At 33.7% G+C, this 130,371-nt stretch overlaps 7 protein-coding genes and 3 long non-coding RNA genes across 14 annotated transcripts; 7 read left to right on the top strand and 3 right to left on the bottom strand.

Annotated features, from left to right (window-relative positions):
* The first annotated feature begins 9,099 nt into the window (after positions 1–9,099).
* Positions 9,100–31,643, top strand: LOC135121130 (sterol regulatory element-binding protein cleavage-activating protein). Of its 2 annotated transcripts, XM_064045445.1 has the most exons (9): positions 9,100–9,354; positions 23,993–24,238; positions 24,323–24,734; positions 24,783–24,928; positions 24,986–26,734; positions 26,788–27,292; positions 29,139–29,360; positions 29,411–29,687; positions 30,958–31,643. In XM_064045445.1, exons 2-9 carry the CDS (start codon positions 24,075–24,077, stop codon positions 31,341–31,343), a joined length of 3,861 nt encoding a protein of 1,286 aa, XP_063901515.1. In that variant the 5' UTR covers positions 9,100–9,354; positions 23,993–24,074; the 3' UTR covers positions 31,344–31,643. The 2 variants fall into 2 exon arrangements, with proteins under 2 accessions (XP_063901515.1, XP_063901523.1); XM_064045453.1 differs by lacking the exons at positions 9,100–9,354; positions 23,993–24,238 and having other exon boundaries at positions 24,646–24,734; positions 24,796–24,928.
* A 3,854-nt stretch (positions 31,644–35,497) lies between these two features.
* On the top strand, positions 35,498–36,159 carry LOC135146162 (uncharacterized). Its single transcript, XR_010283722.1, has 2 exons — positions 35,498–35,568; positions 35,781–36,159. It is a non-coding gene; the product is annotated as an uncharacterized LOC135146162 (long non-coding RNA).
* A 9,162-nt stretch (positions 36,160–45,321) lies between these two features.
* On the bottom strand, positions 45,322–46,047 carry LOC135146154 (uncharacterized). The gene is made up of 3 exons (XM_064078314.1): positions 45,864–46,047; positions 45,513–45,760; positions 45,322–45,459 (listed from the first exon to the last, which is right to left on the bottom strand). The coding sequence occupies exons 1-3, from the start codon at positions 45,867–45,869 to the stop codon at positions 45,336–45,338; spliced, it is 378 nt and encodes a 125-aa protein (XP_063934384.1). The 5' UTR covers positions 45,870–46,047; the 3' UTR covers positions 45,322–45,335.
* A 3,503-nt stretch (positions 46,048–49,550) lies between these two features.
* Positions 49,551–56,819, top strand: LOC135121262 (D-aspartate oxidase). 2 transcript variants are annotated; one of them, XM_064045586.1, is made up of 5 exons: positions 49,551–49,570; positions 49,689–49,784; positions 49,886–50,146; positions 50,209–50,332; positions 56,085–56,819. In XM_064045586.1, the coding sequence occupies exons 3-5, from the start codon at positions 49,950–49,952 to the stop codon at positions 56,775–56,777; spliced, it is 1,014 nt and encodes a 337-aa protein (XP_063901656.1). In that variant the 5' UTR covers positions 49,551–49,570; positions 49,689–49,784; positions 49,886–49,949; the 3' UTR covers positions 56,778–56,819. The 2 variants fall into 2 exon arrangements, with proteins under 2 accessions (XP_063901656.1, XP_063901647.1); XM_064045577.1 differs by lacking the exon at positions 49,551–49,570 and having other exon boundaries at positions 49,622–49,784.
* Positions 50,339–52,832, top strand: LOC135121356 (uncharacterized). The gene is made up of 3 exons (XR_010278942.1): positions 50,339–52,274; positions 52,487–52,589; positions 52,670–52,832. It is a non-coding gene; the product is annotated as an uncharacterized LOC135121356 (long non-coding RNA).
* A 3,036-nt stretch (positions 56,820–59,855) lies between the features above and the next one.
* LOC135121115 (5'-3' exoribonuclease 1) lies at positions 59,856–74,781 on the top strand. Of its 2 annotated transcripts, none has more exons than XM_064045438.1 (21): positions 59,856–59,974; positions 60,032–60,125; positions 60,180–60,785; positions 60,836–61,009; positions 61,067–61,187; positions 61,244–61,404; positions 63,445–63,543; positions 63,600–63,715; positions 63,767–64,588; positions 64,641–64,757; positions 64,807–65,083; positions 65,136–65,554; positions 68,160–68,349; positions 69,119–69,425; positions 69,478–69,788; positions 69,850–69,933; positions 69,984–70,160; positions 70,222–70,425; positions 70,478–70,606; positions 73,872–74,144; positions 74,190–74,781. In XM_064045438.1, exons 2-21 carry the CDS (start codon positions 60,051–60,053, stop codon positions 74,271–74,273), a joined length of 4,746 nt encoding a protein of 1,581 aa, XP_063901508.1. In that variant the 5' UTR covers positions 59,856–59,974; positions 60,032–60,050; the 3' UTR covers positions 74,274–74,781. The 2 variants fall into 2 exon arrangements, with proteins under 2 accessions (XP_063901508.1, XP_063901504.1); XM_064045434.1 differs by having other exon boundaries at positions 59,857–59,974; positions 69,847–69,933; positions 74,190–74,779.
* Positions 74,782–74,860: 79 nt separating this feature from the next.
* LOC135121361 (uncharacterized) lies at positions 74,861–76,670 on the bottom strand. The gene is made up of 3 exons (XR_010278944.1): positions 76,244–76,670; positions 75,770–76,002; positions 74,861–75,694 (listed from the first exon to the last, which is right to left on the bottom strand). It is a non-coding gene; the product is annotated as an uncharacterized LOC135121361 (long non-coding RNA).
* A 7,131-nt stretch (positions 76,671–83,801) lies between these two features.
* Positions 83,802–84,711, top strand: Csn8 (COP9 signalosome subunit 8). The gene is made up of 4 exons (XM_064078308.1): positions 83,802–83,982; positions 84,041–84,111; positions 84,166–84,347; positions 84,404–84,711. Exons 1-4 carry the CDS (start codon positions 83,926–83,928, stop codon positions 84,652–84,654), a joined length of 561 nt encoding a protein of 186 aa, XP_063934378.1. The 5' UTR covers positions 83,802–83,925; the 3' UTR covers positions 84,655–84,711.
* Positions 84,712–86,345: 1,634 nt separating this feature from the next.
* LOC135121290 (geranylgeranyl transferase type-2 subunit alpha-like) lies at positions 86,346–87,709 on the top strand. Its single transcript, XM_064045612.1, has 5 exons — positions 86,346–86,466; positions 86,517–86,752; positions 86,815–87,020; positions 87,069–87,398; positions 87,449–87,709. The coding sequence occupies exons 1-5, from the start codon at positions 86,464–86,466 to the stop codon at positions 87,592–87,594; spliced, it is 921 nt and encodes a 306-aa protein (XP_063901682.1). The 5' UTR covers positions 86,346–86,463; the 3' UTR covers positions 87,595–87,709.
* Positions 87,710–101,167: 13,458 nt separating this feature from the next.
* Positions 101,168–120,533, bottom strand: LOC135121152 (intraflagellar transport protein 80 homolog). 2 transcript variants are annotated; one of them, XM_064045465.1, is made up of 12 exons: positions 120,364–120,533; positions 119,858–120,308; positions 119,440–119,667; positions 119,012–119,385; positions 118,781–118,944; positions 118,532–118,729; positions 102,231–102,492; positions 101,844–102,027; positions 101,649–101,788; positions 101,470–101,593; positions 101,321–101,418; positions 101,168–101,262 (listed from the first exon to the last, which is right to left on the bottom strand). In XM_064045465.1, the coding sequence occupies exons 1-11, from the start codon at positions 120,456–120,458 to the stop codon at positions 101,362–101,364; spliced, it is 2,277 nt and encodes a 758-aa protein (XP_063901535.1). In that variant the 5' UTR covers positions 120,459–120,533; the 3' UTR covers positions 101,168–101,262; positions 101,321–101,361. The 2 variants fall into 2 exon arrangements, with proteins under 2 accessions (XP_063901535.1, XP_063901527.1); XM_064045457.1 differs by having other exon boundaries at positions 101,168–101,418.
* Positions 120,534–130,371: the final 9,838 nt, after the last annotated feature.

The raw sequence follows: 130,371 nt of genomic DNA, 5'->3' as shown, positions 1-130,371 counted from the left end.
ATGATATCCATACATCATGAGCGGGAAGATTTTTTTTTTTAATTTAATTCATTTAATTTATTTACTTTACCCTATATACAAATAAAGTATTTACCCAATGAGTGCTAAGAAATTATTACATTTAAATTCTATAATAATATAAATAAGAATTAATAAAAAAAATACATGAAAAGAGATTATTAAGAAAATTAAATAAAAATAAAAATAATATAATATTACAACAGCTTAGAAGTCTTCAGTTGGCTTTTAAAACGATTTTTTGATGTCCCAAACAATTCCACTTCATCAATATACAGTGCATATTTTTTAAAAGTGGCCATGGGTGGGATTTCCATGCTAACTTATGTTTGAGTAAAGATTCAAAACTGAAATTTTTACTGGATGTAATTTGGATTATCTTTTGTCGATTTTATTAAAAGTCATGTTTTAAATTAAAGGATATTTCTTTAAAAAAATGAAAATATTTGGATATTTTTATCGCTAATATTGTAGGCAGCCATGTAAAAACAGACATTTACCCATGTAAAAACAGACATTTACCTGACGTTTCTAAGCTTCGATTACTGGTTTTTAGTGACCGAAATTCGTGAACATGCCGCAGTACACAATTAAAGAAAAAGTAGAAATGGTCACTGGTGGATACATTAAAGCCTTATCGACAACAGAGAGCATTCCCACATCGTTCCATACCCGGCAAGACCACATTTTGAAAATTTTATGGCAGATTTATGTACACAAGTTTTTTCAATCGTCGACGCAATTTCAGTGAAATTATGTTTTATTATCTTCATTTATGTCTGAATTCCATCATTCTATTTCTTTTCTAAAAACTGCAATAATAGCTATTTATGGTATAAGTGAATAAAAGTGAATTTTATCTAACGAAAAAACAGTTTAGCACACGAAGCGAAGCTGAGTGTGATAATGTTTTTGAGTGGATAAAATTCGTTTATTCACGTGTATCATACAAGATTTTTTCCAATTTCGCAAAAGTTTTCAAAAAATTTATTGTTTAGGTAATCCATATACATAAATATTAATTGTACTATAATCATACTAATATATGATGAACATTTGAAGAAGGTAAATTGTCTAAGCTGCCTGTACTTTCGTCACGGTCAAATTCAAACGATGCTCCTGGCCTTTCATTACGATTGTTTTACAGGAGGTGGACTATCAAGCGTTACAAATTTTAGTTGAATATCCACACATCCATAGCAACGAAAATTTCAGTGGTAGTACGAATTTTTAGTTTTTTTTTACTTTATTCGTGTTGTCAATGACAGTGTGAATAAAGTGTTGCTATTAGTTATGTATTATACAAGTGACAAAAATAAGCCAGTATAGGTGAGGGAGTATGTATGACACGAACACAATAGTGCGAGTGTTATACTGACTTACGAGCCTATACTGGCATTTTTGTCACGTGTATAATATTAAATTTTCTCTTATATCTGCTTATATTCTTTAATTTCCTTCATAAAATGTAAATATATTCGAAATCAAAATATGTAGTTGGCGGCAGTTACTATGACAGAACTGTAAATAAACAATTGTTGAATTAAAAAAACTGGCATCAAGTTTTATCAAAGAAAAAATAATAGAAATTCCAGAAGAAATCCGTAAAAACCCATTAAGAGTGGTGCAGAATTTGCTTCCTGATACTTCCAAAGAGCTATACGACCGTGAATATCAACTGTTTAAGTAATGGATGAGGGACAGGTCAACAGACGTTGTTTGTGGACCAGGGAGCTGACATGACTACGCTTAAAAGGTTTGGTGGATGGTCCTCTGATAAAGTGGCAACAGGCTACGTGGAAGATTCTTTAGAGCAGCAGATAAAAATTGCCCGAAAAATACTAATAGATTCTTCTGTCAGTGTGTCTTCATGTGATGTTGTGGAAAATGGTGTGGAAACGGTGACTAAAAATTTTTTAAAATTATCATAAGCATGGTAAATTTTTTAACAAAATGTATTTGCTCATCCCCTCTAAAAAATTGATGACGTCACCTCAAAATTTTACTGAATAAATCCTATCTTAAATGTGCAAAGTATGATGAGTCTTTATTTGTAATTTATCATTCCATTCATAGAATTATAATACTTAAATAATATTCAAAATATGTTGTTCAATTGAGTCATCTGCTTTGAGGCGATAGACTCATTCAAATCAAGTCTACGTGACATTCTTCCGATGTATAAATATCAACATTTTAAACACTACGCATATTGCTCAGATATTACTATTCCCGTTGATAATGTGCTGTAAATTACTATTACAATGTCCGAACTTTTGCAGAGATGGCTTATACGGATATGCTTGTGATGCTGGACCATCTGGCCTCCGAAGTTAAGGGATCCCTTCTGGCCTAAATGTCCGGAAAATATAATTTATTTGTTTTTAATTTGGTTATTACAAAAATATGATTTCGTCTTCCACTGACCGTTTGTTGACACATATCATCTCGACATTGTCAAAATGCAAAATTGGCCACTGCCGGGCGTTCCACTAATTTATGACTTGCAGCCAGGGAGCCACCTGCACAAAAAGCTGCCGCCTGAGTAGTGTTTGCGGTATTGTTTCTCATTCTTATTTTGCTTTTTTATCGTTCAGTGAAGTATATCACACACCTTTGAAATGATTGCATTTGCATTCATATTCTTTCGATTTGCTTATACAGGGTGATGCAAAAAAAATTAATGACTCAATTTATTTGAATGCCTTGAAATCTTACAGACGTTTTGAAGTCATTGCAGGCATGGTAAATTTTTAATTAAAATATATCTCTTTATCCCCCTCAAAAAATTGATGACGTCATGTCAAAATTTTGCCAAAAAAAATACTATCCAAATTGTGTAAAATATGATGAGTCTATACTTGTGATTTATCACTGCATTAACAATTTTACATTTGCATGAATAGATTAATTTATTTTATTAATTAATTCAACGGCTTACTCCATTTTCCCCAAAATTTTGGGGGAAGGGAAAGAATATAATATAATGCAAAAATGATGTTTGACGTCGTCACAAAATTTTCTAAAATAAAAACTTATTTGAAACATACGCGTACATTCTTTACATTTACTTTAGTATTACATTTTTACATATGTTTATTTCGACTTATAGGGGTTCTCATAAAAAATATAAAATTCGTAAAATCAAATTTTATAATTTTTCGAAAATTCAGGATATATTCAGGAGCGAGGGAAGTTCTGTCGAAACAACTTTTGACTAATTTTTTATTAGGTATCTGGTGCTTCTGAATCTTCTCCGCCAACAAGTGCCTTTATATCTACGAGTTTCTATACATCAAAGACAGCAAGATTAGAAAAAACTTTATCTGCAAATCCTGTTATAAATGTCCCTGGTTCTGATCAAAATACATATACAGCAAACTCAAATGTTAACTTTGAAGACAGACATTACCTAATGTAAATGTAAACAAGTGATCTTATTTATTATTTTAGATTTTTAAGTTTTCATTATTTATTACGTATTTTAATTAGCTAATTGTTTGTACGAGTAAGTACATATTGCAATAAAATAGCTACTTATTTCAATTCTTGTTTTTACGCTTTCTCGACCTTTCATGATCCCTAGAATGCGAAGAAATAGATCTCCCGTTTCCGTTTGTCTGTCGTCTGTCTACCGTTTGTCCGGATTTTTATTAGAAAAATAATCTCCGAAACTGCTGGATCGATTGTTGGCAAATTTTATATATGTATTAGAAATATCGTGCAGAAGGTAAAACGTTAACCAAAATTTGGATAATTATCTCCAGCAATAATTTGATGACGTCTTCTAATTATATGTATTGTATAATTAACATTACCGATTTTGTATGAAATATTATACTTCTGTACCTGTGGTTTACGAATCTATCTTGATTTTGTTTATTATTATTTTTCTATATTTAATAGAATAATTATAATATTCACAACATTTTGTGCAATTTTAGCTTACTTAATTAATAATTTTAATCCTCTCTTTTGAGGCGACAAACTCATTCAAATCAAACTAATTTGACATTCTTCCAATGTACGAGTATAAATATAAGCACTTCAAGTTGTTTTACTTATTGCTGACAAGTCATTTTTACTTATTGAGCGTAAGCTATAGAAGTATAGTAATGGAGTCCGTCGGGCGACTTGGTACTTTAATATTTTCTCGACATACCATGACCCCAGACAGGGCCGTACCTAGGGGGTGCAAGGGTATACTGAGCCTCCCCTACAGAAATTAGACTTTAGATATAGACAAGTTATAATTAACCAAATGTGCATTACAACTTCGAAAATCAAAATAAAATGCAATGTTTTATTTAATAAGCGGTCAAAGCAATAAAAAAGTCTGGAGCATCGGCGTTGTGATCTGGTTATTGCAAATCATAGAAAATGTCGTTTAGTTTAGTTTTTTGTTTCACTTTCTCACGTGTACCCACAGTTCGACAAGCGTTGTGGCTATTTGTCATAAATTTAGTAATAATAATAATAATAATAAACTTTATTGCCCAACAGAGGTACTCCAATTACAGGACAACATAAATTATTAGGAATGAACAATAGCGTAATTAAAGCTATTAAACTAAAACTAAAACTAACAATATATAATATATTATAATACATAGTATTACATACAGAATGAAAAATGAAAAACAGTAGTGAAATGCTCTAGTTAAATACAATTAGCAAGGTGCGACATTCTGCTAACAGGGGAGTTCCTGAGAACGTTGGTCCTTGGCCTAGGTACAAAAAAACTTACGGAAAAACGGGAACCCATTCTTGGCACTAAAAAGAAGACTTCGCCTAACAGGTCTTGACAATCAATAGAATTGGAAAGAAGTTTGAAAAAAAATTTCACTGCTTGTTGATTACGTCTTTTTGTCAGTGATGTAAAGGAATGTTTTTCTAACAAAAGTGTGTAATCCGTGCCTCTTCCAGGATAAACTCCATTAGTCTTAAATGATATGTATTTAAGAAGAGTTTTCTGAATCCTTTCCAACTGAAGTTCGTAACAGTGATATAGTGGAGACCAGACTACGCAAGCATACTCTATTTTGCTTAGAACCAATGCATAATACAAACTTTTTATCACGTTACTGTCATGAAATGTTTTAGAGGTTCTCATAATAAAACCAAGTAATTTGTTGGCTGATCTGCAAATCATATCAATGTGACTGGTAAATGTAAGCTTTTTGTCAAAGATTACACCAAGGTCTTTTATCATCTCTTTACGTTCTAACTGATAGTGGTTAAGTACATAATGTGTGTTAATTAGGTGGATTTTTCTTGTGTATGACACAAAGCAGCATTTGTCATAATTAAGAGGAAGTTTGTTCTGGATACACCAGTTAAACAGTATGTTAACGTTCTCCTGTAGCAATAACATGTCTTCATCATGGACAATTGAATGAAAGAGCTTAAGATCATCTGCATATGCTAAAGTCTTACACGTAAATGAAATAATCAAGTCATTAATAAATATGTTGAAAAGAAGGGGCCCTAGGTTTGATCCTTGAGGGACTCCAGATTTTGATACAAATTCGTAAGATGTGAAGCCATTAAAGTGAACATAATTTAAACGGTTTGAGAGATGGGATGTCATTAATCTTAAAAGCTGCGGGCATAGTCCAAATGCACTTAGTTTTGATAGAAGTATATCATGATCGATTTTGTCGAACGCTTTTGAGAAGTCCACATAGATGACGTCTATCTGAGTATTTCTATCAATAGATTTACAGATGTCTTGAGTTATACATGACAAATTGGTGACTGTAGATCTAGAAGACATAAACCCATGTTGAAAAGGAGAGATGTAAGATCTAATTTTGTTATAAATAACTTCATATAGAATTTGTTCATAAACTTTACTAAAGATGGATAATATCGCAATTGGCCTGTAGTTCTTTACATCCGACCTATTGCCGCTTTTTAAAACTGGTACGATACGAGCTCTCTTCCATATTTCAGGAAATGTTGACGTTTGTAGAGATAGATTTATAATTTTTGACAACGGACGCGCAAATACATATCTACAGTCTTTTATAAGAAAAGATGGCAACATATCATCACCACAGGTTTCCTTGTTTGCGAGTCTACGTAAAAAGTTGAAAACATCTTCTTCAGAAACACGACTCAATATAACCGGAGGTAAATACGAGTGAACATCTACTGGTTTATAGGAAGACGAGCTTGCAAAGATTTTTGAGAATTCCGAAGCGAATAAATTTACAATTTGTTGAGGATCATCATATGAATCATTATTATGTTTCATAACTCCAGGAATTCTAGTGTCCTTATTTTTAAGACGAATAAACCGCCAAAAGTCCTTTGGTTGACTTAGTAATGAGTTCTCAGATCGTAACGTGAAGGCTTGATATGCTTGTGCAATCTGCGTTTTGATTAGTCCTCGCAGTCTATTGAATTCTAATAAATAGCTTTCATTTTTGGTGCGCTTCCATTTATTTCTGTGTCTTTCCTTTATTTTGATGTTTGCTTTTATGTCAGGAGTATACCAAATGGGATATTTGGAAGTGTAACATTTTACTTTTGGTACAAACTTATCAATACTTTTATAAATATTGTCATAAAATAGACTAAGTGCCTCATTAACGTCTGTTGCAGAATCCAAAAATGACCAATTTAAGTTTATGAAGTCATCATACAAATTTATAAAATTTGCTCGTTTAAAATTGTATTTAATATTGTCAGCGGATGGAAAGGATTGCACAGTTTCAACATCAATTAGTGTTGTATTTATAGATAGCGCTGGATGATGCCGATCTTCTTGGACCCATGGAAATGCTTCTCGATCAACATTAATTATAGATTTTATATTGGTTAAAATAAGATCTAACGTTTTACCATTGCTGTTTAGAACATTATTGTGTTGGTTGAGACCCATAAGAGAACAAAAGTTAATAAAACAACGAGTTTTTGAACATGTAACTCTGGAAGCAGTGTCAGTTGTTAACTCAGGTAAATTAAAGTCACCGACCATAATAAATGATTTGTCTAGTAATATTGGCACTAAAGCGTCAATGAAGGAACACATATCTGCAGATGAAACGTCTGGAGGAATATAAACACTTACAAGGTAGATGGTATTTGTTTTTATAGTGCCTTTACAAATGACAATATCAACTAAGGGTGCGATATCATTAATATGAGAAGTATTTACACATTCAAAGAAATATTTGTTTAAATAAGCGATCAGTACACCCCCACCAGTGGAGCGACCAACTGATTCAGAGCGTCTATCACAACGCATGATACTGTAAGATTGTGGAAACAGTTCATTATTAGTGATAGAATCACATAGCCAGGTTTCAGATATTATTACAAAATCATAAGCCGAGTCAGAACTTATTTTATTATAGAGAATTTAGTACTTATAAATGATTTTCAGGAAATTAAAAGCTGTCCTTCGTCGTGTCTCCCTCGTGCCATAATCTCCCTAATTATGCCCTTAATACATAAATAACTGAGGGAATAATAACTCACCGGCACGAAAAATAGGCCACCCTTATTTTTTTTAAAGATCCGAAAATGTGCAAAATAAAGTACGATTTCGGTTGCAATACTTTGATGTTGTTATGCAACGCTTATTGTAATATTTTTATCTAAAAAGAACAAAAAAATATATTATTGTAATGGAAAAAGATACAAATTCAATAAATCAAACAAAGCAGAAAAAAAATTAAAGTTTCCAAAAAAGCAAAGTCAATGATGATTAACCCACTGCTAAAGGACGTCAGTAACGGGTGTTTCCCCCACGAACCTGTACGGCTGCTGCCATTTTCCAGGGCAACCCATGAAATAAATTGTTTATTTCTTCTTGTTGGATGTTCTCTCATTCCTTTATAAGCATATTCTGAAGCTCATCTAAAGTGTGGGGTTCAAGTACACTCAATTAATATGCTGGTCAAGAAACAACATCAAAAATAAGCGTAGTAAAAATGTCGACACACTGTACTCAGAAAAATATTAGCTGGCCCGTTTTTCATGTCGGTGGGTGTAAATGGGCGTTTTTGAAACTTGAAAAAAATGCTGCTATGTAATTAAATTGACAGTGACACAGCAATGCATACTTAGATTGATAATATTATTGGAATTAAATTTTGAATCAAGAAGTACGCGGATAATGTACAGAGTCATCAAAATTGATTGAGAGAGTTGGTACCCCCTGTTTTTGTCGTGAAGTTTGTCAACCTTATGACAGATTTGTTTAAGGTTATATGGCAATGAATTCAGTGGCGTGACAAAAATTCGAAACTTCAAATCTGACAACTAATATTTTTACAAAAAAAAAAAATCGAAAAAAGACGCCACTGAGTTTTGAAATTTGAAACTTGAAACTTCAAATCTGACAGCTAATATTTTTATACAACTTAATAAACCAAATTATTCAAGTTCAGGTTTACCAACTCTCTCAATCAATTTTGATGACTCTGTATGTTGAGTTACCTACTAGAAAAAGACAAGTTAATCATTTAGGCTGAATCAGCCTGTATTAAAATATTTTATAATATAGTGCTTTAGCCTGTATGTAGTGATTCATTTTGTTATTTTTTTTTATTTATTTATTATTATTTACAATACAGTTAGATAATGTCGGTACTGCCTAAATTTAATTTGCCTAGTAAGTTTACTGTAATACACAATGCTGATCTAAATTTGACGTTATGTAAATTGTAAACTGTCAAAATTTAACACGCTAGAAAAGATATTGTTAAGTTAAGTCAATCTGTTTTAACATTACCATTGGCAGATGGCACCACTATACGCTATACGGCAATTTCCACTTGTTTGGATCATGTAGGAAGAAATATGTATTAATTCGTTCATGGTTTGGTTAACCAATTAATAAATGCCGATTGGAACAGAGTTGCAGACATATCTCTTTAGAATACAGAGATTCTCTATTCTAAGGAGTTGGCTATGAATTACTTTAACGTGGGTGACATCTATCCACGGAAGATGGAACTGAGAAGTGTATAAATAAGAAGGTTACATAGGTTACATTATTGACGATAAAACAATGTACTTGTCAACAGATACAGATGGTACATTATTTTTTCCTGTTGTACTTTGTGTACTGTTCGTGGCGGTATCTATCAATTTATCGCTCATTTAAAGCGCACAGAATTTGATTCTTAGCAACAAACCATTTTCCTGTATTAAAGACATTCTAATATTACATGTGTTCTAATGCGTTGTTCGTGTTGGAATCTATCTTTAAGAGCCTGCAGAATATTTTGCAAATGCGATTGTTATGGACTTTTTGTGTGAAGTGTCGTAAAATGTTTTAAGGTTGGATTTTTATCAAATCCGACTATGCATTTTGGGAAGGTAAGTTTTGATGCAAATCCCAAATAGTTTTGTAGATAATTTTAGTTGCAGTAAGATTTTTTAGGTTAGGTATGATTCAACACAGTATTACGACAAGATATTAAGCTTATCTTTAGTAAATTTTATACTTAAGAAGTGTTGTATCGTGTAAAAAAAGATTTGGACGCATATCCAGTTATTTATAATGTGTATGACCTTTGTCAATGCAATAAAGTCTATCCAATGCTCCAACTCTATAAAGTGACTGACTGCTTTTGCTTTGTAGATTCATTGCGAGTGTTTGAGATTATTTATTCTGTGTTCTGAGAGACATAGGTCGACAATGGACTGCCCAGTTGAAAAGATTCATACTAGAATTATCTAACAATCACTTCGTGATAATAATTATTACCGTGCAAATTGTATTAACCTTGACTCATACATTTCTCTAGTAAACTAGTGGGTGGGAAGGTAATTGTAAAAAAAGTAGATAACTAGAGTACTACATTTACAAGAACATGGTGATAATGTCATTACATAAACATGAGTTGTGCAACAGTAAAACGTTATAACAAACTTTTGAAACTTTTACTTTGCGAAAATAGATTTTCGAAGAGTAACTAATCAAATTTTAGTTTAGAAATCACCAAATTTTTATTAAAAACATATAACCGGTGACTGATGATTTCATAAGATATTTTTCGTTAAACAATCTGTACACGAATTAGTTGAGATAGTTTAGGACGAAGAACATTTAGGTAGTATAAGTAATCGCTTTAGTTGTTATTTAACTTGCATGCGTTTTAAACGCCGATATTTTCAATAATATGAAAACTAGTAGGTATTTGCTAGCAAAAAGCTGCATGTAATGTTTATTTTGGATTCTAAGAAAACGTTTAATTTTCAAGTTATATTGGAGGGTTAGAAGAAACTTCAAAAGATTCATTTGTAGGCAGGGTCGCTGCGCGCTGTTGAATATAATGAAACCACAAGACATATTTTAATTTTAAAAATATACAGGCTGTTCCATCAGTCTGATGATAAAAATTATAGTTCGGCTATAATATCATTTTGCGTCATTTTTACGAGTTCGTTGGGAGTAGTAATCCATATTGTTAAAATAACAAATAAAAATTGGTCGAAAGTTGTTTCGACAGAACTTCTCTCGCTCCTGACGTATAGTGAACCAAGACCTATAAGGTTATATGGCCATCATAAAAGTAATTGACCGCAAATAAATACCCCATTTGTGTGGTTCGCACTAAGCTTACCGGTTGGCAATAAATCATCTTCTAAACATTTCTTGCTCATATTTAACAGGGCCGGCTTTCAAAGCGAGTGATTATTTCGGAACCCTCAGCGGCTGCAGGCAGTAAAGAAATAGTGGAGTGGTGGATTTTCATATTTAGTGAAAGCCGCCCCTGAACGAAACCACAAGAGCCGGTCGAGCTGCAGTGGACACGTTATTTACGACCCTAAAACCTTTTCTATTGTAAACAACTTAACTTCGACACAATGGGATGATTTTATGATGGCCATATAACCTTATAACTCTTGGTTCACTATACAATGAAACATATCCAGCATTGTCGAGTTTTTACTTTACACGATTTTGTAATGACGTCATCCAACATTTTTGCAAGGGCACGTATATCAACTTGGATTTTTTTTGGGGTAGCGTCATCAATTTTTTAGGGGGGATGAGCAAATACATGTTGATTAAAAATTTACCATGCTTATGATAACTTTAAAACATTTCTAAGATTTCAAAGCATTCGGTTTTGTAGTTCCTGATTAAATCAATAAAATAAATTCACGCTTTCATTAATTTTTTTGAGTCACCCTGTATATGCAAATCCAAAAAATTGGTCTAAAGAGTTTAGACAGTACTTCCCTCGCTGTCGGAAACGTGACGACTGCATGTCTATTATGTTTTTTTTTCGCAGGAGATTTCAAAGCTTTTGGTTTTGTAGTTCCTGAGTAAACCAATAAAATAAATTTACGCATTCATTATTTTTTTTGAGTCACCCGGTATGTGCAAATTCAAAAAATATGAATGGAATGATAAATTACAAGTACAGACTCATCATATTTTGTATATTCTAGATAGGATTTATTCGGCAAACTTTTGAGCTGATGTCATCAGTTTTTTGGAGAAGATAACCAAATATATTTTGACTAAAAATGTATTATGCTCTTTATAACCTTAAAACATTTGCAAGATTTCAAAACATTTGGTTCTGTAGTTCCTGATTAAATCAATTTACGCATTCATTAATTTTTTTGAATCACCCTGTACATGCAAATCCAAAAAATATGAATGGAGTGATAAGTCACAAGTACAGACTCATCATATTTTGTACAGTTTAGATAGCATTTATTCGGCAAACTTTCGAGCTGACGTCATCAATTTTTTGGAGGGGATAAGAAAAATTGGTCTAAAGAGTTTAGACAGTACTTCCCTCGCTGTCGGAAACTTGACGACTGCATGCCTATTGTGCTTTTTTTTCTCATTACATTTTTGTAGTGGGAATTTAAAAAAAAATTGTGATGACGTCATCAACATTTTTACAAAGACACGTATATCAGTTGGGATAGATGTAGTGTAATACTAAGAATAAAATTATTGTATTCCCAAATTTTCGGGAAAATGAATTGGGTCGTTTTGAATATTGATTTCTTATAATCAATAAAATAACGAAACAATTTACTCAGGTATACGGCGCCGGTGTGTAATATCTAGAGAGCGGATTTCTGTCGGGCTAGGCAAGGCCAAACTCGGTACGGCTCGTACGGGATGCGAATTTATTGCGATTGCGGACTGCACTTCGTTTATTTGAGATTAGAATAAAGCTGTTTCGTTGCACTCTGCTGTTAATTCCCGTTCTCATTTACTTAGCCGTTTGATTAATAAATCGTTAATTATATTTATGGAATTAGCACCGATTAAACGTGACGTAGCCCGACAAAAATCCGCTGTCTGGTAATATGAAAGGCAACTGAAAATCGTTTATGTATAAACATTCTTAATTTAAGATGACAAGCGTAACAGCATACGTGAGAGTCAAACAGAGAAACTGTAAACAAAACGACCATCGGTTTTATTGCTTCGACTTCCGCTTATTATATAAAACATTGGGTTTTATTTTAATTCTTGACGGTGAAATTCACAATTGGTTGATTATAAACATGTCTATTCCACATTCGCGGAACCAAGTGAGCGCATAAAACAAATGCAGGTCTGTAATGTTAAAGTCGATGTAAATAAGCGTGCTACCCTTATGTTTCAACCGAGTTTTTCCTTTAACAAATTTTGTGTCTACCAAATTGGGTTGGTTGGGGTGTAATACTAATAATAAGTGTTGCCTTTAATTTAATAAATAAAATAAATTGACTTCATTAATTTTTTTGAACCACCTCTTAAGAAAATCTAAAAAATATGAATGGAATGATATATCACAAGTGCAAACTCATCATATTTTTTGCATTTTAGATAGGATTTATTCAGCAAAATTTAAGGGTGACGTCGTCAATTTTTTTAGGAGGGATGAACAAATACATTTTGAACAAAAGTTTACCATGCTTATAATAACTTTAAAATATTCCCAAGATTTCAAAGCATTCGGTTTTGTAATTCCTGATTAAATCGATAAAATAAATTCACGCCTTCATTAATTTTTTTGAGTCACCCTGCATATGCAAATCCAAAAATATGAATGGAATGATAAATCACAAGTACAGACTCATCATATTTTGTACATTTTAGATACGATTTATTCGGCAAACTTTTGAGCTGACGTCATCAGTTTTTTGTAGAAGATAACCAAATATATTTTGACTAAAAATTTATTATACTCTTTATAACCTTAAAACATCTGCAAGATTTCAAAGCATTCGGTTTTGTAGTTCCTGATTAAATCAATTTACGCATTCATTAATTTTTTTGAATCACCCTGTACATGCAAATCCAAAAAATATGAATGGAGTGATAAGTCACAAGTACAGACTCATCATATTTTGTACAGTTTAGATAGCATTTATTCGGCAAACTTTCGAGCTGACGTCATCAATTTTTTGGAGGGGATAAGAAAAATTGGTCTAAAGAGTTTAGACAGTACTTCCCTCGCTGTCGGAAACTTGACGATCGAAAAAATTTGAATGGAATGATAAATCACAAGAAGAGACTCACCATATTTTGTACATTTTAGATAGGATTTATTCAGCAAAATTTTGTGGTGACGTCATAAATTTTTTAGGGGGGACGACGAAATACATTTTGATCAAAAATTTACCATGCTTATGATAATTTTAAAATATCTTCAAGATTTCGAAGCATTCGGTTTTGTAGTTCCTGAGTAAATCAGTAAAATAAATTTACGCTTTCATTTATTTTCTTGAATCACCCTGTATATGCAAATCCAAAAAATATGAATCGAGTGATAGATCACAAGTACAGACTGATCATATTTTGTACATTTTAGATATGATTTATTCGGCAAATTTTCGAGCTGACGTCATCAAGTTTTTGGAGGGGATAAGCAAATATATTTTGACTAAACATTTATTATGCTCTTTATAACCTTAAAACATCTGCAAGATGTCAGAGCATTCCGTTTTGTAGTTCCTGATTAAATCAATAAAAATATTTACGCATTCATTAATTTTTTTGAGTCACTCTGTATATGCAAATCCAAAAAATATGAATGGAATGATAAATGACAAGTACAGACTCATCATATTTTGTACATTTTAGATATGATTTATTCGGCAAACTTTCGAGCTGACGTCATCAAGTTTTTGGAGGGGATAAGCAAATATATTTTGACTAAACATTTATTATGCTCTTTATGACCTTAAAACATCTCCAAGATTTCAGAGCATTCGGTTTTGTAGTTCCTGATTAAATCAATAAAATATATTTACGCATTCATTAATTTTTTTGAGTCACCCTGTATATGCAAATCCAAAAAATATGAATGGAGTGATAAATTACAAGTACAGACTCATCATATTTTTACAGTTTAGATAGGATTTATTCGGCAAACTTTCGAGCTGACGTCATCAATTTTTTGGAGGGGATAAGCAAATATATTTTGACTAAACATTTATTATGCTCTTTATAACCTTAAAACATCTGCAAGATTTCAAAGCATTCGGTTTTGTAGTTTCTGAGTAAATCAGTAAAATAAATTTACGCATTCATTAATTTTTTTTATTCACCCTGTATATGGATATCCAAAAAATATGAATGGAGTGATAGATCACAAGTACAGACTCATCATATTTTGTACATTTTAGATATGATTTATTCGGCAAACTTTTGAGCCGACGTCATCAAGTTTTTGGAGGGGATAACCAAATATATTTTGAGTAAAGATTTATGAGCCTTATAACATCTGCAACATTTCAAAGCATTCGGGTTAGCATATTCAAAGTTAAATTTCAAAATGTTGTTTTTATAATTTTGATTTTTTTTTTTTTTCAAAAATCTGGACGTTTCGGGTGAAAACTCAATTCGGAGTTGTAAACTACATGTGTAGGACTATGTTATTTTATACAATTTAAAACCCATTTACTATGTATAATTTTGTCATCGCATTAGTGGTGGGGACGATTAGACAAATTTTGGTTAGCGTTTTACCATCTACATGATATTCCTAATATAAGTACAAAATTTCACAACAATCGGTCCAGTACTTTCGGAGATTATCTGTCTAATAAAAATCCGGGACGGCAGACAGACGGACAGACAGACGGAAATGGCAGACCTATTTCTTCGTCTTCTATGGGTCATGAAAGATCGAGAAAACGTAAAAGTAGAGAGTCGGCCGATGGACTCGATTACAATACTTCCTTTGCTTACGCTCGGGAAGTAAAAATATGAATGGAATGATAAATCACAAGCACAGACTCATCATATTTTGTACATGCTAGATAGGATTTATTCAGCAAAATTTTGGGGTGGCATCATCAATTTTTTGGAGGGGATAAGTAAATATATTTTGATTAAAAATTTATTATGATTCTCATAACTGTAAACCATCTCCAAGATTTCAAAGCATTCGGTTTTGCACATTCAAAATTAAATTGCAAAATGTTTTATCATTTTGATTTTTTTCCAAAAATTTGGACGTTTCGTACGGAGTCGTAAACTACATGTGTAGGACTATGTTATCTCATACAATTTAAAATCCATTTACTATGTGCAATTTTGAATTGACGTCATCACATTATTGCTGGGGATAAGTAGGCAAATTTTGGTTAGCGTTTTACCATCTACATGATGTTCCTAATATAAATACAAAATTTGAATTTAAACAATCGGCCCAGTACTTTCGGAGATTATCTGTCTAATAAAAATCCGGGACGGCAGACAGACGGAAACGGGAGACCTACTTCTTCGTACTCTTGAGATCATGAAAGATCGCGAAAACGTAAAAGTAGAGAGTCGGCCGACGGACTCGATTACAGTACTTCCTTTGCTTACGGTCAGGAAGAAGTTCGTATGCATTCTGTCTGCCTGTCTGTCCAGATTTTTGTTGGACAGATCATGTCTGAAACTACTGGACCGAGTCAATTTTACTTCCCGAGCGTAATTGAAGGAAGTATTGTAATCGAATCCATCGGACGAATGGCAACTTTTATGTTTTCTCGACGTTTCATAACCACTACAGTACGAAAAAAAATAGTCTCCCGTTTTCGTCTGTTTGCCTGTCTGTCTGTCTGTCTGTCTGTCTGTATCCATTTTTATTAGACACGTAATCTCCGAAACTGCTGGACCGATTATTGTCAAATTTTTTATGTATACTAGAAATATCATGTTGATGGTTAAATGCTAACCACAATTTGGCTAATCATCCCCACCAACAATGTGATGACGTCATTTCAGTGAACGGTATTCTAAAATGATTTGAATGTTACACAAAAATGTACTCATATACTTGTAGTGTACGAATCCACTTTCGGTTTTTTCGCGAAATGTTCAAATTTTCGCAAAAACATTTGGAGGGTATAATAACGTTTTATTCCCGACACGGTTTGAACGTCCTTGTTGCGCAGTGGCTATATCGAAGTTAATGGCGATCTGCGTACTGCGATTGTGGTTCGATGCCGAACTTGGGCCCTTTCAATTTTTACTTCCCGAGCGTAAGCAAAGGAAGTATGTATTGTAATTGAGTCCGTCGGCCGACTCTCTACTTTTACATTTTCTCGATCTTTAATGACCCCTGGAAGACGAAGGAATAGGTCTCCCATTTCCGTCTGTCTGTCCGTCTGTCTGCCGTCCCGGATTTTTATTAGACAGATAATCTCCGAAAGTACTGGGCCGATTGTTGTCAAATTTTGTATTTATATTAGGTATATCATGTAGATGGTAAAACGCTAACCAAAATTTGTCTAATCATCCCCACTACAAATGTGATTACGTCACTTCAAAATTGTACATAGTAATTGCATTTTAAATTGTATCAAATTACATAGTCTTACACATGTAGTTTATGACTCCGAATTGAGATTTTACCCGAAATGTCCAGATTTTTTGAAAAAAAATCAAAATTAGGAAACAACATTTTGACATTTAATTTGGAATCTACAAAACCCAATTATTTGAAATCTTGCAGATGGTTTACAGTTATGATAAGCATGATAAAATTTTAATTACAATATATTAAGTTATCCCCTCCAAAAAATTGATGACGTCAGTTCAAAAGTTTGCCGAATAATCCTATCTATAATGTACAAAATATGATGACTCTCTTCTTGTAATTAATCATTCCATTCATATTTTTGGATTTGGACATACAGGGTGACTCAAAAAATTTAATGAATGCGCAAATTTATTTTATTGATTTAAGCAAAACCGAATGCTTTGAAATCTAATGCGAAAAAAACATAAATAGGCCTGTAGTCGTCACGTTTCCGACAGCGAGGGAAGTACTGTCTAAACTATTGACCAATTTTTACTTCCCGAGCGTAAGCAAAGGAAGTATTGTAATCGAGTCCGTCGGCCGACTCTCTACTTTTACGTTTTCTCGATCTTTCATGACCCCTAGAAGACGAAGAAATAGGTCTCCCATTTCCGTCTGTCTGTCCGTCTGTCCGTCCGTCTGTCCGTCTGCCGTCCCGGATTTTTATTAGACAGATAATCTCCGAAAGTACTCGACCGATTGTTGTGAAATTTTGTACTTATATTAAGAATATCATGTAGATGGTAAAACGCTAACCAAAATTTGTCTAATCATCCCCACCACTAATGCGATGACGTCACTTCAAAATTGTACATAGTAAATGGGTTTTCAATTGTATAAAATAACATGTAGTTTACAACTCTGAATCGACTTTTCACCCGAAACGTCCAGATTTTTGGAAAAAAAATCAAAATTATAAAACAATATTTTGAAATTTAATTTTTAATCTGCTAACCAGAATGCTTTGAAATGTTGCAGATGTTTTAAGGCTATAAAGAGCATCATAAATCTTTAGTCAAAAAATATTTGCTTATCCCCTCCAAAAACTTGATGACGTCAGCTCAAAAGTTTGTGGAATAAATCATATCTAAAATGTACAAAATATGATGAGTCTGTACTTGTGATCTATCACTCCATTCATATTTTTTGGATTTGCATATACAGGGTGACTCAAAAAAATTAATGAATGCGTAAATATATTTTATTGATTTAATCAGGAACTACAAAACCGAATGCTCTGAAATCTTGCAGATGTTTTAAGGCTATAAAGAGCATCATAAATCTTTAGTCAAAAAATATTTGCTTATCCCCTCCAAAAACTTGATGACGTCAGCTCAAAAGTTTGTGGAATAAATCATATCTAAAATGTACAAAATATGATGAGTCTGTACTTGTGATCTATCACTCCATTTATATTTTTTGGATTTGCATATACAGGGTGACTCAAAAAAATTAATGAATGCGTAGATATATTCTATTGATTTAATCAGGAACTACAAAACCGAATGCTCTGAAATCTTGCAGATGTTTTAAGGCTATAAAGAGCACCATAAATCTTTAGTCAAAAAATATTTGCTTATCCCCTCCAAAAACTTGATGACGTCAGCTCAAAAGTTTGTGGAATAAATCATATCTAAAATGTACAAAATATGATGAGTCTGTACTTGTGATCTATCACTCCATTCATATTTTTTGGATTTGCATATACAGGTGACTCAAAAAAATTAATGAATGCGTAAATATATTTTATTGATTTAATCAGGAACTACAAAACCGAATGCTCTGAAATCTTGCAAATGTTTTAAGGTCATAAAGAGCGTAATAAATGTTTAGTCAAAATATATTTGCTTATCCCCTCCAAAAACTTGATGACGTCAGCTCGAAAGTTTGCCGAATAAATCATATCTAAAATGTACAAAATATGATGAGCCTGTACTTGTCATTTATCACTCCATTCATATTTTTTGGATTTGCATATACAGAGTGACTCAAAAAAATTAATGAATGCGTAAATATATTTTATTGATTTAATCAGGAACTACAAAACGGAATGCTCTGACATCTTGCAGATGTTTTAAGGTTATAAAGAGCATAATAAATTTTTAGTCAAAATATATTTGGTTATCTTCTACAAAAAACTGATGACGTCAGCTCAAAAGTTTGCCGAATAAATCGTATCTAAAATGTACAAAATATGATGAGTCTGTACTTGTGATTTATCATTCCATTCATATTTTTGGATTTGCATATGCAGGGTGACTCAAAAAAATTAATGAAGGCGTGAATTTATTTTATCGATTTAATCAGGAATTACAAAACCGAATGCTTTGAAATCTTGGGAATATTTTAAAGTTATTATAAGCATGGTAAACTTTTGTTCAAAATGTATTTGTTCATCCCTCCTAAAAAGAATTGATGACGTCACCCTTAAATTTTGCTGAATAAATCCTATCTAAAATGCAAAAAATATGATGAGTTTGTACTTGTGATTTATCATTCCATTCATATTTTTTAGATTTTCTTAAGAGGTGGTTCAAAAAAATTAATGAAGTCAATTTATTTTATTGATTAAATTAAAGGCAACACTTATTATTAGTATTACACCCCAACCAACCCAATTTGGTAGACACAAAATTTGTTAAAGGAAAAACTCGGTTGAAACATAAGGGTAGCACGCTTATTTACATCGACTTTAACATTACAGACCTGCATTTGTTTTATGCGGTCACTTGGTTCCGCGAATGCGAAATAGACATGTTTATAATCAACCAATTGTGAATTTCACCGTCAAGAATTAAAATAAAACGCAATGTTTTATATAATAAGCGGAAGTCGAAGCAATAAAACCGATGGTCGTTTTGTTTACAGTTTCTCTGTTTGACTCTCACGTATGCTGTTACGCTTGTCATCTTAAATTAAGAATGTTTATACACAAACGATTTTCAGTTGCCCCTCATATTAGTCTAGACAGCGGATTTCTGTCGGGCTACGTCACGATTATAGGGGGGGACGTGCTGGATTCCATAAATATAATTAACGATTTATTAATCAAACGGCTAAGTAAATGAGAACGGGAATTAACAGCAGAGTGCAACGAAACAACGTTATTCTAATCTCAAATAAACGAAGTGCAGTCCGCAACGGCAATGAATTCGCATCCCGTGCGAGCCGTACCGAGTTTGGCCTTGCCTAGCTCGACAGAAATCCGCTCTCTAGATATTACACACCGGCGCCGTATACGTGAGTAAATTGTTTCGTTATTTTATTGATTATAAGAAATCAATATTCAAAACGACCCAATTCATTTTCCCGAAAATTTGGGAACACAATAATTTTATTCTTAGTATTACACTACATCTATCCCAACTGATATACGTGTCCTTGCAAAAATGTTGATGACGTCATCACAATTTTTTTTTAAATTTCCACTACAAAAATGTAATGAGAAAAAAAAACATAATAGGCATGCAGTCGTCAAGTTTCCGACAGCGAGGGAAGTACTGTCTAAACTCTTTAGACCAATTTTTTTTTACATTGGTATAACGCTGTGATTACTTTTCTTTTATGCTGTGACCAGAATTATCCATGTTGATGACGTCATCACAAATTTTTTATTGGTCAAATTAGGAACGAGTCACCCCATTTTTTTTGTCAAGAATACGGACGTCTTTATATAATAATGACAAAATAAGTTTTTTCGATTGTGGTTTAATTAATAATAATTTTAGTTCTGTTTTGAGAAGACAACCTCATTCAAATCAAAGTAACTTCCACGTGACATTCTTTCGATGTAACTATAAACATAAATAAACACTTGCGCTTCAGATTGCTATTACCTACTACTGAAGGACAAGGGGTGTTATTTATGCCTCTGGTTTTTACTTTACAGCGGTTATAACGAAACGAAAATCGTAAAATCAGATTTTATAATTTTTTTAAAGATCTGGATTTGTCGGATTATACTTATAGCCTTTGACCAATTTTTAATTGATCAAACTAAGAATCGAATACTTTGAAATCTTGCAAACGTTTTAAATTTATTATAAGCATGGACATTGTTAATCAAAATCTGTCCCAAAAAATTGATAACGTCATCTCAAAATTTTGCCGAATAAATTCTACCCAAAATGTGCAAAATGTGATGAGTTTTTACTTGTGATTAAATCAGGAACGGCTCACTTCATTTTCCCAGAAAATTTTGGGAATTCAGTACGGTTATTTTTGTGTTACACTTCACCAATTCAAGTTGATATTACGTGTCCTTGCAAAAATGTTGATGACGTCATCACAAAATTGTGTAAAGAAAAAACTCAACTCGAAAATGCTGGATATGTTTCATTGTACTTCAGGAGCGAGGGAAGTTCTGGCGAAACAACTTTCGACTAATTTTTTAACTCATAGGGGTTATCATAAAAAAATCGCTAATTTATATTTTATAATTTTTCGAAGAATCTGTATTTGTTCGCCTGTACTTTAGGGGCGAGGGAAGTTCTGTCTAAATAACTTTGGACCAATTTTTGTTTTTATTTTTATGTCCCAACAATGCTTTTCCTTATTAACACTGCAGGTCATTCATAGGTATTTCTTACATCCATGGACTTGCGAAATTTGAAAAAGTTCCAGATTTGACATTTAGTAATGCTAGACATTTTATTTAATGGTTTTAATTAATATGGTTACTATGTCATTTGTCAGAATAATTATGACATTTGAACTTTCGTTGCCAGACTTTGCACTGCCAGTACCCAGTACAGATAGTTTCACTAAAAGTGCCTTTACACTGCATGATTTGTCATATGACTTTTGCTAATACAAATCGTATGATAAGTTGTATGATTTCAAGGAATCATACCATTTGCAGATTTTGAGTTTAGACTGCTATGCTTTCTCATATGATTTTTTCGTTCGACTTGAAGCGTGGTGGGGTGAGAGCAAAGTGTCACTGTCAAACGACTCTAACCTAACCTAACATTTGGGGGAAGCGAAACACGTTTGCTTGACTTTGGATATTTTTTGTATTAGCCTCACATTAAATTTAAGAATTGTGTGTAGTAGTGAAAATTTTATACAATGAATAGTGAACAAGTGGCAAAATATCAAAGTGGTTTACTGTGCTTGATTGTGGGGTTATTAAAAAGAAAGCAATCGAGACGTAATAAAGTTAAACGAACTTTATGGAGTAGGAAATGGCTCACTTTCAACTGCCAATTTATTTTAATTTCTTCAAAAAAGCGCGAAATTTAAAATTATCGTACGAGAACTCTCTTCAAAATAGACCCCGTCCTATTCTGGAAATCTGCTATGATTTGCTTATGACCGCTCTTATGATTTGTGTTATGGGTCAAGTAATATGAGAAATCATACAGTGTAAACACGAAAAAAGCTGCACTAGGAGAAGTCATATGACAAATCATGCAGTGTAAAGGCACTTTTAGATTGTATTTCCTCACTTACAATTTGTGTATCTAGAATGCCGAAATTTAAAACTTTCATTCATTTGTAGAAGTGCCATACATCCATTTAACAGTTTAACATAGAAAAAAAAAATCACGGAGTGAAATATTACGATGGGACGTACACATTTTTTGCTGGTAAAATATTCCGTACTACATTTGTTTAAATTATACAATATTACACATATTTTTTAAATAATATATATGTACTCATGTATGAAAAAAAAAATCGGAGAGTCAAGATGTATAGAATTTTCTAAAATCTCATGGGCTAAATATCAATTTGCATTCACTTCTAAAATGGTGTGATTGCGCTGCATATTTTATTATCTTATATTCAATTAATTGTGTTTCATGCAAATTAAATGACCTGTGTGAATTTGATATGACGTTTATTTAACGTCACTTAAAATTAATTTGACGTAAATAATTGATTACATCCTATTACGTTGGGAAAACAACGATTTTAAATTTGGTGATGTACAGTCGCGGCTGTTGAAAACTAATACACTTTAACATGTCTAAAATTTTGTTCTTGTGAACTCCCCCGAACTTGAAGTTTTTAAAATGCCACTTCAAATGTACTGAAAACAGTGTCGTAGAGAAGAAATGTTTACTTCAACAAAATTTAATACTTCATTGTAGCAACGGTTTGTATCGTTTACGCTTTAGCATATTAGAATGGGATTGCATGCCAGGATTGCCAGGTATCTGTAATGCTTTGCATCAATTCTTCCCTAAATAGTTAAATGTGGCATTCTCCAAAATAGCGTACGCCACTGTTTCGTCAAAAGTTGACAGTTACATTTTCATAATTGATACGAACCTAATTTAGGCTGTGTGAATTTTGAAATTTTCAAATAGTGCGCCAAAATGCAGTGTGGTACTTTTCAACGGCGGCGACTGTATATGTTTGGAAGTTTTATTTGAACGTTTTATTTGTGTTCAGATATATATCTACAATTCTGAGGGAAAGCGATCTTTCTTACGTTATGTAATTATCAGTACACGGATACGAGCGATTGCCTTCACCTGGCTAACAGGCTAACTGGTTAAGAGCAGTCCTTACGTTTGGAACTTATGGATTGTCAATACATTTTCGGAGTATAATATCACCGTTATTAACAAACCTATTGATATGAAATTTTAAATATAACATGTCCACCTTTCACTAACTACAACGCGTGGACAGTTTTTATTTTTAACAATTTGCTATCATCTTTTTTGTTATTTTCTGAAATTTTTACATCAGGTATTTTTAAAAACCAAAATCTCAATTAATAATGGAAACTTTGGAATGCGGTTTTCACTACTTTTTTCAGTTTATAAAACTATAAATTTCATGGAAAACATTGTCGACTTTTTTTGTCGGAAATGAAATACAGTGGAAAGAATTTGTGTCGAAGAGTCTTCTTTTCTCTCTCATCACATATCTCATTCCCGACAGAAAAAGTCGACAATGTTTTCCATAACATCATCGTAAAATTTTGTGCTTCTTTGCTCGTACTTTAATTTAAATCATATGCAAATTTTTTAATTAGGAGTATAATTTTTTTTTAATAATAAATAAAGAAGCTGTATTTGTTAGATTTAGGAGGCGAAGGAAGTTCTGTCTAAATAAGCTAAACCAATTTTTGGTTTGCCAGAGTCCTATTACTTTTTAGTACAGTACTTACACCACCTTGTTATATAATGAATTGTCAAGATAATTTAATATTACTTTTACTTTCTTTTTTACAGAGGCGTATGTGAGGCATTCAGTTAGTTTGTTTTTCTCATCTTTTTGAAAATAATTAGAACGATGGAAAACATAACGTAGTAGATGAGTGCTCGTGGAGACGAGCCCCGCCCGAGGGCTACAATTTCAGGAAAAACTTCAACGCTTCAAGAAAAGGTGGCTCATTTTTACTACGCCCATGGTTTATTTTGTAGTACGTACCCTAGAAGTTTGGTTATTATTGCCATTTCTGTTACTGTGTTATCTTGGTGAGTAGAACAATCGTAATGTGTAAACATTGCGTAAGGATCCAAGGTTGCAAGAAGAAACATTGTATGATAATACTTTTCTAGTTATCCGTTATTAAATTTGCCGCTCCCTGGAAATTCTCCACTGCAGATATGGACATCTAGTATAAATTCCAGTTCAACAACGCAACCTTTTTGCTATATTCAGCAAGTAGTTTTAAAAAGTACCGTGCTACCGTGGGGTCCTGACTTAAATTTAGGTGATGCGTTTAGGGCGCCTTTGTACGAAGCTTTTAAACTCTTAGAAATGGTACGAAATTACCAAGACGAAGATTCTTCTAAGACGTTGGGTCATGTCTGCTTACATGTTGAATCAATCAGAAGACATAAAGAGGCTTATAAAAATATATTGCCCGAATACAGTTGTTTGGTTTTATCACCAGCAAATTTGTGGCATCAAGATGTATTACGTTTCTCCCAAGATGATTCTTTACTCACTACAATTTTTAATCATCATGTAAGTAGAAGTAAAAGTTATTATTTTCGTGATGCTAGTGAATTTTAGAATTTTCAAAAAGGCAAAACATCTGTAACGGAAATGATGTTCGGAATGAAAGTGTTCGATACCGGTATAAAAAGATATCCACTGAGGAATAGGTATAGAATAATTCAGTATGCTGTTACGTTATTTTTAAAGGAGTACGACCGAAAGTGAGTTGAATTCGATTTGTTAGTACGCTGTTGTCACTTTTTTTTTTTTTGTTATAGGTTTATTGACGGTTTGCGGTTAAAATTACAGTCTACATATCCTCTTCATCAGACTATAGATAATGAGACTGAAAATTATACTGCTATGTTGAATGATACGCTCGTAATTCAGTACCCCGGTGAAATTAATTTTGTTGAATTTATTCCTATAACTTTATCGTTTTTAATACTTTTCCTGTATTTTTATTTCTCTTTCAGAAAAATTGAACTCATTTATTCAAAATTTGGAATGGCTTTCACTTCAGTTGTTACATTAGCGGCTAGTCTTACTATGACCTATGGACTATGTTTTTTCTTTGGACTTACTTTAAATCTTGAAGGAAAAGTGGTGTTTCCATATTTAGTTTTACTGGTCGGACTGGAAAATGTACTATGTTTGACAAAAAGTGTGGTGTCATCTCCATTACATTTAGATGTAAAAATTCGTATCGCACAAGGCCTGAGTAAAGAAGGATGGTCGATTACTAAAAATCTTTTTCTGGAAATTACTATTTTAACTTTCGGCATTTTCACCTTCGTTGCGGTGATACAAGAGTTCTGCATATTTGCGGTAGTGGGTTTAGTGACAGATTACTTTATGCAAATGATTTTCTTTTCAACTGTATTGGGTATTGATATAAGAAGGAAGGAAAATATTGTGGAAAAGAGTAATTTTAATTTTCGAAGTAGTTTATACCAAAGCCAAGCATTCTACGACAGGTCATCAAGAGATAGCGGCATGAGGCGTTCGAAGTCACATCCGAGATTGAATTCGTTTCATGCCAACATCGTAGCCGGTCAGGTGCAGGGTGCCCAAGAAAAGAAAATACCAAAAAGACTGAAACTTGTACATATATGGACTAGAACACGATTTTTTCATCGAGCTTTTATGATACTCATGGTGGTTTGGATAGGCAATATTGCATACAATAGTGGCATTATTGAACATTACGTATTAAATAACAGTTATTTTCATAACAATGTAGAAGAACAAAGCCGCACTGATTTAGAACAAAACTATTCAACTATCAAGTTATTTCCTTTACTGAATACCAACAATTCATTCATCGACAGGATTAGTTATGTAACTCACAGCCCTCTTAATTACAAATACCAACAAAACCAAACGTACGATTTTGAAAATTTGAAACATTCCGATTACGCACCGTGGTTAAAACTGTCACCTCAACATTGGTCAAGTATTGTTCGCAAGTACAATTTGTCATTAAGTGGACATTCTGTTGCCATACTTCCGAATATTAAGATATCACATGTAATACGTCCAGAACAAGCAATCCTTTTAAGGAACCCTAATGAAAAATATGGAGAGAAGTTCCAGTGGCAAGCATTAGCAGCGGCTTTAGACCCCATAGACTTCAATGGTATGGAAACCGGCACGATAAAAACTGTCATACCTCAGTCGGAACAACCTTTCTACCCTACATCAGTTTTTGCCATGATTTTAATTGCTATTCTCTGTTTGATAAGCGTGATAGTTTTGGGATACATTGTAGTAGTTTTTTACCGTTGCATTTGTTCTCGAAATTATGCTGAATGGCGGGCGTCGTGGTTTAGTAGCGAGAAAAGTGATGAAAATGTAGAAGATCAAGTACTTCTTGAAGCCATGCCTGTGGTGTTAGAAGGACATCAACAAGAAATTGAGTGTATTGCAACAGATGGCGTTAATTTAGTAAGTTCTTCGTTGGATGGTCAGTTGAAAGTTTGGGATAGCAGTACTGGAGAACTTCTCGCTAACGTTGATCGAAAATCGTGAGTGATGTCAAACAAAAGGTTTTCTACTTATTCACATATTTCGGTTTTAGCTACTTTCGAGGCACGTTCAACTTACATGACTGTATGTCAGATTGCGATGATGACAACTCCTCAGATTACGAATCCGGTTCACCACCCTCTCGGGGTGAGACGTACCTTTTTCCATGTCTCAAACAACGGATTAACACCAGTTTTTCAAATAAAGTTGATAACTCAAAAAGCAGCTCCTATGATGCCAAAGTTGATTTTAATAAAACCTACCGAGAGTTGTATTTTTATCGTGATATACCCAAAGTGAAAAGCAGAATGAAAGAAATGAAAAGGGCCAAAGAAAGTAAATCGCTTAGTTTTAGTGAAAATAATCAAAACTTTAGTGTTAAGAAAAATAGTTTAGAAACTTTGGGTGATACACCTTTGAAACTAGGTGACAGTAATGTAGATTTGAATACTAAATTATCACCAATTTGGTGTATGGATTATTTGGACAACCTCATTGTTATTGGATGTGCTAATGGTCGATTAGAATTTTGGGAAGGCAGTACAGGTCGACTTAAGGTAATACATAGTATTAGAATTTTTGAAAAGTGGCGTATTTAGAGTTTAAATGTGGAGTGCGAGATTCCAAAAGAATTGGAAGTAATACAACAAAAACTTTACTAGTTGTTTAAATTATATTCTACTGGACTAGAGAGTGATAAATTTTGTCTATGTAGGTACCCGTACCTACCAAAAATCAAAGATCAAAAATGGTGCACTAACTCTATGCCACATTGTTAAGGGCTGCTCATTGAATAAGGAAAATAATTTTTAAAATCCTTGGGTCCAAATGTAGAGGACGCAGACCTTCAAAGTTTAATTTTTTTTTCATTATTTCACCATATTTTAATTCCGTATTTAGTGTTGGGAACATGAAATTGTTCTGACTTTCATTATTAAAAATAATTTTGGAAGTATCATATCTTTATCTATTGTTTTTTTCAATTTATAATAACACAAAAAACAACACAGACAATTGACAGGGAACATGTCCACATTTTCTATGACTTTTAAGTTCCTTTTAACATTGCATACATAGACCAGATCAGATGTGGACGATTTTATCTTTTCAGCCTGTAACCACATACATAAGTCGCGGGAATTATATTAAGTTTAGATCAGATAAAATCAGATTTGTATTTGTTTTTTGTGAAATAAAAAATAAATGTTAATTTGTCACTTCATTTTACTGTAGATAGAACTACAATTAAAAATAATGTTCTAAATTAGTATTTTTAATGTATGATTTTATTTGGGAAACGACGACCGAATTTTATTTTCTTGCAAGAATTTTACTTCTTAGAGAAGGAATGTCGTAACTAGTTATATAACTGCCGAGATTTTGATTGACGACCATTTCATTATAACTGTTTTGTTGTTGTTGTTGTTGTTACAAGTAAAAATAGCGAAAATACATTTGCAACTCTGGATTAAAATATATATTCCCTGGCGTGATTACTGTTCTTGTAGGAAGAAAAAATTTTTAGATACTACTACAAATGTAAATCATACATACATAAGACTAATTAAAACTAGTTAGAGCAATTAACAATTATTGTCAATTTCTGCATGTTTTAAAGTTTCGGATAGGATAGTATTTTCTACGATGACGCTTAACCCGATTCCGTCTTTTCTGTTTTGTGTAGTATGGAGAAAAGAAGGAAAACCTAGCGACAAAGTGGATTCGCAACCGTACCACTTGATGTGGCAAAATTTTCAATCTTGGGAGCCGAGCCAATTTCAACTTGAAATTGGCCCGTTAGTCATTTCATTTAAGTGTCAAAGCAGAATGACACAAATGACAGATATAAAGTGGATTTGAAAATTCATTTGACACACACACTATGGTGTTAACTAAAAATTTTGTCGGTAAATCGATGTCTGTGTATAGTGTATAGCATATTTAAAAATTTTGACGCAAATTTTCTTGAAGCATTATCTTGCTAATTTTGTTAACAAACATGAGTTCTGAATTTATTACTGTCAAGTTTAACATCTTTGCCGGTGCAACTGTTACATTTTTTTTTTATATATATTTTTTATAATGATTTATTTTTTTTTGCGAATAGCTTTCAATGTCTTAATTTTTGTCAGAACAATGATTTTAAAATTGACTTTGTAATAGAAGTAAGTTATATATTATATGTTGTTTAAGCAAGGACTTACATGCCTCAACATGAACACTTGTTAGATTCAACAAGCTTATTTTGCACCTAGCAGTGTAAATAACCCATTTATATTAATGGTTTCACATAAAATGTATTTGTTCTATTGTGTTGCATTTATTTCTGCAATACAATTTTCCTGTTTCAATAATTAGACTTACTACTTCTGACACTTGATTTTTATAAGTGTATTATTGCAGTCTATATTTGAAGATGGTACCGAAGTGGGTATCAATAACTTGAAAATTGTCGGTTCAAAAATAGTAGCATCTAGGTTGTATGGCACGCTAGAACTCTTTCAGATGCAAACTTACAGTCATGGTCGTCCAATCGATTGGAATTTTACGTGCGCTTACAGAAGAACCCATGTGAGGACTGGTTCAGTCGGATCAGTACCTGAACAAAATACTTTAGTTTCTCCGGTGACATTTTTTTTAATTCATTTTTCTTTTGACTATAACAAACTTTATAGGATGCCAATGTCGAAGAAGATTTTCGTTGCTTAAAAGTTATGAGTGTTAAGGCACATCAACAACCAATTATTTGTCTTGACTGTGAAGGAGGAAGAATAGTAACTGGAAGTCAAGATCACACATTAAAAGTTTTTCGTTTAGAAGATGGGAGTCCACAGTACACATTACATGGCCACTGCGGACCCATTACGTGCCTCTTTATTGACAGAGTGAGTCCGGCAACTTCTGGAAGTGGATCTCAAGATGGTATGCTCTGCGTTTGGGATTTATTGACAGGTAAATTAAAGTCAAATGCAAATAAAAGTTGTATAATCTTTTCTTTGACAAATTGATGGACTATTAAAAACATTTTAAACACCAAAATTACAAGTAGACGTGTTTAAGATGAGACAAATCTGACTATTAAATACTCCTATGTTAAAGGAGTACCTTACATAATTATGTAAATGCTGATTGAAATGGCCATCTCTCTTTAGAGATTTATGGAGTTGGCCATGTTCTGACATCAAATCACATTATTTTTACGGTTAGCAACTAGCAACCTAACGTCCCTTTGATATGTTGGGAGTTTTTGGAATGGGTAGTACACTAATACGAAAGTAAAGGAAGGATGTTCAATTGAAAAATCACTCAGAGTAGGTGTTGAATATCATTTGACACAAACGGCGTGCCTTTTCTTATAACATAAAACGCATAACAGGTTATGTTTCTGCCAAATGAATGTTATAAGACATGCCGTTTGTGTCAAACGAAATTTCAACGCCTACTCTGAGTGATTTTTCAGTTGAACACCCATTATAATAAAATGTAATGTAATGTACCGCTGTGGCCACCCAAAACTGCACGATGTCATGCAAATTTTTTGATAGATGAATGGACTAAATCGGTGTTTGTTCAGTGGCTTTCTTGTAACACTATTCGCAGACCCCCGAAAATTTGTTTCTTCATATGTTCTTATAGCAGTAGTAAATGGGTTACTGTGAATAAATTCTACCAATGCGTTATCTTCATGCTGTTGTGTCACTTTTCTCACATTAACTCTTATAGGCCGTTGTAATATATCTTGCTGCCATCGGCGCTTTAATTTAAAGATACAGCTTTTGTTTACATTTAACTCAGCAGCAACAGCGGCAAGTCAGCAATTTTGCTCTAATCTGACGATAGCCCTTGCTGTGTCCTCTGGACTCAAATATCTTGCCATTTTTGAAGTATTTTTTAAAAACTGTCAAAGGTGACATTTTGCAACCCCTATGATTTAACGTAAAAATGAAAACGCAAAAAAATTCGTGCATTTTTCGGTGACCGGCATGGGACCTTGTACCCTTAATCTAAAGAAAAACGGATGAATGTTTTCTATAGGTATAATATGGATGCGTTATAAACGCATGCGCAGTGTATTACATCACTTTCTGTCTTCTTTTCTAAAGAAATATGGACATAAAAAAGAAAACAGAAAATTTGCAGTCGCCAAAATTGTACATCGTCCTGCAATTTAAATTAAAGACAGCGTGAACCATTGCTAATATCCTATTATATAATGTTACAGGTGCATGTATGTACAACATTCAAGCACATGATGGAGTGATCACTTCATTAACCTATTCGGCAAGCTACGTAATATCATTGGGTTCAGATGATCGGCTCTGTGTTTGGGAACGTTTTCAAGGACATCTTCTCAACACCATTTATGTCTCTCAGACATTCTCCAGTCAAGTGTTAATGTTGGCACCGCATCTGGTTGTGACAGCACGTAGTGGAGGTCTTGTTATATGGGATGTGAGATCAGGTGAATGTGTCCGAACTATTGCGTTAGGACGCTCACCGTTCATATTCATCAAACAGTTGATGTTATTGCGGGATGCAGTGTTCTGTGATTACGGAAATCAGTTGCGAATTGTGAGGTTTCCTCTTATCACTCACAAGTTTGATTAGCTCACTGGTTTTTATTTCACGACGTGCCTTCATTTCATAAAGAATTTGTAAAAAGAGGTTTCGTCGAAATTGTTACATAATAGAAATCAGTTTTTGTTTTCGAGAGTTTTCGTACGTAAAGCGTAGTAACGTATTGTAAAAATGTTATAATTAGGTCTTTTAACGAGGTTTCGAATACCTACCTGATTTGTTTCCAATTAACTTATTTATTTATTTAGCGAAGAAGAGATGCATTTAAAATGACTTTTTTAAAACGAGGTTCTGTTAATCTATTTTTATAATAATAAATATTTTAATTAATTTGTTACTGTTTTTTTTTCTATGCAAGCTTTACAAATATTGAAAACATTGGAGGGTTATGTAAACTACACTGCTAAACAAAAAACCTGGACACTTGAATATTTGTAACTTTACGCTAATATTATTTAGTGTTATACCTTTTTTTTTTTGTTTCCACGTGTTTTAGAATAGTTATGTTTATGTTTTCTGTTAATGAGTATTAATGTTTTGCTTTTTGAAATATTGTTTTCAAAAGTTCGACCAATCACAAAAAAATCAAAGGTCCTGTTTTTTTTGTCTGGCAGTCAAGTATAATGCCCTTAATCTGAATAAATGAGAAAATTGTCAATTTTGTAATTCGGGTTTGATAAAATATCGCATTAATAACAATAATAATTCTAATCGCACTATTATAGTTGAAAGACATATGATCTGCAGTTCGAAAACCATTTTTGACGTTTTTAAATGGGCATTGACTTGGAGATTCAATTTAGATGGTCACAAATCGAATTTTAAACCTCTATTCAAAGGATTTAATTGTTCTGTTATAAACTACGTATATATGAAACGCGTCAAGCTGGAATGGGACAAATGAGTAATTTCATAACATTGTATTGTGCAGGTTATGTTTAGTAAGGAAGCTACCTGAAACCCGTGAAAAAATTGGTCTAAAGAGTTTAGACAGTACTTCCCTCGCTGTCGGAAACTTGACGACTGCATACCTATTGTGTTTTTTTTCTCATTACATTTTTGTAGTAGGAATTTAAAAAAAAATTGCGATGACGTCATCAACATTTTTGCAAGGACACGTATATCAGTTGGGATAGATGTAGTGTAATACAGAGAAGCAACATAGAGGCTGATTTTGCAAAACCACCCTTATTGACACTGGAGTCCTCAACTGCCAAACGCAAGCGCCAAATTTAAATAGTCGACGCCCATAAAAACCTTGTTTCACTATAATTGTAATTCGTGTGACCTGAATGAAAGTCAAGGAAACAGTAAGTAGCTTGTAATATTCTGGTAAATTTAGTGCCAATTTGTCGGAAATAAAACACGTCATTAAAAATATTATGACATTTCTTCTAGTTACTTTTATCCCTAGTTAGAAACAAACACTGCTACCAACATAAATTGAGGAGTCCGCAACCGTCATTTAATTTAAACTATGGCGCTTCTCTGTGTTGTCTGGTAATACTAAGAATAAAATTATTGTATTCCCAAATTTTCGGGAAAATGAATCGGGTCGTTTTGAATATTGATTTGTTATAATCAATAAAATAACGAAACAATTTACTCACGTATACGGCGCCGGTGTGTAATATGAGAGGCAACTGAAAATCGTTTATGTATAAACATTCTTAATTTAAGATGACAAGCGTAACAGCATACGTGAGAGTCAAACAGAGAAACTGTAAACAAAACGACCATCGGTTTTATTGCTTCGACTTCCGCTTATTATATAAAACATTGGGTTTTATTTTAATTTTTGACGGTGAAATTCATAATTGGTTGATTATAAACATGTCTATTCCACATTCGCGAAACCTAGTCAGCGCATAAAACAAATGCACGTCTGTAATGTTAAAGTCGATGTAAATAAGCGTGCTACCCTTATGTTTCAACCGAGTTTTTACTTTAAAAAATTTTGTGTCTACCAAATTGGGTTGGTCCAATGTAATACTAATAATAAGTGTTGCCTTTAATTTAATCAATAAAATAAATTGACTTCATTAATTTTTTTGAGCCACCTCTTAAGAAAATCTAAAAAATATGAATGGAATGATAAATCACAAGTACAAACTCATCATATTTTTTGCATTTTAGATAGGATTTAATTGCAAAATTTAAGGGTGACCTCATCAATTTTTTTAGGAGGGATGAACAAATACATTTTGAACAAAAGTTTACCATGCTTATAATAACTTTAAAATATCTCCAAGATTTTAAAGCATTCGGTTTTGTAATTCCTGATTAAATCGATAAAATAAATTCATGCATTCATTAATTTTTTTGAGTCACCCTGTATATGCAAATCCAAAAATGTGAATGGAATGATAAATCACAAGTACAGACTCATCATATTTTGTACATTTTAGATAGGATTTATTCAGCAAAATTTTGGGGTGACGTCATCAATTTTTTAGGGGGGATGAGCAAATACATTTTGATAAAAAATTTACCATGCTTATAATAACTTTAAAATATCTCCAAGATTTCAAAGCATTCGGTTCTGTAAATCCTGATTAAACCAATAAAATAAATTCATGCATTCATTAATTTTTTTGAGTCACCCTGTATATGCAAATCCAAAAAATATGATTGGAATGATAAATCACAAGTACAGACTCATCATATTTTGTACATTTTACATAGGATTTATTCAGCAAAATTTTGGAGTGACGTCATCAATTTTTTAGGGGGGAAGAGCAAATACATTTTGATAAAAAAATTTACAATGTTTATGATAACTTTAAAACATCTCCAAGATTTCAAAGCATTTGGTTCTGTAATTCCTGATTAAATCAATAAAATAAATTGATGCATTCATTAATTTTTTTCAGTCACCCTGTATATGCAAATCGAAAAAATTTGAATGGAATGATAAATCACAAGAAGAGACTCACCATATTTTCTACATTTTAGATAGGATTTATTCAGCAAAATTTTGTGGTGACGTCATAAATTTTTTAGGAGGGACGACCAAATACATTTTGATCAAAAATTTACCATGCTTATGATAATTTTAAAACATCTTCAAGATTTCAAAGCATTCGGTTTTGTAGTTCCTGAGTAAATCAGTAAAATAAATTTTGCGCATTCATTAATTTTTTTGAGTCACCCTGTATATGCAAATCCAAAAAATATGAATGGAGTGATATATCACAAGTACAGACGCATCATATTTTGTACATTTTAGATAGGATTTATTCGGCAAACGTTTGAGCTGACGTCATCAAGTTTTTGGAGGGGATAACCAAATATATTTTGACTAAAGATTTATGATGCTCTTTATAGCCTTAAAACATCTCCAACATTTCAAAACAATCGGGTTAGCAGATTAAAATTAAATTGCAAAATGTTTTATAATTTTGAGTTTTTTTCCAAAAATCTGGACGTTTCGGGTAAAAACTGAATTCGGAGTCGTAAACTACATGTGTAGGACTATGTTATTTTATACAATTTAAGACCCATTTACTATGTACAATTTTGAAGTGACGTCATCGCATTAGTGGTGGGGATGATTAGACAAATTTTGGTTAGCGTTTTACCATCTACATGATATTCCTAATATAAGTACAAAATTTCACAACAATCGGTCTAGTACTTTCGGAGATTATCTGTCTAATAAAAATCCGGGACGGCAGACAGACGGACGGACAGACGGACGGACAGACGGACAGACGGACGGACAGACGGACAGACAGACGGAAATGGGAGACCTATTTCTTCGTATTCTAGGGTTCATGAAAGATCGAGAAAACGTAAAAGTAAAGAGTCGGCCGACGGACTCGATTACAATACTTCCTTTGCTTACGCTCGGGAAGTAAAAATGGATTAACTATACTTGGAAAAAATTAATAACTCAATGCGAAAATTTGAAACTGCCATTGATAATCATTTTCTGTGACGTTATAGCAATAATTAGAATTTTCACCAACTAGTGATCTGATCAGACACTGTCAACCGGTAGATAAATAAGCGACGCTTGTGATCTGTTTTATGGGAAGTTATACCCAACAGCTTGACTTTGTAACTTTAGCGATTTAAAACAGAACGTAAATATTTTAGGATCTATTCATAATTAGCGAAATACACTGACGTCATCCGAGGTCATCAAGATGGCAGCGTTTGACAACTAGCCGGTTTTCTCATAAGACTCAATGCTAATATTTTCGGAATTCATTTAAATTTGAGAGTGTGTCAACTATGTTTTTATAGTTTGGTAAGTTTGTTACAGTTTCTAGACTGTGTAGATATCTGTAAAACGCACCATAACGTTTGAATATCCTTAAAAAATAATGTTTTCCAATGTGATGTACAGGTTAACTTCGCTGCATCTTATATTATTTGTTTTGCAAATTAATTCTGTGTTAATGTACATCAATGTTTTTTAAATACACTAGCATCTTAATATTATAATATTTTGTATTTTAGGAGAAAATGCCTAAATTTTGTGCTGTTGTGGGTTGCGCGAATCGAAGCACCAGAAATGCGGACAAATTTTATTTTCCTTTCCCAGCAATTAGCAACAATAAAGGTAAATATATACAGGATGGGGAAAAAAGGCGGAAGTTTTGCTTAAAAGCCTTGAAACGAGTACAGTAACTACCTATTAGATTTACAGTTTCTAATAAATTACTACATTGGTGCTCTTTTAGGTAAACCTGCAGATTTGTCGGATGTGGATCACCCTGATTATGTTCCATCACAAAATTTAGGATATCAAAATAAATCCACTCATAATACTTGTAATGTTAAAAGACACAGTCGTTTAAAAAAGAGAAAACTGAATAAATGCCTCTAGACTTTTGAATGCATGAATTTCATTGTGGGTTATTTTACTTATTCCAAAAATAAAAAAGTTTAGAATGGTGTTCATTGTTATGGTAGGGACATCGTCTAAACACAAATGAAAATCACTTGCACTCATTTTATAAGGATCTACGCCGTATAAATTGTTTAACTTTTGTACATATCTATTTTTCTCTTTGACGGAAAGACATCGTGCATAATCACTTAAATTATTATCCATACTTTAAAAACAAATTACACACCTTCACTTAAACCCGTCACATCAACCTCAAACGAAAATATTAATTTCCGATTTACTGCTTAAAACACACGGATGTATTTTGGGTGACGAGGAATTCAGACCAAAACAGCGTTCTGTATTTTTATTTTTATTATGTATTTTTAAACTCAAATCGCCAAAAAAAGCACCCTGATACACAGAAAAGATATGAAGGAAGCTATTCACCTGTTTATTTTCTAAATAAATACCCACACTTTTAAATAAAATGCGAAAATGTTAACATTGTCACTTATGGAGTTTCACGGCGCTTGTCAAACGCTGAGTTCCCGCCACAGCGTGACGTCACATGTTATTGGCTAATTTGAATCGTATTAACAAACGAATGATAAGTTTAACTAACTGGCTTAAGCCTATGAAATGAAAAAGTTGACAAAACTTTCTAGAAAATAACAAATATGAAAAAACACTATCACCTATTTTAACAATACATGTTAACAGTACCTACGGCACAGAACCATAGAATAGATACGTCCATACCCCCATTTTTTAATCATCTCCGTCGATACGGATAGTTTCTGGACACTGTTGATTTCCATGAACTGTTTCATCCAACCCCACAGACAAAAATTACACGGATTGAGATCGAGTGAATGCGGAGGCCAAGCTACTGGGCCGCTTCTATCAACCGACGAGTTAGGAAAATGGTTATTTAACCATTCAGTTAAGTACTGGCCTAGCAAACTGTGGTAGTGCTCCATCATGCAAGTACCACATGCTAACTCGTTCACCTAAAGGCACTTCCACCTCTCGCCCTCTTCCAACACACTGTTTACAAATTTGTTTAGTATATTACGTAAAACAAGATTCAACGAAGCGATCATTCAACATACCAGCTTACACATTTATGAAAACCGTCGTTGAAATCGATCTTCTTGATGAGTGTGTGGATTTTCATCGGACCAAATGTGAGTGTTGTGGCTGTTTTGAACGTTCTTTGGGTGTAGGCATTGTTCTTTTAATGTACGATGCACTACAAACTGTAACACTCCAACTTCAGCTGCAAGTCGGTGAGTGCTGATGTTGGACTCTTCTTCGACACGTTCCAAAACTTGTTCTTCTGCTTGCAGTATTCTTTCGGTCCTATCATGGTCATGATCCTGAGTTTGAGGCTTGAAGACCATGATCTTGAAGGTGCTGTACCACTGGTGTAAATATTCGCGCACACAGAATCGCGCGATTTGGAAAACTCTCGCTCTACGATTCTTGGGTCAACCTGGCGTTTCCATCAGTCACACCATAAAGCATTAGCATATTGACACACTATGAACTGAAAAAAATCACCATTATTAAACACGTTAACCAAATACACGACGGCAACCACCTGTTACATGACTGACCCTTATCGTGTTTTTGCACGTTGCTTATCAGTGTGCCGCTTTTTTGGATCATAATCCTAATCGTTTTGTGCATTCATTGAATTATAGTTATGGTAGGTCAAGAAACACTACCAGTGGCCTCTACACATTGCTATCACTTAGGAACGTGAACATTACACAGTGCAATAAATCTTATTGTGAGCTATTCTCCATTTTTTTATTGTACACGTATCATCCTGTATACTTTTCCAGATTCTCCAAGATTATATGATTGTTATAAAATCAGGGTATTGTGAAGTGGGACGGTTAATAAGGCAAACCCATAATTGTAAATCTTTTCAATTGTATCTGCCCCTGCGTAATCCATTTCATTCATATTGGGACAAATCCTTGATTTATGGCGGTAGTCTCGTGCCGTTGACCAGCCGTATAAAAAGGGTTATTATTTCCCATTATTAGTTTAATTTAAGTTTAATGGGGTTATATAACCTTAGAGAATTTGGAAGACTGTACACTTCTGGTCTGGAGTAGATAAATCGAGTAGAGCCCAAGCTGGAGTATATACACATGATACACCAAGGCAAAAAAATAACTACAACAATGAAGATGTTTGAGTTTGACACGATTATCATTGAAGTGTACGGACCAACATAACTGCCAAACTAAAGACGAATTTTTCGACAATCTATCCTCAGTATCAAGACGCATTAAACCCCACCAAGACATATTAAATGCAGGGGACATGTATTCAAGAGTTACTGGAAAAACCAATGGGCGAAGCAGTAGAACGGTTTGTAGATACAAAGGAAAATGACAACGGTGAAAGGCTAATCGGACTGTGTTATTTACATGAACTGAGACCAACCAACATTCAGTTTGAGCATAAGAGGACATGATATACTCGGGAAAAGCGTTCATTAAGACAAAAATGTATTATAGATTATATAATAGCCAAACAAAATACAAAATTTAAAATATTAGATTGCAGAATGATGAGAGGAGCAAGTTGCGGCACTGATCATTATCTACTGCTAACAAAAATAATGCACATTTATAACTCAAATAACAATTCGAAATAAAATATGTCGAAACCAATACAATAAGTTCCCAGTCAAGCGATATAAACTATACTTGATCAACAGCCTAGCATAAGAAATCTTTACGAAACAAGACTAGAATCAAAACTTTTAAAGGTAGAAAAAGCGTCCGAAGGTATCGGGGTGAAAGAAAAAATCTGCAACATACCGAACGTCATGCCACACGCGGGTGTTATGGTGTGAGGTGCTATTTGTTTAGAAAACAGGTCACCTCTGCTATTCATTGAGGGTAACATGACTGCGTCCTTACATTCAAGACATTGAAGATGGGATTTTCCAATAAGATAATGCGGGTCATCATATTGTTCGCATTATTGTACAGTATTTTGATTAAAATAATGTCAACTTACTGCCATGGCCGCCAAATCTCCAGATTTATCACTCATTGAACATGTGTGGGTTGAAATGGGAAGGAGGTTGTCAATACTGGAGCACCTCCCATTAACTTTAGCTGCTCTAAGATAAGAGGTTCAGATGGCTTGGGATGCCGCTTCTCAAGAAACAATTGCCAACCTCATCAATTCATTTTCTAAATGTGTCAATGAGCACATAAGAGGACGAAGCAAGCAGAGACAATAATAAACATTCCTTCGTTGTTTTTATTTAATTTTCGTTGAAATTTTCATCATTTGTTTCTTTTTGTTAAGTAAATAAATGTACCAAATTTTATTAAAATCCGTGTAGAATGGAAACTGTATACATATATATGTATAATGTAGAAGCAGTTTTAAAATTTTAAGAAGACGGAATACCTTGTTATCAACTTGGACGGTCGTTTCCGAATATTACTAGAGGGAAGAGATGTCGTGCCCAAATTGTTTTTGACCGCGGCTAGGCATTTGGACACTAACACTAGCTATTTATGGTATAAGTGAATACAAGTGAATTTTATCCAACGAAAAAACAGTTTAGCACACGAGGCGAAGCTGAGTATGATAATGTTTTTGAGTGGATAAAATTCGTTTATTTACGTGTATCATAAAAGATTTTTTCCAATTTCGCAAAATTTTTCAAAAAATTTATTGTTTAGGTAATCCATATACATAAATATTAATTGTACTGTTACTAATATGATGAATATTTGAAGAAGGTAAATTGCCTAAGCTGCCTGTACTTTCGTCATGGTCAAATTCAAACGACGATGCTCCTGGACTTTCATTAGGATTGTTTTACAGGAGGTGGACTATCAAGGGTATAACTCTCTTTCGGAGGGTTTTACAGCGAACGGCAGCTCTTTAGCCGGGGCAATAGGTTGTGCTTAACAATCTTAATTTTGGTCTTTTCAAGTGCCGGGCGCGAGAGTCTACCGAAAAGCGACTCCATAATAGCAATGTAGATATGTATCGGCTCACCTCGACCTTGTGTACGGCTTTTAATTTCCTCCCATAACTTGTCGTCGTAATTACTAAACTTGGTAAGAAATCTCGTCGAAGTGCAGTGACTACATCCTCCCACGACTTTACTGTATTTTTTATCGACCGATACCATAGGAGAGCATGCCCGCTAAATAAGTCTACCGCGGAAAGAAATACATTTTCTTCGCTGACCCCTCGAGCGGCGGCTAATTCTTTTACTCGCTCTAAAAAGGCATTTAACTGGCTCGGGGTGCCATCTTCCGGAATAGGCATGCGCCGTACTCGATTAGTTATATGAATGAGACGAGAAACAATACGTAAGAAAGCTGAATCCGATTTCGGGCCCTCAGACTCATCTACATTATTTTTAATTGACTCGAGAGTTCTGTCGATCGCAATTCTTTCTGTTTCGAACGCATATAAAGGGTCGATAAATGTAAGGGCTCTATCCGCGTCTTGCGTTATCATGCGGTGCAAAATTTTACGCGTTTGACTAGTCTCTTTCCTCTCCGATACAATGCCACGGATCCTTAAATCATAATTAAGTTCCTTCTTTAATAGGTTGATTCAAAGAAAATAATTCAAAAAGTCGAAACAAAGGAAACAACTCGATGAAACAAGTATAAGAAAACAAAGAAATATCAGAAAATATCGGCCACACCTATTTCCTATTATGTGCAATCGAAATTGTAAATACCCAATGATAAAAATATCTCGATAAAATTCCTTGTGGTTTGGTTCTTCTCTAGGTGACTTAAGCTTGCCCACCGAAACTCAAAAAAACTCAATCTGGCCCCACGTTGGGCGCCAATTTTGTATAACCCTCTTTCGGAGGGTTTTACAGCGAACGGCAGCTCTTTAGCCGGGGCGGGTCGCGGTTCGGAGAGTTCTTATTATTTTTTTGTATTGGGCGCCACGTAGCTTCCTGTTGGGGTAGTTTACTCCGCTACATCGAGTAAACAGTCGAGAAGAATCAAGCCACAAGAAAACACAGGAAAAAAAACTAAAAATATATTCAACGGATAATAAAATTGACAAGTGTTGATTAAATGAAATTCCTCTAATATTTCGCAAAAAAAATACCAGTAACGTCCAGAAGGGACTATCACTGAAATATATTAAAAAAATACAGCAGAAAATGAAATGTATTCATGCGTCCTCGGACAAAACTATCTTGCGATATGATAAATAAAAAAAACAAAAAAACTTCCAAGAATTTCGATAAAGATAGCAGTGACTGGGCGACTAAATGGAAAATTAAAACTATAGGGCGCTAGAGTGGACTTAGCTCGTAACCGTAGTTATCAGCAGCTCCTCTCCGTCTGGATTGGAATTGATAAAAAAACAGCGGCGTCACAGACCTCTGGATCCGAAGAAAAACTTCAAGGTTAGCGGCGGCACCGCAGGAAAAGCAGCGAAAATCAAAGTCGTCGGCTCGATATGGTCTCTTCAAGGGAACAACAGGGACGACGATAAGTTACTCACTGCAACGGCATCACGATAAGCTTGGTTCTTCCAGAAACTCTCCACTTGGGTGCGGTGATAAAAAAACGAACGATAAAATTCCTCTTCGTCCTTGCACCTCCTTCCTTCAGGAACCCCACCAAAATCTTCCCGAAAACTTCTTTTCTCCTGTTTGGCTACGTCCTGGCACTTCCTTTTTCCAGGATCTTCTCCCAAAACCTCCCGAGAACCTCTCTCTTCCCCTATCAGGTCGATACTCTCGAATATTCTTTCACGCGGGGTGGGAGTACCAGCGCATTAGCAGTGCCACGATGTCGTTTGACACTCCCGATAGGCATCCATGATGTCTTAGATGTCGGTACGTAAAATATTTGCATCCCCAATAAAACAAGCCTTTTTTTCTATCTCAAAAGAAGGAATGAAACAAAATTGAAACGTTACAAGGGTTGCAAATTTTAGTTGAATATCCACACATCCATAGCAACGAAAATTTCAGTGATAGTGCAAATTTTTAGTTTTTTACTTTATTCGTGTTGTCAATGACAGTGTGAATAAAGTGTTGCTATAAACATTTTATTCATCCTTTCGATTAAATTATTGTTTTAATAGCGAGATTTAACACACAACATGAGCATTTTATTAGTAGAAATTGGAAACAAATATTTATTTGGGTGTAGGCTTATTTTCTTGGCAATGGAAGAGCTAAACTGCATAGGGGAAGGGGTATAAGTAATCAAACTTTCCTAACATTTTAATACATATATTGAAAGCAAAATTTACAAGCATATTAAAAGAATAAATGAGTAAATATGTAAATGGAGAATGGCAAAATAAAACATGATAGTAAACTTACATAAACTTACATAACTACAGGGCCGGATCAAAGAATCTTCGGGCCTGAGGCGCAAAAAATACTGGGCCCCTGCCCCCTTTCATCTTGACATTATTAGTTTTAATTTTTATTTTCCGAGCGTAAGCGAAAGAAGTATTGTCCGTCGACTTACTCTACTCTTACGTTTTCTCGACCTTTCATAACCTCTAGAATACGAAGAAATAGGTCTCTCTTTTCCGTCTGTCTATCTGTCTATTTGCCGTCACGGATTTTTATTAAACTACTGGGTCGATTGTTGTCAAATTTTTTAACATGACTTACGTGTAAAAAACAAAAAAAAACTAAATATAATATCAGAATAATATATATTTTTCATAAAAACAACCAAAACATATTTCCTGTCTTTCCTGTAATATAAAATAAACACAAACCTCAACAAAAACCAAAAACCTAAAATAATGAATTAGCGAACCTCAATTATTAAGCATTAATTTCAACTTAAGTTATTGTTGTTCGCTTGCTGTCGGGCCCTCGTCTCCCCGGGCCCTGAGGCGCGCGCCTCATGCGCCTCATATATAATCCAACGCTGCATAACTAAAGACATGCAAAACTATATTTAAAAGTGCTACGCAATTGTACTCCATTATTAAAACCTTAAAATCTATGAACATAACCCACGACTCTAATTAAATTTAATCCTAAAAATCATCATGCAATTAAAACTTGAAATTAATTCAGTAAATCCCTAATTATGTGCGATACCTTCTAAACAATCTTATAGTAGCCTGCATAGATATTGTAGCCGTCCATAGAGTCGAAATTTGCGAATAAAAATAAAATAAAACCGGTTCAAACGGAGCCGACGGTGGCTTGCAAAGTCTGACGTCACTCTGGCACACGTTGCACAGAGACGTATTTAATATTAAATGCCATTTTTTCCGTTATGATATAATCTGTTTAATTTCTGAGCTGAATCTCGTCAATAAAATCGAAGCTCTGTTCACTGTACACAAGTTGTGGTATGGTATATTCATCGTTGCGGAACCAGGTGGAGCGAAAAACCTAGTCATCTTAGTAGCAAACACGCCTATAAACTAGTCCACGTGGACTGTTTGTTTCCTGTCATATTTTAGTTTGCTTGAACCAATTGTGTTGCACCAAACGGTTATTACACTTGTTGAAATAAATTTTCAAACTTCCATCTTTCTCTAGATCATCGGTTTCGTAGCTGTGTGACAAATCGTTTGTCGTAGATAGAAAATAGTAAGATTACAGTGATCCTAAGATTTTGTGCAAACAGCCTTAAATACACCCCTGTGTGATGTGACGCGTGCCGTAGTGACAGAACTTGCAAGCCGTCGTCGGCTCCGTTTGAGCCGGTTTTATTTTATTTTTATTCGCAAATTTCGACTCTATGGACGGCTACAATATCTATGCAGGCTACTATAATATTACGTGCGTGATCAGTGCCGAAACTAGAGAATATTTAGGTATAGGCGAACACATGTAGGATGCTGGCGTCGCCCCTGCTACTCTTACGTTCGTCGTTCGAACCCTGGCGATGCTGCGGACCCTCGAGCTCAGCAAACTTTTCTAAGTTCGGATTCCTTCAAAATTCAGCAAAAATAGTAAAAAAAAAAACTCGGTACGAAAATGGACATAGTCTTCGACTGCAACTCGGAACTTGAATGAATTGAATGAATCTCCTACTAGAAATTCGTCCTTATATAGCTTCGTTTTGGACAGGACATTGATGACAGGAATAGACCCGTGCTTCTTGTGTGGTACCGTATGCCCTTATATAGTAATGAGATGCGAAGATGCGTAGACCAATCGGTAGTTCCGCTTCCTTATATGGTAAAAATATGGGAAACTGATGCAATTCCAGTTCCGGGGATGAAATGGGGATCAGTCTAGCGAGGGCTAAGATGAGTGTGCGTGCACAAATGCACTGCTGGGTTGATGACGTAGTAAGTCTGATGTGAAGGTTATTGCGAGATGTAGGTCGTCGCTCTCTGGATACAAATGGGAGTTGAACGCTTGTTATCATGTTTGATAACGGCGGCGCTCTTTGGTGTTTTTATGAGTCTGGGTTTCGTCTGCAGCTGTTTTAGTTTGGGTACAAATTCGAATGACAGTAATTGCGATTGGCGATTTTTATAGTAGTGTACGGTTCTGCGCATGTTGTTTGCAATGTTTGACAAGTGCAATGATATTTGCAATTTGCGAATATGCGAATTTTGTTCTTACGTTCGGGGATTGGTGGTTGAGTTTGTTTATCTGTTTGAATGATACTATATGCAGATTAGGACATGCGTGTTAAGTAATTAAGATCTGCAAATTTTCGAATTTTGTTATGTTCTATCAAATTGTTATTGTTATTAGTCTTTTAGTTACGATTTTCTCGTGAACGAATTTACGGCTCGTCACAGAGATACATAAAACAAATAGACAAATTTAAGTGTTTGGGAAGTGCAATTGATAATAAATAAGACAAAGAATTCAAAAGGTATGTGCTCTCAACTCTCTTTAGTGGGATAATAACATACGATCCAGAATTAAGAAAAATATAAGTAAAGCTTGGAGGTAGAATGAGAGGAGGGAAGATAGTTTAAAAACGTGACTGATACCGCACTTTCTAATAGGACCACAAAAGGCTCTTCCATCTTCTTCGAGAAACCGATTGTTTCAGTAGCGTGCTGGAAAGCGTTTGCCGGATACTGGGCATAAAATGTAAACATAATTTATTAAGAAAGATAGAATATAAAATTTACTTGAGTTTTTATGTTGTTAGGAATATCTTTGTTTTTACACCACAATTCTCCTTATGAACCTATATTAAACCTAATGGTACCGCCTCTGATCCTCTACTGACAACCGATCGCCCTCGATGTGGTACGGAAAGGAGCTGTTTTGTCGGAATTTCTTTATGCTGGTTAAATGAAGTATGCTCTCTCCTGTCATCATATCTTCATGAGGTAAAACAATGGTCGAAACAATATTAACTTACGTAGTGAAGTAGGGCAGTAAAAGAAGAAGATATAGCGGACCTCTCTGTCTCTTTGTGGTACCAAATGCGCATGTACTCGTACTTTCTTGATCTGTAGTCGACGGCGTCAATTGATGCGTTTTGACATTTTGTGCAAAGACGCAAATAATCCAGCGGTCACTAACCATCAAGAGACCAACTGTCTCATTACACAGGGCCGTACTTTCTCCCAGCATGTTGTATACCTCACCGCATTTATTATTCGGGAACTAAAGCAGTTTTTTTAAATATCCTGGTAGCTATACATGTCTTATGTATGTATTAGTATTTGTTATTATTAATCATTACGAGGTTTTTGTCCACCACCCTTACCTTCATTGAATGAAAGCAGAGCCGGTCCTGCACGACACGGGCCCATAAGTCCTTAAGATGATAGAGTTCCTAATGCTTGCGGTAATTGAGACTGTAGTGCCATAAAAACGAAGTCAGACTTGGACAACTATACCCGTACAGGCAGAAAACAATTCTTCCGTTTCTCTTTAGCCGTTAACACCGTCTCTATGTGGTTTCTAAAGAGTTATTAAAATGTAGTCGTAAGCGGTATTAGATATATGGAAATTACAGTGCAGGTATTATAGAGCATAATATTTTTAATTTAGTTATTAACTACAGAACCGTAAGTAAAAAAAATTGGTCTAAAGAGTTTAGACAGTGATGGACAGTGCTTCCCTCGCTGTCGGAAACTTGACGACTGCATGCCTATTGTGTTTTTTTTCTCATTACATTTTTGTAGTGGGAATTTAAAAAAAAAATTGTGATGACGTCATCAACATTTTTGCAAGGACACGTATATCAGTTGGGATAGATGTAGTGTAATACTAAGAATAAAATTATTGTATTCCCAAATTTTCGGGAAAATGAATTGGGTCGTTTTGAATATTGATTTCTTATAATCAATAAAATAACGAAACAATTTACTCACGCATACGGCGCCGGTGTGTAATATCTAGAGAGCGGATTTCTGTCGGGCTAGGCAAGGCCAAACTCGGTACGGGTCGTACGAGATGCGAATTCATTGCGGTTGCGGGCTGCACTTCGTTTATTTGAGATTAGAATAACGCTGTTTCGTTGCACTCTGCTGTTAATTCCCGTTCTCATTTACTTAGCCGTTTGATTAATAAATCGTTAATTATATTTATGGAATTAGTACCGATTAAATTTAGTGATTATCTATCACCCGGCGATCCAGCACGTCCCCCCCTATAATCGTGACGTAGCCCGACACAAATCCGCTGTCTAGTAATATGAGGGGCAACTGAAAATCGTTTATGTATAAACATTCTTAATTTAAGATGACAAGCGTAACAGCATACGTGAGAGTCAAACAGAGAAACTGTAAACAAAACGACCATCGGTTTTATTGCTTCGACTTCCGCTTATTATATAAATCATTGGGTTTTATTTTAATTCTTGACGGTGAAATTCACAATTGGTTGATTATAAACATGTCTATTCTACATTCGCGGAACCAAGTGAGCGCATAAAACAAATGCAGGTATGTAATGTTAAAGTCGATGTAAATAAGCGTGCTATGTTTCAACCGAGTTTTTCCTTTAACAAATTTTGTGTCTACCAAATTGGGTTGGTTGGGGTGTAATACTAATAATAAGTGTTGCCTTTAATTTAATCAATAAAATAAATTGACTTCATTAATTTTTTTGAACCACCTCTTAAGAAAATCTAAAAAATATGAATGGAATGATAAATCACAACTACAAACTTTGTTTGCATTTTAGATAGGATTTATTCAGCAAAATTTAAGGGTGACGTCATCAATTTTTTTAGGAGGGATGAACAAATACATTTTGAACAAAAGTTTACCATGCTTATAATAATTTTAAAATATTCCCAAGATTTCAAAGCATTCGGTTTTGTAATTCCTGATTAAATCGATAAAATAAATTCACGCATTCATTAATTTTTTTGAGTCACCCTGCATATGCAAATCCAAAAATATGAATGGAATGATAAATCACAAGTACAGACTCATCATATTTTGTACATTTTAGATACGATTTATTCGGCAAACTTTTGAGCTGACGTCATCAGTTTTTTGTAGAAGATAACCAAATATATTTTGACTAAACATTTATTATGCTCTTTATGACCTTAAAAGATCTGCAAGATTTCAGAGCATTCGGATTAAATCAATAAAATATATTTACGCATTCATTAATTTTTTTGAGTCACCCTGTATATGCAAATCCAAAAAATATGAATGGAGTGATAAATTACAAGTACAGACTCATCATATTTTTACAGTTTAGATAGGATTTATTCGGAAAACTTTCGAGCTGACGTCATCAATTTTTTGGAGGGCATAAACAAATATATTTTGACTAAACATTTATTATGCTCTTTATAACCTTAAAACATCTGCAAGATTTCAAAGCATTCGGTTTTGTAGTTTCTGAGTAAATCAGTAAAATAAATTTACGCATTCATTAATTTTTTTGAATCACCCTGTATATGCAAATCCAAAAAATATGAATGGAGTGATAGATCACAAGTACAGACTCATCATATTTTGTACATTTTAGATATGATTTATTCCACAAACTTTTGAGCTGACGTCATCAAGTTTTTGGAGGGGATAAGCAAATATTTTTTGACTAAAGATTTATGTTGCTCTTTATAGCCTTAAAACATCTGCAACATTTCAAAGCATTCTGGTTAGCAGATTAAAAATTAAATTTCAAAATGTTGTTTTATAATTTTGATTTTTTTTCCAAAAATCTGGACGTTTCGGGTGAAAAGTCGATTCGGAGTTGTAAACTACATGTGTAGGACTGTGTTATTTTATACAATTGAAAACCCATTTACTATGTACAATTTTGAAGTGACGTCATCGCATTAGTGGTGGGGATGATTAGACAAATTTTGGTTAGCGTTTTACCATCTACATGATATTCTTAATATAAGTACAAAATTTCATAACAATCGGTCGAGTACTTTTGGAGATTATCTGTCTAATAAAAATCCGGGACGGCAGACGGACAGACGGACGGACAGACAGACGGAAATGGGAGACCTATTTCTTCGTCTTCTAGGGGTCATGAAAGATCGAGAAAACGTAAAAGTAGAGAGTCGGCCGACGGACTCGATTACAATACTTCCTTTGCTTACGCTCGGGAAGTAAAAATCATGAAATCTCGTATTAAATTCATGAGATCATGAGGATCTCATGAAAAATAATGAGGTAAATTGATAAAGGTAAAGGTTATGTCTGTTAAGACATTTTCCCGTTTGAGAATAATAATGTCTCGATCAACTTTATTCCAGCAAGGACATCCCTGTCAATTCCGACATGCAATGTAATAACTAATAATTAATAATAAAACACCGAGGTGTACCGTTCTTGAGATTTGATAAATAAAAAATACAATAGGTACCGATAATAGCAGTAAAAGCATAAAAAACAAAAAGTTCTATGCTAGCCAGATTCGAATGCAAGACGAAATTCGCTTAAATGTTCAGTGTTTGAAACCAAACACTCAATGTAATTGCACTAGCATAAAAGGTTGCGGTATAATTTCGATTTTTTTGCGAAAACTTGGATGCCTTGCGAAAAATCTAAAGACCGATTCATAAAGAACAAGTTCAGCAGTTTGTTACATTATAAAATTTAAACCCTACTTCCTATGAAAAATTTTGAGGAGTTGTCATCACGTTGTTGGTGAGGATGATTAGAAAAATTTTGATTAGGGTTTTACTATCTACATGACATTTTTAGCGTACACAATTTGACAACAATCGGTCCAGTAGTTTCGGAGATTAGCTGTATACCTAATAAAAATCCGGACAGACGGCAGACAGACCGACAAACAGGCAGACACGGAAACAGGAGATCTATTTCTTCATTCTCTAGGAGTCATGAAAGGTGAAGAAAACGTAAAAGTAGAAAGTCGGCCGACGGACTCGATTACAACACTTCCTCCGCTTACGCTCGGGAAGTAAAAATATATTCTACAGCTATTTAGAGCACGAGATTGATTTGTTAACACCTGCTTCGTTTACAAGTACATATGTTCCTACATACTTGTTCACAATTAATGTGTAGAAATAATATCATATTAAAAAGATGAAAATACACGTGAGAGATTTGACATAGTTTAGAGGTACGCATTTTATTAATAGGTACCTACATCATGGTTGCCAGCTGCAAAGTCCTGAACAAAGTAAAAAGAGTTGCGAGTGTCAAGAGAGCGTGATAAAATTCGTAACCCTAATTAGGTAAGCACATTTATCTAATGCGTCATAATGCTGTAAATACTAGAGATAAATATACTTCAGAACAAACAAACATGATAAATTATCACACATTTTATTCGTAGGATGTAACTACTTACAACAGTGCAGTTCATTGCCATCTGCCAGTTCAATCGATTGCACGATTCAATGTCGGATTTAAATATTGCCGTTTTAGGGGCTGGTGTTGTAGGACTAACTACAGCTTTTCAGCTGAAAACTGAATTCCGAAATGCGAATATTGACGTAATTTCTGAGAAGTTTAACGAGGAGACTACGAGTCATGTGGCGGCAGGAATTTTTCGTCCAGGCTCTGGTTTCTCGGGACCTACAGAAGAAATTACAGAGTATGTTAAACCAGTCATGAGTCGCGTTTAGTTACAATACAATTAGATTTTTTTTATTGTAGAAAGTGGATTAATGATTCCTATCATTATTGGGATGACATTCGGAATAATTCAGAGGGAGGTGTGGCTGGAATTACTTCAATTTCTGGCTATGTCTTTTCCAGCGAATTTCCTAATATTGTTAGGGTAAGCTTTTGAACCCCATTTATAATGTCAAAACTCAAAACTGAATTTCAATCAAAATATTTTCTTTTGCCAAATCATGTAAAAACTGATCTTGTGCACCCAAATGTTAAAATTTGATGTTAAATTATTTTGTAGTTCTCATTCGCTTCATTCCGATACAACGCTAAAAACATTTCACCTGATTTCAAGTTCTTTTCTTCGTGTTACGAAATATACGGTCTATATTCTTTTTTTCGCCTAATTTACGCCCACCACAAATTACGTTCGAGATTCTATTTTGTTAAAACATTTCGCCAAAATTAAAATTTGAATTAATTCGTACCACAACAAAACGCATACCTTTATTTATCCTTCCACACAAAATAGTAGCACAGAAACTTGAAAAGCCGCGAAAATTTGTAACTTACTCATGATTCATGAGCTGTCAATATTTTGTATGAAATGGCGGAATCCGTTTAAATGCAAAGTGGTCAACCCCAAAGGTGAAAAAGTGAACCTGAATTAAAATGCAAAAATATAGAGGGAATATTTTTATTGATTTCAAAAAGCTGTTAAAAAATTAGTTCTTCTCTGGATGAGGGAAAGGCACGAAGTAAATCCGAAGGACGATATTTTCCCAGCTGCAAAACCTTCTCGTCTTTTCAAAAACAAGATTTCATCTCAACATATAGAGTTTCAAATTTGACATGTCGGGTTTTTTTTAAGGTACTTACTACTGTGTTTTTTTCCAACAAACGTTTTACGTTTCTATACACATGACATAAAAACCAGAGAGCAATTCGTCTATGAGGTATACTTAGCTGAAATTCAAAATTTTACTTAATTTGTTATAACATTCCTTTTACAGGATCAAAGTCAATCGAGGTGAATATCAAATATGTCTGACTGAAATTGATCGATTTAACAGGTCTTTTAGTAAATGTTTTTTGTCCTAGAAATAGTTATTTACATAACAAAGCCATAAAAAAGAAGTTTTTCGGCCGATATGAAGTTTGAGACCGAAATGTAGCCGAGGCCTACAAATCAGATGAGATCGAAAATAGTATATTATTAGCCAAGGTTGCAGAGCCAAGCATTCTAGACCGAGCGCAAATTAGAACCCGAGACGCGCAGCGTCGAGGGCTCTGAAGCGCGAGGTCTAGAAGTGGCTTTGCAACCGTGGTTAATATACTATTTTTTTCACTAGTAGAAACCATAAGACAATAAACTGAAAAAATAAACGTTCAATTTTTTGACGCAATATGAATTTGTTTTGATTTCTAATCAAACTTAATCTAAATCTTCAACACAAAGAAAACCGTTTATACGTGTCGCTGAGTTAATCATTTTACCTTCTACCGTCTACCAACTACCATGCGTATACTCAAGTAATGTTTGTAGCACACATTTGTTCATTTTTTAAGAAATAATCACATCAAATATTGCGTACATAACCTCAATTTTTCTTTTTGAACCGGTGGTCGCAAAAATTGAATTTGCTACCTCTAAATGAGTCGACATTTGCATGCGGCATGGCTGCTAGTGAAAAAAGTTTTTTTTTGGCCAAGTTACACACAACGTTTTTTAGACGACCATACGAATAAATAATATTCGTTAATGACCACGGTTGTAGAATAGATAGGTTGATACACTAGCATACATTTGCATATCTCTGGTCAGCGACGCCAATTGCCGATCGCGTCGCCTGGTTTTTGACGTTTTAGGGACACTGAACTCTATAGGCATCTGTCTATAACCGATGTAATTAATAAAAGAAATCGTACTTATCGACTCCGATCAAATGTCATTTACAAATTTTGTATTAGCCAAATACACTGACGTCATCCGAGGTCACCAAGATGGCAGCGTTTGACAACTAGCCGGTTTTCTCATAAGAGTCAATGCTAATATTTTCGGAATTCATTTAAATTTGAGAGTGTGACAACTGTGTTTTTATGGTTTGGTAAGTTTGTTACAGTTTCTACACTGTGTAGATATCTGTAAAACGCACCATAACGTTTGAATAGGCTTAAAAAATAATGTTTTCCAATGTGATGTACAGGTTAACTTCGCTGCATCTTATATCATTTGTTTTGCAAATTAATTCTTTGTTAATGTACATCAATGTTTTTTAAATACACTAGCATCTTAATATTATAATATTTTGTATTTTAGGAGAAAATGCCTAAATTTTGTGCTGTTGTGGGTTGCGCGAATCGAAGCACCAGAAATGCGGACAAATTTTATTTTCCTTTCCCAGCAATTAGAAACAATAAAGGTAAATATATACAGGATGGGAAAAAAAAGCGGAAGCTTTGGTTAAAAGCCTTGAAACGAGTGGATTTAACGAAGCCAAAGTATTTTAGGTAAACCTGCAGATTTGTCGGATGTGGACCATCCTGATTATGTTCCATCACAAAATTTAGGATATCAAAATAAATCCACTCATAATACTTGTAATTTTGAAAGACACAGTTGTTTAAAAAAAAGAAAACTGAATAAATGCCTCTAGACTTTTGAATGCACGAATTTCATTGTGGGTTATTTTACTTATTCCAAAAATAAAAAAGTTTAGAATGGTATTCATTGTTATGGTAGGGACATGGTCTAAAGACAAATTAAAATCACTTGCACTCATTGTATAAGGATCTCCGCCGTTTAAAATGGTTTAACTTTTGTACATATCTGTTTTTCTCTTTGAAAGAAAGACGTCGTGCATAATCACTTAAATTATCCATACTTTAAAAACAAATCACACACCTTCACTTAAACCCGTCACATTAACCTCAAACGAAAATATTAATTTCCGATTTACCGCTTAAAACACACGGATGTATTTTGGGTGACGAGGAATTCAGACCAAAACAGCGTTCTGTATTTTTATTTTTATTATGTATTTTTAAACTCAAATCGCTAAAAAAAGCACCCTGATACACAGAAAAGATATGAAAGAAGCTATTCACGTGTTTATTTTCTAGATAAATACCTACACTTTTAAATGAAATGCGAAAATGTTAACATTGCCACTTATGGAGTTTCACGGCGCTTGTCAAACGCTGAGTTCCCGCCACAGCGTGACGTCACGTGTTATTGTAAAGCACTTTATTATACAAGCAGACGCATCCGCCATATTGAATCCCAGAATTTTAGTGGGAAATTTGAAATCTAGTAACATTCCAGTTATTATTCCGAGTACGAAACGTCACTGTCAAAAACAATAATTTGCTTAGCCTTTTGTTGTTTAAAGTTCAGATTACAAACATATGTGATTCCTTTTGTTAAATTTTAGCGACGATGAAAAAATTCCGCCATTATAATTTTTCAAAATTAAATATTATTTTATTATATATACACTTTGATTATTGAATTTTTATCATTTTCTATAAATGCGGGTCGCCCGTTTTTCATGGCGGAAAGTGTGTATTGTACGGATTACATTAAAATTTGTAATATGCATAACATATGTATACATTATTTAGCAAAGTGTAGAACTTCAATTTTTTTATCTGTAGTGTAAATATTGCACTAACCTCATAGACTAACCTTTATTTCAAACACGTTGATCTGTCAACTGTGTGTCAAAGATGTGTACCACCCACAAAACAGTAACGACATATCAACATACCAACCTAGGACTCGAAAATCTTACAGCGTAAAAGTTCCTAAGATGCAAACTTTTATTGCTTGCGTCTGCTTGTATTAATATAGTGCTTTATGTTATTGGCTAATTGTTCATAAAGCAATGTAAACGAAAATCCCCAAAATAACTAGAACGATTTCCGCTCGACAAGGTAGAGGCGCTAGCTGTATGTGTCCTTTCCATGGATATAGGGATCGAAAAGAAGCGTCGCCATCCCAAGCCATTAGTGTACAAACCTATCATTATACAACCGTGTTAATGACCACTTAAGTGGTTTTGAGGTTAGAAAATCTTTTTTTAGACCACCATTACAAATCTAATCGTTTTATTTAGAATTAATTTTTTATGTCCCTAATCACGTCTATGAAGATGAAGTGTCATTTTTTTGTACTGAAATATCAAAATTACTTTTATTTTCAAACGTCATATAACTGACACTTATATGACGCTCTTACCGGGGTTTAAGTGTCATTTCTATGACAGCGTGTTTGAGCGGCGTATAACTACTACTTATACTCCGCCGGCGTATAAATACAACATTTATACTCCGCCGGAGTATAAATATGTGAAAATCATAGTGGTTGTCAACCATAGTAACCATGGTAAGTGAAATCAAGGCAATTCCTTAATGAAGCAAGAAGATAGGAAATAATCATTTCAAAAGAAGATTAATCGTTTGAAAATAAAATATTGTATTTCATTCGGAGTTTAAGTGATTTCATGTGACTCGTATGGACTTAATTCGCCTCGCTATCGCTCGGCGTTTAATCGTCCATACTCGCCACATAAAGTATCACTTAAACTCCTAATAAAATAAATATCTATTATGTCCGATTGCTCTATAAACGTTACTTTATTTTATAATTTAGCGGCCGTAATGTGGTACTTTATGGTACTAGTACAATAAAGACAACTTTATTTTACACTTGTTTTTATTACAGTTTTCGTGAATACAATTAAACTTACTAACTAAAATAATCTAGGCATGATCGCAATGTTTAATATGTACAACATAACTACTACCAGAAAACGTATAGTGGATATTTTCCTTGCCGCATTTTACGACTTTTGCTTCTATTACTGCTTCTGCTTTTCCACAACTGAACATATCTTCAGCAACATCTTTTTCCGAAAAATTTTTGCCTAGAATTTTTTCCGCAACGCTAATATTAGCAGTTTCATCCTTCACCTTTCCGCTTCAGAAATGCAATGACACATGGGAATTTACCGATGTCAACTCCTTCACGTAAATTTATGGTTGATCTTGATCTTAGCATGAAATACTTGCTCCATAATGATGAACTTTTATACGAGGAAAGCTCTGTAGTGAAATACACCAAAATACTCTCTTCCGACGTTGATTTGACATTCTTTTTAGAGCACCACTTCCGATAAAGTTTGAAGGTTCTTCGTATAAATGTCTTGATTTTGATGGTAGTAAAGACTCTTTAACACTCCTAGCAATCTCTGTTATCTCACTTTCCGCTTGGTTAGATGTACTAGCTTGCATTTTTCAGCTTTAAACCCAAACGGCACAAATCAAAATAATTTTCACTTGTGTAAACAGACAATGGGTTACTGTAGTAACAATGAAAAAGTAGACTAGATTTTCAGAAATTTATTTTGCAATTGTTTTTCCCTAATTTTTATTTTTTAAAATTATAATAATTGTTGCAATCAGACATAAAGCCTTGTATGTAACGCGTACATAAACTGGCTTTATTGACGCGCCTTTTTTATCGACTCGGTCGCTACGCTCCCTCGTCTACTAAAATCGGCTTGTCAATAAAGACCTGGTTTATGTACTTGTTACATAAATATCTATTTCAATACAGTGTCAACTTAGCCCTGCATTTACCGCCTATGAAAAACAAAAATCCTTACCGATCGGCGGTCGGTAAATGTACTCTACCGCCTTGGAAACAACGCGGGTAACTATTCGAAAACACACGATCGTACAAAAAAGCATTTCAAAGCTCAAGGGAATTTTGTGATTTTTATAAGAAATTAGTTAACTTGTTTTTTTTGCATACATATTATTATTAAGATATTTTTGACAAGTGAATTTATAACATAATAAATTATTATTATTATTATTATTATTAATAATTATTTTTTCTTTTTCTGTGATAGAATTACTATCTTGAAAAACTGGTTCCTCTGTATCGACAAGCAACAGAGGAAGAATTAAAACTTTGCTCTGGAATTTGGAAATATGGCTCCTTTTTTACTACTCTTTTAACTCAGTGTTCTCTGTATCTTCCATGGATTACAGTGAAATTGAAAGCAAAAGGTGTCAGATTCATTTCCAAGAGAATTGAAGGATTTGGCGATATTCAAAATAACTACGACGCGATAATCAACTGCACAGGACTTGGAGCAAAATTTTTGTGTAATGATAAAAAAATCGTTCCTATTAGAGGTCAGGTTATTAAAGTAGAAGCTCCTTGGCTGAAGACTTTCTTTTATGGAAATTATGATACCTATATCATACCAGGAATTGGTTCTGTAACTTTGGGTGGTTGTCGACAGTACGATTCTTATGATATGAACATAAATAAATACGACAGTCTCTCCATAAAGGAAAGATGCGAAACGCTGCTGCCAAGTCTTAAGGGTGCCAAAGTTCTTGGTGAAAGAGTAGGACTTAGACCTCATAGAGATATAGTAAGGGTTGAGAAAGACGTTCAAATTTTTAATGACCGAAAGTTAAAAATCGTGCACAATTATGGACATGGCGGTTATGGAGTTACTACCGCGCCTGGTACATCTATTCATGCAGTAAAACTTGTCAGAGAAATATTTTCAGGTAATAGTAAATTGTAATAATTAGTTTACCTTAGATATTAATAAATACTGCAGTTTTTATTTATCCTATTTTATTTATTACCCTTGCATTCGAAATAGGTTTCAATAAATTTTTATTACATGTTTAATATGGTACTAGCATAAATTAGAGTACAATTTATAAATAAAAAATAACATACGCACTGTTTGCACTGAATAAATTAAATAGTGTGATAACCCAAACTTCCCCCTTTAAATTGACACTTGAAAAGTTTGAAAGGCCCGCAAAAAATTCAAAATTCAAAATTTGACCTTAGCTGTGATCGTCTAACAAAATGGAACCTACGTTGTTTTTTTTTTGAAAAATGGCGGGAAGGCGTTCTTTCATACAACTGAGCATACACTGCGTGCGAGTAGTGAGCGCAAGAAATAATAGACAACATTTTTGGGAGGAGGCTAAAAATGGCACCCCTCTCTAGGAAGAAAAGGAGCTGCGATCAAGGGTGACTCGTGACGTGCCCTCAGGCTGCCCAATGGGGGCCGAATCGCAATCGCTTTTCAGCTCCAAAAAATCCCAGTGGTTTAATTACCCACATATAATATATCGCAAATGAAACACATAAAAATATAAAAGAAAGAGACCACCGCGAGTTGACACACATACACATATGGGAAACCGAACATATGCAAAAACCCTACGTATTTGTTTTTGAATCAATGCAAATATCTGAAAATCACAAATTTAATAGAAACAAAGCAAAATCTGAATTAAAGTAACTGGATGCAACACACAAGTTATTACTGGCGTGTGGCGTCAAATAATAATATAAGCGGAGTTTGGGGCTACCGGTTGCGGCAATAAACAACATTTAAATTCACCATACAATCTTGTGAAATTTTAAACGACAAATAATTCTTAGGTGAGATTAAAATTGAATATCAGATAATTTATACGATGGAAACATTCATCAACAAAATATTTACGAAACAAAACTTAGCAAAGATTTATAAAACAAAAGATCTGATGTGAAATAAACATGTGCAAATAAAAATATTATGTGAGGTTAAAACTGCAGAGAATGAAATTTACGTTCAATTAAAATTATACAACAAGAAAATTACTGAGGTTAAGATTGTGAGATAGAGAAATATTGTATGAAGTGAAAAGTTGCAAAGTTAACAAAATTTACATGAGATTAATACTTGCCACACTTTATCAACGATTCAAACAAGGATTTTACATTATGTCAAATTATGTCATAATCCAAGTGATTGGTTACTTAAAAAAAAACAATTTACTTTGAGTGTTTATAATACCGTGAACTGGTTACCCCAACAAACCACATAAAAAATAAACACAAAAATATCCAATCATCGTTGCGAGGAAAAAGGGTCTCGGTGATGTAAATTTTTACGTTGCGAGGAAATGCCTCGGTGATGTAATCAATCTTTAGCGTTGCGAGGACATGCCTAGGTGATGTAATCAATCTTTACCGTTGTGAGGAAATACTTCGGAGATGTAATGAGGATAACGATGATAACTGCCTAAGGGAAGAAATTATTTTAACCACGCGTCAGTTCACGGTATGAATTAGTTAACTGCCGTAAATGAACTATTAGCAATCTTGTGTGAAGAATTAAGAAGTGTCATAATCTAACACTTCCGTATATACATCCAGAAACCTCATTCGTAATTAAACAAACAAAAGTGTTATCCTGACTAATTAAGTGAATTTCATGAAATCTTCTAGCAAGTGGTTTATTTAAATAATCCTGATTGTTAAATTGTGTTAGCACTAGTTGATGATTAAACTCTTAACATGAACTGTGAATTTACAAACAATGAATCAAATTTACACGTGTTAGCGTCGATCACAAAATCGCATTTTTCCGACTAAAAAGCCGCAAGATTTCATTCACTACACGTGTTGGAGAAAAATAGGCACCGTCGGCGTTACGACTGATTGTCGTTAAACAAAGGCTTCCTCCCTTTTTATTAACTAGCAAACCAACTAATTTAACCTAGCTACTTACAGCGTCTTTTCACCATGCACCCACGACAATTTTTCAACATGCCGCTCTCTTCTCCCAAGCCGCCCTCTCATAACCAACCCTCTAACTAAAACCCCCTAGCGAGCTACCAACTATCAGGAAAAGAACAAAACGTGCACAAGGCCTATGTTTAACGATTTTTTTGTTTGAAATTTTGTTTTCAAATTCAAATTATTCAACTGTGATTTCGCGCCGCTGTTAATTAATTTCAGCGCGACAATTTGATTCAAATTCGGTCACCACAATAGTAATAAATAAATACTCATCACTATACGGACAAGTAGAAGATGAGTTTGGCAGCTTAAAATGGTGTGTTCTGAGAAGGAATCGTCAGCATTGGTTAAAATACAAGTTGTTATTGCCGACGGACTAGAAATGAAGGTAGTCTTGCGCAAGTAGTTTTGTTGGTTCTCTAGGTATACACTATTATTTTCAAAGACATAGTAACTAGTACTACAAATACATTAGTTTTTAACATTTATTCTTTCTTAACGTATAACAATTTCATATAGAATTTCTCTACAAAGAAACAAAACAAAGCCTTAAATTTCTAATGCAAAGTAAGGGTGGGAATTTTCTTTGCCACTGCAATAAAAATTAACGACGGTATATCCGGAAAAGTGAATTCCGGCCTGGTCTATGCGGCAAACCAGTTCTCAGGTGACGATATATCAAAATCATATCAGTTTTTTCGTTGTTTGAATTCATTTTGCATCAATTCGGCCGAATAATGTCAAATTTAACAATGGATAACTGCGATGGAAATATCAAAGATGACCTTGAAATTGTATTTCTGGTTGCGTCTTGAATTTTTTTATGCTTGGAACTTTTCGTCGATAGCCTTGTAATGATTTTTTCCGTAATTTCCGTTCGAAAGAAATTACACTTGTGTTTTACATGTGACCCCTGGACGAACATTTTTCGCTACTTTTTATTAACGTTATTATTTTAACCTTCCAACATGGCTCCACGCAATTTGTTAATTCAAGATTCAAGTGTCAGATGTCAGATATCAGATGTCAAAAGATGTCGTTGTACAAATGTCATATTTTGATCATGTGTTATTAAAGTGGTGAATTGTTTTTACTTTGTTACTTATTAGCCTTCTGCAAACTGTAGAATCCATGGTCTTTTTTTCTTAAAACTACGTTGCACCATATGATTTAGTTCCTGACATTGTTTTTGTAAAAGAAGTAATGATCTGCACTGCATCTGTTTTACTTTGTGTTATCTTATTTTAGGGCTGATAAGGTTGAAATCATGGGAGTACCGAAATTTTTCAGGTATATTAGCGAAAGATATCCTTGTTTAAGCGAATTTGTCAGGGATTATCAGGTACAACATGAGAATATTCACATCATCCACTTTTTATGCAACGTTTCCTTGTAGATACCAGTTTTTGATAACCTTTATTTAGACATGAATGGCATTATACATATGTGTTCACATCCTGATGACAACAATCCTCATTTTCGTATCACAGAGGAGAAGATCTTTGCTGATATTTTTCACTATATTGAAGTTTTGTTTCGAATGATCAAGCCACAAAAGATTTTCTTCATGGCAGTAGATGGTGTAGCTCCCAGGGCAAAAATGAATCAGCAGCGAGGACGCCGTTTTAGATCTGCTAAGGATGCAGAAAAATTAGAAAAAGAGGCTTTAAAAAAAGGAGAAAAGCTGCCAGATGTTGAACGATTTGATTCAAATTGCATAACTCCAGGTACTGCATTCATGGCAAGACTTCATGAACAGCTGAAATATTTTGTTGTGGAGAAAATTTCAACTGACAAAATGTGGAAAAAATGTAAGGTCATTTTATCTGGTCATGAAACGCCAGGAGAAGGTGAACACAAAATTATGGATTATATTAGATACCTTCGAGCTCAACCAGGTTATGATCCGAACACTCGTCATTGTTTGTATGGTTTAGATGCAGATCTTATTATGCTAGGATTGTGTACACATGATCCACACTTCTCACTGTTACGAGAAGAAGTAAAATGCATGCATTCGGTGCAGGCCGTTTTTATTTTGTGAGTTTTTAGGTTAAATTTGCTAAGAAAGCTAAGCGCAGTAATGTTCCTGAAGAAATTAGATTTTACTTGCTGCATTTGTCTTTAATGAGGGAGTACTTAGAATTAGAATTTGCCCCCTTAAAAGAAAAGTTGAAGAATGTACCTACAATGGAGTTTGATATAGAAAAAATTATCGATGACTGGGTATGATCTTTGGATCTTATTAACAATTATGATGTCATTTTTGATATTTCTTTGTAGATACTTATGGGATTCTTAGTTGGCAATGATTTTATTCCAAACTTACCCAATTTGCACATTGCAAATGGTGCATTGCCAGTACTTTATGAAGCATACATTGATGTGTTGCCAACTCTCAATGGTGAGTTATCATGTTGTTTAATGAACGTACAAAGAAATAGAGTCTTTTAATTTTAGGTTACATCAATGAAGCAGGTACTTTAAATTTAGAGCGATTTGAGAAGTTTATGAAGAAACTGGCAAATATTGATCAGAAGAATTTTGAAGAAACTCAAGATGATTTGTTGTACATGGAAAGAAAAACTGGAAGAAAACAAACATTTCACACACCAGTTCAGGTCAGTACCATTTTGTGTTTAATATATAAAATATAAATAGATAATTTTTGTTCAGCCATAGTGGTATTTTAATATGCATACATTAAGAACCATTTTAAAAATATTGGAGACTGTTAATATAGTAGTTGCAGCGAAGAAAGATCCAAAACATACCTGTACTTTAATGTGACAGTTTTGCAGACTAAGCCTATGTTAAAAACTAAGGGTGCTACAGGGAAACTACAAAGTAGTTGTTCAATCAATTCAGTTGTATTATAAGAAACGATTTTAAACAAGAATTAGAAAAATGTGGGAATTCATTAATACCTGAAAATTGCTTTCCCCACTCAGTCATTATGAAAATGTTGTCAGTACTATAGGAAAATTATGAAATTAAATGGTAAAAACAATTTTTACAGCAGTATTTGATATACGTTATGAGACTGGTTAAAAGCGCAAGTGTAGGATAAGCCAAGATTTCGATTTTTACATGTTTTCATTTATTTTTTCAGTAAAAGTAGTAAAACTACATATATTCTTAATAAAAAAATGTACATGATGATTAGAACTATAATAGAAATTTAAAGTTTTTCAACTTTTTAAATGTTAAATATGCATTATTTTTTTATAAAGTTTGTTTTTCTCTGCACTGAGTTATTAAACTATTTGCTTTTAAGTGGTAATTGTGGCCAAGTAATGCATAATATAGTCATTAAACATGGAGGTAATATGACAGACAGGCGGGAGCATCCCTCATTTAACCAACGTTAAAGAAACGCCAGCAAAAGAGTTCCATGCAAGAGCCATTTATGACCCTTTCCGTACTACATCGGAAGCGATCGGTTGTCAACAGAGGATCAGAGGCGGTGTACTTTGGTTACGAATGTGTTCACAGGTAGCAAATAGTAAACGAATTTGACATCTTACCTTTAACATCGATTAAATAAATATATGTATTTAATCAATGCCATTGACTTGCTGCATGTTAATTCTCGTATCGTATGTCCAGCCTCTGGACAAGCGCTTTCGAGCACGCTACTGGAACAATCAGTTTCTTGGAGGAGCTGGAAGAACCATTTATGATCTCAGTCAAAAGCGCGGTTTCAGGCGCTTTTTCAAACTATCTTCCCTCCTCTTATTCTGCCCTCATGTTATTAATTTATGATATTTGCTCCAAAATTTTAATAATGACATTACTCAAAATTTGTCTATTAGTCTCTTCAAAAAAAAAAAAAACATTAAAATTTCGTTAGACTTTTATTTTTTCCTTCCTTTTAGAAGGTTAATGACGTTAATTTACTAAACTTTTGTAAGATACTTTCGCATGAGTTTTATACATACAAGACGCACTTCTTTCATCGTTTATCTTCTAAGGCAATGTGAAGCAATGAACTCATTTCCTGGTTTCTAAAAATTTTCAGTTGAAGTGTATGTTATCCATACGATGTATTTTTTTGGTATGAGTGGTTGTCCGTAAATGACAGTATTGCCACTTGGAAAAGTGAAAATGGACAGCCTTTTCAGTGGTTCCACCACGAAATGTTCTTTGTGTTAGGAAAATGAAAACGTATTGTTGTTTTAATTTTGACAGGATATATACCGTTCCAAAAGATGAAGTACGTACATAAGTGAATGCTACCTGACGGTATTATTTATTAGGGATTATTTGTAGTGCCATCATTGGCCCTCTTTGTGAAACTGTTCAATAGGTTTTTACTCACTATCGTACAAATTGATCCGAATTAAATAGAATAATTGTTAAGGCGGGAAGAAGAACGTTTACAGTCATGAAACATTTCCTTTAGTGAGCAAAACTAAACAAGTGAAAAAGTATCTAACTTAACGAATAAAAAATAAATAAATTGAACTTGAATGTTAAAAATAAGGTGCGCAACCATAAAACGCGAACAATTCGAGTATCTACTGATAAGTGATAAGACACTTTTCATTTAACATTTTGATTATAAGTTATAACATACAGATCGTGAGAGGTGACTAAAAATCATATATTTTTAAAAAAGTACCATAAAAGTGTTTTAATATGCATACGTTTCTTTTTAGTCCAAACCAATAATAAGTGATAGTCCTGAGAATAACTGTCCCAAAGAGACCAATAAGGATCCTAAATTAGCAGCACTTATAGCAGAAACTGACGAATGGGTGAGTTATCTTTGTGACTATGTATCACACACAACTTATTTTTTAACTTTTGTTAGGATTGTACCTCTGAAGACGAGTCAGACAAATTGAGTTCTTCAAATGAAGATGAAGCGTTTAAGAGTTTCAAAGATGAATACTATAGAAATAAACTAGAATTTCAAAAAGTGACACCGTAAATTATTATCGAACGAATATTGTTGGTATTTCATGAAATTTATTTCAGGGAGGTAATGCGAGAACAAGCTGAAGGATACGTCCGTGCCATTCAGTGGAATTTAAATTATTACTATAACGGAGTTTGTTCTTGGTCGTGGTTTTACCCTCACCATTATTCACCGTATATCTCTGACGTTAAAGGTTTTGCCAATTTAAAAATTGATTTTGAACTTGGAAAACCATTTAAGCCTTATGAACAATTATTAGCTGTTCTTCCCACTGCCAGCAAAAACCTTTTACCTAAATGTTACCATCATTTAATGACTGAAGAAAATTCCATCATTAAAGGTTATTATCCTGAAGAATTTCAGACTGATTTAAACGGAAAACGACAAGAGTGGGAAGCGGTTGTGTTAGTGCCTTTTATCGACGAAGAGGTTCTTTTAGAAGCTATGAAACCTTGTAATAAACTTTTAAGTATCGAGGAAGTTAAACGAAATCAGCATGGACCAATGCTGGTGTATGAATATACTGACGACGATTTAGGGGTTTATGAAGCACCAAGTTATTTTCCAAGTGTTCAAAATCAAGCTCGCTGCATACCAGTCGATATGGAAGAAATTAGAGTTCCCAAAGAAAAACTGATCAAAGGGGCATATCCTGGAGCTTGTTTTGATGTTTTCTATCCTGGTTTTCCAACGTTGAAGCATTTACGGTATACAGCTGAATTTAAAAAGGCCAAAATTAAGGTATTTGAAATGCCCAGCCGAAATGATAATATGATATTGAAAATCATGCCAAATGAGCAATATTTTGTTGACGAGTCAGTTCCGATTGATCTTTTAGGAAACACGGTGTGGGTAGGTTGGCCCCATCTGGTCGAAGCCAAGTCAGTTTTATTTTCATCATTTATGTATCCAGCTACATTTTCATTTTTGCAGAGTTGTGGCAGTTTCCAATAAAAAACAAAAATATATTTTTTGTAAAAACGAAAGCAGGGGATATAAGATTGAAAATCAAGTATTATTTGATAGTGAATTAGAAGGGATATCGCATTAGTGAGTTTAATTTGTTTTTTTTTTTTTTTAATTTTAAACATATTTTTAGCTACAGAGATCGCATGGGAATAGAGTTAGGAAAGACCAATATTCTTGTACATGTTCAACTCATGACGGGGCGAAAATACGTATTTACTTCTGGAAGAAGGGTAACTTTGGAAAAACAATTTTCAAAAATTACATCTGCGTATCCACTGCAAAGTACTGTTGTTGATATTAAGGTTCATGATGAATATCAGTCAGCATATACAGATATTGCTGATGTTTTTCCTAACGGAAGTTTCTGCTTTTCTCTTACATGCCCCCACTATGGTTCACAGGGCATTGTAATATTCACTAGTTTTCTTAAAATTCTCTATATTATTGTACAATTTACAGGTTATTGAAACAGGAAGTAATCAAGTGAAGGTATCGTTATCTCTTGTTGGAGAACCCAACTTTTTAACGGCTCAAGAAATAGACGAAAAGTTAAAAAATAGTTACTTATCTTTGACAAGTGCTGCGAGTCAATTGTCTATATCGAATTATGTATTTTCAAGAATCACTGGCTCTTTATTTGTCTCAACAAGAACTCTAGACGGTTCTCTCAAATCTGTTAATGTGGGACTAGATTTAAAATTTAATAAGAAGAATCAAGAAACACCAGGATACACAAGAAAGCTTGAAAACACATGGTATTACACTGAAAAAGCCGTAGACCTTGTCAGAAGATACTATGACAAATTTCCAGAAATTATTGATTTTCTTTATGATAGAGGAAACGAAGACCTTGCCTCTGACATGATATTTGAGGATGGGTATGTGTTTAAAACAGTGAGATTTTTTTTAGTTTCGGAAACTATAATATCTACTTGTTTCTGTCTTGGTACAATTCACCGCCGATTCTTTGCCCTATTTTTTTAGTCAGACCCATTTGATATTTTTTTAGCCATGTAAAGTTGTGAAGGAAAAACATTTTTTGCAAAAATTAAGTTATTTAAGGATTAAGGATAATACATTTTTTAGATAAAATTATTTATCCATATTACTTTGTTCTACGTAATGAACTTAGTATAGTTTTTACGTGGCCACAGTGTAATGAGTAAATGATATAAAAAGTTTCGACTGGATATACTTGTAAAAAACATTGAAGAGAAAAATTATTTCAATTTCAGAAAGCTTTTATTAATCTATTTTAGAATTATAATCTTGTTTATAAGCACCCAAATGCGGGCATAAATTGCCTTTATGACACAAACCAGTCAAAAATTGCTAAACAAGGATTGAGTATTCATTTACATTAATTAATTCAAATAAGCTTTGATATTCAACATTTTTATTAAAGTTGGAAAAATAATATTTCTTAAAATCATTCCCTGGCCGACTTCAAATTCTTCTAAAATTTCTTTTGAATAAACGTTTTGCGCTTCTTCAGTTTGCATTTTGAAAATCGAATTATTTAACAAATAAACAACGTGGTATCCATTAACAACATCAAAATAATAACCAGCCATGCATTAAAGTTCGCATTGGCACAATTCACACATTCTTGCCGGAAATACCTACTCAATATGTCGTTAAAAATTTTTAGAAACTAAAATAGAATAAAACGTTATATGTGGGCAATTCCATCGTTACTTACGCTAAAATCGTAAGGAACTCTGCATAGTTTTTTTATTTTAAACTTTCCTCATAAGTGCTTTTCACTTTTATTTTTTAACATAATCGTAGAGATTTGTTTTCTCTTTTTTCTCAATAATTTGATAGTCTCATTTAATTTAGTCAAAATTTAATTAAAAATTTGCGTTACTTACGTAAAACCTTTGAACCTGTCTTCTGTAGAGTTGATAATAAATTTTGTCCATTTTCTATGGAATTGTGAATTATCATACAAAAACAGTTATATTGATAAAAAAATTAATTTTCGGGTGTTCAGAAACCGAGAAGAAGTTTATTTTTTATTATGTCTGAAAAGAGAAAAAATTGCGTTACTTACACGATGTCATCGTTTCTTGTGAATATTAGCTGTCACGGAAGTAAGAAAAATTGCAAATGTGTGTTTTAAACAAAGAAAACGTTGGTCGAAGGTTGTTTGGACAGAACTTCCCTCGCCCATGAAGTACAATGAAACATATCCAGCATTTTCAAAAAATTATAAAATTTGATTTTGCAAATTTTATTTTTTGATGAGAACCTCTTCTATAGGTTGAAATAAACAAATGTATGTAAAGTTAAAGTAAAAGGATCAAATGCTAAAAGAAAAAATATTCAAACTTACCGAATTTACAATTTATTTACTTGATGACGACATTACCATCATTAGAAATTTTCATTTGTTTGCCTTCATTTTGGCTTTTCTCGCTTTTCCCCTTTTTATTTTCGTAGTATCTTAACTTTTTTTATCGCAATGTTTTTTTTTCTTTGTGCAGCTTATGTTTGCCCTATATTCCTGGTGATACTTTCGGTTGGTTGATTTTAAGTATTCTGATTGTCCAGTCTCTTTAATTTTTGTTAGTGTTTTCTTACTGTTTCAGTGGATATTAAAGGCATTTTGACCACAAAATCAAAATTTTAATTAACACAGCAAAATCGAATTATTGGTAGATTCACAGCCGTCAAGACTAATTTATTTAATTTCAAAGCTAAGCCACCGAAAGAAAATAATCCCGTTTCGCGTAAGTAACGCTGCGATTTTTTTATAATAATCACAAGGCAATTTCAATAAAAGTACAATGAAAGTAGAGAGCGAGAACGAGAAAAAGAGATAATGTAACCTGATTTGCAATTATTTTTAATATCTACGAATACCATGAAAATTAGTCCCTTATCGTTATTTACACCAATTATCATAAGAAGAAAGAAGTGTAATATTTTTTTAAAGATGATGTTGAGATAAGTATTGATTGTACATTGTCAATAAAGGTACACTCTTTACGGCCGTGCTTCATATTGTAAGTGAATCATAATACTTACTTTGCTTCTAGCAATGTTAAAGAAGATATAATATCTATCATTTTTTTAAACAATTTTATTATTCCTCAATAAGAAGAAATTTTTACTGCGGGTGTTATGGTAAAAGTAAATGTATACCAGTCAAATTTAAAGTTTTTAGGATTACTAATTATAACATTTAGATTAATTTAACAATTTTCAAAAAAATGTGCTGAGGTTGACATTTTCGTGGAATTGCCCATGTCCACGGGCATAATTGTCGATTGTGGCCCTCGGAAAATTAAAAGCCCTCCTTCGTCAGGCTTTAAACATTCCCTCGTGCCATAATCTCCTTAATTATGCCCTTAATACATAAATAACTATTTACAATGGCTGTGGTATTTATGTAGTTTGTAACACTACCAGTAGTGTTTTTATTTTATTGTGCCGTGCATTTTTGTCTATAACTGCTTTTGATATTTGGTGTGGTAGGGGTGATGAAAAAGTAAGAAGTATCCAAGTTTGGTTAAAAACTCTGCCAACATACAACATTGAAAGACGGGTATGTGGTACCGTAATACTGGAACCAGAAGTAGTGGCAGAGATTGAAAACATTGTTGATCAGTTTGAAGAAACCCCAAAGGATTTTGTTATGCAAGTGAAACCTCAGCTGCTATATAAAGTAAATTTTTAATTATTGTTTATCAGAAGATGGAAAAAGGGCAAAATGTATTTTTTTAGTTGTAATTAAACGGCCATTACTGTCATAAATTTTAAATTCTGTAAATTACAGTCAAATGATATAATTTTACACTCCTAACACTTACAGGAAATTATTATATTTTAACGACGCTGTATTTAAAAATTTATTTATACCACCTTCCGCCGGTTTGTGTTCTTAAACTCGATGAATTTTTTCAAATTAACGCGTCAGATTAAGTCCGATTTATTTCAAATAATTCTGAATTCCCAAAAATAGTGCTTTGTAAAATGCATTAAATTTGAAGTGGAACAGTGTGATTCAAGTTTTTGTTAAGAGTTTGGGCAGGATCAACATACTAATGAACGATGAAAACACTTTTCAGATTTGTAATTGAGCTTAATTTCTAATATGATTCATTTAGTATACGAAAATCATTACAAGAATCATTTGTGTATTTAGCAGTGCAATCAGAAGTGGGAGTTACAGATATCAGTATAATTAAAAACTATCAACAACGTATATGCGACTATAAAAAGTGTACAGTGTAGATGTTTCAGACATAATACATCTCGTATCTCTGGTTAACATCATTGTTCAATACACAAATACGATAATGACATGGCAGTTGTTTTTTTTTTTTCAGGTGATATCTGTTGATATTTTGCAACAAATACATTGCCCTTTTTCTGAACTGTAGTAATTTTAACAAAAATTTTGAATATCTGGTAAAGGTACTATCATTTTACAGCCGGAAATTCAAATGGGAACTTTAGCTCCGGATCCTCTGTCTACAACCAAATTATTCGATCGAATTGTTAATGTAAGGGAAGGTTTTACTGTGCCTTTAGGACTAAAAGGCACAGTAATTGGAGTTCATAAATCAGCTAGTTCTCTTAAAACCGAGGATGAAATGTATGATGTTGTATTTGACAAAGTTTTTGCTGGTGGTTTAGCATTAAATTGTTCGGAGTATAAAGGTTACCGTTTGCCAAAGAGTTCTTTTATTAATCTAACCCACGGAAAAAGACAGATGGAACAGAAAATGGGTATTCCAGGTATAATATAATCTTTGCATTGTTTTTGTTGTAAATTGGCTCCTAATTACAGGAACTTTACGAGCATTGGCTAAGGAACATCATTCTGTAAGCAGTTTCAACGGTGGTACTTCTAATTCGGAAAGTATTAGTCCCAGAAAACAAAACTCGGCATTTGCATCCTTTAATAAAACACCACTGCTTTTGCCAGCACCTTCACAAAACAAAAGTCAATGTGGTTCAGCGCAAATTCATTCCAAACAATACCAACAGTTAAATCCATCTCATGGTCAACAAAAAAGTAAAAACACATTTTATTACATGGCAGATTTCACTCAAACAGTTGTTGATTCGAAAGTTAACAAAGAAAATTCGATGTTGCAGGTATAGTTATTTTTCCATCTTTTTTCTTTTTTTTTTTATTTATTGGTATGTATTTTAGAAGAATGACGATAGTGTCAATGTACAAAGTAAACAGCAAATTAGTAAAGGACCCCAGAGTTTATCTCAAAAGCCAATTAATTCAAGAGTAAGGTGTTTTTTTTTGTGTTAGAAACATTTATTGACAAGATATTTTAGCCAAAAAGTGAAGTGAACACTGATTTCTTAAAACGAATCTTAAACATCCAAAGTAATTCAAACACAAATAAACCACATGTTCAAAATAGTACAAACCAGTCAAAATCTTACGTTGCCCCACGAACTGATACAGCACGAAGTTATTCCCGAAATTCCAGTAAGAGAGAACACGGCACAGTAAGTGATAAACGAAAACAAATTTTTATGATTTAGCAGAGTAATTTTAACGAAATTTTAGAATTCTACAAGTGCTACTGCGAGTTTGTTGAGTTATTATCAGTCAAATTTATTGGGATGCCCTCGTTATACATATCTTGAAGACGAAGATGGATTCATCGCTCAAGTAGCTTTACCTAATGGAAAAGTTATCAGCGGCAAACCTGCAAGGACGAGAGAGGAAGCAAGTGAAAATGTCGCCATGGACACATTGGCCATATTACAGGTTAAAAGATAATATTTTTTATGCAGGTGACACCTAGTAATATTTATTTTAGACATCTAGATCATCGAAAGACGGGCTTCCTTCAAAATTTCCTGTACCACCAACAAAGTGGGTTCAAGATAAACAATCACAAAATAAACTACCGTCACAAATTTTTATAAACAAATCACACCAAGTTCAGGTATTTTTTTCCATTGGTCACTAATGATTTATTCATAGTTTTTAAAAACAAGCTTAGATACGACGTGTTTTACCACTATTAAAAAGAACCGCGAGTTATACGTTGCAGTATCCTTGCATTACATTGTTGAGTGGCGAACAGTTTGAACGTTTATGAAAGTAAATTCTTTTCAAATTTTGAATAATACCTCTGCCTTTGTTATCCAAATGATAAGTTTGACACTTGGTATATGCCAAGTGAAATCTAAAATTTTCAAGTTGATTCTCGTGAATTCATGAGCTACTTTAAACATTTTTACTTCCCGAGCGTAAGCAAAGGAAGTATTGTAATCGAGTCCGTCGGTCGACTCTCTACTTTTACGTTTTCTCGATCTTTCATGACCCCTAGAAGACGAAGAAATAGGTCTCCCATTTCCGTCTGTCTGTCCGTCTGTCCGTCTGCCGTCCCGGATTTTTATTAGATAGATAATCTCCGAAAGTACTGGACCGATTGTTGTGAAATTTTGTACTTATATTAGGAATATCATGTAGATGGTAAAACGCTAACCAAAATTTGTCTAATCATCCCCACCACTAATGCGATGACGTCACTTCAAAATTGTACATAGTAAATGGGTCTTAAATTGTATAAAATAACATAGTCCTACACATGTAGTTTACGACTCCGAATTCAGTTTTTACCCGAAACGTCCAGATTTTTGGAAAAAAAATCAAAATCATAAAACAACATTTAGCAATTTAATTTTGAATCTGTTAACCCGAATGTTTTAAAATGTTGCAGATGTTTTAAGGCTCTAAAGAGCATCATAAATCTTTAGTCAAAATATATTTGGTTATCCCCTCCAAAAACTTGATGACGTCAGCTCAAAAGTTTGCCGAATAAATCCTATCTGAAATGTACAAAATATGATGCGTCTGTACTTGTGATATATCACTCCATTCATATTTTTTGGATTTGCATATACAGGGTGACTCAAAAAAATTAATGAATGCGCAAAATTTATTTTACTGATTTACTCAGGAACTACAAAACCGAATGCTTTGAAATCTTGAAGATGTTTTAAAATTATCATGAGCATGGTAAATTTTTGATCAAAATGTATTTGGTCGTACCCTCCTAAAAAATTTATGACGTCACCACAAAATTTTGCTGAATAAATCCTATCTAAAATGTACAAAATATGGTGAGTCTCTTCTTGTCATTTATCATTCCATTCAAATTTTTTCGATTTGCATATACAGGGTGACTCAAAAAAATTAATGAATGCGTCAATTTATTTTATTGATTTAATCAGGAATTACAGAACCGAATGCTGTGAAATCTTGGAGATACTTTAAAGTTATCATAAGCATGGTAAATTTTTTATCAAAATTTATTTGCTCGTCCCCCCCTAAAAAAATTGATGACGTCACGCTAAAATTTGGTAAATAAATCCTATCTAAAATGTGAAAAATATGATGAGTCTGTACTTGTGATTTATCATTCCATTCATATTTTTTCGATTTGTATATACAGGGTGACTGAAAAAAATTAATGAATGCGTCAGTTTATTTTATTGATTTAATCAGGAATTACAGAACCGAATGCTTTAAAATCTTGGAGATGTTTTAAAGTTATCATAAGCACGGTAAATTTTTTATCAAAATGTATTTGCTCTTCCCCACTAAAAAATTGATGACGTCACTCCAAAATTTTGCTGAATAAATCCTATGTAAAATGTACAAAATATGATGAGTCTGTACTTGTGATTTATCATTCCAATCGTATTTTTTGGATTTGCATATACAGGGTGTCTCAAAAAAATTAATGAATGCATGAATTTATTTTATTGGTTTAACCAGGATTTACAGAACCGAATGCTTTGAAATCTTGGAGATGTTTTAAAGTTATTATAAGCATGGTAAATTTTTTATCAAAATATATTTGCTCATCCTCCCTAAAAAATAGATGACGTCACCCCAAAATTTTGCTGAATAAATCCTGTCTAAAATGTACAAAATATGATGAGTCTGTACTTGTGATTTATCATTCCATTCATATTTTTGGATTTGCATATACAGGGTGACTCAAAAAAAAAAATGAATGCGTGAATTTATTTTATCGATTTAATCAGGCATTACAAAACCGAATGCTTTGAAATCTTGGAGATATTTTAAAGTTATTATAAGCATGGTAAACTTTTGTTCAAAATGTATTTGTTCATCCCTCCTAAAAAAATTGATGACGTCACCCTTAAATTTTGCTGAATAAATCCTATCTAAAATGCAAAAAATATGATGAGTTTGTACTTGTGATTTATCATTCCATTCATATTTTTTAGATTTTCTTAAGAGGTGGCTCAAAAAAATTAATGAAGTCAATTTATTTTATTGATTATATTAAAGGCAACACTTATTATTAGTATTACATTGGACCAACCCAATTTGGTAGACACAAAATTTTTTAAAGTAAAAACTCGGTTGAAACATAAGGGTAGCACGCTTATTTACATCGACTTTAACATTACAGACGTGCATTTGTTTTGTGCGCTGACTATAGGTTCCGCGAATGTGGAATAGACATGTTTATAATCAACCAATTGTGAATTTCACCGTCAAAAATAAAAATAAAACCCAATGTTTTATATAATAAGCGGAAGTCGAAGCAATAAAACCGATGGTCGTTTTGTTTACAGTTTCTCTGTTTGACTCTCACGTATGCTGTTACGCTTGTCATCTTAAATTAAAAATGTTTATACATAAACGATTTTCAGTTGCCGTATACGTGAGTAAATTGTTTCGTTATTTTATTGATTATAAAAAATCAATATTCAAAACGACCCAATTCATTTTTCCGAAAATTTGGGAATACAATAATTTTATTCTTAGTATTACACTACATCTATCCCAACTGATATACGTGTCGTTGCAAAAATGTTGATGACGTCATCGCAATTTTTTTTAAATTCCCACTACAAAAATGTAATGAGAAAAAACACAATAGCCATGCAGTCGTCAAGTTTCCGACAGCGAGGGAAGTACTGTCTAAACTCTTTAGACCAATTTTTTTCATATCAAAGTTAAGCATCGTGCGCGTAGTTTACGCATATGTTATATTTCGTTTATTCAAAAGCAGATTCAAAATAAATCAAGGTGAGCATACGCATACGCTCGTGCCTGCAAACTTCGAAATCGTGTGTAATAAGCTTTTTACTACTCTTGCTATGTAATATACTATTACAGTCTTAATATACCGTATGTAATATGTGTTTTACATATGTTATTAGATGAAACAGCATCAAAGGGGGCCCCAGAATTGGACGGATTATGACAGGAAAGAAATAGAACCCAAGAGTTACGGTTATGCACAACACAGTTCAAGACTTAGTACAAACACTAATAATACTCCTAATTTTGTACCTCTTCAAGCTTTAAAGAAGAAACAAGTGAATAGGACTGCAACAAATCCAAATAAAATACACAGCACTAATTCACATTATGTAAAAGATGACCAAAGTGGTATGCTGAATTCAACGGTACAAGCTATGGACTTTTCTAAGGTAGTACCCAAAACATAAAAAATATTGATTTAACTTTTCAAATAGGGACCTGGAGCGGAGAACAGACAAAGATACGAAAAACCACGGAGATACAGGAAAACCAGAATTGCAGCGAATTTTAATAAGTAGATTCTTTTTTTTTTCGTGTGTTTATACAACAGTTTGACAAATTTTATTTTTATGTCAATTAATTCTTACAAACAATCTAGATCTAGTTCTATAGTTGTAGGAGTTACAGCTTAAGAATAAATATTACAAAAAAAATAACCTTAATTAAATAAACACTAAATTTGTTGATAGATATTAATAAAGGGTATTATGTGCTTACATGCAAGGAGATTCAAAATCAGTAATATATACATACATTTTTTTGCTTCAGTTTGTATTGTTTTGACTGATACTGTGTAATTCTTCCACTTCGCAGGATATTTGTATGGAAATTAAGTGCTTTGCATTTTTATTTTATTAAAAACTTGTGCTTCGTTTATGTGAAAATTAGAATGAAGTTATAACTATTTTTTGTAGAATGTGAAATAACTTTGGATTTTAGTATAAAGAGTTCATTAACGGAGTGTATAGACTCAAAACAAAAACTCTTATAACTGTAGAAAACTAGTCTAGAATTTTTTCTAAGTGTATTAGTAGCAGTATGTTTTATAAAATAACTGTGATACAATACAGTTAACTAAATTCTCTGTCAAGGATTTTTTATATTAAATGATTAAGAAACAGAAAATGTGTCATTATTAGACAGCGGATTTCTGTCGGGCTGCGTCACGATTATAGGTGGGGACGCGCTGGATCGCCGGGACTCAGTAGCAGGTGATAGAGAACAGTGGCGTAACTACCGGTGTTCCATGTGTTCGCCGGAACACGGGCCCGCTGCTTCAAGGGACCCGGTCCGGTCACACGAACATTTTTTTTTTATTAGATTTTTTTATATTGCCCAAATTACATTCTGAAATAAAAAATTCGAAAATGTGCGGTAATCCCAAGATCGATGGTTCATTGCTATTTACCAATTTTTTGCTGCAAAGAGCTGGACTTTTGGCGGCATCGCAATATTATAGACTCAATAAACTCGGGTTTTAGCGACCGGCACCGGCGGTCGAAAATGCAGCAGCATCTGTTTCTAATAAACCTGCCGCAAAAAGAAAATTATTCAATGGCGACATTTTTCATGTTACCAAAATCAACAATTTAAAGAAGAAAATGATGTTAATGTTCGGTGTTGCCACCCCTAGCTCTAATAACCGCTCGCATTCGTTTATTCATAGACTCAATTGAAGTGACGACAACTTCTTGCGGGATATTAGCCCATTCTTCTTCAATGGCTATTCTGAGCTCTTGGAGTGACCCAGGAGCCGGGATCCTATCTCTAATTCTTCGTTTAAGTTCATCCCACATATGTTCTATAGGATTCATATCCGAGCTACGTCCTGGCCAGTCCAAACACGCTATACAAACTTGCCGAAGGTGGCCCGATTTTAATGCTCGCAAGTTTACTTGTTTTAAGTCAAGGCAGAATTTTTACTCCTTTTGACTGTTTTCTGTAAAATACCAAATTAAAAAATTACATTATTTTTAAACTCATAAACATAATTGTAGTTAAATGTTTTACTCACTAGCAGAATATTTTTGACTGTTTACATCACAATCCGAGATGAAAGTAAGCAATAACAACCTGCGGGAGTCAGAGACATCATGTGCAACATCAATATTATTCTTGAATAAGTCTCCGTTTTCAGTATCTCCCCCACATGATTGACACCACAGCAGATACCTATGATTTCAATACACCAGAGAAGTGGAGTCTCGTCTCTTTTTTCGTTGCTTAGATTATGTATCAGCAACAAAGCTGTTCGGTAAAAATTGATACTGTTTATTGAAAATCATAAGCACCGATTAATCAAAAGCGATATTTATGTTTTAGTACACTTAATAACGTTCTTTGAATGAACATGTGGTACTCTTTTTTAGAAATAACGATAAACTTAATATCAGGGATATGATGCATAGTGAATTCTGAAAATGCACTACTTTTCGTTAAAAAGAACAACACATTATTCACGGGGCTCTAAGAAAATGACTTCTAATACCTGCTCTTCGGTATCTACACTATGTCGAATAGTAATAAATGTATTATTTGCCTACGATGAAATGAAACAGCTTCTTTTATGACATGTACAGCCCAGTTAAACACAATTTAACTAGAATGGCAGTAGAAATAACTTCTGTCCCATGCTACTTGCCTTAAAGTAAACCTTGACGTCTCTGTGTACATTAATCAGTTATCTTTGGGGGCAGAAACGTCTGTTCAAGTCAGTGATGAACTTCGTGACAGTTTATGACAAACAGTTGTCAAAATGATTAAATTTATAACCACACTTCTGTTTCCTTTTGTTGGCGGAGGGGGATTCGGAAAAAATTCATTCAACTTTAGTATTACCGGATTTTTTGTTCTTGGCATAGGTAACTTTGAACATAGAAACGTTCGGATATAAAAGCAGCCTCTCTATTGGTCAACTTAATCGCCTTCCAGTTCTCACCCGGTTAAAGCCTGGACAATTCTTTTTGCGAATTACGGCACAGTTCGGGATAGGGAACATGTCATTCACGGGAATGGCGCGAATTCTGGGACACTCTGTATATTGTGGCGGCACAATAACACGTCGGTAAGCAGAGAAAGATAGGTGGCCTCGTGGTCTAGTGGTTACCCGGTTCGAATCCCACCAAGGCACAACATTTTTCTCTCCTTACCTACATACAGGGTGTTATTGAAAGGTACGTATAACAAAATTGATAGTTCTTCGCGAGTCTAAGAAGTCTGTAAAACTTATTTTGTGTTATCAAAATTATAAGGGGAAAATGAACCCTAATCCAACCTTTTTAGACGCTACTGAAAGACAAATAGGTAAAATTGATTTATTTTAGTAAATCCTAGCAACTGTAACAATAAAACTTTTGTCAAGACTAAATGTTGCTATAGAAACGAGGGATGATCTTTTTATCGGAGGCGTACAACGAATTTGGACATAATTTTTAATAATTTTTGTCTCTAAAAGGAGAACACTTTTACCTGCACTTTTATTAACTTTTAGCACCCACACTTCGAAATCAATTGCTAATTTTATTTTGTTAAGTACCTTTCAATAACACGCTGTATAGAAAATTTTCTATGTGTTTTATTATGATGTTTTCGTGGGTAACTGGAAGTTTCTCTCCAATATTCTTGATATTCTAACATTTCTGATCCGCTAATTGCTCCGCTTCTTCACCTTCAAGGCCTCAACAACAGTAGCTGGATCGTTTGTTTGGTTTGTCGCATTTTCTTCCAATTTTTCTTCCACTACGTAGGAGCACATTTTTTTTAACTTCGCAACAACAGCAACATCACATTTGTTTTCGCTGTCTAAAACTATACCCGACATCTTGATTTTCTGATGCACAGTTTTCTCTAAGTATCCTTCTGCTACGTTTCTACTTCTCTATCGTCCGACCTTTTTGAGTGTTGTAATGTCAGCACCTCCTTCCACGAGCAATGTAGGAAACATCCTTCGTAAACAATGCCTAGTATATTCTTTGGCATATCTAGTTACAAAAATTCTGCAATGATTTTTGGGATGCTGTCGAACATGTTTTTGCCGACGGGTTGTGCTGTGCACCTACTATTCCTACGCGCTTTCTTACAATAACACATTCAAAATATTTATGTATATTTACTTGAATGTTAAAAAAAACTCTTCTGACTTATATTAAGTAGCCTCAAACGCACATATTTCCTACATAATGTTAGTGCCGAAATATCGCCATTGTCAATTACCGTGAATGAACGTTTCTTATGAGTCTTTGTTTGGCGTAATTTTATAAAAAGGACTAAGCCACCATCTTCTATAGCTTCACATTCGAAATTCACAAGTTCATCACACTGACAGGTGCCACTAATTGTTATGTATAGAAAAATGTACAAGGATGCCATTTATACCTGTGCATAAGATATTTATCATCTGGGGCTTCTTTCATGAGTGCAACAATTTGTTCTCTGTTCAACACGTTCGATTTTTACTTCCCGAGCGTAAGCAAAGGAAGTATTGTAATCGAGTCCGTCGGTCGACTCTCTACTTTTACGTTTTCTCGATCTTTCATGACCCCTAGAAGACGAAGAAATAGGTCTCCCATTTCCGTCTGTCTGTCCGTCTGTCTGCCGTCCCCGATTTTTATTAGACAGATAATCTCCGAAAGTACTGGATCGATTGTTGTGGAATTTTGCACTTATATTAGCAATATCATGTAGAAGGTAAAACGCTCACCAAAATTTATCTAATCATCCCCACCACTAATGCGATGACGTCACTTCAAAATTGTACATAGTAAATGGGTTTTAAATTGTATAAAATAACATATACCTACACATGTAGTTTACGACTCCGAATTGAGTTTTTACCCGAAATGTCCAGATTTTTGAAAAAAAAATCAAAATTATAAAACATTTTGCCATTTAATTTTGAATCTGCAAAACCGAATGCTTTGAAATCTTGGACAGATGTTTTGAAATGTTGCAGATGTTTTAAGGCTATAAAGAGCATCATAAATCTTTAGTCAAAATATATTTGGTTATCCCATCCAAAAACTTGATGACGTCAGCTCAAAAGTTTGCCGAATATATCCTATCTAAAATGTACAAAATATGATGAGTCTGTACTTGTGATTTATCACTCCATTCATATTTTTTGGATTTGCATATACAGGGTGACTCAAAGAAATTAATGAATGCGTAAATGTATTTTACTGATTTACACAGGAACTACAAAACAAATGCTTTGAAATCGTGAATATGTTTTAAAGTTATCATCAGCATGGTAAGTTTTTAGTCAAAATGTATTTGCTCATCCCCCCTAAAAAATTTATGACGTCACCACAAAATTTTGCTGAATAAATCCTGTCTAAAATGTACAAAATACGATGAGTCTCTTCTTGTGATTTATTATTCCATTCATATTTTTTCGATTTCCATGTACAGGATGACTCAAAAAAATTAATGAATGCGTGAATTTATTTTATTGAGTTAATCAGGAATCACAAAACCGAATGCTTTGAAATCTTGTAGATGTTTTAAGGTTATCAAGAGCATAATAAATGTTTAGTCAAAATATATTTGCATATCCCCTCCAAAAAATTGATGACGTCAGCTCGAAAGTTTGCCGAATAAATCCTATCTAAACTGTACAGAATATGATGAGTCTGTACTTGTGATTTATCACTCCATTCATATTTTTTGGATTTGCATATACAGGATGACTCAAAAAAATTAATGAATATGTAAATTTATTTTACTGATTTACTCAGGAACTACAAAACCGAATGCTTCGAAATCTTGAAAATGTTTTAAAATTATAACAAGCATGGTAAATTTTTGATCAAAAGGCATTTGGTCGTGCCCCCTAAAAAATTTATGACGTCACCACAAAATTTTGCTTAATAAATCCTATCTAAAATGTACAAAATATGACGAGTCTCTTCTTGTGATTTATCATTCCATTCAAATTTTTTCGATTTGCATATACAGGGTGACTCAAAAAATTAATGAATGCGTGAATCTATTTTATTGAGTTAATCAGGAACTACAAAACCGAATGTTTTGAAATCTTGCAGATGTTTTAAGGTTATAAAGAACATAATAAATGTTTAGTCAAAATATATTTGCTTATCCCCTCCAAAAAATTGATGACGTCAGCTCAAAATTTTGTCGAATAAATCCTATTTTAAGGGTGGCGTCTGGTTCGGTTTCGCCCAATACTAAATACATTGCAGTGGCGGCTCGTCAGATGAGGCAAGTGAGGCGGCGCCTCACAGCATAGTATCTTAAGAACAGATTGACTTAATTTATAATTAAAAAAGAGTTTTCAATGCATTAGTTACAAAAATATGTTGAAATGGGAAATCTGTACATGATTTTTTATTTTTTACGCTTCCTGCTGACATTTTCCGTTGAATACCGTACGATTTATGCCCCTAGTTCCTTAACTGAAGCGGCCAGAACGTTGGTTCACTTGAACCAGCGAAGCCCAATCACAGACAGGGATTTCGATGGCTCAGCTCCTATAGTCCTATACATGCGTTCGCTCGGAACTGAGGCGATATCTTCGGTGCTTCTCGGCCAATTTCGACGTACTCATTAAACCATTTTTCCATTTATTTTACAGAACGGTAAGGTTGCGGGGTGCGTGGGTAATTAGCATGAACGTGAATAAAAACCCACGTGTTGGTGTTTTGTGTTATTGTCTCTTTCATAGGTACAGGTGAGTGAAAAATGAATCCCGAGTACGACATCGTCATGTTGTTTCTTGAAACGCCGTTTTCACGGCGAACCGAGCTAGAACGTCGGCAAATTTTGCTAAATATCGAGCAGTCAAAACCGTTAATTCATTTAACTTCCATTGATAAGCGACAGAATGGTCAGTACTCCAAGTTTTTTAAATCAACTTGGTACGAAACATATAAATGGCTCTGCCGTAATATTTATAGGACGTCCCGGGATATAACGATTTAAATAATTTCATCCGAAGTGCAAAGTTACATGAAAGTTCCAAAGTACACATTAAAAATTTCATGGGCTTAAAACGTTTAGAAAAGAACACAGCAACTATTCCCGAATCCCTCCAAGAAAGTGCTACTTTCAACAAAATTTTGACTTGTAAAAACATTGTTGATTCAATGTGTTATGGGTGTTATTATTATTATTATTATTATTAATATTACTATTAGGACCTACCACTGACCCGGGAATGACCGGTATTCAGGCAAGACTTCTATCATTACTAACTAGTAAGACCAATTAATATTACTATTATTGTCAAACTTCTATCATCGCCTCACCACATCAGACAGTCACGAGCCGCCACTGGAAAACATCGTCGTAGTTTCCGGAATTGCATTTTTAAAATACTGAAATCTCCAACCAAGTCAGAATCTAAGTAAACCTGCATTCTGCTACCGCATCACAGCTCGTTTAATGCCGATTTCTCGTTTCAATAGATTTTGACTTTTCGCGAGTTATTTGAGTCTTGTGATTTATCATTTCATTCATATTTTTTGGATTTGCTTATAAAAAAAAAATTAATGAATGTGTGAATTTATTTTATTGATTTAATCAGAAACTTCAAAACCGAATGCTTTGAAATCTTGGAGATGTTTTAAAGTTAACATGAGCATGGAAAATTTTTGATCAAAATGTATTTGCTCATCCCCCCTAAAAATTTTGCATCTCTAAAAATGCAATACTTATGGTTTATCAACGCACTCATAGTTTTTAGAATTACTTATACTTAAAATTAATGAAAGAGTCAATTTATTTTATTGATTAAATCAGGAACTGCACAACTGAATGCTTTGTAATCGTGCAGACGTTCTAAGCTTATCGTAGGCATGGTAAATTTTTGTGCATGTGTTTATCCCCCTCAAAAAATTGATGACGTTATTTCAAAATTTTGCCGAATAAATCCTATCCAAAATGTGCAAAATATGATAAGTCTAACCTTGTCTATGATTGTTTTTAAATTTCTTATACTCATAAAAATTAATGAATGAGTCAATTAATTTTATTGATTAAATCGAAAAAAAATTGGGAATATAATACTGTTATCATTAGTATTACACTGCACCTGTCCAAAGCTTAGATCATATAATAAATTATTATATGATCTAAGGTCCAAAGTGTCTTTGCAAAATGTTGATGACGTCAACACAAAATTTTGTTAAGGGAAAACTCATTTGAAACGTACGCGCAACACGTCTCTTTACATTGACTTTAACGTTACATACATATCTTTATTTTAAATTATAAGAGTTTTCATAAAAAAAAATTGCATATACTTCATCAAATTTTATAATTTTTCGAAAGAGCTGATGTGTGCTTCAGGGGCGAAGGAAGTTCCGTCGAAATAAACTTAGACGGTTTTTCTTAATTGTTTACCAGTTGCTATTGGATCAATATAAATATTTATGGTAGGTGGCGATTCAAGAAGCGCGGTTTCAATTTTCCTGTTCTTCCACAGTATAGATATCAATCAGTAGAGACAGCTCGTGTCGGTGCCTTTGTTCTTTCTGACCCGAATTTTAAGCCGTCATGGGTGGTCGTTGCCTAAACTATTCCTAGATGTCGCCACCCAATTTAAAAAGTATCACTTCATTTACAATTTCAAAAATTGATTCGTGTACGCAATTTATTGCAAACTGTGTAGTTTGCTCAAATCGTATAATCGTGAATCGCAATAAGAAAAACTAAAAGTCGATATTTAGTTTATAAACACGATGATTTGTTACAGTTTTTATTTTATTACTTATACAATTTGACAATTCGCACATTCTTTCCCCGAATACTGAGATTTAATTATCATTGTAAAAATAATGTAATAAATACATCTAAAAAGAAAGAGGTTTATTTAAGAAAAAATAAATAAAATAAAAATTAAATTACAAAAAGGAAAAAAGTTAATGCTGCCAATTTATTTTCTTTCTATTAATTTTTTCACCTTTGGCATTTGTAAATTTAAAGCTAGCATTTACAAATTTTAGTGCATAAAATAGTCTCATCCTAGCATACAAAGCAAGCAAACAGTCGTATGGAAAGTTTTGGCATGGATGAACAAATGTAGCTTGCTTATATAAATTTAAAAATTTCAACAAAGTAGTTGTTTGTAAAATTATATTTTCAAAATGTTCACTAAAAATTTGCTCCAATTCACAAATGTAAAAAAAGAAATTATTTTGTTAATATATAGTCAAACCCATTTTACCTAACAACTTAACCCGTAAGCGTAATATCATATGAAGTAAAATTTTTATTTAAAAACATTATTACAAAAAAAATGCATATTTGTCGGCTCACATAAAGTGCAGGTAATTGGTATGGGTCGACGCAGGTAAGAATAATTAAGGAATTCATGAAACCGGAAGTCCATAGGAATTAAGCGAAATAGGATATTTGACAAAATGTACGGCTTGGGTCATTTTTACCCACGCGCGATTGCTTATGGGTTAAGCAACGTCTCAAAATAAAACTCAAGATTGTGTAGGTCAAAAAAATATACATATATATACATGATGAATAAAAAAACTGTTTATTGAGTGAAGGTCTGCTCATATAATTTTTTGTTACGTGTAGTTTGTTTCTTATTATTTTTATATTTAATTCTACCACAACAACGGATTCATATATAATAAATTTTTATTATTTATTTCATAACCACCGCTGTTGTTCGTTCGCGACGACTTTTTAAACAAAAAGTGTGTTATGTTTACTATCTTTTCCAAGAATTCCAAACACGATGGAGAGAATAAGGCGCACAACAGGGATCCTGTATGAAAATTCATCGGACAAAGATTTTACCTTTTATTGTGAAAATTACATTTTTATACTATTTGTACAATTCTACCGGAAAAGCACTCTTAAACAAGCAAAACCGGCAAAAATATTGTAACAAAACTGCCAAATTTCAAATATTTTAGACGTCGGTTGGACGCCCTCATTCGGTCATAATGCGAACGACCACCCACGAAAACGGGTCACGAAAAACGGCGAACTGTCTCTACTGATTGATATCTATACTGTGGTTCTTCGTCGAACGAATCGGTAATGTTCGTTTTGTACGATGAAGGTAGATCGTGTCAAATTTGACATTTTGGTTGTGTTTGTGATTGTGATTGATAGAAAAAATGCTTTAGTTAATTTTAAAAGAAATATAAGTTAAAGCAGATCAAGCCACCGTAATCTTTACAAAAAATGGTTTCAAGTGATATCATAAAGTTAACAGAAGATTTAGAAAAGCAAGAGTTGGAAGTAAGTCATAATTACGTTAGAATTTAACCTTATAATTAAAGATATTGACTTACTGCAGGCTCAAAATGGTATAGCAACACCTCAGGTTTATGAACAACTATTAGCCATTTATTTATATGAAAACGATCTGTAAGTAGTTGATATTTAGGCAACATATCCAACTAAAATGAAATTTGTTTACAGATGTAACGCAAAATATTTATGGAAAAGAATACCAGCGTCAGTCAAGGCTTCGACTCCTGAATTAACAAATGTTTGGACTGTAGCTCAGAATATGTGGAAAAGAGATTTTCCGGGAATTTATAAAGCCTTGAATTCTGTAACATGGTCAGATTCTGTAGCTAATATTATGAAACAAGTTCAAGGTATATTTTATAGGAGAGTGTAAATAACTTAAAGTATATTTTTGCTGAAATTACAGATAGAGTGAGGAGTAGATCTGTAGATTTAATAGCACAAGCATATTCTTCAATAACATTAGATACTGTGTCAGCAATGACTGGTTTACCACCAGATATTTGTGCTGCTGCATGTGTAGAACGAGGCTGGCAAGTGGAAGCAGACACTCGAATGGTTCATCCTGTTAGACCTATTTCAGAAACATCTGGCCAAACAAGCAGTGAAGATCAGTTATACAAACTGACAGACTTTGTATCATTTCTTGAAAATTAAATTGTATTTTTGTCTTTATAAATTAATTTTAAGAAAATATAAATATTTCAGAATCAATTTTCGAGTTACACAGAAACTTGATGTATTAATTTTGTTTATTTTATTTGGAACATGTACACCAAATGCCGCATTGTCGCAGTAATTATAAAAACTAATGCCCAGGTAAAAATGTTCGTGACGAACTGTTTAGTAAACGACTGAATAAAAGATTTTATAAAAAGACACGAAATCAGATATGACTCGTACTTTACTTGTAATGCCAGTTGTATTGCAATCTAAACGTAATTACCGTAATGATTACATTTGACAGCCGGATGACAGTTTCTTAGGAGGCGTTGAAGTTGAATATACTGATAGAGAACGTTGCCAAGTTGAACACCACAGTATAGAGATCAATTAATATCTATACTGTGACCACACTTTAAAAGCACATGCAACCAACAATACTTGCCTCATAATTTTTTAAATTGGACGTAAGGCTCTGGAAACAAAAAATGTGAAAGATGTAGGGCATAGTCAAAGTCAAGGCATAGTTTAATTAGTTTAATCTTAATTTGTAGGGATTATATGTACTAGGGTGCGTTTATGTTGGAGCAACGCTAAGCGAAGAGAGCAACGATAAGAACGAAGCAGCAAAAATGAACACATAATTAAATGGAACCGTTTATGTTGAAGCAGCGCGTTAAGCGAATTGAGCGAAGAGAACACAATTTGTCTTTTTCTTCGCTTTGAATCGTTGTTCCCACCACGCGAGTCCAGACTTTTTGATTACAAACAGCATGGACGTCGAAGGGTTAAGCGTGGATCTATTGTAATCGAAGGTAGGTATCTGTGGTCATTGGTATGTATTGCAAAAATCTATCCGAGTGTCTTCTCAGATCCGGATACAAATAGTGAAATTCTCCACACTGATACCTTTTTACATTTACGGAATGTGCAATAAATTGTCGTCTTTGTTTTAGACGGCTAACGGCTGTTTAGGTACCATTTTTCGGCACTCGACATAAGTAGCAGCTCACCATCATTTTCCGATGAGGAAGTGGAGTACCTGCATCCCCCATTTTTACTCGTTCACTTTGTACAACACCTACAGAAAGCAACCCGGCAACATCATACCTACACTCGCATCGTTTATTATCGTAGCTCCAACATAAACACACCAAAGAAAGAGTAATTTTTTTATTTTTCTCTACACTCTTATCGTCGCTTTCTTCGCTTTTATCGTTGCTCCAACATAAACGCATCCCCTGTAATGGCATTTATATGCAAGTAATTCAACTACGTCCTACATCTTTCATATCTTTTGTTTCCAGAGCCCCTCGGCCCTTATGTTAAATTAAAAAAAATATGCGGGACAATCAATACTACTTTGAAAGAAACTTTATTATTTGAAATACCGTCAAAATATAAATAAAGAAACACATCCAAGTTTCGAAGTGACAGTTAGGTACTCAAATGTATTTTATATTGGTTTAATTACAAATTACTACTCGTGTTTTTTGTGCTTTTTACAAAAAATAAATAAAACGCTTCTTCAATATGGTATTTACGTTTCATATTTTACTTTAGAAGTACATAATTATTTACTAATTATTTTATATATCTATATATGACTAATGTACAGTGTACTTACATAATTTAGATTAGAATGTGATATTATAAAGCACAATTTGCCAACGTCGGTATCTGCCGGAATATTTAGCACCTCCCACCTCCTGTTTGCCTGTTTCTTTGACGTGTCGGGCTTCTATTGAGGTTAAGAAGCGTTAATTAAGTAAAAGTACTATATATTATTTATCGTAACACAAAATGGTAAATGTTATGTAGCTTTTTTGTTCCTGTAATTCACAAATTTATTGTAGCATGGAAGAATTAAGGTGAGGACCACCGAAGAACAGAACTTACAAAAACACAAAGAACAACAAAAAAAATTAACTGCCTATCGTATGGGAATGAAACAGATTCTTGCCACTAGGGATGCTGATAGTTATAATAAAGACTCTTTAGCATTAAGTGCTCAGCTTCTTACCATTAATCCGGATATTTATACACTTTGGAACTATCGAAAGGAAGTTGTTTTAATAGAAATAAAAAAGAGGTAAAATCTAAATGTCACAGTCAGTTAGGAATACTGATGGTTATCTTTCATTATTGAAATAGTTATCAGGATGAAGTTGCTGATGATCAGAAGCTGATACATTTTTTTGAAGAGGAGTTGCGGTTAACTGAGCAGTGTCTTCTTTCTAATCCTAAATCTTACGGATCTTGGCATCACCGTTATTGGATTTTGAATCATCACACTAAACCAAATTGGCAAAGAGAGTTTGATTTATGTAACAAATATGTATCATTAGATGATAGGAATTGTAAGTTATTTATATTTGTTTTTTTGATATTGATAAGTACAATTTTAGTTCATTGTTGGGATTTTCGACGGCTTATAGTTAACAAAATTGGTATAAGTTTGGCTGATGAAATAGCGTTTTCAACAGAGCGAATAAATATTAATTTTTCAAATTATTCTTCATGGCATTATAGGAGCACATTGCAAATTCTGAATGATGAAAACAGTGTGGCTAATGATTTAATTTTGGTTCAAAATGCTGTATTTACAGATCCAATTGATACCAGTGCTTGGTTTTATTTGAGGTGGGTTTTAAGCCACCCTGGTATAACGAAAATTCAAAAAGAAGACTTACTAAATGCTTTAGAACAACTGCAAGAATTAGAACCAGAGTGTAAATGTAATGTACATTTCATGGGAGTTCAACTGATGTTAATGTGTCATTTTTAGGGATAATTATGGCTAAATGTTGGTTGGTTAAGCAAGGAAATTTAGAGAAAGATGCTATTTGCAGACTTAAGCGTTATTACACAGAATTAATTAAACTGGATCCTCTAAGAGAAGGTCACTATAAAGATTGCTTCAAAGTATTTTAATCGAAATTATTAAGTGACTGACACTAATCTTCAATGCATTTCACATATATGGTGTATCATAAGACCACCTTAAATATACAGAATTAAACAAAACCAAATAAACAAAAAAAGGTCAAAAATTATTTAAACAACTTCCTTTGTACCTGAAATACAATCATACGTTGACTTTCTTTAATCAGTTATGAAATTTAATTTTGTCTGGTTTTATTTTGGAAGTTAATCTGTATAAGTTAATGTGATTAAGGTAGAATGAGAAGGAAGATACCACGTTTTTAACTAGGGTTATAAAGGGACGGCTCTTCCAGTTCCTTCAAGAAAATGGTGGTTCCAGTGACCTGCTCGAAAGCACTGGCCAATGGAATGGCCATAACAGACAAAAAAAAAATGATCAAAATGTATTTGCTCACCCTAAAAAATTGATGACGTCACCTCAACATATTGCCAGTGATATATTGCTGAGAATATAATTCATGGATCACATGACCCCATTTCTTCCAATAGAATTTGTCCATGCCCTTAGTTACATGTCTATCACAGCGATAATAATTTTATTGCCTTATTGTGGTCTGTTGCTACCTAAATTTAAAAACTGTCAAATTTGACAAATTTTAGAATTTCATAAATTTTTTTGTCTATTATGGGTTCCCAACGTTGGGGGCAAGCTCAAAACAACGAAATCAATTCTATTATCAAAAAATATGTTCATTTATTATATTCTCATGTTGAATATAACTCGTGATATGATTAATAATCGAAGATATGGCTCGTGAAACCGAAGCAGCACATTCAACTCGTGCTTCGCACTCGTTGAATCTGCAGCTCGGTTTCACTCGAAATATTATCGATAATAATCATATCACTTGTTATATTATAATTGAGAATATAATTCATGTATCACATGACCTCATTTCTTCCAATAGAATTTGTTCATGCCCTTAGTTACATGTCTATCACAGCGATAATAATTTTATTGCCTTATTGTGGTCTGTTGCTACCTAAATTTAAAAACTGTCAAATTTGACAAATTTTAGAATTTCATAAATTTTTTTGTCTATTATGGCTTGCCAACGTTGGGGGCAAGCTCAAAACGACGAAATCAATTCTATTATCAAAAAATGTGTTCATTCATTATATTTTCATGTTGAATATAACTCGTGATATGATTAATAATCGAAGATATGGCTCGTGAAACCGAAGCAGCACATTCAACTCGTGCTTCGCACTCGTTGAATCTGCAGCTCGGTTTCACTCGAAATATTATCGATAATAATCATATCACTTGTTATATTATAACTGATAATAATTTTATTGCCTTATTGTGGTCTGTTGCTACCTAAATTTAAAAACTGTCAAATTGACAAATTTTAGAATTTCATAAATTTTTTTGTCTTTTATGGCTTGCCAACGTTGGGGGCAAGCTCAAAACGACGAAATCAATTCTGTTATCAAAAAATGTGTTCATTTATTATATTCTCATGTTAAATATAACTCGTGATATGATTAATAATCGAAGATATGGCTCGTGAAACCGAAGCAGCACATTCAACTCGTGCTTCGCACTCGTTGAATCTGCATCTCGGTTTCACTCGAAATATTATCGATAATAACACAGGCCTGCGATGGTTTTCCCCCAACAAAATAAAGTAGTAATTTCGGTAGGTCTTAGATACTCATGTATAAAAAAAAATTGCAAAAATTTCTATCACGTACAGTTTCTGCAAAAAATATTTTTTTCAGTTTTGTTCTTAGTACTATAAAAATTAACTTCTAGATTTTGTGGTAATAATATGTATGGATAATGGTGTTGATATTTCATTTCGTGTTCAGCTTAGTAAGAGTTATTTGTGTCGACTATGCGCTTACTACCCTGAATTTAAACAAAAATTACTAATGTCTTCTCGGAAATGGGTTAATTCTTCAGATAAGTTTGCTGACACCAATGATTTGGATGGAGCCACAAAATCATACAGACGATTGTTACTTTTGCTGTTCAAATATAAAATGATATAATGCGAAAAATGTAACAGCAATAACATATCCTATCGTGAATACAAGAGAAAACGCTTAAATCAGAGCTTTGAAGACAGAAAAAAAGAAGCTTCTTGATTTATTTGTTTTTTTTAAGTCTTGTTTATAACTAATTTAGTTCATTTAATAAATAAACATTCAATTTTATATTCTTTATATTTTATTTTTTCAGAAAAATTGTTTGAGAAACTATGAATATTTAGGCCTACATAAAAATAAATCTCGATGTGCTACAAAAAAACTAGAGTTATATTTTAATTCAGCATACATAAATACCTAAAAAAAAACAATATTATTTAAAAGGGAAATTAAAAGTTATATTTCGCAGGCCTGTGTAATCATATCACTTATATTATAACTGAATAAATCCTATTTTAAATGTGCCAAATCTCATGCTGATGAGTCTATCTATACTTGTGATTTATCACTGCATTAATATTTTTTAGATTTGCATATAGGTGTCACAAAAAAATTAATGACTGAGTTAATTTATTTTACTGATTAAATCAAGAATTGCAAAATTGAATACTTTGAATCTTGCAGACTTTTTGGAGTCATGGTAACTTTTTAATCAGGATGTATCTGTTTATCAACCCTAAACACGGACCCTAAAAAATGTATTACGTCATCTCAAAATTTTACTGAAACCTTTCGAAAATGTGCAAAATATGATCAGACTATACTTGTAATTCATCACTGCATCTGTATTTTTTAATTTTGCTTATACAGAGTGAGTAAAAAAAAATTAATGAATCAGTCAATTATTTAAGTTTCCCGCTCCTTTGTCACATTATTCATGACTCCGTAAACTAAGCGTAATGGGCGGTGTAAGACTTGTTTTCCCAGTGGGAGTCCCGAGTACGAATCCTACAGCGTTGCAATTTTTTTTCCACATTAAAACTAAAAAGGTACCCTCTTTTCTCCACAGTGTGAGAATACAATAGATTCGTTTCCCATTGTTATTAGCATGATAGACAAAATTAAAGTACTCGCATGATACGTCAATGAATGCAGAAAAAAATATCCAGAAGAAACTCCAAAATAAATTAATATCCAGTCATTTGTTTATCTGTGACTTCGTACGTTGCAATGAAACAGTATGTGGCGGCACAATAACACGTTGGTAAGCGGAGAAAGATAAGTCTCCTCGTGGTGTAGTGGTCTGGATGCTTGCCCGGAAAGTGAGAGATGAGGGTCCGATTCCTATCGAGGTAACAACATTTTTCTTCGCTTACTCACAAGTATATATAAACAAACTCATAGACAAAACATTCGTGTGGAAGCAGGACATGCGGAGGGCGGTTGCAGGGAATCAGAGAGAGGATAGCAGCGACAATTGTGAAACCAATACGAAAAAAAATTCGCTTACTGATATTGTGCTTTTCTATGTTTGTCACCTGTGCCATTATCATTTCCGACCAAGGATATTACATATATACATATGAATGACTTTCTGAGCCTAAGCTAAGGAAGGATACTAATTGAGTCCATCGGGCGACTTGCCACTTTTATGTTTCTTGACTTTTGAAGACCCCGTCTGTCTGTTGTCTATGTCAGTTTTTATTAGACAGGAAGATCGTCCCAATTGTTATAAAATTTTATACGTGTATTAGTAATAGCGTGTAGATCGTAAAACGCTAACCAAATATTGGCTGGTCATTCCCATCACCAATGAGCAGATGACGTCATTCCACAATTTGCAATTGTATTTTTTTTTTAATTTTATAAAATACGATACTTCTGCACTTGCGATGTATGACTCCGTGCTGCGTTTTCACCTTGGACATCCAGATTTTTGGGAAAAAAAAATGTACATTTTAAATTATAACTTTGAAACTACAAAACCGAATGCTCTAAAATGTGGCAACCGTTTTAAGGTTATCGTAGTTATACAGGATGTCCCAGAATTCGCGCCATTCCCGTGAATGACATGTTCCCTGTCCCGAACTGTGCCGTAATTCGCAAAAAGAATTGTCCAGGCTTTAACCGTGTGAGAACTGGAAGCCGATTAAGTTGACCAATAGAGAGGCTGCTTTTATATCCGAACGTTTCTATGTTCAAAGTTACCTATGCCAAGAACAAAAAATCCGGTAATACTAAAGTTGAATGAATTTTTTCCGAATCCCCCTCCGTCAACAAAAGGAAACAGAAGTGTGGTTATAAATTTAATCATTTTGACAATTGTTTGTCATAAACTGTCACGAAGTTCATCACTGACCTGAACAGACGCTTCTGCCCCCAAAGATGACTGATTAATGTACACAGAGACGTCAAGGTTTACTTTAAGGCAAGTAGCATGGGACAGAAGTTATTTCTGCTGCCATTCTAGTTAAATTGTGTTTAACTGGGCTGTACATGTCATAAAAGAAGCTGTTTCATTTCATCGTAGGCAAATAATACATTTATTACTATTCGACATAGTGTAGATACCGAAGAGCAGGTATTAGAAGTCATTTTCTTAGAGCCCCGTGAATAATGTGTTGTTCTTTTTAACGAAAAGTAGTGCATTTTCAGAATTCACTATGCATCATATCCCTGATATTAAGTTTATCGTTATTTCTAAAAAAGAGTACCACATGTTCATTCAAAGAACGTAATTAAGTGTACTAAAACATAAATATCGCTTTTGATTAATCGGTGCTTATGATTTTCAATAAACAGTATCAATTTTTACCGAACAGCTTTGTTGCTGATACCTAATCTAAGCAACGAAAAAAGAGACGAGACTCCACTTCTCTGGTGTATTGAAATCATAGGTATCTGCTGTGGTGTCAATCAGGTGGGGGAGATACTGAAAACGGAGACTTATTCAAGAATAATATTGATGTTGCACATGATGATTTAAAACAGTTTCTTTAAAGTTGTGAGTACTTTCTAGAGATTGAAAAGATACGAATAAAAAATGTGACAAAAATCGTTTAGTTGCATTTTTTTTTTAAGGACAATACAAATCAGTACTAAGTTATTGATGTCTTATTCATACTAGTATAAAGAATATTTGGAAATGATGTTAATTTATGGAGAATGTAAACGCTCTGCAGTCACTGCTGTGCGCGAATATACAGGTCTTTTCCCCAACCATCGGCTCCTTGACCAGCATGTGTTTCGTCGTTTGTTGCATCCAGCAAAAGAAGATGGATCTTTTTAGCCTATTCGGAAATTCCTTCCTGGGGCTACACGGATTATACGCGTAGACGGTGAAGAACAAGTGGCACAAATGAATGGATGCTCAAGATCGATCATGCATCGTTACAGACAAAAATCTGTATCCTTACTATTGACGAAAGTGCAGCATCTGCGACGAGCCGACTGCGCGACGAGTGCATGTTGCTCAATAGTTACTGCGACAAAATGAACTAAATCCTGATTTTTCACGGCACATTCTTTTCGCCGACGAATGTTCATTTTCCCGAAAAGGAATATTTAATGCGCACCATTGGCACTTCTGGGCAAACGAAAATCCACATTTCGCTAACATGAGAGCATATCAAGAGCAATACTATTAATCTATGGGCTGGAATCGGGTAGTCGGTTGGTCCCAGATGCTGCACTCTCGTGTAATGGTAAGGATGCAGTCTTCTCTCTTGAAGGATACCATGAGTGGTCGATCTTGAGCATCCACTCATTTGCGCTACGCAGCGGACACTTCTCCTAGGATCCGCTTCCATCAATATTATTCTTGAATAAGTCTCCGTTTTCAGTATCTCCCCCACCTGATTGACACCACAGCAGATACTTATGATTTCAATACACCAGAGAAGTGGAGTCTCGTCTGTTTTTTCGTTGCTTAGATTAGGTATCAGCAACAAAGCTGTTCGGTAAAAATTGATACTGTTTATTGAAAATCATAAGCACCGATTAATCAAAAGCGATATTTATGTTTTAGTACACTTAATTACGTTCTTTGAATGAACATGTGGTACTCTTTTTTAGAAATAACGATAAACTTAATGTCAGGGATATGATGCATAGTGAATTCTGAAAATGCACTACTTTTCGTTAAAAAGAACAACACATTATTCACGGGGCTCTAAGAAAATGACTTCTAATACCTGCTTTTCGGTATCTACACTATGTCGAATAGTAATAAATGTATTATTTGCCTACGATGAAATGAAACAGCTTCTTTTATGACATGTACAGCCCAGTTAAACACAATTTAACTAGAATGACAGCAGAAATAACTTCTGTCCCATGCTACTTGCCTTAAAGTAAACCTTGACGTCTCTGTGTACATTAATCAGTCATCTTTGGGGGCAGAAGCGTCTGTTCAGGTCAGTGATGAACTTCGTGACAGTTTATGACAAACAATTGTCAAAATGATTAAATTTATAACCACACTTCTGTTTCCTTTTGTTGACGGAGGGGGATTCGGAAAAAATTCATTCAACTTTAGTATTACCGGATTTTTTGTTCTTGGCATTGTAGTGTACCGGTTCAAATTAAATTTAAGCGCCAGAAAGAATGACATTTTTAATTGTAATGTGGATTTGCGTTTTTCATGAAGAGAGGTGGGGGAGCTTTGGCGCGTCTGGAGGGGCAGATTGTTTCAAGTAGTCGTTGCGTGCGGATGCAAATGCCCAGTGTTAAAGTCACATGTGTTTGAGATTTGTACGTTTCATTTATTTGTAAAATATGACCGAAGGGCCAATTGTCAATAGATTAGAGAGGGACACCATTGTTACTCCTAGGTGTAAGTATAGTTTAATGTAATTTTTAATTGATAATTCGCCGATCTCACTTGTCGTGACGACGACGACGGCGTCGGGCAATTCTGCAATTTCGGCAGATTGCGTCATCATGGATTGCGTCATTGTTGTTTAGACTGGCGTTGGCTGGGCAGCTGCTGGTTTTCCCGGATCGCGCTCGGACTTGTTAAAAGCGATAAAATTGTTATTAAATTTCACGGAGTCGCTGGAATTATACATTTTATTTTCTTACATGACGATAAAAAAAAAAAAAAAAAAAAAACAATGTTATGTCAGGAATGTTTAAATGCAACATTTTATAATATTTTAAATTGTGAAATATCTCAGGGGATGGATGGTTCTTCTTAAGTTATTATTTCAATTTAAATAGATTCCCGTCTGGAATTCTAACATAGTTTTTGGCAGTATTCAAGATGTAAAATTTTAAAGATTGAGTCGCTTTGGAAATAATCAGCGAAATAAATGTCGTCGTGGATTCGAAAGGGCAAATGGGATTTTATGCTGATTTTGTGTTATGTTTTATGTGTTTTATGTTCCAAATTTGGAACATTTATTGCCAAGCGTACCTCTCAGAGCGAGATGTACAAACAAACCAAATGATATTTTGTGTTTATGTATTTATGTGTTGGGGAATTCGATTCACGATGTACTCTTGTTTCATTAATTTTGTTCAATTGAATTCGGTTGGCTACTTCGGCCCATGTCAACATTGACTAATTTCTCCTGTCATTCATATGACTGTTTATTCGCAATACCGGTATGCCGCCAACACGGGATATGCGGAGGGTGTCTTGCTGGTAAAGGAAACTTTAGTGGTGGGAGTCAGTGTCGTGTGTCCCGCGGTGGATGGAGTAAAGTTACGGGATAATACTTGCCGCCGCTGCCTCGGGCGCCGGCGAACACAGCATAGAGATAGTGTGACGTTTGGGGTGGCACAGTGGCTTGGTTGTACGTAGCTGTGGTAGTGCAAAGAAATAGTTCGATGACAGTTAAATCGTTTAAATAATCAAAATCTGCCAACATAATAATTTGGGTATTGCTTTCCATTTCCCTTAGATATGAATTTGCAAACTAGAGCATTGTATACTTTTAAGAACAAGCTGTGTTTAATCTAATCGAAATTTATAATTATTACACTTGAAAGAATGAGATTTTTGTAACTAGAAATATTGAAATATTGATTTAAAAAAAAAAAAAAACAACAACAAAAGGAAAGAACTTAATAAAATAATTCCCGCCATATTTTTGTGTTGTTAATTTCAAGGTCACTCTTCCACCTTTGCGGTTCACCACTTGCATCCGAACGCATTCCGCCATTCAAAACACAACGTAGGGTCCCCATTTTGTTGACGATCACAGTTCATGGCCACTTTTCGAATTTTTCGCGGGTTTTCAAATTTTGTGCGCATGTCTTCGATTTTGGCGGAATGTTTGGGTTATTACAGCATAGGTAACTTTGAACATAGAAACGTTCGGATATAAAAGCAGCCTCTCTATTGGTCAACTTAATCGGCTTCCAGTTCTCACACGGTTAAAGCCTGGACAATTCTTTTTGCGAATTACGGCACAGTTCGGGACAGGGAACATGTCATTCACGGGAATGGCGCGAATTCTGGGACACCCTGTATACACACCTCAAAAAAATTAACGCAACACGTTGTTTTTGCGAATTTACTGTAAGAGATGCTCCTGTAGGCAACTGTAGCGTTTACAGTGAAGTAAAATAAAGACAAAACGAGCAAAAACAAAATTTACTACCAGAAGTTGGTCTTTTATCTTAGCCATTAAATGTTAATAACAATCCAACACAAGCAAAAGTCAAGTTAATACGAAGTATTTCCATCTCTAGCTCTAATAACAGCCTACATTAGTCGAGGCATACTCTCGATTAAACCCCTAATGTACTCTTACGGAAGATATTCCCACTCTTGCACGATGGCATTCTAGATGGCATTAAAGTCTCCAAGAACCAATCTGCGCTCCTTTATCCTCAGTTTCACATAGTCCCATACATGTTCAGTGTGGTTCATGTCGGGAGTCCTGGCTGGTCGTGGTAGAAGCAGAATTTCAACCTCTTCTAAATATCGTTGCACAATGTGAGCTGTATGAGGCCGCGCATTATCGTGCATATATGTAAAATTTAGCCTTATGTAGGCTCCACAGGGCATAACATGAGGTTCCAAAACATCAGTAATATACCGTGTAGCTGTTAAACGAGCTCCTGGTAGCGCCACCAATTCAGTATGTCCGGTGTAGGAAATGCCACCCCAAAACATTATAGAGCTTCCTCCAAAATTCACTTGTAGAAGAATATTGGTAGGCAAATATCGCTTGCCAGGTCGTCTGTACATCGGCATACGACGATCTGAGGAATACAGCCAAAAACGAGATTCGTCTGCAAACAGTATATTGCTTCAATCCTCGACATTCCAAAGCTGATGATTTAGCGCAAAGTTTAAGCGCGCTACCTTGTGTGCCCTGGTGAGCAAGGGTGCTTTGGGAGGTACTCTTGGACGCATACCAACTTCTCGCAAACGATTTCGTATCGTTTGAGTACCCAGCACCACATCGCGAGCAGTTAAAATCTCTTTTTGGAGCATTTTTGCTGTGCAGTGTCGCGACCTGAGTACTGTTAAGCGCAAAAATCGGTCATCTCGTTGTGATGTTTTCCGTTTACGACCTTGTCCTAGTCTTCTATTCATGCTTCCAGTACTTTGATAATTTTGCATTAGTTTAGAAATGGTCGAACGATCAACGCCCAGCAGATTGACCACAGCGTTGGGTCTAACCATCTTCAACCAAAGCTACAGCCCGGATGGCCACTTCTTCGATAAATTACGCGTAATGCGATCAGGAACATTCATTATAAGCGAAAATGACGTTTTCACTTCAAACATTTCACAACCATGTGATTTAGAATTGGATATAAGGGTACCATGATAAGATACTTTCTTTCTTTTAATAGATCCACCAGTTACAAATGACAAGGAACTTTTTTTTTGCGTAGATGAAACAAAATTCCTTCTAACTAATCATAAGGCATGTTTTTCAGTATCTTTTTGTAATTTTTTCAGTTGTTATTAACAAATTTGAAATGTTGCGTTAATTTTTTTGAGGTGTGTATTTATAATCAAAATTTATTCGTTTGTCCCCTCCCAAAAAACTGATGACTCATCCCAATTTTTCCGAATAAATTCTACTTTAAATTTGCAAAATATTATGACTCTATGCTTGTGGCTTACCAATGGATGCATAGTTTTTAGAATTACTTATACAGGAGCACTCAAAAAAATGAATGAGTGATGCAATTTATTGTATTGATTAAGTTAAGAACCACTGACTCCATTTTCCTGAAAATTTGGCAATACAGTATTGCTGTTGTTAGTATTACACTGCATCTGTGCAAACTGATATACAGTCCTTGCATAAATGTTGACGTTATCACAAAATTTTGTATTAGAAAAATTCACTTGAAACAAACGCGTATCACGTTTCTTTATGTTTACTTTAATATTACATACTCGTACATACTTTTATTTTAACTTCTAAGAGTTATCATAAAAAAATTAAATTGGCAAAATCAAATGATTTTAGAAAAAGTGGACTTGTATTCAAAGGCGAGGGAAGTTATGTCAAAATATCTTTCGACCAATTTTTTATTATTCTACTGGGACTCCGAAAACCCTCGTACATAAAGTACTGAAGGTTTAATACGCCATTTTCCGGACACGCGGTATATACATATATACATATATAGTTTTATTTTGATAATGATCTGTCTAGGTTCTTTTCTGAAGAGAATATTTTTATTAGTTATTTATTATACCAGTGTGTTAGGTATGTACCACATAAATCACGAGAAAAAGGTTAGTCACCTAGTCATAATATATAAAATTCGCGAAGAAGTTGCCATAGAATCTTCGAAGATTGTTTCTGCAAAATCCAAAACAGTGTACGACAAAGAATTTAATGAATTCATTGCATGCTGCAGAGAGAAAAAAGTGAACATAAATGACCTGGAAGAGGACGTTTTGTTAGAGTTTTTTAATGTTTCACAAAGAATCGCTCCTTCAACGTGTACCAAGTATTCAATGCTTAAATTTACACTGAAGCAATATAAAAGGATGGCTATATCATAGTATGGCATATTTTAAAAATATATCAAAGGGTTATAAACCCAAGTAATCTAAAATTCTAGAGAGGGAACAAGAAATTTTTTTGAAAAACGCACCTATCAAGGAATATTTGATGGCCAAGCAGTGGCGGCTCCTCAGAGGAGGCAGGGGAGGCTGAGCCTCCTCTATTTTTTGGAGCTGAGCTTCCTCTATTTTTTTTCGATGAAAGAATTTATATTTTTGTAGACATTTGTTATTTTTCAGAATATTTTCTTGGATTTCATTTACTTTCATCATATATCAGGTTAAAATGTCGGAAAAATTTATATTTGCGCCCTCACAATCATAATTCACATTCACACCACTCCGCGTTTGGTTTCAGCGGCAGAGGCTTGCTAGCCGCTAGCCTCCGAACGACGATGCATCTGAATAATGAGACCGTGACCTTGACGCATCGCCAGTGTGTATTGCATTGGCTAAAACGTTCATCGGACTGCCGCCCAAGCCGCTAGCCTCCGGCTAGTTCATCTCTTTTCAGATCAAGTCGTACAGATAACTTTATCTCTTTCTTATTAGTTGGAGCAATCGGGTGTAAGTAGGAAAAACATTGAGGTGGTTTCGCGAGCTCCCTGTTTAGTGGTGGTGCTGTTTAGGCTATACCTAGGTAAGGGTATAAAAGGGAATACCAACACCATCACTCCCATTAATGGTATTGACAGTTACAATTAGAAACAAAACAGAGCATTTCATGAAAACAATTATAATAAAACTAAATAGTTAACTGCTTCGGTTTTAAGAAACAAATTATACTGCTGGAATTGTGTATTATTTATAAGTGATAAACTGATAAATCTTCCGCTTGAGGTAAAACAGGCTATAATAATTTACAAAATTTGTCACAAGCTATAGAAAGGTATGAAAAATTACAGGAACACATATTTTCTTCTATTAAATTAGAAATGCTTGGTAAGCAAAACATTGCCAATAATTTAGATTCGGCTCATAAAAGGGAGAACTATTACGAGAAAGTTGGTGAAAATTGGGCAATTTTGAAAAGACTAATCGATGCAATATAATTTATCTGTCAACGCAAGAGTGTTCTTTTCGTGGGCATGACGAAAAAAATTATTCAGATAATAAAAGATATAAAAAGTAGTGCTTTTCAAATTTGAGCCTCCTCTGAAGAAAACTTCACGAGCCGCCACTGTAAGGCTAAGGTAGGTATGATGTTTCAGCGTTTAATATTTGAATAATAATTATTTATCATTTTCTTAAGTGGCATTAAATATGCGAATTTCTGGAACTTGTCGTTGTGACGAGCTTCTTAAATTAACTATTGACAATGTACAAGACACTGGGACGTACTTTTATGTTTGTATCCCAGATACGAAAATCTACACTCCTCGAAGATTTACTATTATTGCAGAAAGGTATGCCGTGAATCCCTTGGATTTAATAAAAAAAATATTTGTCTTGGAGGCCGGAATATACACCCGATTGTAGATTTTTTGTGAATTATCAGTTTGAAAAAAGCACGAATCAGCCTGTTGGAATAAATATCTCGTCCAATTGTTAGATTCTTGCAATTGCCAGAGGCATACTCTTATACCGGTCACTGTACGAGACGTTCTTCTGCTACGCTTTTGGCTAATGCTGGCGGCGACATGATAAAAGTGAAACAACTGGGACGTCGACTTTCCTCTAAAATTATCCTCGCGAGGAGAATCCAAGGATCCACCTCTACTTCAACAAAACAAACAAGGGAACCATCCGAATATGTGTCGTCTGTGCAGTCTGGAAGTGAGTCTAAGTTTGTTGGTATTACTTCAACTTCACATATGCCCCCACTGTTATCAATTTATTTAAAAAAAGAATCACAGAATAAATGTCTAACATTCACTTTTAGTGTTAATATTAATCTTAAATAAGAATTAATAAATGATGATTTGCTCTTAAACTGTTTCTTCAATAAAGCAGTTACTTAGGTTATTCTCTATGGTTTGACATAATAGTGAGTTAGAGTTTATAACCCATTAGTGAGTTGTACACCACTTTACTTATTAGAAATCACCATAGTTGTCTCGCTTTTATATGTATGTGTTAGATAATAGTAATTTGTGTATCAAGGTCGTGAAGGAGATAATTTTTGGCCGATCTGAAGTTTCTTGGCCGAGGCATAGCCGAGACTCAACATTTCAGAAGAGGACAAAGAAGATTCTTCACGGCTGAGTTGCACATAATGTTTTTTGGGGGACGATTATTTTTATTTTGTATCGTCTGGCGTGACCACGGTGGTACGTGAAGTATTGACAGATGAGTACGTGAAGTGATGACAGAAGAGTACGTGAAGTAAATGCAGCCGTGATGTACATTTTGACAATTAATAACAAAATGTGACGTTTTACGTCCATCAATAGAGAAGTACATAGAACCATCTATTTCGTGTTAGTCGCCCAAAAAATGAATTAATATGCACTTTATAGTGCTTTGATTTTTGATTCTTTCTTAACATACAATTATTAAACTTCTCGCCTAAACTTCCTGTAGACGACTCAGTTCTATAGTTGAGTCTATTTATATCGTAGACAAGGGAATTGTTAGTTGCGCAGATATATTATTCCTATGGTTCATATGAAATACAAATAAGTACACATAAGGATCTTTTTGATTCAATGTTTAATTTTTGAAAAATAAACGCAGATTAACATCTAAAAAGCACACTGATGTTAAATAACTATTGAACCGCTTGAATTTCTATAACTAATGACTGCCTTCTTTGTTGCGTTGGCTATCAAGGGAGCATATTTTCTCTGGTTCTATGCAGAATGATATTATATTAAATAAGTATAAAAAATTACACTAGAAAATTCTAACGTTTTATTAATGCCAAACTGATGACTTCGTCTTTGTTGAAGTTATTTCTGTAATTCTGTTTCAATTTTTTGATGTATTTTATCTTCGTCAAGTTGTACCTAAAAAAAAAGGAACAAACTATGACATATTTTTAACATTTTTGAGCTTACATTTTCTTTTATAACTAGAAATTTGTTGTTATTTTCTGTTTTTCCTAATTTTTCTAAATATTTTTCTCTCATATAGAGCACCGTATCGATATGAGTTTTGTGTTTTGTTGCTAATTCTAAAGCTCTAAAATGTTTTTATAATTTAATGTGTTACAGGTTATTTACAAACTTCCATTTACCGGGACCAGTTGTGAAGTTTAATATTATTATAAATAGCTTGGAAAATCATTCCATTATGTAGCAAGATGGACTCTGCATCTTGTAATGCACCTGCTAGAAGTGCTATTGCTGCTTTTTGTTGTGATTTGTTTGACAATGTCTAAAATTACAAAAATTAGTTTAATCTAGAGAATAACATTTTAAACAACTATTACTTTCACAGATTGGATGTAGAACACTTTATCATAGTGATTTATATTAGCAAACGCCTCTTCGGCAATGTCTATTACATCAGCGTTACTTTGAATTGATAATACAGCTAAGCATGCCCAAAGTATTTGTTCTTTAATAGATCTGCATAAATTCAAAGCATCGTTCCACTTATTTTCTTGAATGTGTCTGAAATAAAGAAAAATATTGTGTTAAGAAGTTTGTTTTTATTTTTGTGGAAACTGCAGTTTATGGGCTGTAGAATTTGTAATTAATATTAGGTACATATAAAAACTTGACTAGGTTAAGTGAAGCAAGTTATATGTTAAATTTTCAAGACGTGGTTGCGAAAAGTGTTTCTGTTTAAACGTATAGTACAAAAGAGTAATAACCGGTGGAGGATTGAAGCGAATGGAGAAATTGGAACACTGATTAAAGATCCATCAGCTCTGCGAACTGAGACAAAGTTACCAATAAAACTATTAATTCTTGGGTTACGTCCTAGTTCTGGGGATCCATATTGCATTGAACAGAGTTTTAGTAATGATGAATTAAAAGCGGCAGTTGGACAGTACCAAACCACTAGTTGTGTATCTTGGATAGTCGCTATAAGATTTGCTTCAGTATTCCATTGAAAAGACTCCGTTTTTCTCCCTGAAAAGAATGAGCATATATTAATTAAGTGTAAACGAGTAGTAAAATTAAATTTTCGTCAAAAAAAACTTCGTTCTAGTAATTTGTCGGTATACAGGGTGTCCCAGAATTCGCGCCATTCCCGTGAATGACATGTTCCCTGTCCCGAACTGTGCCGTAATTCGCAAAAAGAATTGTCCAGGCTTTAACCGTGTGAGAACTGGAAGGCGATTAAGTTGACCAATAGAGAGGCTGCTTTTATATCCGAACGTTTCTGTGTTCAAAGTTACCTATGCCAAGGACAAAAAATCCGGTAATACTAAAGTTGAATGAATTTTTACCGAATCCCTCTCCGTCAACAAAAGGAAACAGAAGTGTGGTTATAAATTTAATCATTTTGACAATTGTTTGTCATAAACTGTCACGAAGTTCATCACTGACCTGAACAGACGCTTCTGCGCCAAAGATGACTGATTAATGTACACAGAGACGTCAAGGTTTATTTTAAGGCAAGTAGCATGGGACAGAAGTTATTTCTGCTGCCATTCTAGTTAAATTGTGTTTAACTGGGCTGTACATGCCATAAAAGAAGCTGTTTCATTTCATCGTAGGCAAATAATACATTTATTACTATTCTACATTGTGTAGATATCGAAGAGCAGGTATTAGAAGTCATTTTCTTAGAGCCCCGTGAATAATGTTCCAATGTTCCAGACATAATTGATTTACTTTGTGTTAAAGTATTTTTATCATCTAGATTCATATACGTCATTGTGCTATATATTCCACCAGGTATAAATGTTGAAGAGTATGATGCTCTTGTTGACTCTATTATGTCTCTTGAGTGTTTATACAACAACAGAATTTTAATTCTAGGTGATTTTAATATCCCTGAAATAGGAACATCAAAGGCATCACATGCGGTACAGATTCTAGAAAAACTCTTTACCTTAGAACAATCTAATCATATTGTTAATATAAATGGCAGAATTCTAGATCTTATTTTTCATAATTTTACGCGTTGTATTGTCACTCGTGCTAATGATCCCGTATTACAGGAAGATAATCATCACCCACCTCTGTTAATTGACTTAAGTATAAAACATAACACTCATACTCTAACCTATAGATCGAAAGGTGGCTTTAATTTTAAGAAGGCGAATTTTAGTCAACTCTATGATGAAATATTTAGGTATGATTGGTCAATGATTCATAATTCTAGTGATCCTTCTGATGCTTTGAATTTATTTTATGAACATCTTAATATGTTATTTGAGAAATCAGTGCCCAAGAAAAAATCCATAAAAACATCTTATCCTATCTGGTTTACATTGGGGATAATAAAAAATATAAAATTAAAACACAGAGAATGGAAAAAATATAAGCGTACTAAAAATATTGTCCACTATAATAATATGAGTTCTCTTAGGAAAACTATTAAACGAGATGCTGCTAAAGCATATAACGAATATGTTGAGTCTATGGAAGCAAGCATAAAAACAAATCCAAATAAATTCTGGGCTTTTGTTAACTCCAAAAGGAAATTTTCTGATCTACCACATTGTTTCACCTATAATAATGAAGAACACACCGATCCGCAAAACATTGCAGATTTATTTGCATCATTCTTTGCATCAACGTATAAAGATCATAATGATATAACCGAGGATACAACTAACTACAATAATCTCCAACATGAAGTTCTACATAACTCTTGTCTAAATATTAATAAAATAGAAGAAAATGATGTACTCAAGGCAATTAAGCGATTAAAAACATCCATGACAGCTGGACCAGACTTTGTACCTGCATTTATGATTAAGGATTGTGCATATATTTTTGCCAAACCATTGTGTAAGATTTTCAATTTAATAATAAACACATGTAGATATCCAGATATATTTAAATTGACACGTATATGCCCCGTTTTCAAAAAAGGTGACAAATGTTTGGTTGAGAACTATAGACCAATCTCTATAATGTGTAATTTTGCCAAAATATTTGAATTTATCATATCAGACTTAATAGCGTTCCATATGAACAAAATTATATCCGAACATCAGCATGGATTCATTTATAAAAGATCTACAGTCACAAACCTTTTATCTAAAACTCAATATATATCCGAATGCCTTGATAGAGGTAATCAGGTGGACGTTATATATCTGGATTTCTCCAAAGCGTTTGATAGTATTAATCACACATTGCTCCTTGATAAACTTGAATGTTTTGGATTCTCAGACTCTTTTATTCTTTTACTAAATTCTTATTTATCTAATAGGTCTACATATGTGAATTATAGGGGTTTTACTTCTTACACATTTACCCAATCATCTGGTGTACCACAAGGGTCAGTTCTTGGACCTCTCCTCTTTGTTTTATATATAAATGACATCACGGAAACACTTCATACTAAACATCTGTTATATGCTGATGACCTTAAGATTTACCATGAAATAAAAAATACATCTGATTGTTCAATGTTACAGCAGGACTTACAAAATATATTAAATTGGAGTAGGTACCCTAAATCATTTGAATATTAATAAAACTAAGTGTTATGTTATGTCATTTACTAGAAATGAATACAAAGTAAATTATCATTATAGCATAGATGATGTTATCTTGAATAGACCTAATGTCGTCAATGATCTTGGGGTAACATTTGACGCTAAATTATCGTTTTCATGTCATATAAAAAAAATTTCAGATGATGCCTATAAGTGTCTAGGTTTCGTTATTCGTAACTCCAAATCATTTAATGACACCTCCACAATCATGACACTCTATATCGCCTTTGTTCGCAGTAAAATTGAATATGCATCTACAATTTGGTCTCCATGCTATAAAATATATTGTTCCGATCTAGAAAAGATTCAAAGACGCTTTTTGAAGTTTTGTGCATTCTTTGTAGATGGTTTTTATCCTATTCGTAACTTTCCACAGGACCTGCTACTATCTCGTTTCGCTTTACAAAGTCTTCTTATCAGAAGATCCATGCAAGCATCGGTAATTTTATTTAAAATAATACAAAATATAATTGAATGTAAATATATTTTCAATCAAATTTCTTTACATACACCTAGAATCAACTGCCGGTATCATCATATTTTTCAGCCACTTCGTGCTAGAACTAATATGCTTATGTTTTCGCCTCTAAATCAGATGATACTCAGCTACTGCAGCGTTGAGAAAGATGTTGATATTTTTAACTGCAAGCTGAATCAATTAAAAAGATGTTTTCATACATGACAGTACAAAGAGGTTAAACACCAACACTGGTACCTAATAGAAAATTATTCATGGTTTCATTACATTTTAAGAGTATACATAATAGTACTTATTGTATTTTATAATTATTATCTGAGCTCACCTAACTGGGACTTGCAGTAGTATAGCTGCAATTGTGCTTAAACTGATGAAATCAATATACTAACATGTTTTAACTTGGCTTGTAATTGGGTTTTAAAAAACCTGTTAGCCAATGTACAATAATAATAATAATAATAATAATAATAATCAGCCTCAGACCATTAGAAGACGAGAAGAACCAAAAAAGCGTAAAAAGTGGTCTCTAGACATGAATTTACATATTATGCGCTTATATTATAAAATTACAAACAATGAAACTGATGTAAGTAATTATCGTACAGCTCTACACGAAGCCTTCAGCCGTGAGTACCCAAATTTTCCAGTTACCATTCAAAATTTAGCAGATCAACGTAGAGCTATTGTTAAAAATAACTACATACCTCAACTTACTCTAGAACAATTAAAAAATGAAGTTTCCAAAACCATTAATCCACTTCCTGAAGATATCAACAAGACACCACCAAATACATTACTAACTGACACATCTGTCACCAATTTGTCAAAAACAACATCTCAAAATAAGATACCAATTATACCACAAAATAGTAACAGTAGTCTATCAAATACACCAGAGACACCGACTGACACATTTACTAAAGATTTATTAAACAAAACACCTCAAAATAAGATCGCAAGCATAACACAAATTACAAACACAATATCAAACAGATCCCAAACATTAACTGACAAATCATTTAACAATTTATCAAGAACAATCCAAAACGAAATTAACATCACAGATAATCTACAAAACACATACTACAACAACGAAGACACATTAATCAAAACTGTAAACAACAATTTTAAATTTCACATTAATTTCCAAAATGAAATTGAAGACAAATTTAAATTAACTTTCGAAACATGTTCCAAATTAAAACCAAATGATAGACATTCACTTCCCCGCCAGTATTATTCTAAAAAGTTTCTAGCAATTGTAGAAATAATGAACTCCTTCATTTTACCAAAATATCTCACAAACTCGATCTCTTTTGAAAAACTTCATACAATTATCTACTGTGCAGCTTTAACTTGTATTCAAATTAACACATGTAAAGATAACATAATAAATACAAACACCAATCGTATACCTTCGACCCCTCATTGGGAAACACGGTTAAATTATAAAATTAATAACATTAGAAAACAACTAGGTCAAATAACACAGTACCTTAGAGGAGTTAAAACACCACATATCATGACATGTATGCATTCGATACTGACCAACAATAATTTTCATCAAACTGATTACAATGAGTACAACACAACATTATCCCAAATTAAAGATACCCTATTACAAAAACTTTCCTTATATAGCAAACGACTTAAAAGATACAAACAATCACATCTCAGAAAAATTCATAACACTAAATTTTTAAACAACGAAAAACTATTCTATCAACATTTAACTAATTCAAACAAAACTCAATTATCCGGTGAACTTCCAAGTTCACAGGATGTAACAACATTTTGGTCAAAACTTTGGTCTGAAGAATTTGAATTTAACCAATCTGCCAAATGGATTCCTCATATATCCCATAAACTATCCACAGTTACACCAATGAATGATCATCAGATAACACTTGCCGAATTAATAAATACCATCAATAAGACACACAACTGGAAATCACCAGGACCAGACAAAATCCATAATTTTTGGATAAAAAAATTTAATTGTATACATATTCATTTACTAAATCACTTAAATCAGTTCCTTCTTGACCCATCCTCCTTTCCAACATTCTTATGTCATGGTGTAACATACTTAAAACCTAAAGATAACGACACAAAAAATCCATCAAAATACAGACCTATCACATGTTTACCAACAATCTATAAAATATTAACCTCATGCATTACACAAAAAATCTATCAACACTGTTTTAACTCTAACATCATTAATGAAGAACAGAAAGGATGTATTAAAGGATCCTTTGGTTGCAAAGAGCAATTAATCATAGATTCCATCATCTGTGAACAAGCTAGAAAAGAAAACCGAAACATATATACTGCTTTTATTGATTATAAGAAAGCTTATGATTCTGTCCCTCATTCCTGGCTATGCAAAATTCTGGAATTATACAAAATTGATACTAAAATCTGCACTTTTCTAAAATGTTCCATGGAATTTTGGAAGACCACCCTTCAAATAACCTTAAATGAACAAACAATTCAGTCAGATCCAATAATGATCCGAAGAGGAATTTTTCAAGGCGATTCTCTTAGTCCGTTATGGTTCTGCTTAGCAATAAATCCCCTCTCCGATATCCTGAACAGTTGCAATTATGGGTTCAATATAAGAATTAACAAACAAAGAGAAAACAGAATAAGTCACTTGCTGTATATGGATGACATAAAAAATATATGCAAGTACACAAAATCAGTTAACAAACCTATTAAATCTGACTGAACAATTTTCCGGTGATATTGGTATGTCTTTTGGTATTGAGAAATGTAAGACCCAAGCAATCAGAAAAGGCGTCCAACACCAAGTACCACATATAACCCAGAATAACGAAATAATCGAAGCACAAGAACGAAACGATACATACAAATATCTGGGTTTCTGTCAATCATCACACATCAATCATACCAAAACGAAAACACAGTTGAAAGATCAATACCTAGCGAGATTGAAATTAATATTGAAGACACAGTTAAATGGAAAAAATTTAATGAAAGCAGTAAATACATTCTGCGTTCCACTACTAACATATTCTTTTGGAGTCATTAAATGGTCCAAAACTGATCTTGAAAATTTAAACATCGCAACAAGGAAAATCTTCACACAGTATAGAAGGCATCATCCAAAATCGTCGATTGAAAGATTCTCATTACCAAGACAGAATGGAGGAAGGGGTTTCCAGAACCTAGAAAACTTATGTCAGAGACAAATCTCAGATTTGAAGAAGTATTTCTTGAAACGAGCGGAAAGAAATGAAATGTTTCGCACCATCACAAGAGCAGATTTGAACCACACACCCTTAAATCTGTCGAACACCGAAGAAATCCACACCCCCCACACAATAGATAAAATAATAAGTGGGCTAAAACAAAAACAACTACATGGAAAATTCTACAAAGACTTAGAAGAAACTCATATCAATAAGAAGATGTCATTGATTTGGTTAAAAAAATCAGGTTTGTATGCCGAAACAGAAGGATTTGTGTTTGCTATTCAAGACCAAGTAATCAATACCAAGAATTACAAAAAATACATCATCAAAGATCCGAACATAAAAAACGACTGCTGTCGCCTCTGCAAAGCAAAACCTGAAACGATCCAGCACATAATCTCTTCTTGCAGCATCCTAGCACAAACTGACTACAAAGCTAGACACGACAACGTCGCCAAAATCATCCACAAAGAATTAGCAACACTTATGAACTTAATCGAAGATACGACACCGTATTACACTTACATTCCATCTCCGTTCCTTGAAAATAACAAATACAAATTATACTGGGATCGCACAATACTTACAGACTTAAACATTACAGCTAACAGACCAGACATCATACTTATCAAGAAACACACGAACGAAGCCATTCTCATTGACATTGCTGTTCCCAACACAAACAACATTATTCAAACATACCACACCAAGATTTCAAAATATCTACAGTTATCGATAGAAATGAAATCCATGTTGAATCTTAAAAAAATTTCAATTGTACCTCTAGTTATCTCTAATGTAGGTGTAGTTCCAAATAGCTTAGTTGAGAATTTAAAGTCTTTGCATTTGAATGATTCAATAATTATCAAAATTCAAAAAGCTGTTTTGTTAGGAACATGTCATATTGTTCGTAAGTTTCTTGAACAGTCTGATCATGTTAGTCAGATTAGGTTAGCACCAGTAGGTCAGAGTAGTGTAGGTCAATTTTCAAGTGATGCGCGGATAAATGGTCGGTAGTTACGCTAGACTTTTGGGGATGGGGTGAGATTAGAGAATAATAGCAGACTAATTTGTATGCTGTAATTCTAGAATCTCGAAAGTTGTTCTGTTAATCTAATCAATGCATATCATTACTTGGTCTTAGTACCCGTAATGATAGAAGTCTTGCCTGAATGCCGGTCATTTCCGGGTCAGTGGTGGGTCTTAATAATGTGTTGTTCTTTTTAACGAAAAGTAGTGCATTTTCAGAATTCACTATGCATCATATCCCTGATATTAAGTTTATCGTTATTTCTAAAAAAGAGTACCACATGTCCATTCAAAGAACGTTATTAAGTGTACTAAAACATAAATATCGCTTTTGATTAATCGGTGCTTATGATTTTCAATAAACAGTATCAATTTTTACCGAACAGCTTTGTTGCTGATACCTAATCCAAGCAACGAAAAAAGAGACGAGACTCCACTTCTCTGGTGTATTGAAATCATAGGCATCTGCTGTGGTGTCAATCATGTGGGGGAGATACTGAAAACGGAGACTTATTCAAGAATAATATTGATGGAAGCGGATCCTAGGAGAAGTGTCCGCTGCGTAGAGCAAATGAGTGGATGCTCAAGATCGACTACTCATCGTATCCTTCAAGAGAGAAGACTGCATCCTTACCATTACACGAGAGTGCAGCATCTGGGACCAACCGACTACCCGATTCCAGCCCATAGATTAATAGTATTGCTCTTGATATGCTCTCACGTTAGCGAAATGTTGATAATAATAATAATCCGTGTAGCCCCAGGAAGGCCTTTCCGAATAGGCTAAAAAGATCCATCTTCTTTTGCTGGATGCAACAAACGACGAAACACATGCTGGTCAAGGAGCCGATGGTTGGGGAAAAGACCTGTATATTCGCGCACAGCAGTGGCTGCAGAGCGTTTACATTCTCCATAAATTAACATCATTTCCAAATATTCTTTATAGGTACTAGTATGACTAAGACATCAATAACTTAGTGGTATTGGTACTGATTTGTTTATAGTTTGTATTGTTCTTAAAAAAAATGCAACTAAACGATTTTTGTCACATTTTTTATTCGTATCTTTTCAATCTCTAGAAAGTACTCACAACTTTAAAGAAACTGTTTTAAATCATCATGTGCAACATCAATATGATTCTTGAATAAGTCTCCGTTTTCAGTATCTCCCCCACATGATTGACACCACAGCAGATACCTATGATTTCAATACACCAGAGAAGTGGAGTCTCGTCTCTTTTTTCGTTGCTTAGATTAGGTATCAGCAACAAAGCTGTTCGGTAAAAATTGATACTGTTTATTGAAAATCATAAGCACCGATTAACCAAAAGCGATATTTATGTTTTAGTACACTTAATAACGTTCTTTGAATGGACATGTGGTACTCTTTTTTAGAAATAACGATAAACTTAATATCAGGGATATGATGCATAGTGAATTCTGAAAATTCACTACTTTTCGTTAAAAAGAACAACACATTATTCACGGGGCTCTAAGAAAATGACTTCTAATACCTGCTCTTCGATATCTACACTATGTAGAATAGTAATAAATGTATTATTTGCCTACGATGAAATGAAACAGCTTCTTTTATGGCATGTACAGCCTAGTTAAACACAATTTAATTAGAATGGCAGCAGAAATAACTTCTGTCCCATGCTACTTGCCTTAAAATAAACCTTGACGTCTCTGTGTACATTAATCAGTCATCTTTGGCGCAGAAGCGTCTGTTCAGGTCAGTGATGAACTTCGTGACAGTTTATGACAAACAATTGTCAAAATGATTAAATTTATAACCACACTTCTGTTTCCTTTTGTTGACGGAGGGGGATTCGGAAAAAATTCATTCAACTTTAGTATTACCGGATTTTTTGTCCTTGGCATAGGTAACTTTGAACACAGAAACGTTCGGATATAAAAGCAGCCTCTCTGTTGGTCAACTTAATCGCCTTCCAGTTCTCACACGGTTAAAGCCTGGACAATTCTTTTTGCGAATTACGGCACAGTTCGGGACAGGGAACATGTCATTCACGGGAATGGCGCGAATTCTGGGACACCCTGTATACACACAGTTCCCAGGTAAAACTCCGCGGTTTTATATCTTGAGAACGGATAGAATATTGAAATTCCGTAAACGCCACTGTCTTAGTTTAAAGGGGGAAACTTCATTTAGTACAAGTATATGGTGTCGGCGTCGGGACGCAAATATATAGCGTACTGAAAAATGGCGGACCAACTCACTGGAGGTTTGTTTGAAATAGTTTATAAGTAAGGAAAAAAATAGTAAAAAAGAAGTCACATTCTCAAAGAAGGGGACCCCAAAGTTCAAAATTTTATTTTCTTAATTAGTAATTAAACAGTTGCGTTTATTATATTTCTTAAAATATTAAAATCGTAATAATAGACAATTAGCCAAATTACGTTCCGTACAACGTATTAGACAATAGACAATTAGCGAAATTACGTTCCGTACAACGTATTATCCGTTAACGTACACAATCGCCAATAGGGACACTGCATTTTCTATGTTTTCATAGATATAACAGTTTTTCCTACGTTTTGCGTGCTGTACGTTCTACGAAACGTGGTTTCGCTAATAATTATCTAATGTCTATTCCCATTATGGTTGCTACGACACAAAAACATATACTCCTTTTGTTGTAAACGTCGTCAAAAGTCTAATATTTAACGTCATTTAACGTCTTTGCCAAAACCGTCGTCTTCGTTGAGGAGAGTGAATCAATGAAGACGAAGGCCAAAACCATAGAATGCCAAAACTAATCAACATGCTTTCAAACAACGAACATGTAGATATGCTCCTCATACTTAGAGAATGCAGAAATAGTGTTACTGCTGCAGCTAGAACCTATGCTGATCGTTACCCTGGAAGACAGCATGCTAGCAAAAATGTGTTCAGACGTTTAGAGCAACGAGCAAGAGAAACCGGACGCTTCTTGCCACTTGGAATTAACCGTGAACGTCCAAGATCAACACGAACACCAGAAGTAGAAGAAGCAATTCTAAATCTGGTGGAAGAAAATCTAAAACTAAGTGCAAGAAACATTCCACAGTAGTTGCACCTGGATAGAAGGCTAGTGTGGAGTGTTATCCATCGGAAGGTATCATCCGTTCCATTGCACAAGAGTCCAATTGCTGTTTCCCGAAGACTACATAAGATGCGAAAACTACTGTAACTGGTAACTTGCAAATTTTACGTTTCGTGTGCTTTGGACGAACGAATTGAATTTTGCAAGGGATGTTGTGTTTAATCAGCATAATCAACACTATTACAGCTTTGAAAATCCTTATGTGATACGAGAAAGAAATCACCAACATTTGTTTAGCGTAAATTTGTGCGCAGGAACTTTTGAAAATCATTTGTTAGGTCGTATTATCTTCCCTAATAAATTAAATGGACAAGATATCCTTGAATTTTTGATTAATGATTTTCAATATCGTTTGGATACGTACCCCTGTTAGCAGTACAGAATAATATATTGTTTCAGATAGATGGGTGGCTTTCCAAATTATGCTGCTCTAGTGCGAGCCTGGATAAATCAGAACTATGAAAATCAATGGATCGGTCGGGGTGGTCCTGTGGCATGGTCTTCAAAGTCACCGGATTTAACACCGTTGGAGTTTTTCCTCTGGGGGCATATCAATGATTTGGTATACGTAACTTCAGTCGCGAATCGACAAGATTTGATCGATCGCATTCAGGCGGCAGTTCGTACAATTCATGGGGCAATGCTGCAGGGAGTTCAACGAAATATAAGGAGGGCTCGCGCTTGCTTAGACGCAAAAGGACGTAACTTTCGTCAGTTTATTCGATTTTATTTGTTATATAGAGATTACAATCTCATTAATTTAGCTGTGTTAAAAAGTCTTTATATCTTGCAAAGTTAAAGTGGTAGATTCTTTGGTTTTTTTTTTTTTATTAAGTATATGCAGTTACTAAAAAGTTTGGCATACAGTTGGTCCGCCATTTTTTCAGCATGCTGTATATAGTTTTTTAAATTATTATGGTCTATTTTTTTTATGGATTTTAATAGACCATTAAACTATGATTACACTGATGTAAAACATTTTTTCGGAGTGAAGAAGAGGCTAATTATTATTTACAGCAAATCATAAAGAAATGATCCACTTTTTTTCAAAGCAACACTTTTCTTTATAGCAACGTGATAACAGATTTATTTATAAATAAATATTAAAGTTGCAGTTATTAACATTAGAAAGAGTGACACTTGAAGATTCACTAAATGTTAATGATTTTGAAGAAAATGATTTATCATAAGATTGAAATTCAGAAGTGAAACCAACACGGTTAATTGACATTGAATATGCCTAGGTTTTTTCTGACTTTTAAGTTGCTTTTTAACATTGCATACATATACCAAAGTGTGGATGATTTTATCGTTTTAGCCTGTAACCATATAATAATAATACCACAGACTGTTCTAACAAAAATGTTATTAATAACTACAATAATTGTGTATTTTATTTAAATCAACAATAAATTTTATCCCAATTGTGATTATGTCAAAAAATGTCCACTTATTAATTTCTGTTAGGTTAGTAAGGCGACAAAAATTTCCAGGAAATTTTTTGGTTGCTGCGGTAACAGTCCTAAATTCTATTCTCTTATTGGCTTGTATTTGTGTCGTACGATTTTCAAAACAAGAAATTGTTTGAAGAATTGAAGTCTTTTATTTCAATCATGGAAGAAATTCACAATGTTACGGTGTTACCGTCTGATATACGTGATGAAGCTGCCTTAGCAAGTCGTCATTTATTGCCTGTAAAAACGAGCAGCAGATACGAAAATGAATATTACGAGTTTACAACATGGTGTAAAAGGAAAAACGTCCAAGGTGTGAATGAAGATGTTTTACTTTGTTATTTGTCAGGATTGTCAAAGAATTTTGATCCGAATAAGCAGTATGTCAACCTTACCCTGTACTACCAGCAGCTGTACAGGGTAATGTTGAGTCAGAATGAGAAGACAGAAGAGCAAGAAGTTGCTGGGAAATTTGTAATTCCTGGCAACACTAATTGTTTTTTAGTTTTGGTATTTGTTTTCATGCCAAATAAGTTTTTTTTCTTTAAATGTAGGTATTGTTGTATTTTAGTGTTGAATAAAAATTGTTAATTTTTTGTTGTTGTCAATATAACAGTAGTTGTAAAATTATAACGGCGTAGTCCGTTATGGGCGTCATAACAATATTGAAAACAATCCTGATAATAGACAATAACAGGCAGGTATAACGAAATAGTATTTAACGTTATTAGGCCGATATTAAGCGTATAACAGTCGAGGATAATTGTTTGATAGCCGAGGCGTATAAATATTATCCGAGACTGTTATACGGTTTATCGGCCGTATTTCGTTCACTATTTTTCGTCATACCTAAAACTGGTTAATTAAAAAAATACTCATAAAAACACAAATTCAAGAAACTAATCAGGTAGTCTTAACTTTTTATCCATAGTAACGGTATGTTTATAAACCAAAAATAAAATTTTGACATGTTGCGTAAAAATGTTGCTGTTTGTGAAATTCCCGAAGATATTCGCGATGAAGCGGCTGCTACAAGTTTGGGTATATTGCCTCTGAACACAAGTGTCAGGTATGAAAAGGAATATCAGGATTTTGCAATATGGCGTAAAAAGAGAGGCGTTGAGGGGATTAGTGACGATATTGTGCTCTGCTACGCGTCACAATTGAGGAAAAATTTTTCGCCAAACAGCTTATGGACAAAAATTTCCATGTTAAAGACATACTTGAAATTACATGAAAGTATCGACATTTCTGGGCTAGTATTTGTCATTTTTAGTTACGTCTTATTACTCAAAAGTTACATTTGTTACAGATGTGGAAAACTTTTTATGTTCCTGAAACGCAAATCTGAATTTTATAAACCAAAAAAGGCAAAAATCCTAACAAATGAGCAAATCATCAGATTTCTTCTGGAAATTTTGACTACTTTTTACTGGAGAAGGTTATTTTAATGTTGTACTATTATGTAATTTGTTGAAAAACGTGATCGAATAAATCTGATTAAAAATAATTATTCTATTTTAGAACCATAATCTTATTTATAAGCACCCAAATGCGGGCTTAAATTGGCCTTTTTAGCACAAATCTGTCAAAAATTGCTAAGCAACAATTGATTGTTCATTTACACTAATCAATTAATTATTCAAACACGCTTCGATATTCAACGTTTTTCTTAAGTTGGAAAAATGATATTTTATCAAATCATTACCTGACCGACTTCAAATTCTTCTAAACTTTCGTTTGAATGAACGTTTTCCGCTTCTTTAATTTACATTTTGAAAAACGAATTATCAAATAATCAACGTGGTATCCATAACAACATCAAAATAATAGCCAGCTATGTATTAAAATTCGCATCGGCACAATTCACACAGTCTTGCCGAAAATACTCAATATTTCGTTAAAAATAGTTTAGAAACTAAAATAGAATAAAACGTTGTATGTACCACGTGCATAATTGTCGATTGTGGCACTCGGAAAATTAAAAGCCCTCCTTCGTCGGGCTTTAAACATTCCCTCGTGCCACAATCTAGCTGATTATGCCCTTAATACATAAATAACTATTATATTGTTAAATAAATAACGTTCGCGGCTGTTATTATAACGTCCGTGGCTGTTATCGATGACATAACTTCCATGGAGACACTACGGATATGATCAAATAACAAAGAGGTATGACGAAAAATACATAACAACGTATGTCCGTGAATACTTTTTACAGTATTCGTTTCGAGTTTCAAGACTTGGGTCCCAACGGTCGCCTGTGAAATCGTGAAATGCTGTGAAATCTTGGAGATGTTTTAAATTTATCATAAGCATGATAAAATTTTGATCAAAATGTATTTGCTCATCTCTCCTAAAAATTTGATAATGCCGCCGCAAAAGTTTTTCTTAAATGTGTAAAGAATGATGTGTCTAAACTTGTGATTTATCACTGCATTAATATTTTTTAGATTTGCTTATATGGGGTGTCTGAAAAAAATAATGACTGAGTCAATTAATTTTATTGATTAAATCAAGAATTGCAAAACTGAATACTTTGAAATCTTGCAGACGTTTTAAGGTCAAAATAAATCTGCTTATTTTCCCCAAAGAATTGATGACGTTATCTCAAAATTTTGGCGAATAAATTCTACCCAAAATTTACAAAATGTGATGAGTTTTTACTTGTAATTCATCATAGCATTCATATTTTTTATCGATCAAATTAAGAACGAGTCACCCCATTTTCCGGAAAACGTGAAAATAGAAACGTCTTTGTTTAATAAGAATTATAATGATGATATTTAGAACATTTTGTCGATTGTAGCTTACTAGTTAATTGTTTTGATCCCCTGTTTTGAGGGGACAGACTCATTCAAATCAAACTAATTTCTACGTGACATTCTTCCAATGTATAAACATAAACACTTTCAAGTTGTTTTTCTTATCGGGGATAACCTAAGGACGTACAGTAATGGAGTCCATTGGGCAATTTGTTGCTTTCAAATTTTCTCGATATTTCATAACCCCTAGACAAGGCCGTAGCTAGGGGGTGGCTAGGAGATGCTCCCTTAGATCTAGACAAGTTATAATTATCCAAATGTGAACTACAGCATCCAAAAACCGAATAAAATGTAGTGTTTTATTCAATAAACGGAAGTCAGAGCAATAAAAAAGTCTGGAGCTTCGGTATTGTCATCCGGTTATTCCAATTCGTAGAAAATATGTTTTAGTGTAGCTTGTGTTTTACCATCACGTTTACAGGTTGATAAGTGTTATGGCTATTTGTCTTAAATTACAAGTCCTATACAGGCTGTTCCTTTTATCTGTTCACGCCTGACAATTTTTGCATAGGCAACATATTATACATCCCAGAGACGACTCGTCCAATTTAATTTTTTTTTAATAAGCAGTCATAGCCATCACAAAAAAAATGACAAAGATGTCAGTGCCAAATTATGACAAAATGACATATTAATAAAAGATTAATATACTAGTAAGAACGTATTTCAATTGTTACGGTTTTTGTAGTTACAAAAAGTGAATGCTTATACTGATAAAGTACTAACAGCATTAGCATATACTACTCTTTATTAATATTACCCATTGTCTTACAGTTTCTACTAGTAAAAAATCATGCTTATAGCCTCGCGCTTTAGAGCCCCCCACCCTGCGCGTCTCGGGTTCTAATTTACGCTCGGTCTAGAATGCTTGGCTTCACAACCTTGGTTAATAATATACTATTTGGCATTTTAAAAATTTCGCGTCACCTCTTAAAAGGCCGCGAAACTTTAAGTTTTGGTGATTACAAGAATGTCATATTATAGGACCTGACGCTAACCTTACAAAGAAATATATTGGCGTACTGCATGTTCAAAACAATCGTGAACGCCATATAAGTTCACTTTTAGTTAAATGGAAATTGGTATGATGAATAGATCTAAATGGCAGAAAAAAATTTCGTCATCAGAAGGTCACCATAGGTTCAAAAATGTTTATAAATTGCTAATTCAGGCCGATATTCCGGTATTTCTTATCTATAAGTATACAATAAGATTTCATCCACTGATTTTCATGTGTAGGTAGTAGGTGAACTGAAATATACTTGTATGAAGTAAATTAGTCAGTAGCTCTTAGACTAAAGCAAGAGTGCATGTTGAAAAAGCAATATGTATATAAGGTCGGTACACTAAAAAGATGAGAAACTATAAATAACATACCGAGTTTATGAAACGTTTTGTTGTTGTTTCTTACTCCAACTACATACAAATCTCTGGTTTTATCCATTATTGCCACATTTCTAGAGTTTGGAGGACCCCATTGATCTAAAGCAACTTGTATTACTGCCATTGAGTGTTGGACAACTGATGTCGATTCGGCTGAATTTCGGGTACTGCTTAAGTCAATCACGTGAAGGGCTGAAAATTAAAATAAAATGACTATTTAATTAATGTAAAGAATATATGTACATTTGAAGTCAATAGAATCTCTTACGACTAGTGTATCAGATGATAAACTAATCTGAGACAATCTTAGAAAATCTAATCTCATATTAGGCCATCTTGGAGCCGCAATAAGTCTGCCTTGGTAGTTATATATTCCGATGTTGTTCTTTTCAACTAATAACATATGTCTGTAAAGTAATAACAGATATTTTTGTTTATAGCAATCAAGATTCGGACATATTAATATGCACTTACTTTTCTGCAAGCATCAGTAAAATAACTGAGCCATCTTTTAAATCGAAAATTGCAGGTGTATTCCAGTTGTTAGTATTATATATATAACATTGCGTAGGAGTCGTTACTACCAAGTGTGAATACTTCATTGCTAATTGAATTACTCTTTCAGGTAATTCTAGCTGCTCAACTGTATCATCCGTAACGTTTCTCACGGTTACAATTTTGCGTTCAGTAACTGTCGCAGTAAAATTCATATAATGCACATTTCTTTCCACAATATGAGCAAAAAACACGTGACCATTGGCACAAGCTCCAGCTAGCTGTGTACCATCACCAGACCAAGACATTTTGTAAATGCAACCAGTATTTGGTTTATCAAGAGATCTAGACCACTGAAATTTTACATTATAATAATTTGTAATGCAACATAACAATAAATGTCTAACTCCAGCATAATCACAGAGTCGAATCGTATTGTAAGAACCCACGGCAAATAGATCTCCATTTGGAGCCCATGCAATTGAAGTAATGTGATTGTCATGTAATCCACTTGAATATAATTGTCTCCCTTGACTATCCCAGACTCGATATTGACAATCTTCACCACCGGAAACTATTAATTCTGAAGCCGAACTCCAGGACAGACATAAAATGAGTTCTTCATGGGCCTTCCACTGTAGACATAAAATGGTGTGAAGCAAAGTAAGTATACAGTGCACTGTTTTATAATCACACATAAGACAATAAAGTACTATGTGTAAGCTCACTCAAAAGGGCAGAATTAACATTGTTGCCTAACACTTAAAAACATTAAAATAAAACAATTGAACGTTCAATCAGACTAATTAATTACTGATTATTTACCCTTAAAGGTTTAGTATTTGGAGCTAGTTGTTTTATAACTATAAATTTTCCTTGTGTATAAGCTATGCTTTGACTATCAGGGGCCCAAGAGGCACCGTAAACTGAATTATCGCTTGATACGACTATAGACCTCAACATTCCGCTTCTTGACCATATCTTAACGCAACCATCTTCTCCAGCGGTCAAAAGGCCAGCACCATCATTACCCCATTGCCCCACTAGAACAGCGCCTTTATGCGCGTCAACACTTCTCTCTATTCTGCCAGAGCGATTCATTATATGAAATTTCCCATCAGCTGATGTTATTAATATTAAATCACCGTGTTTTCCCAACGTACTGCTACTTCTGGGTAAAAACTGCATATCGATCGGATACAAGTCCTTGTTGAAATGTGATAATTTTCTGGACTGGTTATTAGAAACTGACCATGATAGCAACTGATTATCATCACTAAAAAGTCGAGAATTTTTGTGACTCTTACCTCGATTTCAGTTGTTATTCTTACCCAGCTGAGTAAACTTCTTCTGTGCTACTCCATCCAACACAAGTAACTGGAGCACTATGTGATGGATTTTTTGCAATGGATATTTTAAATTTCATTTTAGTTAATTTTTAATTATAAATGAATAAAGTACAGAATAATGTTTACTTTACGAACTTCAAGTTATGAAGTGCTACGTTTGCTGCGGGCTGTTTGTAGCGTGGTTGTTATAGCGACCGTCGAGCGGTCCCCTTTATTTCGTTATAATACATGGGACTTAAAAAGTCTTGTTGGTGTTTGTTAGTGACAAATAATAACGCAAAATCTAAATTTTCAAATCATTATTAATTTAATTTTAAAGTAAAATTATTACATCGTATGATTAAGAAATAAGCAATCTTTAACCCTAAGTAATTTTTAAATGAAAATATCAATTTTGGTCTGTCATAACATAACACAGCACTTGGATGACATAAAATAATACTGTAATATAGTTTCACGGTGGTGATACCGTGGTTGTAATTTTTAATAGTATATTATTTGACAAGCGCATAATGTAGCATATTATTCACGAGGATGAAAATTACACACGAGCCGCAGGCGAGTGTGTAAATCATCCGTGTGAATAATAGCCATTATGCGCTAGTTAAATACGACGTTTTATCTACGACTCTAAACAAATTATACACGTTTCACAAATAATAATTTATTTCAGAAACAATAAACAAAACAAATAAGTAATTAATTATTATTATTACTTGTCTTAGCAAGAAAATTAAATGTAAAATGGCCACTGCAGTTTGAAATCTGTATTGGCTTGCCTTTCATGTCAACACTGACATTACTACTGAGGGAATGGGAATTTTTAACAAAATTACTAGTTTCTCTTAAACCACAATTAGTTTCACTTGATGTACATGGGGGAGATGGATTCATCACAACATTATCGCAGTTTACAGCAGCATACTCCTCTATGTTTTCACAGTTTTCTGCCATTACAGGAGCTCGAATTGATGTACATGGTGTTGACGAGGGATTCACCTGTTTAAAAATTTTCTTTGATGTTTCTAGTTTGTATCTCACACTGTTATCTATGTAGCCCTCTGCCACGGAGGAGCTTTTCCATCCTCCGTGGCGTTTTAAATCGGTTATGTCCCCTCCACCATCCACCAATAAAGTAGCCGAGGATCTACGAAAAGAGTGTCCAGTAAATAATTCTGGATTTGGGAGCCCCAAATATGCTGCAACTTCTTTCGGCATACCACCAAATTTATTGATACCTATTCTCTGCATAGTACATTTACCATTCTGGTAATTAAGGGAAAACACATCTGATTGCACTTCAGCTGGACGTAAATCAAGATACTTTTTGCATATTAAATAGTAATCTTCAGTTACTGTGAAAGATCTTCTAATCTTTGTTTTAGTGTTGGGCAGTGTTACCAAAAAAGCTGAATTCAAATCTTTGATGTCTTGAATTCGCATTGAATGCAGTTCTTGAGTCCTACATGCACCCATTATGCCCATTATCAAAGCCACCTTTAAAAAAATAATAAATGAGAACCTACAACATAATTTTGAAACAATAATTTCTTACCTTTGTTGCTAGATATTTTACATCAGGGGCTTCAGTGATGAATTTAGTTATTTGTTGAGGACTAAGCGTTTTCGCTTTCTTTGGCTGGTAATTTTCTCCTTGACGCTTTAAGAATGCTCTTAATTTATGGTACTGTTCTATATTAATGTTATGATTGATGTTGAGAGTACTTCGTAGCATGGAGTAATAAGTCCACAGCGTAGAAATTTTGTATTTACTTGATAAGTCTGCAAAGTATGCTAATATCACCCGTTCGGAAAATGAGGTAATCTTCTTTTCTTGTTTCCACTTCATGAATTGATTGTACGCTATTTTGTACAATTTTTGAGATTTCTCTGGTAACAGGTTAACAGCACCAGCTGCTTCTGCCACTTCGGGAGGTGTGCCAGGAAGATTTTCAGTGTTTTCATCCATTATAACTGATGATAACCTCTTATAAAAACTCACTCGTCGGTAATAAATTTTCGCAAGAAATCAAAATTCAAAACAATACGCACAATGGCGGCTAAGCGTCCGTAGTAGCAGGTGGCAACGTAAACAACGTCAGAGCCATCTACAATCTACAATCGCGAAATACGAATTCCGTTTAGATTGTAAATTTAAATTTTAAATCCTACACAGAATAATAACTGTTAAATATATAACACGTAAAAAACGAATACATACATAGTTTTGACGTTTATATTTTTCTAGAAAAAAAGGAACAGTATTTTAGGACATTTTGAAATAAATCCATTATTCACTAGTGTTTAATATTCATTAAACACTAGTGATTAATATGGGGTATTATGTATCTATAGTTACGTACATAATGCGTCTATTATTAAAGAGTCGTAGATAAAGTACTTTTCGTTATGCTTATAACTAATTACGAATAATTAGAAAAATAAGTTTAAAAAATAAAGTGGTAACGTTGTAAATACCAGTTATTTTAAATTGTAGTATTTAGTAATGTTATTATTGTCAGTTTGTCCATTATTCCGTGTGCTTTCCTAAACATAAATAGACATTTTAATACTATCGTTAGATGCATTTTTATGGTATACGCGAAAAAAAAACGCTTCATCGATGTTAGAAAAATAACTTAGATGTTAATATCGTTATCAAAATACCTTTGTTTGGTAAACAATAGGTTCCACAATTTCATTTTATATATTTAATCGAACAAACTGTCATAAAATAGCGTAGAATTAATTAGCTGGTGATGATCAATTATGTGTGCGTAGCAAACGATGAAAAAGATAGACGACATTGTTGACTAAATGTAAAACAAAATCGTTCCACGATTTTAGTTATTTATCAGCTAATATAGTGTCATACTGTAAATTATTGATGGGAACTAGCTTTGTGGATGTAGGATTATTATAAATGTTTGTTACATCGTAGGTGGCTTAAAAAAAGTTTAGATCTATCGATTTGCCAATTTCCGCTTTTGTTTAAACCACCTACGATGCAAAAAAACATTTATAATAATCCGGTATTTATTCACATTGTCAGTGCATTTTATAAAATCACATACAAACTGCACTTTAAACATAAACTCAAAGTTGAAAAATGATATTTACCATATTATAGACAAGTTATAAATTAATAATTGTATAATAACTTGTATGGGTTATTAAATGTTTTTTTTTTATTTTATTTTAAATTTTAAATTGTTAACTGTTTACAAACAAAGGTTGTATCGAACACAAAGAAAAAATGTTTTTCAAGTGATGCCTCAAATTTATAAATTTTACATTGAATTAATGTAAAGGCTCTTGTGAAAGAGAGTATAGGAGATTTTTATTTCCCGACCGTAAGCAAGGACAGGACAGATTATTGTCAAATTTTACGCTTTGGGTAATTATCCTCACCAATAAATTTTAAATTGTATAAAATATAAATAAGATAGTCTTACACATGTAGTTTATGACTCTGTGTTGAGTTTTTACCCAAAACGTCTACATTTTTGGAAAAAAAAAATCAAAATTACAAATCAACATTTTGCAATTTAATTTTGAATCTGAAAAACCGAATGCTTTGAAATCTTGGATAGATTTTAAAGTTATTATAAATATGGTAAACTTTTTATTAAAAAGTATTTGCTTATTGTCTCCCCTAAATGATGACGACACCTCAAACTTTTGCCGAATAAATCATATCTCAAATGTCCAAAATATGATGAGTCTATACTTGTGATTTTATCGAACCAAAAAATTGATGACGTCGTCTCAAAACTTTGCCTAATAAATTCTACCTAAAATGAGCAAAATATGATGAGTTCTTGTTTGTGATTTATCATTGCATCAATATTTTTTGGATTTGCTTATACAGTTGGCTTAAAAATTTAGCCAGTTTATTTTATTGATTAAATCAGGAACGGCTCACTCCATTTTTCCAAAAAATTTTAGGAATACAATCTGTTATTTCTAATATTACACTTGCACCAATCCAAGTTAATATACGTGTTCTTGCAAAAATGTTGACAACTTTATTACAAAATTGTGTAAACTAAAAACTTATTTGAAACATACGCGTAGCACGCTTCTTTACATTTACTTTAAGATTATATACATATCTTTACTCCAAGTTATATGGGTTCTCATAAAAATAAAATTCGCAACATCAAATTTTATAGTTTTTCGAAAATGCTGAATATATTTCAATGTACTTACCTATAAGAGGGAAGTTCTGTCGAAACAACTTTCGATCAATTTTAATAATAGAAGGTGGACCTCCCGGTGGTTTTTTACCTATCAACTAACATGTTGCGACGTTTTGAAACCTGTATTGCCAGTCAAGGGCAACATTTTCAACATTTCATGTGAAAAGGTAGTACATACCATTCTTGTTCTTATTTTTGTGTTAATAAACAATGTGGAATCGTCAGAGTCAAAAGTCGATCATCACGAAGCATTACCAAAAGTTGGTCTTTCTCAGGACCACCATTTGTTTCTACCACAAATAATCTTTCGCACTGACCTCTACATCGTTTTTATTCGAACGTTTTTCCACCTACTGTTTAAAAGGTGGATCACTGACTTAGTATCGAGGGTGGTTCAAGGGGGTTTTGCTCCATTTGATTTTTAATTTGTTTTTTCTATATTTCCACACTACTACGACACGTGATGCCGTGATTAAAATTATTGCATATATTTCGAAATCACCTGCATAACAAAGTAACAACGAAAGGGTTAGTCCAAAGTACATTAAAAAGTGTACTGGAGAAAGTAGAAAAAATTGGTCGAAGATTGTTTGGACAGAACTTCTCTCGCATCTAAACCACAATGAAACATATCAAGTATTTTCAAAAAACTATAAAATTTCATGTTGCGAATTTAATTTTTTATGAGAATTCGTATAAGTTGAATAAACATATGTATGTAATGTTAAAATAAATATAAAGAAGCGTGCTACGCTATGTTTCAAATGAGTTTTTACTTTACAAAATTTTGTGATGACGTCACCAACATTTTTGCAGAGACACGTACATCAACTTGGATTGGTGCAGTGTAATATCAGTAATAACAGTACTGTATTCCCAAATTTTCTGGAAAAATGGAATAAGCCGTTTCGAATGTACTTAATCAATAAAATAAATGGACTCATTCATTAATCTTTTTGAGCCACTTGTTTAAAGCTTATCTAAAAAATACGAATGCAAATCACAAATAAAAGGTCATCGTATTTTAGTTAGAATTTATTCGGCAAAATATTGAGATGACGTCATCAACGCCTTTGGGAGGAGTAAACAGATGTATTTTGATTAACGATTTATCATATTTATAATTTTAAAACCTCTGCAAGATTTCAAAGCATTCGGTTTTGCAGTTCCTGATTTATTCAATGAAATAAATTGACTCATATAAAAATCTGGACGTTTCGGGTAAAAACTCAACACAGATTCATAAACTACACGTGTAGAACTGTGTTATTTTATACAATTTAAAACCCATTTACTATGCACAATTTTGAGGTGATGTCATCACATTATTGGTGAGGATGATTAAACATGTTTGGTTAGCATTTTACCATCTACATGATATGCATAATACACATATAATTTGACAACAATAATTGGTCTATTATTTTCGGAGATTATCTGTCTAACAAAATCGTCAGGGATGGCGAACAGACAGACAGACAGACAAAAACGTGGGACTCATTTTTTCCTACTCTAGGGGTCATGAACCATCGAGAAAATATGAAAACAACCAGTCGCCCGATGGACTCGATTACACATACTTCCTTAGCTTACGCTCAAAAAGTAACGATGAAATTTCTGAAATATCTGAAAACGCTTGCATGTTAAAAAGCCAGAAAAATAGCTATTTATGTTACAAGTAAATAATTGTGTTTTAGACTCCAGTGGTGCCAACTGTCCATAATCTATCACCTTATTGGACGGTAAAGTAATTTGGGCTGTAACACGATTCATATGATTGTGACAACCGCAGCGCCTACTAACTATTATTAACAATTTTAAAATGGAGGTGAAAAAGTTCCAAAAAAATTCTTCTGTTGAGTAAAAGATAAAGCTATGTATGTCGCACGTAAATAATGCCTTTTATGTTTGACTCAATCATAGCGATGTGATTTATGACACTTGCAACTGTATATAATCTATAGTTGAGGCCAGTTCTACCACAGTATAGATTTATAACTAGCGTATACAGTAATGACAAGCCGGGGTTTTCGGTGTGTCAGAAAAGTAGACGCATGCGCATCATGTATACTATCAGCAAAATGGTGGTTCATGAACAGCTGACTCTGTTGTTGATGTTTTGAATGAAATGTCTGGTTGCAAACTTAACAAAGTTCAGTACTGTTACAAATAATTGAAAAATTATGGTAAATCCTGCCATTTTTTTTGTTTCTTTATTTTAAATTAAAATGCAAAACTTGTTTCAAGAACTTTAATTTTTTTTTGCTTTCCCATTCTAATAAGTAGTTTTAATCGATCACAAATATGTTTCCGCAGTTAAAAAGGCATTGTATTATTTTTGTATGACAATTATTCGGACACATTTTACCTTTTTATTTATATCTATAAGTAAATATAAAGTTAAAAATAAACATTGTTATGATCATTTCTGGGACTGCAGAATTCATCCACGGTTGTAATTCTTCTCCCTCAGTTGCCACTTCATTTCGGAAGTAAAACTCAATGATTAAATGCTCCACAGGGAAAACCATTTTGCAGCTTTATTTAAAAAAAAAATCGAAAGTTTAACGTTTCAAATGCCAACGCGGCTAACCTTATCAAACACAATCAAAATCTTTAACTTTCAGAGGCACCACTGGTCTAAATAATTTACAAACGCACGGTGGATGTTTTAATATGTACCTACCCGTACACTGTACTACCCTGTTTAAATTTCGCGGCTCTGTACTATCAAGAAGATGGCCGACGTCTCTAAGGTTAAACATTTTGGCCACATCAAGAACAAAGGATTTTGAACCCCATGTCATTGCTGTATACGTTAGTTATATATCTATACTGTGGTTCTACGGAACCACTCGATAAAAAGTCAAGTTGGTAGCGCTGTCATCTAGTTCTTTACGGCGAACCTGCGCCGAACGCAATAGGGTATTCCCACCTCACTGGGTATTCCACGCAAAGCTAAAGTAGATGCCGCACCATCGAAGGGCACGAATTTGTAACTTAATCATGTCGTCAGTTACTCTTACGAACCAACCACAGCCCATCAGAGGGCGCAATAGTTGCAAAATTGTAGCAATCTATTTGGCCATGAAAAAAAAAAAAATTCAAAGAATTCAAATAATGTCATTAAAATTGAATGTTATAGTTTGTTAACGTCAGTTTAATCAATATTACACTATTAGTAACATTCTAGACAAGAAAAAATGAGAATTTGCAGCGTGCATACTTGTTACAACACGACAGGCACGCGCCACAGGTTTCCCAATCCCAAAAAAGATCGGGCACGTTTTGATATGTGGATACAACGATGCGGTAATTCCCGTTTGGTACAAATTGACCCCTTAAAGATGTATAACCAGCACACGGTTTGTAATTTACACTTTAATGCCAATGATTTCTCCAGTAATAATAAACTTCAAAGTACCGCGGTACCTGTGTTGCACATTCCTTCAGGTAAAGTAAAAAATTTCAAATATAGTGCAATAATTAGTTCTTTTAGAAAATGGTAATTCGACAATAAGTTCTGCAGCTTCGACAGTTTTAACGCGATCTGTTGAAATTCAAAATGATTTCGTGATTCAACTACCCATACAGGCGTTGCCTTTGCCTGCCGTAAATAATGTTCCTGATGCTCCTATAACCACCACTTCAAGCAGTACTATGAATAGAAAAACAACATGTGAGACTTTAAAAGATACTAAATCGACAAGGAAAAGGAATCTATCTCCTGTAGCTGAAATGATTCATCACTCTTGTTTAAAATACAAGAAGGCAGCACGAAAAAGTAAATCTCGGGCAGCAGAATATCGTCAACGTCTGAAATTAGCTTTACAATTTGATATGAAACTAAACAGCAAGGTTCTGGATGACACCGCAGTCAATTTCTGTTTATCTCAATTAAGAAAACGAAATATTAAAACTAAAGGCCGCAGGTATACCACTGATGAAAAAGTGTTAGCACTAGCGTTATATAAACAGTCTGGGAGAGCTTACACGAAATTAAGACAGCTATTTGCGCTGCCTACGCGACATACAATTATGTCAATGTTGAACAAAGTACCCTTAAATGCAGGCTACAATAAACTAATATTTGATAATTTAAAACAAGCAGTTTCAAAATTGAGAAACCGAGACAAAATGTGTTCTGTCGTTTTCGATGAAATGTCGATAATGCCGCATCTAGATTATGATAAAAGCAATGATCAGTTTTATGGTTTTCAAGACTTGGATGAAAATACGTCAGACCTGAAAATTGCAGATCACGTTCTAGTGTTTTATCTTCGTGGGATTTTTAAAAAATGGCAACAGCCCATGTTATTTAGATTCTCGTCATCAGCCACAAAATCCAATGTCTTAGTCGATGTAATAAAACTGATAGTCACTGAAGTTCAAAATTGTGGGTTAAAAGTCAAAGCAATAATCTGTGATCAAGGAAAACCAAATCAAGCTGCTATAAATTTCTTATTAAAACAATCGCAACAAATTTATAAAAGCCGTAACGAAACAATAAAAAGAAGAATTATAATTGGTAATAACGAAATTATTCCTCTGTATGATCCACCACATCTTATCAAGAGTGTTAGAAATAATTTATTAACTAAAGATTTGGTATGGGAAACGAATAATGAAATTTTGAAAGCGGAATGGAAACATATTTTAGACGCTTATTTCAATGATCAGCCTTGTGGTGAATTACGAGCTCTGCAAAAGATTACTGACTTACATGTTATTACCAATAAAATACCAAAAATGAAAGTCTGCTACGCTACTCAGGTTCTTAGCCATTCTATGGCCTCAACTATTTCTTTATTAGTTAAAACTGGTATGTTTTTGACTATATTTAATTTTAATCCGACTAAATATGTTGTGTATTAGGTCAGCTTTAAGAACAAGCTCTAGGAACGGCGAAAATCGTCAATTTTTTTGATAAACTTTTCGATAGTGTGAATGGTGGCACACTTCGTTCACATGCTGGCAAGCCTCTTCGCGGAGGTGTGTTCAAAAATTCTGGGCATACAACATTTTGGAAAGAAGCGATTCAAAATTTGAAAAATATGTATTTTATTGACAAAAATGGAAAGAAAATTGTGCCGCCAAGTTTGAAAAATTGGATATACACTTTGGAAGGATTTTTAGAATTGTATGAAATACTGATTTATGAAGGAAAATCAAAATTTTTTTTAACTAGATCTCTAAATCAAGACATTATAGAAAATTATTTTGGCAAAATTAGAAATCAACGAAATCAGGCTATTAATCCCACAGCGTTACAGTTTAGAGATAGTTTTAAATCACTCATGATACGAGAATTTTTTGGATCAAAAGCAATAGGGACAAACTGCGAGGAAACTAATGTTCCAGATTTATTCAATATTAGAAACTTAGTAGACAACATAAAAAATCACAGTTGCAAAAGTCATGAAATTTCAACCGAAGTATTTAATGTGGATAAATACAGGGTCATTATAAAATATTGTAGTCGAAGAAGGCCATGACTTTGGTGACATTGTGTGCCGCCTTTTTCAGTTTTGTGGAAAGGATTACACTAATATTGGAATTTTTATTTTTAACGCCACATTAGTATGACATTAGCGGCTGCACTGTTTCAACGCTTCATCAAATTCTGTCAGATGCCAATAATTTTTTCGTTTGTACTGATTACTGGTACGTTTTCTCTCACTTTGTGCGTTAATTGACTTGTCTTGTTTTCATTTTTGCTGTCTTCCCCTTTGTTAGAACTTTAATAAGTGTCTCAAAAAACAGTTTTTATCAAAACTACAGATCATTG

This window comes from Zophobas morio, unplaced genomic scaffold, assembly GCF_036711695.1.
Source record: "Zophobas morio isolate AGI-343-1 ecotype UQ-CSIRO unplaced genomic scaffold, CSIRO_AGI_Zmor_V1 ptg000005l, whole genome shotgun sequence".
NCBI classification, from domain to species: Eukaryota; Metazoa; Arthropoda; class Insecta; order Coleoptera; family Tenebrionidae; genus Zophobas; species Zophobas morio.
The sequence above is the reverse complement of the archived record's forward strand: the minus strand, read 5'-3'. Positions and strand labels throughout refer to the sequence as shown.

Bases quoted from the DNA above. Each gene is read 5' to 3' on its own strand.
- LOC135121130 (XM_064045445.1), top strand. From the start codon at position 24,075: ATGAGTGCTCGTGGAGACGAGCCCCGCCCGAGGGCTACAATTTCAGGA. The intron at 27,293-29,138 runs GTAATACATAGT...GTATTATTGCAG, and splicing joins GCAGTACAGGTCGACTTAAG to TCTATATTTGAAGATGGTAC. The intron at 29,688-30,957 runs GTAAATTAAAGT...ATAATGTTACAG, and splicing joins CGTTTGGGATTTATTGACAG to GTGCATGTATGTACAACATT.
- LOC135146154 (XM_064078314.1), bottom strand. The intron at 45,460-45,512 runs GTAAGTTAATAT...ATATGATGACAG, and splicing joins TTACTGCCCTACTTCACTAC to GAGAGAGCATACTTCATTTA.
- LOC135121262 (XM_064045586.1), top strand. From the start codon at position 49,950: ATGTCGGATTTAAATATTGCCGTTTTAGGGGCTGGTGTTGTAGGACTA. The intron at 50,147-50,208 runs GTATGTTAAACC...TTTTTATTGTAG, and splicing joins CCTACAGAAGAAATTACAGA to AAAGTGGATTAATGATTCCT. The intron at 50,333-56,084 runs GTAAGCTTTTGA...TTTCTGTGATAG, and splicing joins AATTTCCTAATATTGTTAGG to AATTACTATCTTGAAAAACT.
- LOC135121115 (XM_064045434.1), top strand. From the start codon at position 60,051: ATGGGAGTACCGAAATTTTTCAGGTATATTAGCGAAAGATATCCTTGT. The intron at 61,188-61,243 runs GTGAGTTATCAT...TTTTAATTTTAG, and splicing joins TGTGTTGCCAACTCTCAATG to GTTACATCAATGAAGCAGGT. The intron at 69,426-69,477 runs GTATAATATAAT...TCCTAATTACAG, and splicing joins ACAGAAAATGGGTATTCCAG to GAACTTTACGAGCATTGGCT.
- Csn8 (XM_064078308.1), top strand. From the start codon at position 83,926: ATGGTTTCAAGTGATATCATAAAGTTAACAGAAGATTTAGAAAAGCAA. The intron at 83,983-84,040 runs GTAAGTCATAAT...GACTTACTGCAG, and splicing joins TAGAAAAGCAAGAGTTGGAA to GCTCAAAATGGTATAGCAAC. The intron at 84,348-84,403 runs GTATATTTTATA...CTGAAATTACAG, and splicing joins TATTATGAAACAAGTTCAAG to ATAGAGTGAGGAGTAGATCT.
- LOC135121290 (XM_064045612.1), top strand. The intron at 86,753-86,814 runs GTAAAATCTAAA...TTATTGAAATAG, and splicing joins TTAATAGAAATAAAAAAGAG to TTATCAGGATGAAGTTGCTG. The intron at 87,399-87,448 runs GTAATGTACATT...TGTCATTTTTAG, and splicing joins ATTAGAACCAGAGTGTAAAT to GGATAATTATGGCTAAATGT.
- LOC135121152 (XM_064045457.1), bottom strand. From the start codon at position 120,458: ATGAAATTTAAAATATCCATTGCAAAAAATCCATCACATAGTGCTCCA. The intron at 118,730-118,780 runs GTACATATATTC...TTTAATTTTCAG, and splicing joins AGATTCTATTGACTTCAAAT to CCCTTCACGTGATTGACTTA. The intron at 102,493-118,531 runs GTATGTTATTTA...CATTCTTTTCAG, and splicing joins CAAAACGTTTCATAAACTCG to GGAGAAAAACGGAGTCTTTT.